Source organism: Rattus rattus, chromosome 12 (genome assembly GCF_011064425.1).
Source record: "Rattus rattus isolate New Zealand chromosome 12, Rrattus_CSIRO_v1, whole genome shotgun sequence".
Taxonomy (NCBI): domain Eukaryota; kingdom Metazoa; phylum Chordata; class Mammalia; order Rodentia; family Muridae; genus Rattus; species Rattus rattus.
Genome location: NC_046165.1, coordinates 69842541 through 69982219, shown reverse-complemented (window position 1 = coordinate 69982219; position 139679 = coordinate 69842541). Strand labels below are relative to the sequence as shown.

Genomic DNA, 139679 nt, shown 5'->3' with positions numbered 1-139679 from the left:
CTCTGGTTTGCTTCCTATTGCTATGATGAACTCCTTGGCCAGCAGCAACTAGGGGAAGAAATGGTTTATTTCATCTCAGGACTCTAAGGTCACAGTGCACCACTGAGGGAAGTTAGGGCAGGAACTCAAGCAGGAACCTGAAGGCAGGGACCAGAACAGAGACTATGAAGGAATGATGCGGACTGGCTGGATTCGTGGCTTGTTAATCTTGTTTTCTTGTATAACCCAGGCCCACCTGATATGTCCCCACTCCCACGTCTCTCATTATTCAGACTTGAGTGCAGGCCTATCTTACGAAGGCATTTTCTTAATGGAGGGTCCCTCTTTCCAGATAACCCTATGTGTCGTTGATAAAAAAAAAAAACTAACTGGCCAACATATATCCCTAAACATATATGCAACACTGAATGGACTCAGCACATTGCATTTATATAGACCTATCTATCTACCTGTCTGTCTGTCTGTCTATCTGTCTATCTATCTATCTATCTATCTATCTATCTATCTATCTACCTACCTACAGGTGCATGCATGTGCAAGTGCGTGTGCAAGTGTGTGTGTAAAACAAGAAGAGATCATGATGTTGAAATAGAGAGGGGAGGACACAGGAGCAGTTGGAAGAGGGAGACTATGGGGTGAAATTATGTAAATATGTGCTCATGAAATTTTCAAAAAATGATAAAAAATGTTAATAATTAAAATCGCCATTAAATTTGTATTCCCCCCCCAAAAAAAGGCTTTTTTTCTTTGCTCAGTATATACTTGTAAATGCTCTGAGTGCTTACCATCGTGTGGAGATGTTGAAAACAACCAAAGACAAAACAGATTTAATGATCTTGTGTTCTTGCTTGCTGGTTGAATCTGAAAGAACTTTATAAAGATTTATTGCATTGCTAGCTCTAATATTCTGTAACATATGAAGTGATTGGTATTTTTTTTTATTTTTCCCTTCTTCATTTTTTTTTATCTTTATCTAATATGCCTTAGTGTGAGGGTGTCAGATCCCCTAGAACTGGAGTTACAGACAGTTCTATGCTGTCATGTAGGTGTTGGGAACTGAACTCAGGACCTCTGGAAGAGCAGTCAGTGCTCTTAACCACTGAGTCATCTCTCCAACCCCTGTAATAGGACTTAATGCCTTCTTCTGGTGTGTCTGAAGACAGTAACAGTGTACTCATATACATAAAATAACATGCAGTTTTATTTATTTTCTCAGATATTGTAATCATTTGTCCATAACACATGTGACAAACTTCAAGTTCCAAAGAAAGCAAAATCTTGTTTGTGTCAGGAAGAGTAGTGTTAAAACAGAGGTTTCAGAAGCAAATCCTAATAGATACACAAAAAGTGCTGACAAGATGGCACTTGCTTGCCTACCAGCCTGACCAACTGAGTTCTATTTCCAGGACTCACATAGTGGAAGGAGATCCAACTCCCATTTGTTACCCTGACCTCTACACATGTGTGGCACACGTACAATAAATACATCTTTAAAAAGACAGAAAAATACCAAAACTCTTGACCAAGCAGGCTATTACAGTGCTCTGAGCCTCCCAACGAACCTTAAACAGCAAATAAATATCATAGGCAAATCCTCTGCCCCATTTTATGTAGTTCCCAAATATGTAGAAACTAAAATGTTTCACCCAGAATTCAAGATGCAAAAAGTATTACTCTTTTTTTTTTTTTTTTGCTTTAAAATATAATTACTTTTATGTATGCCTTTGTCTGTTTATAAGGAAGTCAGAAGGAACTAAAATCCCCCTGGGGCTGGAGTTAAATGCAGTTGTGAGCTGCCTTGTCTGGGTGCGGGGAATGGAACGCTGGCCATCTTGACCACTGAGCCATCGCTCCGGCCCCCTTTTCATTTTGTTTATTGAGACAAGATCTCACAATGTAGACCAGACTGGCTTCAAGCTCCTGGAGATCTGCATGTCTCTTGACTAAAGAGATCTGGGATTAAAGGCAAAGCTACACTTTAGATTTCCCATCTCAAGTCTGCTCTTCTATTGCGCAAGGAAAATCCGAGCCAGCACCACCTTTCTAGGCTGTATTGTGTAATGCAGACGGACGATGGGAGTTGTTACTCCCACCTAATCCACAAACCGTGAGAGGCGAGGGAGTGGGCGAGTTGGAAGATACTGAGCAAAGATGAAGGGGATAAAGGAAATATGCACAGCCTGGATTTTAACCCAGTTCTGCAGTGGACGAATGGAGCAGTGAGGAAGGCACGCAGGTTGAGCCGGTTCCTCGCCTATCGATTTTTCCCACGAGACGAGTGCAGGGCGCACTGCGGCCTTTGCGCAGCATCCTAGGCGTACACGGGGAGGGTGGGCCAGTGATGCGGCCGACGGCTTCCGAACCGTGGCTTCTGGCTCCTCTATCGTAACCATCCAAATCACTGATGAAAAGGGCTCCATTGTCGTACAAGGACGGTCACGGGACTAGGAAAGGGGTACTTGGAAGTTCAAGGGGCAATGGCGGGCCAGTAACCCGACTGCATCAGAGAATAGCCGGAAGCTGCCACCCAGCGGTCTGTTTTGGTACTACATGGAAAACCCTGTGGGAAGACTGACTCTGCGGCATCTGGGAGCCAATGAGCTCTCAGGCTGCATAACTAATTTCTTTTTTCTATTGGTTTCTCTAGCTGTCAATCCGTCATTTACGCAGTAGTTATTGGGAGTAGCATCAATCATTTTCTGTAAACCACGAATCACATGCTTCTGTCGCCGCCCATCTTTACGCTTTAAGCACGCCTCTGCGTCTGACACATTTAGGCAGTTTCTTTATTCCATTGGCTAGATGAGGTCCCGCCTTTCTGGTTAGCGGAAATGAAAGATCTCTTATTTCCATTGGCTGAAATTTGTAAATCGTGATTGTCTATCAAAACTATGAACTCACGTTAACTCCCAGGAAGTTCGGGCCCGGAAAGGGTGGGTTTTGCGAAGATGGAGGCTCCGGTGAGTTCTGTCTCGTTGCTTCTTCCCGGAAAGGAAGAGATATCTGGATGTTTCCTTCCGCCTCCTTGGAACGAGGCAAACCATTAGCAGCATGGAAGAGTAGTGATGAAAGTTGTTAAAGGGATGCGCCTGCCCTGACAATCAATAGCACATGTCAAATGAGAGATGCTGCATGTTGGCTGGTTCCGGACAGGAGGCCAAACTCCCAAAATTACTCTTCAGAATGAGCTTTGTTGGGAGAGCCTCGTGACCCGGCCTTAAGGTGGGAGAATGTTCCGAGAATATTAGCAGAAATAGCGTCACGTACAGTGTGGCGGGGGCTCGGAGCAAAGACAGCCGCGGGGTTTGGCGCTCAAGTCTCCGGTCTTTTCCAGTAAATTGGGGGGTGTGGTGAGAGGAGACTGGCTTTGAGCCGAGGCTGCCTATACCTGTGCAGGAAAAACGACCTAAAGGCTCCAGTGTTTTAAAGGAAAGGAGGGAGTTTCATAGGCGGTACGTTCTGCCATCTTCGTCACCTAAAGTAAGAAATTGACCCCTTTACCTGTCCCCTATCTCTAGGAGGTGCTGGAATCAGAGGTGTCAAGTTCGATAACACTTTTGAAAAACCTCCAGGAGCAGGTGAGTATTGTCTCCTTTTATCTATCTATCTATCTATCTATCTATCTATCTATCTATCTATCTATCTATCTACCTATCCATTCATTCACTTAACATCCTGATCGCAGCCCCTCCCCAGAAAACTTTTTTTTTAAGTTATACCCAAACTCCTTTATCTAAAAAAATAACAGAAAACAGATTGGCAATAGTGACATATCGATATAAGTGCCACTTAATATGCATTTAGATAGTTTGATGTTTTTTAAGTCCTATTGGTACAGATAAAATTACACTCCTCAGCCTGTTTTTGTAATGGCCCACACCTTTAAACTCAGCACTTGGGAGGCAGAGGTTGGTGGCTCTCCAGTGAGTTCAAGGTCAGCCCAATCTGTATAATTCGTTCCAGAACAGTCCTCATCACCACTGCCCCGCTCCTCATCCCCTTCTCTTGGTTTCTTAATGACCCCCTCCCCCAGCTTTAGAAAGCAGTATGAAGCTTTTCTCTGCCTCTTGGAGAGTGGTGTCAGCAACAGCATTTCAGTTGATTTTTAGGTGGCATTACCTAGTGTTTCTTCTTCCTTGTTCCCAAACATTGCTTGTGGTCGGGTGAGCTGTTCAGATTGAATGTGGCTAATTTCAGGTGATGGCTGTGACAGCACAAGTACAAGCACTGACAGCAAAAGTTCGAGCTGGAGCATATTCTACAGAGAAGGTAAGGGTTCTCGAGCAGGGTGGAGGGCCAGCTCAGTGGTTAAGATAGCTTGCCACCCTTCCAGGGAACCTGGGTTTGGTTCCCAGCACTCAGGTCTACATGATGGGATCCCATACATGTATGGTGTGCATATGTACAAACACGTAAATAAGAGTAAATCTTGAAGGGGGGGTGGATCTTGAAAAGGGAATATCTCCTCATATGATGTGCTTGGTGGTTTGGGTTTGTTTTTATTCTAGTAGGTTTGCTGTGTGGTAAATGTCCTGAGAGTTAGAGCTTCACCTAAATGTGAGTAAGGTGTGGGTTCTGTACAGGATTCAGGCAAGGACGCAGACCAGAGGGCTAGATAGGAGTAGTGGCAGCCATTTTACAGAAGTCAGGAGTGATATGCCAGCCAAGCCGAGAGTCAAAAAACAGTATCTCAGAGAAAGTAGCCGGATTTTGAGAATAAATATGAGATACTCACTATGGCAGTGTTGTGGGGGAGTAGATGATTCTGTGGACGGATAGACATGCATTTTGTTTGTGTTTGTGATGTGGGTAAGACGTAAGAATGGAGCCGTCACTCCGACGTAGGACAGCTGAAGAGTTGCTCCTTTGTTTCTTTTGGTCTTAATTGATGTTAATTTGGGCCGAGGTGGCTTTATAGACAGACGTCCCCAGCTTTGTTTTCTGTCACTTCAGTTACCTGAAAATACTAACTGTAAAGTTCTAGCCTACCTCTTTAAGGTTTAAATAATGTATTTTAGTGTGTAATTGAGTTATTCAATATTGCTAGCTGCCGTTAATCTCTTACACTAGGGTTGTAAATTAAGGTTTATCATTTGTATAAGTGCTTAGGAAGAATGGCGTATCAGTTCTCTGCCATTGCAAACATTCGTTGGCACTTTTGGAGTGCATCACTTGTGGATAAAAATGCCACTAATCTGTGATGAGAAGCCATTGACTGAAAGACGCATCCTAATTTGAGATCCTAAACTGTGAAGATGGCGAATCTGAAAATGAGATGCAGTAGCTTCCTCCCTTCCTTGAACCTTTTTCCCCTTTTCATTCTGTTTTGTTTGTTTAGACAGGAGCATGCTATGAAACACAGGCTGGTCTTGAACTTATGACCTTACTCTTCCACCTTTCAAGGGCTAGGATTTTAGATTCTCTGATGTGCAGTGAAATAGGCTACCTTTCAAATGAAAATTTAAAGAAAAAAAAATCCAAATGTTTTATAATATTTTGGGGATTATTTGTGTCATTAGAGGACAGCCCTTGACGTTTATAAAGTGCTTTCTTGTTATCTCACTTGTTTCAAAACATTCTTAGGGCAGAGCGGGAAATCTGTTACTTTTTACATATGAGAAGTTTACAGTCTCAAGTTCAAGTGACATAACCATTATCTGACTACCAAATGGGTAAATCAAAATTTAAACTCAACTTGTCAGTTTTAAATTCCATTGCCCATCCTGGGACGTACAGTAGGGCTGACATAAAGAGCTAAGCATGTTTAAGAGACACCCAGGACTCAGGCCATGGAGTTGCACTGAGTATGACTAGCATTTGAATTCTTGCTGTGTAATTTTTGGCCAAAGTTTTTAACCCGTCATACATACATTTTCCCAGAGCTATGGACTGTCAGTATCATTTTGCGCAGACACAAGACTTTCTCTTATTTCATAACTGCAAATTATTACTACATTTTGTTTGAAAGTCAGTATATTTGCTTAATTTCTTTCTTACCTGTGTACGTATCAGCTGGGGTTAGGGATTGAACCCTTCCATGTTTTCCGATGAGCACTCTGCTTTTGGAGTGACCCGCTTGTTCAAAAGGAACTTTTTCATTATACAAGCACTGTTTCCCGGGTATCCTCCTCTCTCTAGACAGTTAATTGAGTGTTGTCTTCGGGCTTTTCCTGCGTATAAAAGTGTGCAGCTGGCAAGACAGCCGAGGGAGTGAGGAAGCGTGTGCAAGCCTGAGACTTGTTTCAGCCCTGAAACCCACCTGATGGTAGAAAAAGAAAACCCGCTCCACCGTGCCCTCTGACCTCTATGTGTTCGGGGTTGGACGAGTGTGCTCACAAATGCATTCACGTCCTCCATGACGATAGATTTTTCAGGTGTGTGTATCACACAGCCCCACTGGAACTGTATTATAACCAGTTTCTACAACTTCTATTGACCTTTAGTTCCCTATCAGTGTATATAAATCACTTGTCTTATCTGTATTGTGATAGGACAAAAATCAGTGATTATTTTGGATAAATTAAAGATGGGCTCTCTATGGAGGATTCTTTGGTTATAACTTGGGGGGGCCTGTCCGTGAGACAAGCCCAAGGGTGCTGCTGATATGCACGGTGTCCCACATTCACAGAGTCACGTGGTCTCAGATGTCAGAAGCTCTGAGACTGCAGCACTCTTAGTCGTTGGGCGACTTTGGCTGCTTCTGGAGAACCCGCCCGTATCCATGGCAGTGCATCTCAAGACCTCCTATGGGTGCTGACTGTGCTGTGTGTGTCCCTCTGTGGTCTGCAGTCTTCTACACAGCACCAGGGTTTATCTTCCTTTCCACATTGTATGCCCTTGCGCTGCTTTTCGGCACGGCCCTCACGCATATGTCGGGGACGGAAAATAGGCCTTTCCTGGAACAAAAGCTCGCTGATAACTGACAGTTGAGCTGGGGTGGCTGCTAAGTGACCGACAGCATTCGCATTGTGGGCACACCAGGTAACGGGATGATTCGGGTAACATGGACTGGCTGGGGAAGCCATGATCCTGGTATTTGCCTTAGCTGTTCCTCCTGATTCTTTGGCTGAAACTAAGTCTGCCTCTCTCTGTTTACCTCAGGGTCTGAGCCTCTTGGAAGTGAAAGACCAGCTGTTGCTCATGTACCTCATGGATCTGAGCCACCTCATCCTGGACAAAGCCTCCGGGGGCTCTCTGCAGGGACACCCTGCAGTTCTGAGGCTGGTGGAGATTCGCACGGTATGACTTTCTAAGGCTCGCGCTCCAGGGCTCTTGTGGGAACGAGTGGTCTTCTTTCTAAGTAGGGAGGCGTTTTCATCCACATTGGCTCATTTGTGAATGTTTCAGTTGTCTTATCCGAAACAAGGCATGGATGCCGCTGTGTGCCTGATTTGGGAAAGAAAGTGTAATCCTCTTACATTCTCACATTGTAGGTTTTAGAAAAACTCCGTCCTTTGGACCAGAAGCTGAAATATCAAATTGACAAACTGGTCAAGACCGCAGTGACAGGCAGCCTCAGTAAGTGGGAGAGCTGTCAGGGAGCGGTGGGGTCACCGCAGAGTTCAAGTCTTGTAAACTTGGATTTCCTGTTTCAGGTGAGAACGACCCGCTTCGTTTTAAGCCTCACCCCAGCAATATGATGAGCAAGGTAAGGCGCGAATCGGCTGAGCCCAGCCTGTGGTGACCCTGCTCGGCGGGACCCTCTCCAGCTCCTGGCTGGGAAAGCCTCCACGTGAGGCCTTCTTCCCTCACCCATGGTTCCATCTCCTCAGGGTGGGCCAGGGAGGCTCCATCCTGCCTCTATATTTGTAAAATAATCAATTCCCAATTTCTAGGAAAAATATATTCCCTCCCTCCCCCAAAAACCCTCATTGCTAGGGATTAATCTGCATTGCAAACACAATGACAGTCACTTGTCCTAAACCTGCCTGAGTTTGCAGGAATCATTTTGGGTTTTTTGTAGTTGAGCTCTGAGGATGAGGAGGAAAATGAAGCAGAGGAGGACCAGTCTGAGGCCTCGGGGAAGAAATCTGTAAAAGGCACATCTAAGAAATACGTCCCACCACGCTTGGTTCCAGTACATTATGGTAGGAGTTGTGGCCGTCCCTCCTTGGTGGGAGTTTTGTTTCTGTTTTCTTTTGCCTGTTCCAGAATAACCCGTGTGGGTTTTTATCACGCAGATGAGACAGAAGCTGAGCGGGAACAAAAGCGTCTGGAGAAAGCCAAGAGACGGGCGCTGAGCAGCTCCGTCATCCGTGAGCTGAAGGAGCAGTACTCAGATGCCCCGGAGGAGATCCGTGATGCGCGACACCCTCATGTCACCCGCCAGAGTCAGGAGGATCAGCACAGGTCTGAGTTCTTGCATTTAGAAATTCTCTCAAATCTGTAGAGAGCTGCCCTCGTGCTTCGTATGAACGTGGTTCAGTCTGGCACAGGAAAAACAGCGAGATGGGGAGAGAGCACTGACAAGCTTGGGATGGAGTTTAACACTGGTGAGGTTGCAGTACCAATAAGAAGTAGAGGAAAACCTTTTTTACTTTGTATAATTATCTTCATTTATTGTTTTTGTTTTCTTCTGCCTACTTAGGCTCAAGTAAACGCTATGCAGAGAAGAGTATATTGAGTTCTTCATGGTGGGGCTTTAATAGGCTGCCTTTTGCCACCAACGCCACAGGTCTTACTTTGGGTAGGAAGCAGTAGAGACAGTTTTTTTTTTTTTTTAAAGATTTTATTTATTCATTTTATATATGACAAGTACACTGTCACTGTCTTCAGACACACCAGAAGAGGGCATTGGATCTTGTTACAGATGGTTGTGAACCACCATGTGGTTGCTGGGATTTGAACTCATGACCTCTGGAAGAGCAGTCAGTGCTCTTAACCACTGAGCCATCTCTCCAGCCCAGAGACAGGTTTTGACTGTTGCTGCAGAGTCTCTCTGTGGCAGATCAGTAGACAATGAGCTGGAGACAAGCATTGCTAGGTGCAGCTTTTATGGCTGATGGTTGTTCAGAAGAGCCCATCGGGGAGTCCTGTGCCACAGAGCCGGCTTGTGAGAATTCTCTCATAACACGGTCATTGTGTTTGCAATGTAGATCAATCCCTAGCAATGAGGGATCTTAGTGAGGAAGTCGGGGATTGAGCATGTCACATACATATCCTTAGCTAAGAACTGCATTGATCCGTGTGTCCTGAGGACTCTGCATGAGGAGGAAGAAGTACTGGGCCCAGGTTCTGGCTGTTGTCTCCCTCATGCTTGTCTGAACCTTCTGCAAACTCTCTTCCTGGCAGGATCAACTATGAAGAGAGCATGATGGTTCGCTTAAGCGTCAGCAAGCGAGAGAAAGGACTGCGAAGGCGGGCGAGTGCCATGAGCTCACAGCTTCATTCCCTCACACACTTCAGCGACATCAGCGCTTTGACAGGGGGCACCGCTCATCTTGATGAGGTAAGGGTGGGTACAGTGGTAGCAGGAGCCGTCATGCTGTTAGCCACACGTGGGCTTCATACAGCGAGCTCGGGAGAGGGTGCTGGTTCTTACGACGTAGTACTTTCTGTTCACTTCTGTTTGTCCCTAGGACCAGAATCCTGTTAAAAAGCGGAAGAAGATGCCTAAGAAAGGTCGGAAGAAGAAAGGTCAGTGAACCAGTAGGCGTTCAGGAACTTCCTCGATACTCAGTGATCTCTTTGGGTTGCCTTTTTTTTTTTCCTTTCCTCTTTATTTCCCAAGCTTGAAATCAGTGTCTCTCGCAAGGGAGTCTCTGCATTATTCTTGAGTGGCCCACAACTCATGTTTCAAGTGTCTGTAAATAGAAGTATGAAAACATCACCTGAAGGGATTGCTCTCTAACTGTGTTCATGCTCCTGTGAGTCCAGCAGGGTAGAGATGCTGCCCCAGGGCACGCCTCAGGGCAAGCCTTGAGCCCTTCTCTGTTCCGGCCCTTCTTTGCCTCACTCTCGGTTTCCTTCCCTTTCAGGTTTTCGGAGGCGCTGGTGACGAGCTTATGCACGCACTTTTGGTCATCACTGTGTGTAGACGTTTGCCTTGGAATGTGGAAAGAGCTTTCCTAAATAAAATTGATTTTGTTTATGATAAAAGACATTTTTGCCATACATTGTATGATTGCAATTGCTGGGCGTGGGGGCTGCATTCAGTAAAAGGAGAGTTAGTAGAAAGGGGAAGACGATGTTTTGGGAGATGTAGGACAGGTTTTTTTTTTTTTTTTTTTTTTGGTAATATATTTTTCCTAGACATTGGGAATTGATTATTTTACAAATACAGAGGCAGGATGGAGTAAACGGCCTCCCTAGCCCTAGTCCCACCGCTCCACTGGAGTTTAGAATTCTAAAGTCACATGGTTTTAGCTTTTGTTGATCTGTCCAGCATGGCCACCAGGTGGCATTACTGGCTCAGGAAACCTGCGGTCGCTTGCTATAAAGTCAGTTGGTTCTGTCCCTCGTTTTTGGATCCTGCTCGTGAGAGCTGATCTGGGGTCAGTCCTGGGAAGAATTTGTGAAGAGCAGCTGAGTGTCAGACAGAGTCTGTGGAGGCTTGGGGCATGGCTTCTCTGCCACTCCTTCCACGAGACCTCAGTTTACCTGTGTCAGTGAGTCCAGCCCTTTTAAAAGCCTTTTAAAAGAATGCCAGCAAGTAGGGCACAGAATCGCTAGTGTGACAGCTAGGGGAGTGGGCAGCCTACAGGAACCGCAGACCCAAGCTGGGGTCCACAGCTGAGCTCTCGTATGCAGAGTAACCTCTGTTGGTGAGAGCCTCCGTAAACCGTGGGTAACACAAACAAACGGATAAAGTGAGAAGCTGGGTCTGAGGTTTAACTCATGGCGGTTTTTAAAAAGACCCATGCCGGGTTGGGGGTTTAGCTCAGTGGTAGAGTGCTTTCCTAGAAAGCGCAAGGCCCTGGGTTCAGTCCCCACCTCCAAAAAAAAAAAAAAAAAAAAAAAAAAAGACCCATGCCTGTGTCCCCTCCCCACAAAATTTGAAAGGAGTAATAAAAAGAAGTTAGGCATGGCTCTACACACTTTAGCCTCCCAGCACTGTGGCAGGCAGGGATGAGGATGGATGAGGCTGTGGTGGGCAGCTCAGCTCCAGGCGCGGTGTACAGCAGAATACACACATTGTTTGGCCTCCGAATGCACACCTGTATGTGTGTATGTCACCCTAAGCAAACACATTTAAAAACAGAGTATCTGAATCTCTTAAGATTCCTTCTGTATCAAGGAGTCTTTGGCGGCATCTGTGGCTTATCCCAGAATGCGCTTGTGTCTGGGGTAAATCTGAGGGGTCCTGTGTGCCCCAAGACCTCGTAGTAATAACTACTCAAGTGAGTCCTAGCAAAGAACTAAGGACAGATTCAGAGCACGTGCACGTGCCTTTCCAGCTGAACAACCTACATGTTAGCTAAGGCGGGCTTTGAAAGCTAGATGAGGTGCATGTGCCGACTCTAGTCTCTCAGGAAGGAGGTGGAGGCCTGTCTGCACTGTGTAGTGAGTTCAAAGCCAGCCTGGGAAACAACTAGAGTCTGGCCGTAGCTCTGCAGTAGAGCGCTTGCTTGGCATATACATCTGGGTTAGAACCATCACAGTCATGCTACATTAAGACTTGCATTGGGGTTCGGTTCCCAGCTCTGAAAAAAAAGAACCAAAAAAAAAAAGACTTGCATTGGTGGGTTGGGGATTTAGCTCAGTGGTAGAGCGCTTGCCTAGGAAGCGCAAGGCCCTGGGTTCGGTCCCCAGCTCCGAAAAAAAAAAAAAAGAACCAAAAAAAGACTTGCATTTATTTCTAGTTTTGCTCCTTTGAAACAGGAACTCAAGATAGTGTAGGTTGGTCTTGAATTTGTTAGGTATTGAGGATGACCTTGATCTCTTGATCTCCTGCCTCCACCTCCTAAAGGCCAGGGTTACAGGCAATTACCATTATGCTTGGCTGCTGTTCGTAATTAAGATGTGAGGTTACATACTGCCCCATCTTTGCTAGAGGCCTTGCCTTCAGAGACTACAATCCGTACTCTGGGTCTTCCTGGTGTGTCAGCAGCCAGAGCAAACGTCTATCTTCCTGAGCCTTATAGTTAATCTGAGCCTTCAGTTCCAGCACGTGTTTTTATCTGGCCTTTTGGCAGTACTAGAAAAAGACTTCCAACAGCTATTAGCATTTTTCTGAGGCTATTTCTACCAGCGTCATTAATAGATCATATTATCTGACAGGATTCTATGCAGACGGTTGATGTGAAACAAGTGTAAACGGGGTTACTTTCATCAAGGTAGGGATGAGGCACCTCAGAGTTCCTTACTGTTAAACTCTTTTCCCTAACTCTCCGAGGAGCCCCCAGGCACCTTTAGTCCTCCATAGAACAGGTTGAGAGCCGCGGTTAGCACAGCAGAACAACAGAATTAAAGATCAGGATTGCAAGGTTTAGGCCTGTTCTGTTTACTTTTGTTCTGTGTTTCTGTTCAGGCTCAATTCTTTTCTTTTTTCCTTTTTTAAAATCTGACAAGCTTTAGCTTCTCCCTCAGTTTTTTCGTTCTAGGGAGTAGCGAAGAGACTTTGACAAAATCCTGTTCTTTCCTCGAGTCTTTGTGTTGTTAGGGTTTGGGGGAGTGAAAGGACCGGTGACCTGGTTGCAGCTGACCGGGTTTCAGCACCGTGGAGAGCTCAAGCTCCCACATTACTCCGCCTCCGGGTATGAAAGGCACAAAAGGAACGACCCCTTAGAATGGTGCAGGGTAGACTTGTCCCCCTTCAGCGTACAGATTCTCTGTCATCTCCACTTCCGACTGGTACAGACGGAGTGAGAGATGACACAGTCTGGAATGTCCCTGGGGTCCGTTTGCTCCGTACATGCCAGATTCATGCCAAGGATTCGGCCACTGTGATGAGGTATTAGTGATCTACTAACTACCCTTTGCTCAGTGCTAACCTCACGTACACCGATGCACAAGATCTTTACTAACGCTTGCGAAAAATTCTGTCCCCTACTTTTCTCACAGGTCCTTGAGGAGCCTTGTTTCGTTCCCTGGCCATCTTACTGCCTGTGCATGCAGAAAGGCATCGCGCTGGCTCTCTGCCCAGTCTTGCTTTTGTGTTTCTTTGATCTCATTGTTCAGAGGGTCTCAGAGAAGCCCCAAGAGCCATGCCTTTGCATGTTTAAGCTATTGATGCCCTGTAAGAAGTGTATTAAAGGTCCATCGTGAACAAATTTGGGTCAATAGGTGGCAGTAGTCACTGAGTCCTGAGGCCCCGACACCCCCTAAACACAAGCAAATTTAATAGCCATTATATTTAAGGACGTGATAAAGGAAGTCACATTAAAATGAAAATGGAGAGAAGATCGGTCTCTTTCAGTGGGATCCAGGAAATGCTGAAATGTGCTAGGTGACTTCTGTGGGTATTGTATGCTGACAGATTGAGTATGGTCAGTGAAGGGCACCGGTAGGAAAGGCCTGGGCTTTGGGATTACATTTGGGTTTCTTCCTGCTGGGATAAGGCCTTGTTAAATGAAGACCAGAGCAGAAAGAATAGAGCAGTATAGGGAATGAGATAGATAGATAGATGTGAGAGAGGGAGGGAGTGAGAGAGAGAGAGAGAGAGAGAGAGAGAGAGAGAGAGAGAAGGGCGAGAAGGGGGAGAGCTGTGTGAAGGGACGGTGGAAGGGTGGGCTGTTGAGGACTGCAGTTGGAGGGGGAGGGGTGGGCTGCTGCAGTATGGAATCTGTCTAATGGGGGAGGGGAGGGGAAGATATTGGTCTCTGCTGCAGCTGCATTGGCTCCCCTCCCCCATCCTTCCCAAGGAGCCAGAGCAGTGCTGGCAAATCTGTCTTCATGTATTTATTATTATTAAAAATGTGACGGATCCTTCCTCGCTAGAAGCACAACAAATACTGCTGATCCCATTTTCCTCCCCCTCCCTCTGCCAGGCTTTTACATCCCCTCTCTTTCCTCCCTGTCCTCTGCCTTGGTCTTTCTGACTGTGGTGTGTGTGTGTGTGTGTGTGTGTGTGTGTGTGTGTGTGCTGTGGGGAGGGGACTCTTCCTTCCCTCTTCTCAGCTTGGTGGCTCCCTGGGGCTTTCTAATGGTGGTTGAGTTTCAAGGCAATGCTGTAAGGGGAGGGGGCAGCTGAGTGAGGGGCCTCCATTGCCCCAGGGAGGGAGCTGTGTTCTTCACTGTCCATTGAGGAAAGGGAATTACTTGAAAATACATATAAAATACTTTGGCCAGCCAGTAAAAGGAGAATCAGATACCTTCTCCTCATACCTGACATCTTGCCCCTTCAGACCTTTCTTTTTTCTACCACCTAGATTCTGAGAAAGAAATCTCAGAATGTGTGTGTGGAGGGGGGGTCAGTTTTCCCCTCTCCCTCGGTCGCCTCACTATGCCTCTCTCTTCCCAGAAGAGGCATACACAATTTGCCCTGGTCTGTGTGTTATGCAAAGGTTTGGAGGGCAGAGGCCATAGCTTCTCTCTCCCTACCTGCCCCCAGACTCCTACGTCCAGGTAAGGGGCCTCTTTGTTGCTATCTGTAACTCTTCACCATCCCTATAGGTGGCGCTGCTGTTGCTCCTCAGGCGAAGCCCTCCCCAAGCATCCTCCCCTCCACCAGTCGCCCCCTCCCAGCCTTCTACCGCCTGATTGTTATTCTACCAACGTCTCCTTTACTGTTCTCTTCCTTAAATTAATTTTGTGGCCCCCCTGCAGTGCCATCTTCCTCCCCTCCCCCCACTCCAACGCTCTGTCCTTTCTTTCCTTTTGACTGCGGCGTCTCACTATCCTAATCTACAATCTACACTTCACCTCACCTCTCTTCTTTTCCTTATCTCTTCTACCCATGGCATCCTACAGATGGCTCTCCTATTGTGAGGGGGCTGTAGATGAGAGCGGTTTAAAAGCGAACAGGGCGAGGAAAGCTAAGGGGTCAGCGTTGAAGACTGGGTTTGGAAAAATCATTACTCTGCATGAGGAGTGGATGCAGATGAGGGAAGACCCGTACCCTTCTGTACATATTCAGTTCCTGGATTTGGGTAATAAAAGTTCAGCTGGCAAAAGTCCTAAGTATACAGAATTAGGTTCTAAACGCTGGGGAAATGGACATAGGGAGAACTCTCGACACAGGCCAGGGAGATGGCTCAGCTGGAAAGCGCTCTCACCATGCGATCCTGATCGCCTGAGGTTGGTCCCTGGAACCCACTTACAGGTAGAAGGACAGGCCTGACTATACAGAGCTGTCCTCTGACCTTCACATGTGTGCTGTGTGTGGCCTGTGCACATCTCCCCACACACATCGTACACATATTAATAATAAATAATGCCAGGCAGTGATGACATGGGCTTTTAGTCCCAACACTTGAGAGGCGGAGGCTAATGGCTCTCTGAGTTCAAGGCCAGCCTGGTCTACAGAATGAGTTCTAGGATAGCCAAGGCTACACATAGAAACCTTGTCTCAATCAATTGATCAATCAATCAATCAATAAATAAATAACACTTTTTAAAGAATTCAGATATTAAGGGCCCCGTGCATTCAGAAAGTTTGAATTTAGATGTTTAGGATGGGTGTGATTTTATTATTTTTTGTTATCCATTGTATAAGACTGGAGAAATATTAGGCTTTAAAACCTTTGCGGCCTCAGGAACTTCCTGAGAAATGGGAACCAGCCCCTGGCTGTTTGATCTCGGTCCAGTACAATTCTGGCTGAACATACATGCTATTTTCTATCCCATGTCTCCTTTGTCTCGGCGGAATTTCTGGACCTCCCCCTTCAGCCCATGACTCTCTTTGTTCTGCCTTTCCAGGGTACACCCTAAACTCATCAGACCGTTAATTCAGATCTATCTCCTCTTTTTTTCTGGAGAACCCTCATTCTGTGGCCGGAACCCTAGACCCCTCAGCTCGTGCAGAGCTAGTGTTCATTATAAAGCTATCCAGTTTCCAAGATGGCCAATTTTCTTCTTATCAGCTCACCATTGTGAATCACCAGCATCCCTTGCTCTCCCTGGGCAGTAATGTCTTTGTGTAAGCCCTGGGGATTGTCTACAAGATGTGGCCTTTTTCTCTGATGGTGACAGGAGATCTTTCTTAGTTGGAAGGCAGTTCTGGAGTGACTGGCTTTCTTCCTCAGATGTGTGAGTCAAAGCCAGCCGCTGAACTAAGAAGAAAGGCAGTTAGCCAAAGCATTGGAGAGAGAACCAGGAGAAGCTGCTTTGGGGAAGCAGAGGCTGGAGCACCATGTGCTTTGTTTTCTTATTTGAGCCTTGGAGGTTCTGGGCTCGTCTTCCTTCCTGCCAAGCCTGCCTTCCTCGAGCATAGAGGCCTTCCTCAGCTGCCCGTGGTTCTGTTCTATTTTGCACACTCCAGTTAGCATTGTGGTCTCACGTAACAGAGGTCCCTGGTAAGATCTGTCTTCTCTGTTTTTTTTTTTTTTTGTTGTTTTTTTTTTTTTTTTTTTTTTTTTTGAGATAAGGCTTCACTTTATCACCCTTGCAGGCCTACCTTGCTAAGTAGACCAAGCTTGCCTCTGCCTCCTGGGTGCTGGGATTCAAGGCATACACTACCCCACCAAGCAAGGGCTTTCTCTTAAAGCAAGGATCAGTAACATTTTTTGTTACAGTGAATGACAGAGACTTTGTAACTTTAGAACATTCTGGAATCGCTTCTCGGCCTTTTGGCTAAGATCAAGTGTAGAACATTCTGGAATAGTCATTTCAGTTTCAATTACTTCTCTGGGTGCTTCAGGTGTGGTAGGTAAAACTGAATGAAATTTGTTTTCCTCCATTATACATAGGCTATTCAGCTGAGTCGGTATTTGTACCTAGACCTCTGACATCTGCACTCCCCTTTACTCCTTAAAAACAAATATGGCCATTTCATCCCCTGGGTCACTGAAAGAGCCTTGAAGCTAGAAGCATGGTCAGGGTGTGTGTGTGTGTGTGTGTGTGTGTGTGTGTGTGTGTGTGTGTGTCCATAGAAAGCACCACTGTGACCATGTCAGTAAACGGTTTTAAGCGTTTTATTACCGGTTAGAATCTGGCGTAGAGTATAGGCTTAGAAAACATTCCTGTGTTTCTACATTGACTGAGCCTGTGTCAGCTTTCTGGGGACCGCTCCGTCTAACCCAGCAGCCTCGGGTTAGCCCCATGGATGGGCCATGGAGAACTGCTCTGCATTCCTTCCTCCATTGCTTCCAATTTGGATTCACTCACTGCTGGCTCTCGTAGGAAACCCTGGGTGGTAAAGAGATCAACTCAGAATTCCTTCTAGGAAGACCCTGTCCCTTAGTTACAGCGACCTTTCTCTGCTGCTGCCTTTAGCTGTATGACAGTTAACAGGAGAAAAGCCTTCTTGGTCTCCTCCAGTCGAGCTTTAAGGGTAATCTGTCACAGATGCTAGGTAGGTCTTCTCCCTATCTACTCCCAAGGTTTTAAGATCCATTTCCTAGATCTCAGAAACACTTTTGCTTTCGGATTCATCAGACTTTCAAATCAATTCCCTAAAGGATTTATTTTTCTTCAGAGGCTCACCTGACACCCCTAGCTATGGTTTCAACTCAGAGTCTCATTCCTCACCCCTCTCCAGACGAAGCTCCTGGAATTGGATTCCGAGACTTTAGCCTTGTCACTTGGAAGTGTTCCTCCATTGCGTTTGGCAAATTCCTGGCTTGATAGAAATGTCCAGTATCTGACAAGAGCCTGTGGGTTGAGTGCCCCAGTCTTTCGAAGCTTGATTGACTTTCTATAAGATCTGCCTTCTCCTTGTCCCTGCAGTGCTGTCCTCCCCTCTGCTGGGCCTAAGCTGAGGACGACCAGCACATGTAAGTCCCCTGCGCAGGCCACAGACATCCCATTCTGCTCTACTTCTCGGCAAGGAAAGCATGCTCAGTCACCTCTTCCTTCTCCGTTATTTTTTCTTTGCCTTTCCCGGTCTGCCTTCCTTGTATCCTTCGTTCTTCTTTGAAATCTCTTTCTTTTTCATCTGCGTACACTGCCCATCGTGCCCACTCCCTCTCACTCCCACCCATCTTCCCGCAGGGGCCCTCTGCATTCCCGGAGCATGCTGGGGAAATGGCATGGTCGAGAAAGAACGACAGTGGAATAGCTCCCTGATTGCCAAGGTGAGTGACCCCTTTTCCTCCAGTGGCTGTGTTTCCTATCTTAATCCACATTGGTCCTTGGGAGCTAATGATCCCCCAAGATGCTGTTCATCTTTTGGGACGAATAGGCCTTGCTGTTGACTAGTGCTCAGGAAGAGACCAGCTTGATTTAGATGTCCCTCCCTTAGTTCTTCCTGCTGTGTGGGGCTACCTGCGCCCCTCTCGTTCTCTGGCTTTCTCCTTCTGTCCGGTCTCTTTTAGCCCAAAGCTGCAGCAGGACCAAATGAGTGGAGGAGACCCTGGTAGCCACGCCCCCCACCTTTGCTCCTCCCTGCTGGCTATAAATGTGGGGGGTGTGGGGTGGAGGGCGGACACCACGGTCACGCCCCCCACCTTTGCTCCTCCCTGCTGGCTATAAATGTAGGGGTTGTGGGGTGGAGGGCGACACCTCGGTGTCAGCTAACCGAGAGCCACGTGCAGTGCCTTAGGATCCGTCTCTCCCACCCTCTTCCTCTTCCACTCTTCCTCTCCCATCTTTAATTAGCTGCTGAATTAATTAAATCCCGTGTGCTGATTAACATTCCTATGGGAAAGAATACAATGGGGATACTAAAGCAAGACTTACTGTCCATTCAGGCAAAGCGATTCAAGGATGAGAAGATAAAGGGCAGACCGGGAAACCAATTTAAAAGTGGAATGAAACCTGGGATGTATGAAAAGTCAGGAGAATGCACGGCCGAGTTAGAAAGGAAAATAATAAGCATTGTTAACACCAGAGAACTGAGGGTCTCTGGAGCCCCCCAAGAGTAGGAGGCGGGAGTTGCGACTGAGCCCTAACACTCACGGACAGCCTGGGGCAACCATACAGAGGATGTTAGCTTGCTGCTCTGGGTATCTTCTAAAGAAGTGAGTTTAGTTTTCAGAGGATTGCTTTAGGTCGGATATAAAGGTGTTCTTCCTCTTTGCAAGGCAGTGAGATAGTACACTGGAAGTAATTGAGAGCCAGGCCTATTGGTCCCAAAAGATGAACAGTATTTTCGGGGGAGGGGGGCGTCGGGGCGGGCGTTGGCTCCCAGGGACCAATGAGAACAAGATGGGAAACACAACCACGGGTCTCCTAGAAGCGAAGGGATCACTTCAGCAATCCGGGATCTAGTCTGCTTGATTCTTTCTTCATTTCCTCTTCCTGGTGCTTCCTTTTATCCTCTTTCTGTCAGAGCTGGATAGTTGGCTCCTTGAAAACAGAAACCTGGTCACTTAGGAAGATACAAATTGGCTAGGTGTGGTGGCACCTGTCTTTTATCTCAGATGGGTCTCTGTAAGTTCAAGGCCAGCTTGGTCTACAAAGAGAGTTCCAGGCCAGCCACAGCTACACAGTAAGACCTCCAAAAGCAAAAAACAGCAGGCAAATGAAACACACACGACACGATTCTAAAGATTATATATTAGCCGCTGTTTAGTAAATTTATTGATTACTATGCCACCATTCGTGAGGCCATTTATTGCTCTAGAATCAGTGATATTTCTAAGTTGTGGTAAATATCCCTAAAGAGAGTTGTTTGTATGTTTGTCTTGTGCTAGGGATCAAACCCATGACCTTACACACTCTATAAGCCAACGCTACCCCTGAGCTGAACTCTCACAGCCAACCTTGCTCCCCCCACCGCTCCCCTCCACTTTTCAAGAATAGGTTTCTCTGTGTAGCCTTGGCTATCCTGGAACTAGCTCTAGCTCTGTAGACCAGGCTAGCCTCAAACTCACAGAGATCTGACTGCCTCTGCCTCCCAAATGCTGGGATTAAAGTAGTATACCACCACTGCCCAGCTCTCTCCCTCCCCCCCTCCCCTCCCCCTCCCCTCCCCTTCCCCTCCCCTCCTTCCCCTCCCCTCCCCTCTCCCTTCCTCTCCCACTTTCTCCCTCTCTTAAATTACAGAAAAGCATGATGACTTAAGAGGTGAAGTTATGTGTTGAGGAGATTAGGCATCTAAGTAGGAAAAGACTCCTAAAGGGGGACAGGAGAGCTGGTAGAGAAAGGAAACTGCCAGGGTCTGGGCTCCTCTGACTTATTTCTGAACAGGCTCTCTCTGTCTGGTCCAGGCTGCTCTGCTTTCCCCCTCCCCCATCTGCCGGGACTCCGGGAGTGCACACCACCCTCCTTTCCCTCTCTCTCCCTGCCATTTTACATTCTGGATTGGTAATTAGGACATGGGTACAGATGGGCCTTTTACTCACTCAGCACACTGCCCTTTCCTGTGCTATTGAAAAACAGTGAGAATAAAAATATACATTGTGAATCATGCGCGGTGGTGCATGCTTTTAGTTTTAGCACTTGGGAGGCAGAGGTAGTCGGACCTCGGTGAGTTCAAGGCCAGCCTGGTCTACAGAGCGAGTTCCAGGACAGCCAGGGCTGTTACACAGAGAAACCCAGTCTCAACAAAGCAAAACAAAACAAAATGAAACCCAACAAAGACATAGCTCATAGGCCGAGATAAGAGGATTGCCAGAGGTCTGAGACCAGCTGGGTCTCAGTGTGAGTCTTTGTCTCAAAATAAAACAAAAATAAACAAGTAAAAATAAACTATTTGGATGAACATGTAATACTCTATTAGTGATAAGTAATGATCTATAAAAGCCACCTATTTATTAGACTTTAGAATGTTTGTTTGGTTTTTGTTGTTGGTTGTTTTGAGATGGGGTCTCACTGTGTAGGTTAGGCTGGACTTGAACTCAAAATCCTGCCTTAGTCTCCTAGGTAGCTGGGTTATAGTTTGTGTGGCTTGTTTCTAGTTTTGTAGGATTTTTTTTTTCACACTGTGATAACCTTGTGCGTCTTTATGTATAAATGTTTGCAGTTTCCTGAAATGGAGTTTCTGCTGTGTGGATTGACTGCAGTAGACTGGCCCGGGGGCACTTCCTAGTCTTTAATTTTGGATAGGTGGAAATCTCAGACACTACAAAGGGAAACTTTTTCCATGTTTACCCCTCACTGTTCTCTGTAGAAAATTCCATACATGCATATACATACGTGTTTTTATACAAAAAGAGGGGTCAATCCCATGTTCCTAAAATTATAATGCTCTCTAAAGTGGAGTTGGGGGAATATCACTATGAGGAATCCACCAGCCCATCACTCCGACATCAGTTCAAGCCAGTTGGAAGTCTGTAATGGCCAGCCTGCGACTACACTGGGGGTTCAGGATCCAGTGCAGTCTGAGCCTTTCTCAGGGTGAGCTTTTGAGCACAAAACCACATCCTGGGTTGATACACCTTAGTTAACAAGAACAGCTGGCCAAAAGCAGGACTAGGAACCGAAAGACAAGGTTAGCACATTAGAGACTTTCCCAGAACTCTGGACCTTGATGGATTAGTCTTTGTTCTTACTTGGCAGCTATTAAGGTCTAAATGCTGATCTCTTGGGTCAGAGTGGTGCCTAAGTGCCTATAACATGGTGTCATTTGTGCTAAGGTCTGGGCGTCTGTCATGAGATCTCTCCCCAGATTTGAGAAACATTTGTTTAGATGAGCTCTTAGGATCCTTTCTAGTTCTAACATTTAATGACCAAAACTTACAGAATTGGCAACGTAGGAAAAAATGAATAGCCAGGCAGAGTGGCACACACCTTTAATCCCAGCACTTGGGAGGCAGAGGCAGGTGGATCTCTGAGTTTGAGGCCAGCCTGGTCTACAGAGCAAGTTCCAGGACAGCCAGGGCTACACAGAGAAATCCAGTCTTCAAAAACAAAAACAAAAATGAACAAAACAGAACGAGTAAGAAGATTGAGATTAAGTTACCATCAAAATAACATCATGGCCTCACAGATTTGAGGTTTTGGAATTGTCTGTGTGTGTGCACATGTACCAACGTGTGCTCAAATCCATAATCCCAGTGCCGAGAGGCAGAAGAGGAAGACGGCTGTGAGTCTGAAGCCAGCTTAGGCGACATGGGAAACAGTATATACTGAGCTATATGGGAGGCCTTGTCTCAGAAGTTTAAAAGAAAAGACATCCAGAAGACTGGAGCCGAAAGGGAGTGTGGAAGGCATTTACACAGGCACGGGCATCAGGTTTGCAGAGCCGAGAAGAGCAACCTGGAAACTCAACCCCATATGCGTCTACATAGCCACATGGAGCAAACTGCAGGCTGTCCTTGAAAGAACTTAGTCCTTCGCCTGCAGCGGAGGATGGCGAGCCCGTCCTAGGATGTTAATGAGGGATAGAAACGTGTGCAAAGCGTTCCTCAGAGTGAACAGAGCATGTGGGATACAGTGTGCACAGTCATCATAGCAAGAAGCCTCGTTTTCACGAGCAGAAAAATAAAGCAGACAAGCCTGAGGCCACAGAGTTTGTGGTACAAGCCGGGGCAGTTTATGATTTTTTTGTAATTTTTGGTCCAGTTTCCTTTATGCCACTTCACAATTCAATTGGCTTTAATTTTTTTTATAATTATTTTTATTTACACCTGTACGTTCTGTGTGGGTATGTGCATGCAGGTTAGGTGCTAACAGAGGCTGGAGGTTCACAGAGGCTCACAGAGGACCTAGAATTCCTGGTGGTTGTGAACCAGCTGATAAGGGTGGTGGGAACCAAACTCTGGCTCTTTGGAAGAGCAGTGGGAGCTCCTAACTATTGAGTCATATCTCCAGCCCCAGTTGGCTCTGCCCCCTTCTTATTTCTTATTTTACTTTTCATTATTTGTTTAAAACAAAAACCCAGTCCCGTGGCAGTGGCCCATGCCTTTAATCCCAGCGCTAGGTAAGCAGATGCAGCTGGATGGCCAGCCAAAGCTACACAGAGCAACTACCCTGTCTCAAAACAACAACAACGAAAACAGCAATTCCAGTACTTGGGAGACTGGGGCATGTTGATGAAAAAATATAACCCTTACCTCAAAGGGGTTGAGAGATAGTTTTTCTTCTGAAGCTAAATATATGTGATCATAGTCTGGGAGCACAGATTTGAGGTCACCCCAATTCCCATGTTCTGCTATGGAAGCTAGTAACAGAACAAAGTCATGAATCAAGTCACTTTTCTCAGACATTGGCGGAGACCTGAGAAAGGAAACCTCTGATAAAAAGCCTTAGATGTTATCTGACGACAGTCTTGATTTAGGGTCGGTGGAAGGCGCTGGTCTGTGAAGTTAAGACGTTCCAAAGAGAAGCCAGGCTCTGTCTGTACATTCCAAGTGATTTACCCAGTGGCACAAAGCTGTCAGTCAGAGACAGAGGAAGGCAGCGAGTGGCTATCAAGAGGGTGAAAGGTGGCCCAAGACCTTTTCCCTCTGGGCTTGTGTCATTCTCAGCTCTCCACGGTCTCTGAAGCTCTACTCTGTCAATCAGCCTTGTGTCCGAAGGTGCAGCTCATTCCTGGGAGTGTACTACTGGCAGGAGAATGTACCTATACAAGTTTCAGGCAGTCTGGTCTACACAGTGAAGCCCTGTCTCAAAAAAGGAAAAGCTGGGGGTTGGTGAGACTGCTCAGTGGCTGAGGGCATGTACCACTCTTCCGGAGGATCCGAGTTCAATTCCCGCCACCCACATGATGCCTCACAACTGAGTAACTCCAGTCCTAGGGAGTCCTGGATCTTATGCCCTTTTCTGCCCTCTCTTGGGTACCAGGCATGCATGTGGCACCCTTGCATGCCTGCAAAACACTCAAACAGTAAAGTAAAAACAATAAATCCTTTTAAAAAAAGAAACGTTTTTGTTTGCTTGCTTGCTTGTTTTCAGAGTGAAAATAAAAGAAAAAACAAGCCAAGAGCACCATCATCCTTACACACACACCTCTTCACCATCCTCCTCACACACACCCACCTCTTCACCATCCTCACACACACACCTTTTCACCATCCTCCTCACACACACCTCTTCACTATCATCCACACACACACACCTCTTCACTATCATCCACACACACACACACCTCTTCACCATCCTCCTCACACACACACACCTCTTCACCATCCTCCTCACACACACACCTCTTCACTATCATCCACACACACACACCCTCTTCACCATCCTCCTCCCCACACACACCTCTTCACTATCATCCCACACACACACACCCTCTTCACCATCATCCACACACACACCTTCCCTTCCACACACACACCATCATCCTTCCACACACACACCCTCTTCACCATCCTCCCACACACACACCCTCTTCACCATCCTCCTCCACACACACACCCTCTTCCCATCCACCATCTTCTCCTCCACACACACACACCTCTTCACCATCCTCCTCACACACACACCTCTCCTCACCATCCTCCTCACACACACACACCTCCTCACCATCCTCCTCACACACACACCTCTTCACCATCCTCCTCACACACACACCTCTCCACCATCCTCCTTGCTGTCTTAGGGTTTTCCTGCTGTGAACAGACACCATGACCAAGTCAAGTCTTATGAAAGACAACATTTAATTGGGGCTGGCTAATGGTTCAGAAGTTCAGTCCATCATCATCAAGGTGGGAACATGGCAGCGTCTAGGCAGGCATGGTTCAGGCACAGTTGGGAGCTCTACATCTTCATCTGAAGGTTCCTAGTAGAAGACTGAATTCTAGGCAGCTAGGGTGAGAGCCTTAAAGTAGCGACACACCTACTCCAGCAGGGCCACACCTCCTATCAGTGCCACTCCCTGGGCCAAACGTATACAAACCACCACACTTGTACACACCCATCATCCTTGCCCACACACCTTTCACCATCATCCTCGCACACACACCTGTCCACCATAGTCCTTGCACACACATACACCTTTCACCATCATCCTTGCACACTTTTTCCTTTCCTTAGGGAAGTAATTAGAATAGGAGCTCTACTGTTGCACAGACAGGAGGAAACCTTCAGGAGAGGAGACTTAACTGACCGGCTTACCCATCTGGTTCCAGCTCTGACTGAGCAGTAAGAAATGTATTTTAAACTCCTTCCCTTGGGGCTGGAGAGATGGCTCAGTGCTTAAAAGCACTGATTGCTCTTCCAGAGGTCCTGAGTTCAATTCCCAGCAACCACATGGTGGCTCACAACCATTTGTCATGGGATCTGATGCTCTCTTCTGGTGTGTCTGAAGACAGCTACAGTGTACTTATATATAATAAATAAATTATTAAAAAAAATCTTACAACAAAACTCCTTTCTTGACCCTAAAAGCCTACAGCCAAGGCTTTGGCAAAACTTGTAGCAGTTAGAGGACAAAGGATATGCATTTTAGTAATTACAGTGAGAATAGTCACAGAATCTGTCATTTCCCCAAACCAAGGACCTCCTGACGACCTCCTCTCTTTCTTAAAATTATTTTCTCATGTGACACGCCCTTTATTTCTTTGTGCTTCTCTTTCTTCCTAGTTTCTTTTTTGGTCGAAGTTCCTTAGATAATTTATTTCTGTCTTTTTAAATAAAACACCGAGTACCACAGCTACTGCATTGTACACAAGTGCTCAACTGATAAAAAAAAAAAATCCTCAGAGCTCTTTACTTTTTATTTTGAGACATTACTCGTAAAGTTACCTAGGATGGGGCTTGGAGAGATGGCTCAGCGGTTAAGAGCACCGGCTGTTCTTCCAGAGGACCTGGGTTCAATTCCCAGTACCAAATACGGCAGTTTGCAGAGGACCGTAGAGTCCTGGAGAGTCCTAGGATGGAGACACCCTTGCCTAGCCTCTACAGACACTGCATGCATGTGGCGCACAGATACACATCCAAACAAAACACACGGATAAATCAAAGATAAACACACATAAATCTTCTCTAAAAGATCCCCAAGAAGATCTAAATGCCCTTTGTAGTTCAGCCTTGCCTTGAACATGCAATCTCCTGTCTCAACCTCCATGGTAGCTGAGCCGCCAGACCAGGCTGGTTTGGGTTTGGTTTGGTTTTGTTTTTTGTTTTTGTTTTTTTTTTTTTTTTTTTTTTTTTTTTTTGGAGCTGGGGATCGAACCCAGGGCCTTGAGCTTGCTAGGCAAGCGCTCTACCACTGAGCTAAATCCCCAGCCCTGGTTTGGTTTTTGAAACAGGTCTTACTGTGCAGCCATGGCTGTCCTGGGACTTTGCCTCTGCCTTCCATAGTACTGAGAATTAAAAGCATGTACCATCATGCCCAGTGTGCCTTACTGGTTTTGTTTCTCAGGCTAGCCTAAAACTCAATGTGTAGTCCAGGTTGCCCTCAGACTTGTGATCCTCTTGTGAGCCCCGAGCCCATCCTTTGTTCTCAGCATCATCTCACTGAGTGACATCATTTACGTCCATGGTTTTTTAAGACTTATTTTTATTCATGCATAAAGAGAGGGGCGGGGAAGGTGCCAGCAGAGGTCAGAAGAGAATGCTGGATCCCCAGGGCCTAAAGGTTGTGGTTGTGAGCCAACCGTTGTGGTGCTGGGAATTGAACTCCGGTCCTTTGGAAGAACAGTATGTACTCTTACCCACTAAGCCATCTCTCCTGCCCCACTTCTTCAGTTTTAAATGCATCGATTTCCTAACAGCTCCTAAGACCCAGAATTCTTTAAAAGCCTCCAACCTATCCATCTGCTTAGCAGTTGCTTCTACCTGGGTAATTCAAATACACTTTATCTTCTTTATTTTTAATATTTATTTCATGTATATGAGTACACTGTTGCTGTCTTCAGACACACCAGAAGAGGGCATCAGGTCCCATTACAGATGGTTGTGAGCCATCATGTGCGTGCTGGGAATCGAACTCAGGACCTCTAGAAGAGCAGTCAGTGCTCTTAACCTCTGAGCCATCTCCCCACCATTATTCTTTTAAAGTCAATGCCACCATTTTGGTGTCAGATCTGCTGCTTGTAGTCACTCTCCTGCTTAGGCAGTTCCGTTGCCTTCCTGACGTCTCCAAGCAGAGAGCATCATTCTGATTTTACCTCTAAGCCTTCACAGCTGAGGAGAGCTCTTACCACTGTTTTTTTAAAATCATCTGGAACATCAATAGCTGGACCCTGTGGATAGTTTTGCCTCTGCTTCTGTCCTGTCTGAATCTGTCCTTCCATTAGTCTCCTGCTGAAAATGTTTGGGCTGTGCTCAGCGATCTCAGAGTAACATTTAAATTTCTTAACCGTCAGCAGCAGGGCTCTGGAGACTACCTTGTTTCCTTTGACAATAGCAATCAGAATAGCGACCACCTTTTACGTAGTATTTCCTCTACATCACATGCTGTATTAACCCAGCTAGGCAGTGACTCTGTGAAGTAGTACATGTGGGGAAACTGAGGCGAGGAGAGGTTCATAGTGAGACAAGCAGCTGGCGTTTACACCAAGCTGCTTGGGCCCCAGAATCCACAATGTAATTTTTTTTTTGAGACAAATACGATTGTGCAGGTCAGGCCATTGTAAACTCTCACTCTTGCCGTAGCCTCTGAAGTGCTGGCGTTACAGGTGTGTGTCACTCAAGGCAAAACTCTTATTTAAGACTTCTTCATTTTTCTTAAATTTACATTATTTTTGTTCTATGTGTGTGTTTTGTTTGCATGTATGCGTACCTACCATGTGTGTGCCTGGTGCCCTTAGAGGCCAGAGGTGGGTGTCAGGTCCCATGGAACTGGAGTTAGAGACAGTTAGAGACCTTTAGATGCTGAGAACTGAAGCAGCAAGTGTTGCTAACCACTGAGCCATCTCTCCAGAGCCCAGCTCTTTTTTTTTGGTTCTTTTTTTTCCGGAGCTGGGGACCGAACCCAGGGCCTTGCGCTTCCTAGGCAAGCGCTCTACCACTGAGCTAAATCCCCAACCCCCGCCCAGCTCTTCTTAGCCACATGCACAATGATCTCTTCTGGCCGACCTTTCTCCCACATGCCTTTTCCTTACTCCTTCTGCTGCAAGCAGCAGTTTGCTTCCAGCTCTTTGCGTGGACAGTTGGTTTTTGGTGGGCCTAGCCTAATTCCTTGAGCCATACAGGTGCTTATTAATTGTGTGTTGAATGACTATGAGTGATACATATGTAAGACTAACTAGATGAGAGGTATTCGAGGTTAGAGAGTCTAGTGTAGGGCACTTAGATGCCACTTTACCTAGGGGCTTAGAGTGCTTCCAGTTCATCTAACTGAGTGGGTGTATAAACCATGCTAACTTCTGCTCTTGGTCCAGTGCTGGGAACTTGAGTCTTGGGACCGTAGCTGAGTTTAGTTACGTTGTGGGTTCTTCTTTAATCCACCTGTTTCCCACCCTTTCAACCCACGAACACTAGTAAGAGAGAAAAAAGGAGAGAGAGCAAAGGAAAGAGATCCCTGCATAAATCAGGGGGTGACATTATCTGTGGGAAGTTGTAAGAAACAATAGCAAGGACTCCTGCATGTTCTTCCCATGGCTTCACCCAATGGTAGCTTCATGCTAAGGACTTGGTCTCACAAGAAAACAGATGACATTATATATACAGTCCAGTAATTTCATGCGCCTTTACACATGTGTATACATTTGTGTTGTGTGCATGTGCTTGTCTCTCTGTCTGCCTGTGCTTTAGGCTCCTCAAAACTCCCGTAAAATTCCTTTGGTTTGACACACAAGAGGTAAGAAAAACAGCAGGTTCCCAAGCCAGTAAGGATTATTCAGTTAGAGTATTTCCTGATTAGGGGTGTTGAGTAAGGGGCAAGTTTGATCTTCACTGTCAGGATATCTAATTTCTTCTTGTTGTTTCTTCTTTGTGCACGACTGCTTAACAAACCACAAGCAATGGTAACCACCAACAGCAAACACACCCTGCCTCTCAGGGCCCTCACATTTATTCACCCTCCTAAAAGTCCCCAGTATTCCAAACATCACACAATTGCAGAAACTATCTGCAGCTGGGAAAGCCACGCCCCTCTTAAAGCCAGAGGCAAATCACAGTCCGCTGCTGTGGATGATCTCAAACAGCCCCATATCCCACACCTAGGATTAAAATGGAAACATAGTCTTATAATATTTCTGTGGTTTTTTTTTTAAAGAAACCAATATTTCAGAAATTTTCACTATAGTATACAGTCCTGGAACTGGGGAGATTTAGAGCTAGCCTTGGGTTTGCTACTTGGGGCAACAAAGGTTCTGTCTCCAGATCCAGAGCCAGTAGCATTGTAGTTAAAAGCGTGAGCAGACATCATGCCACAGACATGTTCATCCCAGCACTCAGTAGGCTGAGGCAGGGGGATCTTGACTTTGGGCCAGCCTGGGAGACAGAAAGAAGCAAAACTGGGCTCCAGAACTCAGACAACCTGGTCAGTGTCTCATCTGTTTTTCTCAGTGGGGAACCTCTCTGCCTCAATTTCTCCATATGTAATATGGGTAGAATAGCCCCCCATTTCACAGAAATGTTGACTAGATAATGTGTTCCTGATGTAGACAAAATGCAAAATAAAAGGTGTTCACTATTACGATCTCTAACATTGAAGGAAGTGAAGCTGGTCTCTGGAGACTTCAAGTGACAAGCAGTTATGGGCTTACCCTCTGTGTGGATGAGGCACCTTGGGCCCCATTTCAACCTCTGGTCCAGGGACCTAGCCTAGCTGGTTTTATACCTCTGTGTCCCAGTCATCTCTCTCTGTGGAAAGAGCAGGAACAATGCTTTCTTGTAGTAAGATCTATAGGAAGAGAGAAGCCAGAGACATAGAGGCAGACCAGTAGCTCTGCTGTAGGCTTACAGAGCCCATATGCTGCCTGGAGGCCTTGGGACATCTTGATAACCCTCTTCCCCTTGGCTTGTTTTCCTTTTTCCAGGCTTCTGACTTAGAAAGTTCTGGAGTCTCTCTATTGGCCGCGATCTGAATGATGGATGTGTGTTCTTTTGTTCCTTTCAGGACATCTTATTCCTGGAGAGGAGCAGTTGCCTAGTACAACAGCAAACTCCATGGTTGTGATCTTGGATCCCTTCAACATTGTCCATTAACACGTCTGAGGGAAAGTCTGCTGTTCCTGGCACTCGGAGGGCTTCCAGAGGAGGCCAGGCCCAGAGAACTCCCTCATTTATGTAGGTTTATTTATGTCGGTTTTCTTCATATAAAATGAATGAAGGAGGTAATTTCCACTATTTCAGGCATACACTTTTTTTTTTTTCCCGGAGCTGGGGACCAAACCCAGGGCCTTTGCGCTTGCTAGGCAAGCGCTCTACCACTGAGCTAAATCCCCAACCCCTTTGTTGTTGTTTTGAGACAGGATTTCCTCTGTGTAGTCCTGGTTATCCTGGAACTCACTCTCTGGATCAGGCTGGCCTCGAACTCAGAGATCATCTGCCTTTGCCTCCTAAGGGCTAGAATGAAGGGTGTGCTCATTTTTAACTGCCTGTTTTCTAAGACAAGATAGTTATAAGCTCAGCACTAAATTTCTGAAAGATGCTGTCAGAATATTACAAGGCACAGAAATTTGGTCCAACAAATCCAACATGGCAGGCTATGAACAGAAGGTCCAAGAGTCTACAAGTTGATTAGTCCAGGATGCTGGATGTCCCAGTTGGTCTTCAGTAGACGCTGGAATCTCAAAGAAATAGGGACTAATGCTGGTGAAGGAATGGACTTCTAATAAGGCAGGAGCAAGCAGGCAAAGAGCAAATGCTTTCTTCTTTCAAGTCCTTATATATTGGATTCCAGCAGAACTCATGACCCAGATTAAAGGTGTGTCTCCCCGCCTCCCACCTCAAAGCTGTGGACTAGAAGTGGATTTGAAGTGCAACCAGCAAACCCAGGAACCTTTTTACCGTGCAAGGAAGAAAAAAAAAAAAGCAAAATAAATAAATAAATAAATAAACTCACAGGTGTGCCCTCCATTTCTGTATTGCTGTTCATTCCAAATGCAGTCAAGTTGATGACCAAGAATAGTCGTCACAGCCAACAAAGAGCAGGAAGGCAGGTGGCTGGCTGTGCGGTTAGATGGGAAATGCCATAGCTAGTACAAAGGCCCTAACGTGGGGTGCGTATCTGGGTGGAGGGCAAAAGTAGTTCATGTTGGGAGCCTCTAGAAGTAATGGGCACTGAGTACTTTCCAATCCTCTGCTTGGCCCCTGGGCTTCACTCCCGGTGGCCATCCCTAGCCAGCCTCTCTTTCCTTGCCGATGCTGGTAGGGGGCTCAGAGAACCCTTGTTAGGTGGAGTGTTGGTTCCTGAAGATACTACCCAGCTTCTCAATTTTGAATCTTGCAGCTGACTGCCACTGTTGTAGGGAGCTGGCCGGGCTTGCCAGGGCTGATAATTCAATAGTCATCATTTGAACCATAGCTCAATAATGCCTCTGCTATGGGCCACGGCTCAGTGCTGAGAGGTGTCTGAGTTACCATAGCCTCTGGAAGGGAAAGTGAGCCAGGTTGAAATCCATGATTCTGGCAAGCTTCTAATTTACAGGAGAAGGAATACTTTAGCACATAGCTTTCTTTAAAACTACGTCCTGAGGTTTGGGTTGTGGTTAGCGGTAGAGCCCTTGATTACCGTACTCCCCATCGTGGTTGAGTGTTCTTTAAGGATTTTAATGAAACAGCTCCCCTAGATGATCTCAGCTTGTGCTCGGGTCTTTATCGGGGTGACCAAGGGCTGTATATGAACCTTGGAGGGTGAGGAGGCATTTTCAGGGTGAACGACGTCATTGGCTGGAACTTAACGTACTGTGAATGCCTGTCCGTATGGAGAGGCAGTCCAGGAATCCCAGGTAGTTGCTGGGAGGGAGATTCATTCCCAAGCTCAGAGGAGCCATCCAGACATAGTAGACTGTGACCTTAAGTAGCTAGGTGCAACACCCCATTTTTTCTTGTGTGTGTGTGTGTGTGTACACGTGTGTATGTGTGCATGCATCTGTGTGCACACGTGTAGACCAGACAAGGTAGCTTAGTGCTCTGTTATTTTCTACCTTATTCTGTCAACACAGGGTTGCTCACTGAACTAGCAACTAGCAAACCAGGAATTCTCCTGTCTCTGACCACCTACAACACAGCTGAGGCAGGTGTGGCCATGCCTAGCCTTTTATATGTGTGCTGGAGATTTGAACTCTGATCCTCACACTTGTGCAACAACTATACTTACCTACGGAACATCTCCCCAGCCCTCCGGTTTGTTGGTGGTGGGAGGAGTGGGATAAATAAGGGTTTTTAATATTTTAAATTATGACTGCTACTTTTTTAAAGAAAAAAAAAGAAAAAGAAAGGAAGTGGGCTGGACAGATGGCTTAGCTGTTAAGAGCGCTGTCCTTGCAGAAGATCTAAAACTCTAAGTACAATTCCCAGCACCTATGTGGAACTGTAACTCCAGTTCCAGGGGATCTGACACCCTCACACAGGCACACGTGAAGGCAAAACACTGACGCACGCAAAATAAAAATAAATTAATTTTTTTCTTTCTTTTTTTTCAGAGCTGAGGACCGAACCCAGGGCCTTGCGTTTGCTAGGCAAGCGCTCTACCACTGAGCTAAATCCCCAACCCCAAATAAATTATTTTTAAAAAAGAAAAAAAAAGGAAGCAATATATATCTTAGGTGTATAGGTGTGGGCTCCTCAAAGAAGTGTTGCAGAAGGAAGGATACACTGTGAATCTGGGGTGGGATCCTCAAGAGAGAGTGGCTTGTGTTTCTTAATGTTATTCTTGCTAGCATGCTTGACGCTTTTCATTTGAGCCCTAGCATCATAGAGATATAGAATGAGAGAATGAAAACCTCTCTCTCTCTCTCTCTCTCTCTCTCTCTCTCTCTCTCTCTCTCTCTGTCTGTGTGTGTGTGTGTGTGTGTGTGTGTGTGTGTAGAACAAACAACTGTATCCTGTGAGAATTTCTTTCTAATCTCTTTCCTCACTTCCTCTGACTGAGAAAGGGACTTTACTTTGTCCCCCTTTATCCATGAGTGGGCCAAGAAAAGGTGAGCCATGTGGAAGTAGGTCATCATAGGGTGATGTTCAAGAGCTAATAGAGGCCTGGCTTAACGTCTCTTCCTGCCAGTGCTTCATGTGTCCCAGCTGTCATACGACATCTTCTGGCTGGAGTGATGGCTCTGTGGGTTAGAGCGCTTACTGCTTTGCAGAGGACCCAGGTTTGATGCCCATCGTGGGGACTTGTAATTGTCTGTAACTCCAGTCCCAGAGGATCCAATGCCATCTTCTGGAATATGTCTGGAGGTGCTTGAAATCTCAGATACTCCGTGGGCTTGAGGCTCAGATAGAGGTAAAATCTTTGGGTCCATAGCATAGCAGTGCTGTGAGGCGATCCAAAGAGACAGCTACGAGAGCTAGAACAAAGTTCTGGGCCAGGACATCCAGAACAGTTGGGGGAACTGTATGAAGCGAAAGCTGCTGTTACTCTTTACCACCTGCATGGGGGGCGGGGTAGTCTCCTGAAGCGCCCAGATGCCATAGCGCCTGAAAGCAAGTGGAAGGAAAGGGTAGGCCAGGAAAGAGAGGGGCTGCCAAACCTCTCAGGAGCTGTGTGCAATTGACAAATTTTCTCCTGGCCTTGTCTCCTGGGGCTGCGGTCACTGACTTGAGACCTACCCAGATTTCCGGCTGACTCTCAGTTAGACCTGATGGTTGGTAAGGAGGCCTCTGTCCTCTGAGAGCATTGGTCTGTCTGTGCTGGCTAATTCTTAGGTTGACTTGACATAGGCTAGAGTCATCAGAGAAGAAGGAACCTCAATTGAGAAAATGTCTCTACAAGATCTGGCTGAAGGGAGACCCCTAGGGCATCACCCCCCCCACCCCCCCCCCCCACCCCCCCCCACCCCCATCCCCCACCCCCCCACCCCCGGAGCTGAAGACTGAACCCAGGGCCTTGTGCTTGCTAGGCAAACACTCTACCACGGAGCTAAATCCCCAACCTCTGGGCATTTTCTTAATTAGTAATTGATGGGGGAGGGCCAGGTCCACTGTGGGTGGAACCACGCCTGGGGCTTCTGGTGGTCCTGGATTCTATAAGAAAGCAGGCTGAGCAAGCCATGGGGAGCAAGCCAGTAAAGAGCACCCCTCCATGGCCTCTGCATCAGCTCCTGCTTGACTTCCTGCCCTTGTGACTTTTGATGATGAACTGTGATGTAGAAGTGTAAGCCAAAGAAACCCTTTTCTCCCCAGGTTTCTTTGCCTAAGGTGTTTTGTTGCAGCAGAAGTAACCCTAAGTCACTGTGATTCTAACGAGCGGCAGGCTTCTGGGAGCTGGCTTGATACCTTCTGCTTTACATCTGAGCAATGGAGTCCTATGCTGTTCCTTTATAGAGTCTTAGAGTCCTCTCCACCAGGCTGGGATGGTGGCGCATGCTTTAATCCCCATACTAGGGAGGCAGAGGCTGGTAGATCTCTCACAGTTTGAGACCAGCTGGTCTACATAGCTAATTCCAGGACAATCAGTGCTACATAGACAGACCTTGCCTCAAAAACAAAAACAAAAACAAAAAAGAATCCTCTTCACCACGAGACCATGGATCTGTCTGCCAGCTTCTCCTGACCACTTGTTGGTACTTTCCACAAAACAGAGTTCTTTGTAGGAGGAAAGGAAAATTAAGGTTGCTGGTATCGCCCATGGCAGAGCATTTATATAACATACATGAGGCCATGGGTTCAATCCTTAGAGCTAGTTAAGAAAAAACAAAAGAAGACGAAACGATGAAATTAGACTGAAATGTAAACAGCAGGTTCAGGGGTTCGTATCTTTAGTCTTAGCATTCAGGAGAATTGCTGTGAGTTCATGGACAGCCTCGGCTACATACTGAGTTTGAGGTCAGCCTGGGCTACATAACAAGACCCAGTCTCAAGAAGACACAGGAAGAGGGTCAGCGAGTTGGCTCAGCCTGTAGAGGTGCCTGTGGCCAAACCTAACGACCTGAGTTCCATTCCAACGATCCGTGGTGGAAGGAGAGAACCGATTCCCTCAAGCTGTTCTCTGGTCTCTAAACAGGACACGCACGTGACCCTGCCAGTAGCCAGTAGGTTAAACACACATACACACACACACACACACACACACACACACACACACACACACACACACACACGGGTCGTATAATCTAATGAATTTGAGAATAGGTGGGTAAAACACTGTTAACAGTGGGTTGTTTTTGTTTGTTTGTTTAATATTTATTGATTTTTGGGGCTGGAGAGATGGCTCAGTGGTTAAGAGCACAGACTGCTCATCCACAGGTCCTGAGTTCAACTCGCAGCAACCACATGGTGGCTCACAATCATCTGTAATGGGATCTGATGCCCTCCTTTGGTGTGTCTGAAGACAGCGACAATGTACTACTACTATTAGTAATGAGATAAAAGATTTATTGAGTTTTACGTTTATGAGTTCTTTTTTGTCTGCATGTGTGTATGTGCACCGTGTGTGGGCCTGTGGTAGCCAGAAAAGAATGACATGGGCCTTGTGGAGCCCAGAATTTTCTGCTGATCTGGTCTGATGGTCAGTGTTGGGCACACTGTTTTGGATCTTCTTTCTCTCTCTCTCTCTCTCTCTCTCTCTCTCTCTCTCTCTCTCTCTCTCTCTCCCTTGCTTGCTTGCTTTCTTCCTTCCTTCCCTTCTTTTCTCCCTTTTTCTTTGTACTCTTTTTTGTTTTCTTCGAGACAGGATCTCTTAGGCTGCCCTGGAACTCCCTCTGTAGACCAGGCTGGCCTCAAGCTCAGATCCTCCTGCCTCTGCCTCCTGACTGCCGGGTGGCATCCGCCGCCACTGCCCAGTCCTTTCTTCCCTTTTTTAGAGGGGACCTCTATTTATGTGTTTTATTACGTTTATTTATGTGTACGTGCATGTGCACATGCACATGAAAGGACACGTATGCTGTGGTGTATACGTGAAGGCCAGAGGACACTTGCTGGAGTCAGTTCTGTCCTTCCACCCTGTGGCTCTCAGGGACTGAACTATGGCTGTCCTGTTTGGCAGCAAGCACCTTTATCCGTGAGCCATGTCACCATCAGAGTCCCCCATCCTAGGCTCTGTGCTGGCCTGTGGTTGGGACAGAGGTTAGTGTGTTGACAAGGAGTGTCACCTCACTTGGGTGGGAAGGAGTGTCATTCACTTACATCTTGGTGCCTAACACCCCATCTCCATGCCGACCCCTCTACCTGCAGCCCTGCCCTTTCCTCACCACCCTGCCTTCTTTCTCCTTCATCCCTCCTTTGGGTTCCTCCTATCTCCTCTGAGTTCTAAGCAGACGGGCTCCCTCTCTGCCTCCAGATCTCCACTTGCCTTCTCGTTCCCTCTGCCCCCAGCCTGGCAGCCTGCCCTGTAGGAATGTTAATTAGCATTCACGATTTAATTAATTCAGTAGCTAATTAATGATTGGGGACTGGAGGTGGGGAGCTAGGATGCTGGGGGGGTTGCGAGCTGAAGGTGGCAGAGAGAAGTAGCCGAGGCTGCAGAAGGCATCGCAGATGGCAGTGTGGTGGCTGGCACGGTGCCCACTGCCATGGATGCAAGCACACTTGCACGCACGCACACGTACACACACAAAACCGGAAAGGGTGATCGAGGAATAAAATCAAAAGCAAGGAGAGAAGAACGCTGGGGCCCCGGGATCCAGGGCTGGGGGGCTGAGGTGGGGACCAGGGCTGGGGGGCTGAGGGGCTGGGGGTGGGGAGGACTCTAGATCTATTTGAATCTACTCCGGAAGTGGAAGAGTACGGGAAAAAAAAAAAGAAACAACCACAGACGCAGAAAGAAGAGAGCTCTCCCGGTACCCCACCCCACCCCCGCCCCAACCCAGCCACCCCTCCTCCCTGGCATGGGATTCATGGGCACCAGCTGAGGACAGGGTCCCCTCCCTCTGCCTGCCACATAAATATTGGCACCGAGGACCCAGACTCTGAAGAACAGGGCATTCCAAAGAAAATAGTTTTCATTTTAAGTTGCCTTTTAATGTATATGTGCATGTGTGTATGTGTATGTATGTGTGTGTATATACATAGACATGTATATACACATACACACATATACATACAATGTATATAATATATATTTAAATTGCCCCTGTTTTGGCATGAGGGTGAAGGCGAGTGAGAGAAGGTGACCGAACCAGAAGGAGAGAGCACAGATGGCTTGGTGATGGTATGGTATGGTGAGTTGTGGGGAGGAAGACGGGGGTGGTACAGAGGTTGGGATGGGTGGGATGAGGACTCTGTCTCCCTCTTTTCATTTCACTATGGTTGAAGGAGGAAGAGAGAGAAAGAGAAAGAGAAAGAGAGAGAAAGAGAGAAAGGGGGTGGGGAGAGAAGCGAGACAGATGGCAGAGTGGAGAGGCGGCAGCCAGTGCCGGCACTGCCCAGCTTGGGCGGACCCAGCTTCCCCCGCCTGCCAGCTCTCCAAATGCCACCCTTCCCCCAGCTTCCCCTCTCCCCATCCCCCCAGCTTGGCACTGATCTCAGGGAGAGAGAGGGAGGGAGGCTGGGCAAAGAGCATCTGTTCCTTCCATTCTCCTAGCTCCATCGGCTGCCAACCTAAGGCCATCGCCTGCCTCCATCACCCCTTCGCCTGCCTGCCTGCCACCCAATCCCAAATGGGTGCTGGATCAGGTGCCGAATCTGGCTGCCTCCTCGGGTACCAGTCACTGCATCGCTGTGTGTCTGCCACCGCCGCCTGGCACTCATGGGGCCGTGTGTGTATGTGTGTGTGCGCGCGCATGTACATGTACGCAGACGCATGTGTTGTATGTGAGCCTCCTGGGCATGGGTGGGGGTTGGCATTGTGGTTGCCACTGTAGCATCCAACTAGAAGGACAGAAGGATGGAGTGGAAGGAAGAGGGGAGAGGCGCGGGGCCTTGGAGGGGAGAAGAGGTTGCTTCGTGCTGTCTGATTGCAGGCGTTGGCACTGCAGCTGCCACCCTTGTGCCCATGGAGATGGGAGGGGACAAATGCAGGGGGCAGTGACAGGAGTCCTTGTGCTCTGGGAGGAAGATGCGGCACGCGAGAGCTGTTGGCATCACAACTGTAGGCTCGTGCCAGGTCTGGGGTTATGGGAACTGAGGGGACGAGGAGGTGGAGAGGAACGTGGGACGTGCTGCTGATACCGCTGCCCCTCTACCATGATCTCTGAGAAGTGTGTGGCCGGTGGAGGAGTTGTCCCTGCTCCAGTCTGAGAGTGGAGAGAGTAGATGGGGAAGTGCCAGGAGAGAGTGGAAGGGACAGGGGGAGGGACTGTACCACTACTACCCAGGGAGGACTCATCTGGGCTGGCCGTGGGGCCTTTTGTGAGAGAACACTGACGAAGACAACAGGGGAACTGGCGCTGCCCATGGAGCCTGGCATGGCTGTGGCGTGGTGTGGAATGGGGAGGGTGACAGTGTCCCTCTCGATGTGGTTAAGGAGGCTGTCGTGCCAGGAGTTGGGTGGCCAGATGAAGGATGTTTCATTTGGGAGGATGGACGTTTTTCTGCCAGGTCCTCCTTCCCAGCCCCTCTTAGGCATGGAGAGAAGACTGACAGATGGAGTACCGCATGAGGACACAATGGAGGGAGGAGGCCATTGCTAAGACCCCCAAGGACGAAGAGTGGCAAGCCCTGACAGTCGTCCTGGCCTCCAGTCATGTCCCGTTGAAGATGGCCATACCCTCTAAACTGGTCTGTATGTTACCAGTGTTACAGGTGCTGTGGAGCGGGAAGGGGCTGCATGTGAAACTGAGCTGCGAAATGGGGAAGGACACCCTTTTGTAGACCCTGTTCGTACTGTCCACTCTTACAAGTGTGGCTGATTTTTCTCCCTGGGGCCTCCTTCTCCTCCCCTCCCCCGTTTTTGCCTCCCCCCCCCTTTTCATCATCGCCATCTGGGTCCTCCTGCTTGGCACCCAACCAAGTAGATGCCGCCACACTTGGCAGTGTTGCACTGGCATGTGACCAGTGACTCAGATTCTGGCACTGCGGCAAACCCAAAGCCTCCAAACTTGCTCACGATTCCGCTTGGCGGCCATGAGGGAAGAGGGGTCATGGGCATAGAAATGCCAGGCGCTGGGTGGAGCTCCATGGTGGGAAGTGGCGTGTGAGGCTGCCCTTCCCAGATGGATGGAGGCCAGTATTCACTAGAACATCTCTCCTCCGCTCTTCTCCAAACAACTCCTCCCTTCCCTAATTCCGAGAAGGGGCTTAGATGGCGCTACACTGGTTTTGAGCAGCTATGCAAAGGGATCTAGAGCAAGGAGAGAGAAGGACACCATTTACAGCCACAGCTGGAACAGGGGGTGTGTACTTCTCTGGGCAGTTAGGACAGAAAAAGACTGGAGTGTGAAAAGGCCTGGAGAGATACTTGGCAGCTATGCTGCCCCTCAGCCAGTACCAGAGAGAGTGAGGGAGAGACCTTCAAGCTTTGCTGGTAGGGCATCCCATCTGGGTCTTACATATGGATCTCCTGCTCTCGTGGGGTCGTGGGGTCGAGATGAATTGGTTCCTTGTCCTTTTGTTCAAACCGATCCTGGAAGGATAAGAGGCACTCTAGAAGTGGAGAGAGAGGTGCGGCGGGTGGCGGGAAGACAAAGGCACTTGGAACTTCTACAAAGACGCCAAGAGTTTATGTTTAGAGGTTTCTCAATGCACCCCAGATAGGACTGGATTAATTCCTGTCTTGGAAATCTACTCTTGGAAGGGAGGACCAAGGCCCAACAATGACGGTGAGAGAGGAGCTGACCCTGTGAAGGACAATCTTCATTATCTGTGGTGACACACCCCAGCCCCTGAAAAATTTAACCTTAAGCCGCCCCTCTGCAAGACTCTTCGCATTTCCCTCATTTCCCGTAGGCAAAGGTCGCTAGCCACCAATCTGTAAGAGCTGAAGGAAAGCTTGGCTTCGGGTAAAGTCAAAGGGGATGGCTCTCAGAGATGTGTCCTGTTCATGGAAAGTAAGCAGGGGTTTGTTGTCCACGCTGGGCAGAACTGCCCTGGGCTGGGGGAGTTCTGATGCCAACATCTCTGGAAGCGGATGGCAGCTTCAGGAGAAGCAAAGTTTCCTCAGGAGAAAAGAAGGCAGGACGTCTTCAGTCACACGGTAAGTGGATAGTGTTTAAGAATTGTTTTCCTCTGTTAGAGAAAAGTCACTATAGACACACAATACCATCAGATTCTGGTAGATTGGAAGTTTGAAAGTGTGAATGAAGATGCTACATCTGAGGTGGAAAAAACCAAAACCCAAAACGTTTGGTTTGGGTATAGCTTAGTGGCAGAACACTTAGTGGCCTAGCATGGGTGGAGTCTTGGGTTCAATCCCCAGCACTAAAGGGACAAAAAAGTTTTAAGTGATGCTAGTTGCTGTGTGGGAGTATGTGCTGTATCAGAGTCCTGGGAACTGGGGAGCTGGGACAGGTCACAGACAGATGTTGGGGGCTGAGCTGACAGTTGTCAGTCACTAGCATAGATCAATTCAGTGGGAGTTTCTGATTCATTTGGTGTACAGTGTGGTTCAGAAAGGTATATTTAATTAATTACCATCTGTGGTACTAGGAATAGATTCCAGGACTTCTGCATGACAGGCAAACATTCTGAGTTATGTCCCTTTTTTGCTTTTATTTTGAGACGGGGTCTTGCTAAGTTCGAGGCTGGCCTTGAACTAACTCTGTGGCCCAGGCTATCTTGAATACGTGAACCTCCTGTCTCTAGAAATTGGAATTATGGCTTCATACCACTACACGTTTCTTAGCATACATTTTAAACTCAGGTGATCATGATACAGGTGGGCGAACTTTGGGACAGACAGTTCTACAGGATGCCATTCATCTTGTAGGCCAGTCAGTCTCACCGGAATTTCCCTTATCTTTGAATCTCTGTGGTTTCTTGACCTCCTTCATGTCACAATGGTGATAGATCTGTCGTGGGTACATGCATGCATGTGTTAGTGAGGGCAGCTGGTAAAAGGCAGGGAGATGGGAGGTCCAGGTTGGCACGTGTAACTTACTAGAACAGCGATCGCATTGGACAGTGGTTATCACAGAGGACCTTCCTTGATAAGTCCTTCAAAGCTCCGCTTCCTTCTCCCCCCAGTTGCAATTGTTGGCTGCCATGTGTTTTTGAAACCTTCCTGTGGAGAACCATGAGACTAAAAGTGTCATGATTCGCTCGATGTCATGGGTTTTCGTGGTGATAGAGAGATCCCACCCATCTGTCTTTTTGGAGACCTGGGTTATGAAGCAGAAGCAAGCACTGGGTGGGGCCCATGGCAGGATTGGCAAACACCCCAGAATCTGTAGATGGATTTGCTGCTGAGGCTTGAATCGTTTGGTGGGAATGTCCAGCATTCTTCAAGGTCAGTGGAGAAGATGTTGTACAGGGTTTGCTATTGTGAGAAAAGGACCATAGAGTTATAGACGCGGGGCAACATGTGTGAGTCTCTGCTGACCACTCATTTCTGTATGTTAGCCATGGGCTTGGCAAGACTGTATATGTGGTTGGATAAGGCTGTATTGCTGCCCCCATTCTTCCCACTCTTGGACAGGTTCATCTTCTTTCTGTTCTACTTATAATCACCCAGCCTGCATGTCTACTAACTTCTCTCTGTCGCTGGGGAATTGCAGGTAACCCATCTCACACTGGTAGGGAATAATGTTATCTGCCCCATTTCCACTTGTGTTATGGTTGGAGGATTAGCTGGGTCCTTCTCCATCAAGGACGGTCACAGGGTGGTCACACAATTGAGTCTTAATTGTGTCTCTTGATGCTATGCTTTTGGGAAGTGTAGTGTCTTGAGGCCTGTAACCTCAACTGCTCAGGAGGCTGAGGCAGGAGGATCTCGAGCTTAAGAGCTGCTTGAGTTACAGAGCCAGTTCAGAGTCTGTCTCAAAGAATGAGCTGAGCTGACCAGAGGCAGGAAAAGCCTTTAATCCTAGCACTCAGTGAGGCAGAGGCAGGCGGGCTACAGTTTGAGGCCAGCCTGGTCTAAGAGCTACTTCTAGGATAGACAAGGCTACACAGAGAAACCCTGGCTTGAAAAACAAAACAAAACAAGCCAACCAACCAAACAAACAAAAAATCTTGTCTGTACTTCCAGCAATCAGGACATGGAGGCCAAAGACCTAGAGTTCAAGGTCATCCTGAGTTAGATGGACAGTTCAAGTCTAGACAGTCTACATGATTAAATATCTACCTATATCTATCGATCTATATCTATATATCAGGGGTGGTAGTGTGTGGCACTGGGGCTGTGGCTTTGTGACAGAGCTCTTGCTTAATGTTTATGAGACCCTGGATTTGCTCCCTAGTTCCATAAGAGCTGTATACTCTCCAAAGAGGACCATACTCTCGGTGTTGTTCTTCTATCCTTCAAACGTGAGGGACCGTGGTCCAGCTTTCCCCAAATGTCCAATATCAGTGTTTCCTCTTTTCATATGAAATCCACACTTTGCTCCTGTTGGTTCTGCTCCTGGGTCCGCTGTCCTTAATTGGTAGTAACTGCTGCTGTAGTTCCCTGGCTTCTCTTCCTAATTCAGTCTCCTAGAACTGGTAAACTTATTTATAGCTCTAAGTTTCTGATTGGTGTCTGAGATGTGTGCCCCACCTTCCCAATACCAGGCCTTCCTGTAGAGTCCCAGCATGCTCTGCTCAGTTTCAGGGTGATATAGTTCCCTTGACTTCTCTTGTTTAGACGACAATCATTTATGGCCTTTCTCCTGCAAGTTAATAACGTTCAACACTAACTGACCGTGGTCACATTTTCTCGGGACTTGGTATAGTTCAGCTTTTTCTGTCTCCATTCACATGAGGAAAATCAGCAGGCATGAGGTCTTTGCAGGCAAGTGCCCTTCCCTTCTGCTAACCTACAACCTCGGTTCCTAGAAGATATTGCTTCTCAAGGGTGTAAGGCTGTTATGTCAGGCCACATTCTTGTACGTGTGTGTGTGTGTGTGTGTGTGTGTGTGTGTGTGTGTGTGTTGTATGTACTTCATCTACTTGCAGATAGACCTTTGGGTAGGGTCTGCTTCTTTTGAGGATGAACTTGTTTTTCTGGTGGGGTGTTATACACAGAACTCTGCTTCTGTTCATATGCAAATTATTATTAATTATTATCATTATTGAAGACAGTCTCACTATACAGACCTGGCTGGCCTGGAAGTTGTAGGCCAGGCTGGCCTTGAGCTCATAGAGATCTGTCTGCCTCTGCTTCCTACTTCCTGAGTGCTGGGACTAAAGGTATCCTTCACCACATCCAGCCTTATGTGATTATTTTTAAAAATAGGGACCAATGAGTAGATGAGAAAATGTCTTGAAATAGGAGGGTGATGAAAACTTTATCTATCTTGACATTAAGGAACAGAGGCATGGAGCATCCAGGGCTATTATGCCTAGAATCATTGGCTTTCTCCATTCTACGTGTTTAAGTTCAGCCAAGGGGTAGAGTTTTGGGGTAAGAACCAGTTTGTTCAATGATCCTGCAGCATCTGTCTTACCTAGCTATGAAGGCTTCAGATTTTTCTCCCTTTCTTCCTGGTTGAGGACTGGGTACCTCTCAGTCCTCTCACGAGGTTTAAAGGGAATACCGTTCACACCTCCTGCCTCCCGGCAATGTGGAGTAAGAAGGGACCTGTGTTTGGGAGCTTCCTCAGGATCGTGTGTTAGAAACTCGAAGCCATGATGGATCTGTCTTATGAGACCTTAGTTCGAGCTTGTTTAAAAGACAGACAGCCCTCGTAGGTGTCACTGTGCTTGCTCGCCATCTGTTTTTCCTGCTGACTCGCTGGTCACCTCTAGCATCCTTCAGACACCAGGTCCCCTAGTGCACACTGCTGTCTGAGGGATTGGTACTGCTGTGTGGCCTGAGAGACTTTGGACCTGTCAGCAGCTCCAGTTTCTGTCTCTTTGAAACTAAATGCAATTTAGTCAGGCTAAAATACATAACACAACACCTCTAATTATCCCAAGGCAGATGTTTACCAAGATTTTCTTTTAAAGTTCCTTTTCTTTTTCTTTCTTTTTTTATCTTTTATACATGTCACATTCCCAGAAAGCACTGAAAAAAATCCAAAAAAACAAAACAAAAAACCCAACCCTTTTCCTTATACACATGCTGCTAAGAAAATACTTTTATACATAGAATTTCACCGAGTGAGACAAAAGGATGTAGGTATGTGTGGCTGTGAGAGAGGCGCTGAGAGACAGGGACCAGACCACCTCGGGCTAGCTTTTCTTCCATTTGTCATCATCTGTAACTGGCATTTTTTTTGGTATCAACAGGACTGGTTTCATCCTACCCTCAATTGGCTGGAGTTAGGAGTTTCTTAATTTTCAGTGAATGTCACAGGAGTTTAAGATTCAGAGTATGTGGGAACTGAGGAGTAAAGCTGACCCTCCCCTGTCTCCCTTTCTGCACATAACCATTGCTCTAGTGTCGACATGTGGCTGGGGTACTCTGCAAAAGCTGGGCTCGAGGGCAGGCTGATGCGTAATTAACTTAGGAAGCCTGGAGCGACTCCTTGGGTTTAAGGGGAGACATGAAATGTGTGGAAGGTGTAGGAAATTTGGGGGGCTTTTCTTTGCTAAAATAAAGCATCCATTAAACCTATCCTGTGCCACTCGGGCTAGATTTGGGGATTGCCAAAATTACCCACTAGAACTGAGATGGGGGCCTCCCCCCAGGACACTGTTCTCCTGTTTTGTCCCCTGGAGAGTATGCTGTGCTCCAGGTATTTCTCCCTACCGTCTCACTAGATCCTTATGCCCTGCCTTGGGCAACACTTCCGGGAGACGCTGATTAATGGAGGGGCTGGGTTGAGCTGGAGGGGATAAGGGCAAGGGTAGAAGTCTAGGAGGAAAAGTAGGTGGGGAACAGGGGGACCCCACAAAGGCAAAGGAGATTCCAGACAATCAGAAATGTGACAGGATCCCCCGCCCGGGGGGTGGTGGTGGTGGGTATCAAGGAGAAGAAAATGGGGCAGGCATAAGGGATATTTCAGAAACCAGAAGTGTGGGGAGAAGTGTGCCCTTCTTCCCAAGGCTCTCAGGACACTAGGCTTTTTGACAGCTAAGAATGAGAGGATTATCACCTGTCCTGTTACTTGTTTACCTTAGGGGACAGGGGTTACCTCTACCTTACTAGTACTGAGACCTGGTACAGCAAGGGGAAGGCTGTGTTGCCTCTGGTCCTGCAGCTCACCGGCACCCAATAAGGGCTTAGGGGCATCAGAACTCAGATTGCAAGAAACTCTCAAATGGGGAAGAAGGGCCACAAGCAGTAAAACAAAACAAAAACAAAACAAAAAGAACACTTGTTTTATGAGAGTTTTCTTTTTTTTCTCTCTCTCTACGTATATTCAAAGTTTATGTTTTTCTTTACTTCATCCTTCTGGTCTCTCCATCTCATGTGTCTGTGCACTCTCTCTCTTGCTCTTGTTTATTTGGTGTGGATTTTTTTTTTTTTTTTAAAGAACTTTGGATTTGCCATTGGTGGGCAATGCTGATCCCCGGAAGCTGGACCGCCCTTGGCAGGGCTAGGGCAAGGGGGCAGGCCCACGGCTGCTGAGAGGACCTCTGTGTTTAAAGCCTTTGAGAAAAAGTTACTGCAGTTTCCAGGGTAGGGGTGAGGGGTGGTGGAGGGCTTCCTGGCAGCGGCTTCCCCGGGAGTCCAGGCTGCAAGGGTCCTACCAGGTGAGGAGAGGGAGAGGAAGGAGGGGCGCGGGGAGGGTGACCAGGGGTGCTTCTCCCCCTGACAGCCTCCAGTTTGGTTAGTTTTATGGGCTCCTTGCCCATCCCAGGCTCCAACCTTAGGAACCAACTGGGTTTTTGGAGTTTGTGAGCGGTCTGTGCTCTGGACAAGGGACAGGAAGAAGGGGGGTGGCAAAGTTGATTTTCACCCCCCTTTTTTTGCCTTTTTCTTTTCTTTCTTTTGGCGTTTTTCTCAGTCACTATAATAGTATGGAAAAGGTATGTGTTTACAAGGGAAGAGGACTGGGAATTCAATGGGGGAAAAAACAGACAGAGTTGGGGTGCATCTGCAAGGGGCTGAGAATGAGGGTCAGAGTGTTTGTGGGACGGGGAGGCAGGACTCTGCTGGAGGTGGGGTGTGTGAAGCCCACTGAGGGTGGGAATTGACAGACTCCCATGAGGTGGGCAGAGCTGAAGGTTGGGGTGAGGGAACCCTGAGGCCCTCTCTTGTCCCCATCTTGGTTTATCTGTTTATAAAGCTAGAAGTGTAGAGGTAGTAGTAGTTTTGGGGTTGGGGTCCGTGTGAGGTAATCTTGCTTCCTCTTTGGCAAAAGCCACAGCAGCCGGGACAGCAGTGGCGCTGTTGGTAACGGTGATGGGAGGGCCTCCTGGGGGCGGGGCTGCCTTGCGCCTGTGGGCTGAGGAGCGCAGATGGGAGGCTAGGGCTTCACGCCCACTCAGCAGCACCTCACAGGCCAGGCAGTGGTAGGTGCAGATAGGCACCCGCAATGGGGCGGGCATGGAGCCCCCAGAAGCCCGCCCAAAGAAGCAGAAGGATCTCTGGTGGGCAGTAGCTGGAGCCTCGCCGTCAAATGCCATCTTGCACTGGCGGCACAAGTAGCGGTGAGTCACATCCACGGTGGAGATGCCAGCGCTGCCTGTCAGCAGCTCGTCAGCCTCACTACTCTCCCCTTCCCCCGGAGCCGGCAGCTCAGGAGGCTTTGGAGGGGCTGTAGCTGTAGGCTCGGGGGCTTGGGGTGGTTGCTGGAGGAGGGCATTGGGTAGCAGCCCAATGAGGGTCTGAGGTATCACCGGGTTCATGGGAAATAGCCCCTTCTTCATGCCATAAAGCTGTTGGAAGTATGCCCCCTGTAACTGAGGGCCAAAGACGGCTGGTGGTGCTGCCCCGCCTGCAGGGGGCAATGGGAAGGGCAGGAATTGGCCCCCCAACAGAGCTGGGACAGTGGCCTTCAATGCTTTCAGGTTCTTGAGGGCGTCAGTGGAAGAGTTGGTAAGGGTTGCAACTGGCTTTCGCTCACCAGAGACTTTGTCTCCTGAGGGCTCAGTAGCTGGGCCAGGGGAAGGGTCAGTAGAACTGTTGGTTTGGTTAGACACAGGTCTCTGAGGTAAGGGGCGGCCTGGACCAGTAGTCTGGACCACTGTGGTAGCAGGCAGGACGGAAGTGGCAAGGCCAAGAAGGCCTGAGGAGGCTGCAGGGCCTAGGAAAACGAAAGCAGTAATGAAGGGTTAATGGTCTCCCGCCTCGCAGACCTTTCTGCTCCAGACTACACCTACCACACACTCACCGTGCCCCCGCCCAGTGGCCATACTCTCAAATCTCCTTTTTCCTAGAGCCTGCTGCAAGGATAATGGCTTGGGGAGAGCAGTGAAGGAAAAGAAGGGCTTACAATTAGAGGAGATGCTCTCTCAAGTCCAGCTCCTCCCAGCCACCCCCAACTCACCTGAATTGAAAGAAGCTATGCTTCCAAGTGGTGGCTGGGCTAGAGTTGGGCCAGGCAAGAGGACTGGAGCCAGGCGAGGCAAGGTCGGGGAAGCCCCCAAGGGCACGGAGGCAGGTGTGGTGGCGGGTGGCCCTTTGGGGGCCAGTGGGGTCTCGGGTGCAGGAGCTAAGTCATAGCATTTGCTTTCGCTCTTCAGCTGGGCTCGGACGGCCTCCTTAAGCTTGGCAAGGTGCTGCCGAGAGAAGAGGTGGCCTCGGCAGGAGACATAGAAGTCATACTTGACATCGCAGTAGGGGCAGTCGGTTCGCTGGGCTGCAGAGGGGCCCTCACTGCCACCCCCACTCCCTGCTGGTGCTGTCCCCTGCAGTTTGGCTTTTTTTTCCTTGGCACGGGCATTCTGGAACCAGACCTGGATGACTCTCTTGGGTAGTCCGATTTCCTCCCCGAGCACCTCACACTCCTGCATAGTAGGGGTGCGGTAGGCTTCATAGCAAGCTTTCATGATCTTTAGCTGCAGGCTGCTCATCTGGGTCCTATACCGCCGCTGTCCCATGCCATCGGGAACTCCAGGCCCACTGCCTGGTCCTCCACCGTTCCCCCCAGCCCCAGGGGACTCTGGTTCAGCCAGGCTGGAGGCAGATGAATCACTTAGGTCTCCTGCTGATGGACTGCAAGCCTCGCTTTCTGGAGACGCTTTGGATGGTTCTTCTGGGCCCTCATCCTCACTGAGTGCGGACGGTGGGAGGGGTGGAGGGGGCTCTGGTGTTGGTGCAGTGACCTCTTTCCCAGGCGCTAGGAATGGCAGAGGCCCGGGAGCGGCAGCAGGGGTGACTGTGGGGTAGGGAAAGGCAGGTGCTTCTCTCTTTGGGGCTTCCTTTCCAGTCTCATCTTCGGTCTTGCTCAGTAGGAGATTGAATTTGGGGAAGGGTGCTGGGGAGGGCGTGGCAGTGGGCTTGGCTGCTGGACCAGCCACTCCCCCAGGGGTGCTTCGAAACTGACCTTTCCTCTCCCGGGCTCTGGTATTCTGGAACCAGACCTGTACGACTCGTTTTTTGAGCCCCACTTCCTCAGAGATGCAGTCGAGCATCTTCCGTGTGGGGTTGGAGTCCTGCATGTACCAGCGGTACAGGATCTCCAGCTGCTCCGGCAGGATGGTAGTGCGTAGGCGTTTGTCTTTGGGGGGTTCACCCTCTCCTCCGCCCCCTGCTTCACTGCCCGTGGGAGACAGACTGCCGTCATCGTGCTTCCGCTTGAGGGGTGTCCCTGTCACTGATGAGGGGCCCGATACCACAGGGTTTCGCTCCCCAAACACCAGCAAAGGCAGATCTAGGAGCTGTGACGGGGCACTGGGCTGCACCGACGGTAGGAAATGCAGTCGGTGGTGAGTGGTCAGGAGGTCCTGGCTCGGGAAGGAAATGGAACACTGGTCACAGGTGTGGGCTGGGGGTGAGGGAGGCGCCTTCGCTTCAGTCTCTTTGCTTTCTGGCCTTGTTGGCTCTGCTTGGCCTACGTCTTCCGCATCTGCACGTTCTGGTGATCGGTCACCATGTCTTGCTGCAGGTTCCGGGTTCCGTTCCTCCACCTCCTCTTCCTCCACCTCTTCCTCCTCTTCCCCTCTCTCTGCCTCCTCCTCCTCCTCGGGAGGCTGGTCATCATAGCACTTCTTGAGGTGCCGCACTAACTCAAAAACACAGGCGAAGGTGGCGTGGCAGCGCCTGCAGCCAGAGGCTCCTCCGGTGGCTCCTCCAGCTGTCATGGGCCCACCCTCGCAAGCATTTTTTCGGGCTTTCTGGCGGGCATTCTGGAACCACACCACGACCACACGGCTAGCCAGGCCCAGGAGACTTGCGAGCCGCTCCACCTCTCCGTCCTTGGGGTAGGCACTAGTCTCAAAGAAAGACTGCAGGGCCTGGGTCTGGAACTCTGTAAACTTGGTTCTAGAGAACCGGCGGCCTACAGGGACTGCGGGAGGAACACTCCCTCTAGAGCCTTCCTCTTCCTCTGAGGGCCAGGGTCCTCCTGCCAGGCCTCGATCCTCAGAAGTGTGGATCCCCCCTACTTCAGGCTCTGGAACCACGAAAGGTGGGCCTAGCTGGGGAGGTGACTCCAGGGACCCATCTGGAGGTTTGGGGGGCTCTACTGGGGGTGGGTACAGGCTATCATAGCTCTTTCGAAACTGAGCAGCATAACGGCTCAGAGCCTCGAAGGGCAGAAAGCGCCGGTGAACGTGTTCCTCATGAGTCTTAAGGATAAGCATATTGGAGAAGAGTTTCCCACAGGCCCCGCAGGCCAGCTTGTCTCCGCCCCCCAGAGACTCTGGGGGAGGAGGAGTCGGGGGAGGGGGCACTGCCTGCTTCCCTTCATTGTACTGAATTACTAACTCAAAGCCAAAATTTTCTAAAAGGGCTTTGGCTGCTGTGCGAGCAGCTTCATTGGGTGATGTGTGGGGTGGTGAGGAGGGTCCCGCTTCAGTCCCCTCCTCAGCTATGAGGGGCCGTTCCCATTCCTGCTCAGCCAGCTCAGCCTTGGGGGGTGCAGGGAGAGGAGGTGGGTTGGCGGCTGGCAGGGACAGCATGGGCGTAGGGCTAGCCAGTGCCAGCTTGGGCCCCACCTTGAGGTCATGGAGGTAGAAGGGAAGAAGCAGCTGTTGTTGCTGGAGCTTGAGTAGTGATTCTGGAACCAGAGGGAAGGGGGGCAGGACTGGTGGGGTGAAGAGAGGGGCAGGGAATCGGTGCAGGTCCAAGGGAGGGGGTGGTGGGGACAGGAAAGGCAGTCCAGACATGAAGCCACTGGGGTCAGGGCCTTTCTTCTCAGTGCCCACCTCGCCCTCCGTCTCGCCTTCCTTGAGCTCTTCTTGGCTTCGCTCTGGTCCTTCCGTCCTGGCATCAGTCTTGGCCCCCCTTGAGCGAGTCTGGTGCAGAACGGATCGCATGTGAATCTCCAAAGTGGAGCTCTGGTTGTAGGACACTCGGCAGACTGTGCACTTAAAGGGCTTGTCTGACGCAGTGGTGGTGGGTGGCGGGATGCCGGCCTCTCCTCGGGCAGGGCACGATGGGTCAATGGCGGCCTTCTTCATCTTATGAAGGTGGGAGACGGAGTTATAATGAACCAGGAGGATGTTCTTCTGGGTGAAGGACTCCTTACACACAGTACACTTATAGGGCCGAGCAGGGTCAAGAAACTTGTCCAGGGCAAAGTTGGTGGTCTTCCGATAGGTTAGAGGGTGGCGAGAGTCAGCTGGGCTTGGCTCTGCAGAGCGGGGCTCCCCCATGACTCCCTCTTCCTCTTCAGACATGGTGGGTAGAGGAGTCAATTCTTCAACCTGGGCATCTGGCCGAGGGACTGGAGATGAGGCTGGAGAAGGGGGCTGCTGAGGGCTTTCTGAGGGCTCCATGGGGCCCTCGACTGGTGCCAGGGGAGGCTCAGGAGGAGGAGGAGGATCTGGACTGGCTTCTGGGGCCGGGTTAGAGTTGTCTATAGGAGACAGAGGAACAGAGAACTGTGTTCAAGCTGAGCTCCAACCATTCCACATCCAGAGCCATTGACTTAGCATCAGCTAACTTCAGACCCCTTTATCCCCTTTCTGCCACTTTGGGAGGTAAGCTGTGCCCTTCCTTACCTGCTACCTGGTCTCTGTTGGGAGTGGGCTCTGGTCCAGGAGCTGGGCGTTCTAGGCCATCCTCCACAGGGTTTAATGTGGGTCCAGGCAGCATTTTGGTTGCAAAGGTCATCTCTACAGTTGTGGCCTATAATGTAGAAAACATCCTAGTGTCTGCATTCTACCTGCTGCCTCCTGTTGCTAGCTAGCCCTGACCCGTTTACTGTGCACCCACATCTGTGCCAAGCTCGCTTCGTCCGGACCCAGCCTCCAGGCTAGACAAACCTCCCAGTGAACTGATGCTTTTCTTTGGATGAGGGACTGGGTAACTAGCTGCCCGCTGCCCCGAGCTTCCTTCCTCAGGCTGAGTATCTTACCTGAAGGCTACCTGGTTCTGCTATTAAGGACTCTTCAGGGTTAATGGAAGTGAGGGGTCTGTATAGTTGTCTCATCCAGGAGTAAAGGGATTAGGCAAGCTCGGTGCTGAGAGCCACCCCACCAATTTTAAAGTCAACTCCAACTCTCTAGAATGTTATTTCCTTCACACACCTACCCCCACACACTGGCCTGGATATTGCTTTCTCTCCCTCTCCTTCTGCGTTGCTCTCACAGGACTTTAAGGCCATTTTTCTCCTCAGCCCACACTCACCACAAGCAGCAGCTTCTCGACACATTCGGGCACCACGTTGTGGAGGTGGCTGAGGTGGAAATGCAGGGCAGGCCGGCCCACCAGCTGCTCCTGGCAGAGCGGGCACCTGTACTTGGGCTGCACAGCATGCTGGGAGAGTGTATGAACTCTCACCTGGTCACACTCTGGGCTCAGGAAGCTGCAGTAAGGACAGCAGAATACCTGGGGAATACATATGGGTGGAGGAGGAGTCAGGAGAGAGGTGGGGGACCTACTATCTCTGTTAGTAGGATTCAACGCAACACTGTCCCCATGTCCACATTTAGGAGACAGAAGTCAGACAGGAAGGCACCTTAACCCACTCAGCCCCCAACCAGCCCTCAAGGCTGGCAATCCTCTTGGCCTAGGACAAAGGCCTAGCCTAGGTTGTTACTTTGACTTCCTTCTTTGTCGGTGCCTGCCCTGTCCCTTCACTCTGGTTTTTGCCTCTCTTTTGGTGTCTTTCCTTGTGTCTGATACTCTAGTCAATTTTCCAGCTTTCCTGCTGGCCTTACACCAGCCTTGCCCAAGTCTAGCTTTCTTACCCACTGCCTGCCTTTTCTGTGAAATACCTCTTTCCTTCTGTGCATTTTCTGGGCTGAGGTTCCTTATCCTGCCTGTGTTGCTTCTTCAGATCCCTCAGCATCTCCTACAGAAGGTCCTACTTGTCTGCCCCTGAGGCTCACTCATCCCTTTCAGGCTCAGATGCTCACCATTCTCTTCCCCTCACCATTTCTTGTCCTGGAATTTGTTCTGTAGACCAGGCTGGCCTTGAACTTAAGAGATCTGCTGCGTCTGCCTCCTGAGTGCTGGGATTAAGGTAAGCGCCATCCTGCTTATTATTTACTTCTTTATTATTATTTACTTCTTAATATAAGCAGATGCCACTCAAGTGACCCTGGTAAACTCTGGTCTGTCCCTCAGCACAGTCTGGCCTAGAACTGCTACCACATGAACTGACTAGTGGGCATTTTCCCTGCTGCCTCAGACCAAGCTTCTCTCTCAAGCCTGCTTCGTCTCCTGTGGCCCTGCGCTTTCCCAGGCCTGCGTATTGGAGCAGGGGATCCAAGCGTTCATATTACCTCAGAACACACACCTGTAACAGACAGGCTGTGGGGAACAGGAGTTGGGAGGAAGAGAAACTCAGGACAGAGGCATCTCTGCATGCTGCACTGAAGTCTGGGAAGCCCGGGATGCTAGGGATCTCCTCAGGAGCAACGCTTTAGAGGCCATAAGGCTAAGCTGTTCCTGGGTGTCCTCGAGTTCAAGTCCTGGGGCTCACTTGTCAGTCAGTTACTTGCTTGGTGCCTCTACTCTAAAGAAGGGGGTGCCAGGACAGTGCCCTCCAGACTTATGGCTCCTTTGAGGAAGGAGCAGCCTCCTAGCGGCCCAGGAAACTGCTCTTTGACTTTGCTCTGCTTTTCTCATTCGTCCACTCTTCCCTCCCTCCTCTCCTGGCACCGACCACCAGTCTTTCCTACTCTTAATATGATTTCTCCCTTGACTTTTCCTCAAGTCCCTGCCGTCCCTTCCTGTCACTCCTGTGTTCAGGCAGCTCTCTCCCATCCCTGCTGAGCACATAGAGCTGGCCTTGTCCAGCATTTCTCGTGTGATATTCTGAACCAAATCAGCCACAAGCATGACAAAGGCCTCTAGAGCAGGGGTTCTCAACCTTCCCCATGCTGTGACCCTTTACTGCAGCTGCTCATGTCGTGGTGACTCCCCAGCCCCCAACCATAACATTATTTTCATTGCTACTTCCTAACTGTAACTGTGCTACTGTGACATGTTGTGACGTAAATACCTGTGTTTTCTGGTGGTCTTAGGCGACCCCTGTGAAAGGGTTGTTCAGCCCCTAGAGGGGTCGTGACCCACAGGTTGAGAACTACCGCTTTAGAGTAAGAGATTTCAGTAAAGCCAGTCCCCCACCTTCATCATCCCAGTCACCCCAGTTCTGACCGTGATCTGGTTGGCACTGTCTCTGGGAGGGCCAGTTCTGTCCTCTGTCACTTCGGAAGCTGAGGATGAGAGGAGAGGAGGTTGAGAACTCCTTAGTCCCCCTTTCCTGCACAGCCACCTCTGCTAGCAGAGAGCTCTCAGTGTAGGAAGCGGAGAAACTCAGCAGCCAGGTGAGGCCTGGCAGGGGTCACTGCTGGGTTAGTCAGGGTTGGGTTTTTAAAGCGGGCGGGGATGCCGGGGCGGATGTCACTTGTTCTCCCTTCCCCCCACCCCTTGGTCAGTTCTGCTTCTTCTGGGCAGGAGGCCTTTTGGGGTGCCTGGGTTTCTGAAAGGCCCCATCCACATGCCAGTATGCACAGTGAGTGGGGGAGCAGCTCACCCCGTTGTTCCGTCCTGTTCTGGGCATCTTTCTCAGAGGTGGGTGGCTGAGCTAAGGGGGTGTCAGGAGCCTTCCCTGTGTGGGATGGAGAGAGAGGAGAGTCAGCGTGGCATGGCGAAACACGGGAGAAGGAAGGACGGAAGAGGGCAGAGGAAACAGGACAAGCAGCCAGTGGTGGAGGAATGGATGTGTGAATCCGGAGACGGGAAAGGACGGAAAGCCACCAGCAGACGCACACCGGGTAAAAGTGCAAAGTGGGAGAAGCCTAGCACCCCATCCCTAGGAACATGCCCCACGACAGGACTGGTCTGAGCTTGGCCTCCTGGCCTGACTGACCCTGGGAAAGGGAGGCCCCACACGTGTAGTGGGAGAGGCACTGTCGAACGAAGCGGCAGCTGTGGTGAACGGGCGATGGGCAAGGAGATTACCACTCAAGTAAGAATTGACAGATGTGTAGGAATTTATTTTCGGTGGCAGCCTAATTAAAGTGTTAAAAGTTCCTTAACTCCATTCAGCCTTGCGCCAGGATCGTTAGCTATTGATCTGGGCCCCTCCAGCACTTAACTCCAGCCAGCGTATTGGCAATTCAATTAGCACCAGTCAATGCTTGCTGTTCCTGGTTCCTGCTGCCCTGCCCTTGCCCTCGCCCTCGCCCACCGCTGGCCTCTCCAAAGCCCAGATGCCCGTGCCCACCTCTGACAGCCCCTTCCAGGCTCTTCTCCTGCACCCTCAGGATCAATGGCGCATGCCCGGCTGTTCCCGGCCTCTGCTGGTACAGCCTCTGCTGCCTAAGGGGGTCTCTAAGCCCAGCCTTGAGGCTGAAGACCTCCTAGGAGACAGGAAGAGGCTGGGAAACTCGTTGGGGCCTCTTCTCATCCCTGTTGCCTTTGGATCGCGCCCACAGCTCCCATAGCCTTCTGACAAGTCTGGCCTAGCATGGGTTCTGTTTTCTGCCTGTTACCTTGTACAGCCAATAGAGCTGGGACACTAGTTCACTCATTTCCTCCTGTCCTTTACTCAGCAAAATCTCTGCTATTCTCGCCCGCCTGCCTTCTCCCTGCCTCCTCCTTGGGAAACCTCCCTGTCCCTGAAGCCCCCATCCTGCCTCCTCACTCTTCCGCGCCTTCCTACTTGCTGTCTCTGGCTCGGTTCGGGCGCCCGTTTCTACCTCCTAGGTTACTTTGCGGTTATCCCCTTGCATCTGCTGCCTCCCGTCCAGCCCTTTACTCTCCCGTTCCCTCTTCCTCACCAGGAGTCTGAAGCCGCCCACGGCTGAAGCTCAGAATACTCTGGAGAGCTGAGAGTCCTTCTTCGGCTGCTGGGCCGCTCTGTAGCAGCTGCAGACGCCTCTGGGCCTGGGCATCGCGGTGGGCGGGCATGCGTAGATGTTGCAGCACAGCTAGGCGGGAGGGCGTGTCCCAGGCACACAGCAGGCAGTGGTAAAGCCCCGGCTCTGGCCCTGCCTCTGCTCCCTCCATTTCCAGCAGAAACTAGAACCATGGAAGAGGCCAGCTCAGGTGCAGAAGGTACACGGTCAGCTCTCTGGGGACTGTCCCTCCTCACCTGAACTCTTTCATTCCTAGGTGACCTCCCTCAACCCTTCTATGGCCTCCCATATACCATGGCTTATTCTCTCAATTTCCTTTTTCTCCCATCAATCCTGGGATCCCCAGTGTGTGACTGGAATCTGCTCCTGTCTGGATACCATGATGGGCTGGACTGCGATGGACTCATCCCTATAGCATTCATGCCAGAACAGCTGAATAAACTGTTTCTCCTCCTCGGAGCCCACTGTCCTTTGGTCTTTCTCCAGGTCTGCCCAAGGCTGTTACCCTGGTACACACGCTGCCCCTCACCACGCGTTCCTCTCATTTTCTATGCTGTACCTTCCACCCTACCCTGCTCCTCCTCCCTCTCCCGCCCGCCCCCTCTTGCCTGAACTTCACCTTAAAGATCTGGCTGTTTTCTTCGTGGGCTGAACCCCGGGCGTGCAGCTGCATCTTCTCCTTGCTGTTGGACTCAAAGTCACAGATGTTGCAGCGCAGGTGAAGCGGGGAGACAGAGCCGCCGTATGAAGTCCCATCCCCCAGGGACAGTGGGGAGGGGCTGCCCATGGCTCCGCCCCCCTCCCGGAGGTGAGCTGCTAGCTGGTATTTCTGAGTATGTTTGTCAGTCTTGAGGTGGAGCTGGAAGTTGGCCTTGAGCTGGGTGCCATAGCAGCAGAGCTTGCACCGGTGGGTGTCACCAGCTACCTCCTTCCATTCAGCTTCCGGGAGGGTCCGGCCAATGCTGCAATGGTACAGCAGCAGCTCCAGGCTGTCTGTGCTGAAGGCCTGGCACACCAGGCAGCGGAACACCTTCAGGGGTGGGCTGTCATCTGGGGATGGTAAAGTGGACAGGCCATCGGACGAGGAGCCCAGGAGCTGACTTGGTGGCAGATGGGTCTCAGGGGAGAGGCTGCCGGGGGCTGGGGGGGCAGATTAGGAAGAAATGAGTGAAGTACTTAATTAGAATAAGCTATGTTGACCTAAGTGGGGTGCTGGCCTTTGGATGAAGGCAGGGACTACAATTTGACTTGGGTAGGGAACAGCTGGAGACTGCTGAGGACTTACCGGTGGGGAACTTTCGGGCAGGCGCTCCAAGGTGGTGGAAACCATTGAGAAGTAGCTGAGCTTCAAGGGGCTTGTCTGGCCTCAGCCCGGGCCCAGGCATGGATGTCTGAGGCTGTCCTAGGGCCTGGGGCCCAAAGTACTGGAAGAGTTCAGGAGGGTTGGTGGGGGTAGCCCCTGGTGGGGGAGGAGGACCTGGTCCCACCAGTCCCGGGGGCAGGCCGAGTGGCAGCCCCTGGTGCAACATCAGGACGTTCTGCATGTGCTTCTCAGAGGTCATGTGGATGCGCAGGTTTCGGGAGATGTTGGTTTCGTAACTGCACACTTTGCATTGCCAGGATGATTTGGTCTTGGGCTCTTTCTCCCCTACGGAGGGGGGTGGGAGGGATGCCTCTGGGGGACTCGCCTGCCCACCAGGCCCTGCCTGGAAGCCCTGCAGGTTGGCCAGGTGCTTGTCGGACTGCATGTGGATGCTAAGGTTGCCTTTGGTGGTAGTTGAGTAGTTGCAGACATCGCAGCGGTAGGGCTTGTAGCCACAGTTGTAGCTCTCTCCACGAGCGAGGCGGGGGTGGGCGCCCCCGGCGCTACAGTAGCTGCAGTGGCTGTTGCTCTCGGGGTGTTTCTCCCGCATGTGCACATCCAGGGTCTGCTGGTACTTGTAGTGCCAGTTGCACTTGGGACACTTGAGAGTCTTGCAGGAATTGCGCGAGTGTAGCAGGGACATGTGGCTGGACAGGCTGAGGCCCTGGAAGGCTGCAGGGGCTGGAGTGTAGTCATCAGTCAGGCGACAGGACTGAGGTGGGTCACTGGTGTCTTCAGGAGAGCCTGCTGGAGCTGGGAGCACGGCCACCTCCTTAGAGGTGGGTGAGCTTTGGTTGAGCGGGAGGCAGAGCCCTCCGTCCTCTTCCTGCCCCTCAGGGAACCAGTCTGGCCCTGCCTCGCCTCTTGATACTGGCGATTCTTTGGCTTGGGTTGGGCTGGGGTCCCAGGTGGCTAGGGCTGTGGGTGGGGATGGTGGGCTGAGGGCCAGAACCTCTTCAGCGGGGAGAACAAGGGCCTGGACGTCTGCCTCTGGGGGGCCGTCCTCAGCCTGGGCTCCATTTGTCTTCACAGTCACTGTGCTGGTGTCAGGTACCTCAGGAGAAGGGCGAGTAACAAGTTTTGGTTCCAGAAAGCTTAGGAAGGCCATGCCGCCATCATGACCCTCCTGAAGTACAGCTGGGCTGCCCAGCAGGCCTTGGTGGTGGGCAGGGGTCAGCTTCACTCCATGAGAAAGTGTGTGACCTATAAAGGCCTGGAGCCTGCCGAAGCCCAGGCGGCACAGAAGGCAGATCCAGAACATTGCCCTGTGGTCTCCCCGTCGGCTCCCCATGGGGCCATCTTTGGGATCTTCGGTTGGGTTTGGAACCAGCTGGTAGCTCCAGAAGGATCCATCCCTTCCCTCACAGGCAGCCAGAGATGGCGCTGAGGTATCATGGGACAAAATTTGGTCAGAAGAGCTAAAGCCTTGGACTGGGTCAAAGCCATGTTGGATGTGAAGGGTGGTAAGGTGTGAGGAGGGGAAGTGGGCAAGGAGGGGCAGGCTGGGCTCTTCCTTGACGCTTGCCTCATCCCAGGGGAAGCCCTTTGGTAACGAGAGTTCACTGCCACCTGACAGGGGCAGGTTGGCCAGAAGGTAGGCCTGACCTCCAGCTGAAAAGAGTAAGTGGTTGCTTAGGTCCAAAGGAAGGATTCCTTCCTCCTCCTTCGCCACCCCAAGGTCCTTTGGTGGGATGGGACCACAGCCAGGCTCGTCTCGGGGCTCTCCAATCTCCTTTGGTGGAGCAAGGTCTCTGCCTGACTCTAGATGCTCTCCCCCTGGTTCTGAGGGCCTTATGCTTTCAGCGGTGGAGGGGGCATCAGGGGGATCTTTGGTGACAGGATCAGAGGTGCTGGAGGAGGAGGTCTCTGGAGATGGTGACGGAACATGGTGCCCAGGGGAAGGAATGGTACCGGAGGAAGAGGCTGAGCTAAGGGTAGCCATGGTAGACGGAGGACTGCTGAGGGTTCATTTCAGCGTGACAGCCAGTACCCTGCAGGGAAGCATGGGAGAGCAGGGCCATCAGATCTCAGAGTCCCCAGCAAGGCTGAATGTCTGGGCTCTTTAGCCCTACTATGCTCTCTGAGCACCAGCTTCAGGTGCCCTCGTGTCGACTTGAAGCTTTACTTAGTGTGTCTAAAATCAGAATTCACTACTGCTTCCTGAACTAGCTCTCCCCCATCTCGAGATCTCAAGTCTGGGGCCACCCACCCTACTGCTCCTATCTGTGCTCCGCAGCGTTACAGCAAGCTGCGGGACGCATCAGACCGTACACCTCACGGAAGCACCCTAGCCCAAGCTGCCCGCATCCTTTTGAGCTAATGTGCCAGATGGAATTCTCGTTTCTGTCTCTGCCTTCTCCATCTAACAGGCAGAACGACCACTTCATTTTTAACTAGGAAAAATGCCAAATCCTTGGAAGGAGACCCTCTATCTGCCGCCCCGTTGGCGGCAGCAGTCAGCGCATGCGCAGTCTCGTCTGCATGCGTGCGCTCACCAACTGCTTTACTTTTCACAGTGCTTCAATTTTGGGTTAGAGTTTTTCTTTTTTAAGACAGGCTCTCAGGTAACCCAGCCTAACCTTGAACTTCTGACTCCTTTACTTCCACATCTGTTGGGATTACAGGTGTGCAGCGCCACACACAACCCAGTTCATGAAGTTCTAGGGACTGGACCTAAGGCTTTGAGCCACCTAGCTCTGTCCTTACCTCTCCCTCATGGTTGTCGTAAAGCGATTACGTGTGTGTGTGTGTGTGTGTGTGTGTGTTTATGTGTATATATTTATGTATGTGTGTGTGTGTGTGTGTGTGCATGCCGTGGCACACATGTGAAGACCAGAAAACAACCCGTGGGGGTGGGGGGGCCAGTCCTCTCCTTTTACTATGTGGGTCTGGGGATGAAGCTTAGGTTGTCAGGCTCGGCAGCAAGGCCTTTAGTACTGCACCATCTTGTCAGCCCGCATAATTGTCTTTAAAGCATGGAAACCATATTACATTCTACTTAAAAACCCATCAGTGGTTTCTCATCACACACAATAAAATGGAGACTCCTGTTCCTGGTCTGCAAAGGCCTACCTGCCACAAAGTCTACCTTTTGTCTTCAAGCTGTCTTGTTTTAACCCATCGGCCAGCTATCCAGCCTTCCCGTCTCTGTCATTCTCCCCACCATACCCGTTCCCTCTTTTTCTTGATCTTTCCTGTCTCTCAAACAAGCTGATTCCGTTCCTTGGTCCTTGTCCTTGGTCGGCCAGGGACTCCTTGACATTCACGCCATCCTCCAGACAGACTGCCCGCCCAGACTTTTCGCCGTCTAGTGAAAGACTTTTCCTGACTCTTTGTCCCTTCTAGAGGGTTAGTTCCGTGAGTGCCTGTCTGCTTTCCATCTCTCTACGATTACACAGACAGTCCAGTTCACATAGCCCAGGCTAGCCTTCAGTCCAACTAGTTGAGAATAACCTTGAATCCTCTCGCCTCTACTGTCCAAGCGCTGGCATGGCAGGGGCGTGCCACATCCTAATACCTGCGCCTCGTGTCGTGCTAATAAGCATCTTCCAAATGAATGAATCCTGGGAAAGATCCCCAGGTCCAGCCCCAAGTCAGTCCTTCTGCTTTTCTCGGCACGAATCCTCCTCCAGCGTCCAGATCCAGACTGTTTGGGACATGCCAAGGTCGAGGAACTCTCCTTGGCTAGTTGGGAGGCAGTAGCCCCTTTGCAGCCCTCTCTACTCTTCAAATCGAAGGTACAAAGATTAGTAGTTAAGTCCTAGCCATAATGGTACTAGCGGCTGTTAAAGTATTCATAGCATGGCCTTGTCACCAGCTAAAGACATATCAGAGCCTCACCACATCACCCAGCATTCTCAAGGGTTAAATGAGCGACCGATAGTAACTGGGCTCCAAAATGGGGGAACAGCTTAGCACACAGAACGATTAGCGCCTAGCGTGCACAGAGTCCTGGGCTCAGTTCCCAACTCTGCATCAACTGGGGGTGGGGGCTAGGTTCACGCTTATAATTCCAGTCCTCTGGTAGCAGAGGCAGGAGGATCGGAAGTCCTGCCTACATAGCAAGTTCAAGGCTAGCCTAGGATATGTGAGACCCTGGAGAGATAGAGGGGGTGGGAGGTGGGGGGGGGGGTTGGGGCGGGGATGGGGAGGAGGTTGTGTGGGAGGAACTGTCAAGCCTTCCTCAAAACTATCAGTTCCCCAAGTATCCATCTACCCCCCTCTCACTCTCGGAATCAACAGATCTCTAATGATCAACTGTCTAATGTTCGGGCCGCCCTGCTTCAGAGAAAGGGCGAGGGGAGGGCCTCTCTCCTTGCGCCACCTTTAACCCTCATCTCCAGATTCCCAGATTTGATATGGGTCCTTGGTCCATGTGCCTCATTGCCTTCCTGACTATTCCCACTTCCTGCCCCTGGGAACCCACCTAGGCCTGAGTCAGAACCTTCAAGGAATTCTTGAGGGGCGGGATTAGTATGCTAATGAGATGCAAAGAAGTACCTGGTAAAAGGGTTGAGGAGAGAAATCAAAGTGCAGAAACAGGAGGAAGCTGGGGGTGGAGTGCAGGCTCCCAGTTACACAGTTAGTAGAAGCCCTGACATTGCTGGAGAAAGGCATTCCTTCGGAGGATCCTTGGTGGGACAGAGGATGCTAAGTTTGTCGGTTTGTGAGGGTTCAGTCATTTCCACAGGCTGGGCTCCACTTGATCGGAAGAGCTGAGGGTTGACATGGTGGGCCCTTTAACTCACCTGCCTTGGAGAGTGAGAAGAGCCCCGCTTACAAGTATTCAGCTCCCTCTTGGCTCTCCACTCACAGCGCTACATCACGGCGCAGAGGCTGCCTGACAGGACCCGACCCTGGAGTAACCCCCAGATCCCCCGTCTCTCTGAAGCTTAATTTTCCCAACTAGAAAAGGACCACTGATTGCTAAGTAGAAACCAAAGGGGCTCAGCTTTTGGCCAGCTTGTGGGCAAGACCCGCAACACTGCCCGGTGGGTCAGCTGGTGGCTGTTTAAAATTGCAAATCTCTTCCCTACCTCCCAGCCTACCCCTCCTCTTCAGGAAAAAATTTCAATTGCAAATTTATCTCTGCCTCCTTCATCCCCCTACCGAAGTCCAAGGTCCCTTTCTCCAGTGTTTCTCCCACCACTCACTACTGAGGGGACTTTCGTGGTCAGGGTGCTCCCCACACTTCCACTCCCCCACTTCTGTCTCCTCTCTGAATCTCCAGGTCCCTTTTTGTTTTGTTTTGCCCTTCTAGCTTTGGACTGTTGACTGTTGAAGCCTCTAAAAGTCAGGCCCTTCTACCTGCTACCCCTAGTCAAGATTCTCAGTCACCCAGTCCCACGGCCATTTCTTCCTGTGGTTCCCAGCATTTCTTAAGAGCGGCTCTCGGGTGGCAACTGCCACAGACCCTGCCACATTACAGCTCAGAAGGAAGGAAGGGAAGGCGGCTGGTGTCCTGGAGGTGGGGGACAGTAAAGGAAAGGGCTGAGCCTTCGCCTAGCAGAGGGGCTGCCGAGCAGGCAGTGGCAGCCGTGTGATTAGAGCGGAGATTGATGTGAAGGGGCGCCACAGACGGCAGAGAGAGTCAATAAAACGAGAGGATCGCATTAGAGGCGACAGGGAGTGCTTTAAATTACAAGGCTGCTGCCACCACGGGGGATGGAAGGAGCCTAGGGAGGGTGGAGAGTTCTGAGGGTGTAGTCGCCCTGAAAGATGGATCGACAGCTCTAAGGCGGCCCTCAGTCTTGGGAGCTCCCTGTGGCTCTTCTATTCCCCTGTCTCTTTCCAGCTCCTCCACAGGGTGAGGTGGAGAGGGAGAGATAAGGCAAGGCTGTGGAGAAACATGCTTTTCACTCCAGGAACTGTCTCCTTTCCCCTTCCGCCTGGTTCTCCTATCTGTCTGTTACTCAGAAAGGGAAGCATGGGAGAGCTTTCAAAGCACAGCAGGAATTGCTGTCCTGCAAGTACAAAGTGGTCATAATTACTGACCTGAAGAGGAAGGCATATATACGTATACACACATATGTATACACACATGCACACACACACGTATGTATGTGTAATATATATCAGGAGACAGAAACAGAAAGGCTTGGATTGAGGTTTGGCGTACAAGCAGAATATCTTTAAGGCAGGCTTTGAGGCCCCGCAGGATGGGAAACTGGCAGACGACTAGAGAAGTACTAGAGCCGGGGGTGGGAGGGTCGGGGGAGACAGAGCATGGAAATGGAGTTAGAGGCTCCACAGAATTTGAGGCCACCGTGGCCCAGGGGGTTTCCCTCCAAGCCCCACCTGGGTTGGATTAGGAGGAAAAGAAACACCACTGCTCCCTGCTGGTCACAGAGAGAACATCACCAAGTTCCAGTTCTCTGAAAAGCTTAAACAAAACCTGCTCCTCTCCATTTCCTTAGCCCAGTGGAGGAGGAAAAGTTTTGTGGCAACAGTGCTGGTACCAAGACACTCCCAGCCCTGGGCTTTACATCTTCAAGAGTGAGAGCACGGGCCTTATAAGTCCCACGGAGTGAGAGCACGAGCTAAGATCCACGCAGACCAAGGCCGTGCTAGCTCCAGCACTCACAGGCTGTCAACCTCAGCAAGTTTCCTCACGTCATGAAACCTGGGAGTCATGGTATGAGGGCCAGCAAGGCAACATACAGAGTGCAAGGCCTGGGTATCAGCGAGGGCTGTGCTGTACCCTCGGTCTTGGCCATCTTCTCTTGGGGCAGAACAGTGTTCGATAGGAGGCTGGTATCCCTCCTGCTCCGACTCTCAATGGGGGCAGAATAGGTGGGCAGGATTCACACCCAGTCCTCCCACAGTTCACTCGTTTGCTTGGCCTCCCTCTTGCTCCCTGTCTTCCTCTCTGAGATAGCATCTTGCTCTGAAGCCCAGGCTGGCAGTGCCTGCCTCAGCTTCCCAAGTGGGATGATAGGCATGGGTGGCCCCTAGGAGGTTCACAGAGCTCAAGTCTTAAGTGGCCTTTGTTTGTTTTTATGGTGCTGAGATTAAACTTTGGGCCTTGCATATGCTAGGTGAGGGCTTTACCTCAGAGATCCACATCTAGCTCTTGGCTGCTGGGTGTGGAGATACTCATAATCTCAGAGCAAAAGAGGATGCTTCCCTAAGTCACACTCAGGCTAGGTGAAGCAGCTAAAACTGAGGCCCAAACTATTATGGCCTCTCCCTGCACTTACTTTTTAATGGATTCCTTTATTTTTGTGGTTGTAGGGACTGAACCTAAGGCCTCAAGAGACAGTTGCTCTCCCACTGAGCTAAATGGGCAGACCTTTCATTTTAAAGATTTATTTTTATTATGTAGGTGGTGTGTGTGTGTGTGTGTGTGTATGTGTGTGTGTGTGTGTGTGTGTGTGCAGGTACTGATGAAGGTCAAATGTATCTGATCCCCTTTGGATCTGGAGTTACAGGCAGTTGCGAACCATCAGACATGGGTGCTGGGAACTGGGTCCTCTACAAGAGAGCTGTAAGTGATGTCAATGGCTGAGCCATCTCTCCCTGCCCCCTTTTTTCACCCAGACATGGTCTCATCGCGTAGCCGTGGTAAGTCTAAAACTCTCTCTGAAGACCAGGTTGTCCTTAACTCACGGTGATCCTCCTGCCTCTGCAGCCCCAGTACTGGAATTAAAAGGTATGTGCTACCATATCCAAACACTCCTTTGATTTTATTATATTTTTTTAAAGAGAATATGGATCTTCTAAAAATATTTTTTATGTACTCTGTGCCTCTGCGCAGCACACGGGCACCCAACATGGGTCAACAGGCTTGGTTCCGGGTGCCTTCATGCACTGGACCATACTACTTGCTACCCCTCTTCTGTGTAGAGGCGGGATCTGACTAAGATGCTTAGGATGGCCTTGAACTCTGGCGCCTAAGCCAGCCAAAGTTTGTGCTCCTCCTACTTTAGCCTCCCAAGTATCGAAGATGACAGGCCTGTGCCATTAGGCCTAGATTCCCTTACATTTAAAATAGTAATTTGTCTCTCTCTCTCTCTTTAAATCTTACCTTGAGTTTAAAAGGAAAATTGCAATGCGGTGCCTCAGAGGCCGTTTTGATTCTACCTTTCCTGCTGACCTCTCCATCTTCATGAATATTTAGAAAGTGCTTACTTTGTGTAAGATTAATTTTGTTCCACAAGAGAGGGAAAAGTGAGCACAGAGGACAGTGAAATAAGCAAGCAGAAGAAATGCCACAGACAAAGAGACAGTTAAGGCGGAGACAGAAGAGGCCTAGGAGTGAGGTGGAGCCGGGCGGGCGCTGTCTCGTGATTTGCATATGTAAATACTGCAGTCATCCAGACCGGGTGGTGGGCTGTCCCTAGAGAGAGCAAGGCTACCAGGAGGCTATCTTATACCTTGCAAGACATTTAAGGTGGACTTGCAGGGAACCAGTAGGTTGTGAGGAGTAAAAGGCAAGAGACAGGTGAAAAAGAAGTTGTGGGCTGAAGCCACGAACATTACCATGGGCATGGGTCCCTAGGCATGCTCACTGCTAAGAGCATCCTGGGCACTTGATGACTAAGACATTAGATGTCCTAGGGTAAGACTGCTCTGGTGCACATGGCATTTAACCATCTTTAAAGACTATTTATCACGTATATGTGTATGTCTGTGTGAGCTGCTCAAGGGAGCCAGAAGAGGGGGCATCAGACTGCCCCCAGGTGCTGCAGATCTAGGCAGTTGTAAGCTGCCCAATGCAGGAACTGGGAACCGAACTCTGGAAGAATAGCAACACTGCTACCTACTGAGCCATCTCTTGAATCCCTGGGAGACTCAGAGGGGCGTGTTTCACATGCCTCAGACTTGGATGGCTACAGGAAGCCAGCTCAGAACCTTTCTTTTGTGGGAACACTTGGAAGTGAAGGGGCAGAGGCTGGTGCCCTTAAATCTGGAGTCACCAACTTATTTGATCCAGGCCTAGGCTCTCTCTAGAAGAGAGAGTTTGGAAGAATACCACAGTAAGGTCTGCTAAGTGTTTCTGGTTCTCCAATTTGATGTGAGTTTCTCTGATGTAATGATGTCATTTTAATACTATTGTAGCTGCCTCACCTATAATCACAGCTACGGGGAGACTGAAGCTTGAGAATGTCTGGGTTACAGACTTTGGGACCCTGTCTCATAATAACAAGGGCCAAGCTTGGTGGCATAGCGTGTAATCCCAGCACTTGGGAGTTGGGAGACAAAAGGACCAGGAGATCAAAGCCAATCTTGGCTATGCAGAGTTGCATAGAGACCTGGCTTAAAACACACACACACACACACACACACACACACACACACACACACACACAAATTAAAACAAATGTAAAAAAGACAGCTATAGGAGGCTACAGCTCAGTAGTAAGACGTCTGCTTAGCACCGTGAAGCCCTGGTTCAATCCCAAATAAATAAACAGATGAGTAAACAATTCCCATTACAGCAACTGCTACAGTTTGAATATCTCTAGTCTAAAAATCCAAAGTACGGACTGGGTGTGCACTGTGGTGGAATGTTTGCCTCACATTCATGAGGCCTTGGGTTAAGGATTTAGCACTGAAAGACATAAGCAAATTAAACCCTCCTGGGCTTGGTGGCCCATGCTTACAAGCCCAACATTCAGGAGGAACAGGATTGCCAGAGGACAGCCAGAGTTAGATAGTGAGTTTAAGTTAGCCTGGGCTACAGAGTGATAGGACTTGTCTCAAACAAAGAAATACAAAAACCAAAAAGAAAGTCCAAAATGGGGCTGGAGAGATGGCTCAGTGGTTAAGAGTACTGACTGCTTTTCCAGAGGTCCTGAGTTCAATTCCCAGCACCCACATGGTGGCTCACAACCATCTGTAATGAGATCTGATGCCCTCTTCTGGCGTGTGTGAAGACAGCTACAGTGTACTCATATATAATAAATAAATCTTTTTTTAAAGATTTATTTGTTTATTTATTATAAGTACACTGTAGCTGTCCTCAGACACACCAGAAGAGGGCATCAGATCTCATTACAGATGGTTGTGGGCCACCATGTGGTTGCTGAGATTTGAACTCAGGACCTCTGGAAGAACAATCAGTGCTCTTAACTGCTGAGCCATCTCTCCAGCCCTAAATAAATCTTTTTTAAAAAGGTCCAAAATGTTTTAAAATTCATCTTGAGCAGCAATCTGATCCTAGTATGCTATACCCTGTTACTATGTGTACGTGTCATAGATATAATACAGGTACACTCAAATACTGTAGGAAACTTCCCTTTTTCTTCGGGGGCTGTGGAGATGGCAAAATGGTTAAGAACCATTGCTGTCCTTCCAGAGGGTCCCAGCACCCACACGGTTGCTACGGTCCCCGGTAGCTAGCTCCAAGGAGGGAATCCAACACAAGCATCCCACAAGTGTACACAGAGGCAGATGGGTCTCTATGAGTTCAAGGATAGGCTGGTTTAGGCAAGGTTACCTAAGTGAGACCTGGCTTGAAAAACTAAACAAACTTCCAAAACTTAAAACAAAACTCCCCTGGCTAATGTTAGGTAACTAGATAGGCATCGGCGGGTGAGCAGGCTTGGAGGCTTTTGAAGATGGACTCCATCTCCCATTACCTCATGAAAGGGTGGAGGTATCGCTTTGTTAAAGGCCACACAGACGGAAGCTAACTCTTCCTGTTTAAGGGAATGGGATCTGAGTTCTCCCTCTGGCCCTGGGTGCAGATGAAACCTTCTAGTCTGCCTTAAATATTAGGGCACCACATACAACTGCCCTCTCCCCTTACAGTTAACCCAACCTAGCCCTGCGGGGGCCCTCACTAGGCCAGAACACCACCCACTAGGAAAGCTGGGAGAAATGTCATTTCCTGTAGTGCAGTTGCTGGAAGAGGTTCACGGCTAATCCGGACTGTGTTCCTGAGTTCTGGCTCAAAAGTCTATCTTTTTCTTTTCACCTTCCCATCTTTTCTTAGACACAGGGCAGGATCTAAGCAGGCTCTAGTTCTCCGGGCTCTCCCGCTGGTTTCTCTGAAGTCCTCTAACATCTGCCACTTCTTGCAGACCCATGGCTGATCTACCTAACTCAAAATGCAGAGTTTTCTCTCTTTCCCGTCTTTCTCTTAAAGCTACCTGGGTTTTCAATTTGCCTGTCCTGTCATTTTCTCATATTTTAATGAAACAGCCTTCAAGCTTCTTATTAAGGCCATTAATTAATTTATTATTATTTTTGCCAAAGACAGAATCTCACTTTGTTGCTTTGGTTGACCTGGAACCCCAAATGTAGACTGGGCTGGCCTTGAACTCATGGAGATCCAATCTGCCTCTGCCTCCTGAGGGCTGGGATTAAAAGGTGTGTGCCAACACACCGGGTTTTGTTTTCAAATTCTTCTATCAACAACACCAAGAACCCACCAAGTCGATAGGGAATTGACTCCCCAGTAACATGTTTAAAGGATAAATATGAAACATGGTTTTCGTGTTTAGACTCTTGGTCTCTGAGATCTCTCCTGTGTGCTTCGTCTGCCTCTCTCTCTCTCTTGCACTGGGGACAGGAGATACTCAGCCTGTAGCTGTAACAATCACAAGAGTTGACATCTTTAACACAGGGCCTGGTATATACTGGTCCCAACAGCCAACATCTTTAAATGTCTGCAGTGTGGCCGGACCTATGTGGAGCCTCTGGCAAATGTTACAACACTGACCCTCCACTGCTCTGACAGCAACACAGACAGCTCTTCATCCCATGGTACACACCATGGGACAACAAGAGAGGAGTTCAGTGAATTTTTTGTTCTTAGAATCAATGGCTAGCAAGATGGCTCAGTGAGTAGCGACACTTGCTGCGAATGGAGCCTGCTGTTTGAGCTTGATCCTGGGGCCCCACGTGCTGAAGAGAGAGAACAGACGATTTCTGTGTGTGACTGTATGTATGTGCACATGTACTCCCTTGTGTGCTCATATACACAGATGTAATAAATACCCACATACATATAAATTATGTATATAATAATATATTAATCCTAGCACTCGGGAGGCAGAGGCAGGTGTATCACTGTGAGTTTGAAGCCAGCCAGAGTTACATAGTGAGGCCCTGTTTCAAAGACAATGATGATGATGATGATGATGATGGTGGTGGTGGTAGTGGTGGTGGTGATGATGATGATGATAAGCAGTAGTAGTAATGTAAGATGAGCTTGGAACTTGGGTGTCCCCACAGGGTGCTGCTCTTGGCTAGCACACAGTCTGAAGAGGCCTTTTAAGGGTTCTGCTGCCCATGTGTGTGTGCTGCTACACTCCTCTTTGAGCCTGAAGGTGGGTAGAGTTATTTGAATGGTAATGTGTGTGTCTATGTCTCTTAGTGTTCAGAGCTGGAGAGATGGCTCAGCGGGTAAAGATACTTGTGCTACAAGCTGGACAGAGTTTGATCCTAAAGAGAGATGGAAGGGGGCAACTAACTCTGCAAAGTCGACCTCTGACCTCCAAACACACATAATAAAAGATAACTTTTTAAAAAAGCTAACAGTCTACACGTGTATCTATATTAGCGTACGGACTCTGTCAAAGCAGTCTGTTGTTACTTATACAATGAAACGAAAGAGGAAACAGACTTGGGGCTGGGAAGCCTAGGAGTACCAATACCTCGGGGCCAAAAGAAAGCCAGAGCCTCAGCTTCTGTAGTCACACAGGCCCGGTGTCAGATTCTGCTCAGGTCTTCTCATGTGTTGCAAAGAACAGGAAGTAGTAGGTCATGGAGTTTTGTCTCTTCCCCCTTTCTAGCCTAACACTCTGGATATGACCAAGCAATAAAATAAAGACCACTTTCTGTTCGCACGCCTTATTTCCTGAAGTGGGGATATTTGAGTGCACTGCTCTTTGGGGGCTAGTGAATTTGCTCACGTCAGGCGGGCATGCTCCAGAGTCCTGAGGTTACACCTAGGTTGGCCCTAGCTTCCCATTCTGCAGTCATGTGGCACACTGCAGTGTGCCTGCAAGTGCTTGGTGGCGGCTGGCGGCTGGCTCAGAGTGTTTGGGGTGGTGGTAATTACTAGGATGGCCCATCCCTAATGAGTGTGATCTCGTTACACTCTTGCTGCTTCTAATGGAGCTAACCTCATTTCACAGCCATTAGCGATGGAGATGAGGCCCCGCCCACCGGCCCCACCAGCTGTAGCTCTCGCCGCCGCTTTGGCCACGTTCTTCCCCACTGCTCGCCATTACAGCTCACCTCTAGGGCGCCCTCTTTTTTTCCATGCCTTCCTCTGGGCTCCTCTCTCTGGTCCCCGCTGTTCTTCTTTATGCTCACCTTTCCCCTTGCCTCCCTCTCTGGGCTGCCTTACATTCATCACCCTCTACATGGTGTCCGCCCTCTGCATTTCCTTCTCCCTGTCTTCTTCGGCGCCCTTCCCCTGCCCTTCACCTCTGCTGTCCTTCCCCTCCCCCACACTGCCCTGTCTGGCCAGAGGACGGATCTCCCGGGGAAACCAGCAAAGGCAAACAAAATGCAGTGACTTCATTATATTGGTTAATTTGCCACTTCAGTTCCTCCCATAAGGGTCATAACCAGCAAGGCTTGAACTCAGGACTGACCTGGCGCTGAGTTAAGGCCTTGCTGTTTTCACGAAGGGCCACCCCCTCTCCCTCATCTTGGGCTGTCTTCCCCGGACTAGAGGGGTCTCTGAGGTCTTTTTCTCTGTCCATACAACCTTCCCTCCCTTTTCATGCAAATTGTGAAATCGATCTCTCTCATCTCAAAGCTACCTCCTCCGTCTCTATCAGACTCTTCTGGCCCAGTCTGTCCAGATCTTTTTAAAGGAAGGGGCTTAGGCTGGCCTCGAACTCCCTAAGTGGCTGAAGATGACCTTGAACTGTGAGTCCTGCTTCCACTCTGCAAGTGCTGAGATGGCAGGCCCACAGGTGCCGCCCAGTACCTGTTTCTCACTCTTGTCTGCCCTTTTCTCTCCACTCTCCAGGGCCTTATGTCCCTAAAGCACCAGGATGCGTCTCTGGGGTTTCAGAAACAATGGAATTTGAAGAAGCCAGGGATGGAAGAAGGGCTCCCATGGCCTGCGCAGGCCAGTTTTCTAAACATAGGATGGAGGTAGCAATAGAGGGAAGAGGCCTGCGGGTAGAGGGAAGATATGGAAGTGAGGTACAGAGGGCCTTTGGCCTGGATAGCCAGCAAAGCAAGGAAGGAAAATTTTGAGTATGGAAATGAATTTACTCTATTTTTTTTCCCTACAAGGAAACAGTCCAATCGTCTGCCTTCCTTCATTAAGAAGTCAAATGACTGGCAACTGACTCTTGACCTTTTGCTTAAACCGAATCCCAAAGGGAGAGGGTAAGGGTAGTTAGCCAAGTGTGGAGGCTGCATAGGGGAAATGTCTACACTTACAGTAGACATTTATGGCCCACACCCATCGTGCCCCATCAGCTTGGCACCTCAGCGTGCTACAAACCCTATATGCGTATACCCTGTCCTACACGGGTTTCACTACCCTGGGCAATTATGGTCTCCTAATTGTATAGCACATGTAAGTCTGGTGGATGGCTCTACTGCAGAGCCAAGGCCTGGACCTTGCCCAGACACAGGAGGAATCTCCAGTTCTCTCGGACTTTTGGAATGGGGAGGGGAGGTCGAGTGCTGAGCTGCCTTGGTAGGAAACAGAAAAGAAACCAGACATAATGCTACCTGTCTGCGATCCCAGATTTGGGAGGGAGAGGCAAGAAAGGATCAGGAGTTCAAGACCAGCCTTTGAAATGTAGTGAGTTTGAGGCCTGGGCTACATGAGACCCTCCCCTCTCCCTACCCCCGGAAAAAAAAAATGAAGAAAAACTAAAAAGAATCTCTCTTCTCAGCATTCAGGGGGCAGAGGTAGAAGAGAGTCACTGTCAGTAAAGGCTAGCCTGGTCTTTGTTAGCAAGTTCCAGGCTAGCTTCTATATAGTAGTCTTGTCTCAAAAAAAAAAAAAAAAAAAAAAAAAAAAAAAAAGCCTACCCTATACCACTATTCCCTAACCACCATTAAAACTTTACACAGGAGTAGGACTGCCATCTGGACAGTGTCTCCAAATCTTTTACCCCTGCCTCCCCCAGCCAGGGGTGGGTGGGACAGAAATAGGCAGGGCAATTAGTTCACTAAGCTTTCCCAGGGAGCAAAGGGGCCCCGGGAAAGCGGGTGGTGGGATGCCTGAAGCTTAGTGTGAGAAGCCTGAGAAGAAAGATGGAAAAATCAATGAAATGAGTTTCTAACAGTGAGGTAAAGGACCGCTGTGTCGACAGCTTGTCACCTGCCGCAAAATATGAGCTGCCCAAGTCAGTAGCGGGTGCTGACAGTACACATAGCTACTGATGTTCTCTCCCCTCACCCCCTTCTGCTGCGAGGACTTAATTAGAAGCCAGGCCTACCCGAGCTCCTTGTGTCTCTCTCCCTTGTCTTCTCTGCTAGCTTTCTTAACTCTGATTAGAGTCTTTTGGCTTTCTATTGCAAGATCAGGCCATGCCATAAGCCCTGGTTGGCACACCTTTCTCCTCTGAGGTTTATTTCTGCAGATTTGCTTGGAGACTCATAGTGAGCGCCGTTATTTCATGATCCCCCCCCCGCCCCCGACAGTGGGCAGTCAGATGTGAAGGTCATTTCTTACAGGGTTGTTTACACCACGGTGTGGGCAGCAGCTAACTCCTTGTCCTGTGACACGCTCAGCCAAGGCTCACGCCACTGTGATCACTTTGAGACAGGTGTTGTCTCATGTTCATTTATGGACTTTTGTGGCCATTGTGGATGCGTGTGTGCACACATCTGCACACCTGTGTATGAGTATGGCTGATTCCGCTTTAGCTTCATGATAGGGAATAAGGTTTGCCTGCTCTCTGGAAACCCTGGACCTTTTCTGGAATCTGCCTCCTCACCCTCCTCTGTATCCTAGGCTCCTAGGATGGTTCACACACATGACCCTGTTATTCCAGGTCCACCTTACGACCTTCAGCCCCCAGCACTGTCTCTCTCCCCTGCCCCCGAGTCTGGTGGCCTCTCTGCCCTGTTTCTGATTTCCTAACGTGACTGTATGCAGACAGGTCTGGGAGACAGGATAACTCTCAGACTCAGCATCTGCTCAACAGGTTCTGTATAATGCCCGTTCTGTGTGACAGACACTGAGGTGTTATAAAACAATTAGAAACTAGAGGCAGATATGGTGACTCAGACCGCAAGAGATTGAAGCAGGAGGATTTCCTCAAGTTCCAGGCCAGCCTGGGCTACAGAGAGAGATTCTGTCTCAACCCCCAGCTCACTCTCCCTGCAAAAGAAACTGAATGGAGGCATCCCCGGCTCAGAAGATAACTGACCAGACCTACGTCTCCCACATACGCCTTGGTCTCTTAAAATAAAGAGACCCTTTCCCCGCCTTCATTTCAGCCAAGTATTACTGTGCCCTCCGGCATTTCAAAACTTTCCTCCATGTTCTGTTCAGGCATCCGCTTACGCTCGGCCACTCCTAACACCAAAACCAACCTCTTGTGCTGCTTCCAACAGCTCTTCTCCTGACTCACAAAACCCTTCTCCTTTTCTGTTCCGTGCTGACATTCTTTTTTTCATGCCTTTCTGCCCCACCATCCTAACTTCAGTGCCTACTCTCTCTTGAGGTCAGTTCCTCTTGCTTTTGTCAGGATTTAACAAGCCTAAGGCACTCACAGAGGAGTTTGTGACAACTGTCCGGTGCTAAGAATAGCTCCAGAGAAGCAGAGTCGCTACCAGAGACGGGAGTCCTACGGATCTGACTCCATCAGACCCCTGTCCCACACGGGATGCAGAGGGCAGGCTGTTCCTGGATGGGTCTCAATATGGTAACGCCAGCTGCCTCTGACATCATGGAGGAGGGACCCTGTCCGGTTGCCAAGGCAACCAAGCAATTTATGACATCAGAGGCTGGAAGTGTTTGGTTCTCTCAGGGGGCTGGGAAGATTCAAGTTCCTGTCAGTTGCAGTAAATGCGAATTATACTTTTTCATCTCTTTCCTCTGTTCTCCTGGCTTGGCAGTAAAATAGGAAGAGGCTGATGGAATGAACACTGGTGAGAGTCTCGTCCCCTCTCTCCATCTCTGCAATTTCTCTCCTCATAAGCATCTCTCTTTGAGGGCCCAGTGGTTGTCTGCCAGGCCATTTTGTCCAAATTGCTCACCCCCCGCAGTGCTTGCTCTCTGCCTCGGTCATGCTGTGCCCCCTCAGACTAGAGGCGTCTGTCTCCTTTGATGCCCCACTCCTTCCTCTTCTCCCTTTCCAGGGCGCTCTGCGGCTCTGATCTGCTCCCGCACATCCTGTCTTCCTTCGCCGTCCATACCTTCTTTGTACCATACCCTCTCCCCACCACATCTTACTCCTCAGTTCGTCCCTTCCCCCACTGTATTAATTTCATATTGCTTTTGTTGACCCCCCCTCCTCAGGAACACTCTCTCATCTTTCTCTCTCCTCCTGTACAGCTATTAACTCATATTTATTTAATTATTTCATTTGCTCAATTTTTCATTAATCGCTTCTTGGTTCCTCCCCTTCCCTACTCTTGGTTCTGCGTGGATTTTCATCGTTTCCTTTGCCCATACATTTAACTCGGGTGTTTACTGAACCTGGTTTCTCCTGCCATCACTTGCCTCATCTTTTTTATCCTCCTGAGCTCCTGCGGTCTGGAAAAACAATGATGGGTTTAAGCCCACGATAAACTCTCCAATCCATCATCCACCCTTGCCATTCTTTAGACTGAATGAACGCAGCCCTTGCACAAGATAGGGTTTTCTGAGAATAATAAAACCTGTCTCATAAAGAATGTTGCTGAACCCAAAGAGAAGAATACCAGGATCCCACGAGGAAAATGAGCTAAAAAGTGAAGAAAAAGCCACGGGGTGACCAGGTGGGGTGGAGCTCAGAGTCCCAGAGAACATTCCCCTTACAGAATCAAAGTTGACAGTTAGCTATGGCACTGATGGGTGACAGAGTTGCATGCTCCAGGAAGACCGTTACATTGATTTCTTGGCCTGTTTATATGCCTTCAGAAAACATAACCTCTACCTCTCACCCAGCCCTTTGCTTGTGACATCTTCTCCTAAGGTTAAAATGCTGAGTGACAGGAGAAGGGATAAACAAACAAACAGAACACCCAACAACTTTGGTTGACCAAGGAGAAAAAGGAACAAAGATGGTGACGATACAAGGGAGCCCATCAGAAAAAAGGCTATGGAAGCATGGTGAAATAAACTGCTGAGATAATAAATGTATATACAATGGTAGAGTGGGGGAAGGGAGGCAAATTAAGTCAGCAGGGATGAGGTTTGTGGGGAAAGCTCCTGGAAAAGCAGAGGACACACTGAAGCCCCTAAGGCACATGGCAAACGAGGTATCAACAATGTCAGAAGTTCCAAGGCTTCCCAGCTAAGCTGAACACCAGGCTGTTGTGCCCATGTTGAAAGGGTACTGAGGTCTTCAGGGGTAGACACATCAGCTCCATCTCCCTGACCGCAGACTACCACAATCATGGCTGATAAGCAAACTCCAAAGTAGCTGAAAAGGCCACAGTTGTACAGACAGACCCTGAAGGAGAGCAGTGGATGGCCAAACCGTCAGGCAGTCTAGGCGTGACACACAGGGGCCGGGTGCGCGGATAGGATCACTCGGATGAGAAGTGTCACTGTCACAGAACTGGATATAGATGGGGTGGGGAGCCAAGTGAAAAATGGCACAACCATAGATCAGTGGGGGCGCAGGCACAGTGAGAAGCGTGGTCCAGAGCTCAAAAAATGATGGGGGCATACGAGAGCGGATGGAGAGTCGGGGTGGCAGGAGAAGCAGGGCAGGCATGCTTCGCCGCCAGTGGGGCTCCCCTCACCTACTTCAGGCAAAAATGAACATTAAAGGTATCCACTCCCCCTCCCACACGGCACCCCGGCGCGCTAGCCCATCCATCAGCCCTTCCGCCCGGGTTTCTCCCCCATCTCGCAGCCAGCTGAGATCCTATGCGGGCTGCAGGCCCCTCCAGGCTGATAGCTCAGAGCCCTCGCACTCACCCGGCCTCCCTTTCCCTCCAGGAACCCCGCTCCCGGTAGAGCTCGGCGCGGTACGTCTAGGCTCTCGCTGCCCTCTGTCCGGCTGGCCCTATCTCTCCCTTCTCCGTCTCTCCACCTCTGCCTCTCTTCCCCATCCCCACTCGCGCGCCCTTTCTCCCCAATACTCCTGTCCCCTTCTCCTCGGCAGTCTGTCCGTCCGAGTCCCCTCCCCCAGCCTCTTCCCGTCCCTCTCCGTCCCCTCCAGTAGCAGTCTCCCCGCGCCTCCTCTCTCCTGGATCTCGAGATTCGGAAGAGCATGGAAGGGAAGGAGAGGGAGAGGCAAAAAAGAGGGGGGAAAAAAAAAAAAAAAAAAAAAAAAAAGAAAAAAAAAAAAAAACAACCCAGCAGCATCGGAAATCGATGCACTTACACCTCAGCTGGAAGCAGGGACGGGAGTCGAACCGCGGCCGCCAAGCAGCGCGAGGCGGGGAGGGGAGGGGGCGGCTCTTGGAAGGGACTTCTCCGATGTGTTGATTCCTTTTTTGCCCCTCCTCCTCCCTCCCTTCAGCGCTCGCTCCGGGGCGTCGGGGACGGAGATGGAAAAATAAATAAATTCACGGCGGTGAGGGAAGTGAAAGAAAATAATCAATGCTATTTGGCTGCGGCTGAAGTGTTTTCCCGGCTTCGTGAGTGGGTTTCCATTGATTCACCCTGGGCACTGGCTTGCTCCCTGTCTCCTCCTCCTCCTCCTCGCCCTCCTCCTTCAAGCCCTCACTCCTCCGCCTCATTCACTGGCTGGAGCCGAGGCGTCCCACACAATGGAATAATCAATACCCAGGCGCCCGGGGCAGCCCCACTGAGCAGGTGCAGCGACCCGCCCGCCGCAGTGCATGCTGGGAACTGTAGTCTGTAGGTCTCCGCCCTCTATAGACAGCTAGCGGAGTCTGCCCGGTGTCCCAGGACACAGAGACCTGGGTGGGGGCCAGGATCTTAGGGCGGGGCAGACCGATCATGTCCTCAGGCTTATTCCTTGACTCGGCAGTAGGTCTACCCTAAGCCTGCCAAAAGGACAGGTCCTTTAAAACTCTTGTTCCTTCGTCTTTATCCTGTTTACAGAAGTGTGTTTTATTTTTATTTTTTTGGTTTTCGAGACAGGGTTTCAGTGGGTAGTTTTGGCTGTCCTAGAACATGTTCTGTAGACTAGACTTCTGCCTCTACTTCCCAAGTAGAGCTTTTGGGAGGTCCATCATTATTTCACTCCCTTCTTCTAGCCTTATCCTTCCCATCCCCTTTTGATTACTAGAACATTCTGTTTCATAGCAATTACTCTGAAGTCTCTCAGTGCTGCTGTGTTCTTAACTCAGTTACATCCCTCCAAGTTGGGTAGGGAGCTGGGAGGTTTGGTTCCTTCTCTTCATCAGCTTGTCAGCTCATCAATGTTTTATATTCTAAGATTTTAAGATTCTAAAGCAGAACTGGGTGTACTGGTGCATACCTTTAATCCGGTACTTGGGAGGCAAAGGCAGGTGGATCTCTGAATTTGAGGTACCTGGTCTACAGAGAGAGTTCTAGGGCAACCAGGGCTACACAGAGAAACCCAGTCTCAGAAAGAAAAAAAAAAAAGACTCTAAAGTGGAGTATACAGGACTTCATTTTATACTGGAAGAAAACACGGTTTCCCAGCTCAAGATTGTATGACCAATAAATGCTAGTAAGATCATGCAAATCTCAGTGGTCTGACGCAAGAGCCCAAGCTTGCTGCTGTGACATATTTTTCTCACCGGATAACAATAACAAGAACTACCGAAATTGAGGTTGGTTACAAAACCATTATTTTGAGTTTCTCAATGTAACAGTAAACTTTGTAACTGACTCTTTAGTCCTCATATAACTGAGGCAGGTGGAATAGCATGCCCAAGAGCCAGCCAGGGTCTACTAAAGAGAACAGATGAAGATCGGGCTAATGAGAAGAGCTGGGGTCAGGGACTTGTTTCCTCCCCACTCAGCTCTTTGGCATTACTTTTCAGTTTTGTTGACCCAGGAAGCACTGGTATTTTCTGTGTTCTGTAAGATCCAGCCCATAGACCAGAAGCAGGCATTTGTTGAATGCCATCCCACGTTCAAAATGCCATGTCTGTAAATGCCAAGTTCCCGTAATGCTCCCTGCCTGTCTCACTCTTGGCCCAGGAGCGGCTGGAAATCAGTCTGTACAGGCTCTCCTCAAGCTGTGATCTCTTGCCCCAGCTTGCCCGATGGTAGGAAGCCAGGTGCACACCACTCTGCCTGACTACTGTTTGTACTCCTGACAGAGCCGCCTCCAGGGCTGTTGGACTGAGTCTAGCACTCACTCGTGGCTTTTCAACCTGCCACTCAATTACACTTCAAGTCATTGTCAGCTTAGATACTGGCTAGGTGCTGTACCTAGTTTCTGGTTCTTTACTTAGGCAGTTATTCTCATCTAGGCCTCCAGTAATCCCATCATATTCATTCATTCATTCATTCATTCATTCATTCTTACACTCATTAAAAAGAATATGTACCAGTGTTTTGTCTGTAGTACAGAAGGGTGCCAGAAGAGGGAGTAAGAACCCCTGTAACTGGAGAATGCTGGGAAGGCAATCCCAGAGCTCTGTGAGAACAGCAAGTGTACTTAAGTGCTGAGAATCCATCACTCCAGCGCTCCCATCACATCTCTTAATTCACATTCAAAACCACTTCCTCCACGGATACAAAATTTCCTTCTCATCTTTATTCTAAACCTTTGAACCAGTTTGTATTAGATCCCCTCTAAAGTCCCAGTAAAGAGGTAAGGGCACGTTGGCTCACACATGTAACCCAGCAATCACTCGAAGGGGAATCGGCAGTTCCAGGCTAAATTGGGTTACATGAAATCCTTAGGTCAAAACATCAACAGACCCAAAACAACAACATGCAACAACAACAAAAAAAACTATAAAAATATTCCAAGTGGCTAAACTGAATTACAGACCATCACCACCGGGGAGCCATAGTTTGTGTTTCATCAGGACCACCCACGGTCTACACTGGGAGGGGTCAGGAACTACCCTTCCCGTTCGCCACACCCCCCAAAGCCTTCCAGTAGAGCTTTAGGTAGATTCCGGCTGGCTGACACTAATTGCATGTTTCTCATCACCATAGTGACGGGTGGCCACGAAAGGTGAGTTGGCCCTTTGGAACTACATCTCCCATCATGCATCAGGCCCAGAGTACCAGGCTCACGCTAAGGCTCGAGATCTTGGCCGATGCCGGGGCTCCAGAAAAGATCCAGGATGAACAGCGGGCAAGAGGATGGTCTTGCTCCTCTTGCCCACCGGGTTGGGTCGTACGTAACCTAATAGACCTCTCAGGCCTAGCTTGCCATCGGCACCGCCACACCGGTCTAATATGGCCGCTGGTGCTGGGACCGGACTCGCGCGTAAAGAGCCAGGACTAAGGTCCGGAGCGGGAGACCGCTCCCGGCATTCCTCGCGGGTGTAGCGTGGGCACCCTTCCCCCACTTCCGGGTCCCGGGAGAAGGAGACCCTGGGGTCTTGAAGAGTGTCCGGAGGTTCCGCTGTTTGGTGCTTAGGCGAAGAATGGCAGGCCCTCCTGGGCAGTGAATTCTGGCCTTGGGTAGCAAGGTGTAAAGAGAAGATAGGTCATCAGCATCACGGCCTGTTTTCTAGGGAGCCTTTCGGGTTATCAGTAGTAGGATTTAACCGGAGACTTGTCACCATTGTTGCAGCCCGGTGAGACCTTGAAGTAGAGCCTTGTGTCACTGGGGCAGGGCTCTGAGACAGTGTATATGCATCTTAAATTCATCCAGGACTAGTGGGTCTTTGATGACTAGTCCTCGCCTTGAGCACGCAGTGAATTCTTCACAAAAGTGTGTTGCAGGTTAACATGGCCCAGGGCTTGATTGAGGTGGAGCGAAAGTTTACTCCAGGGCCTGACACAGAGGAAAGGCTGCAGAAGTTGGGGGCCACCCTGGAGCACCGGGTCACCTTCCGAGACACGTACTATGATACCTCTGAGTTAAGCCTTATGCTGTCTGACCACTGGCTGCGACAACGAGAAGGTAGTGGATGGGAGTTCAAATGTCCTGGAGTAACAGGTGTCTCAGGACCTCACAATGAGTATGTGGAAGTCACATCGGAATCTGCAATTGTGACCCAGCTCTTTGAACTGCTGGGGTCTGGGGAGCAGGAGACTGCAGGTGTGGCTGCTGTCCTGGACCGACTGAAGCTGCAGGAAGTAGCTAGTTTTATAACTACACGAAGTTCCTGGAAGCTGGCCTTATCTGGAGCCCATGAAGAGGAGTCACTGCTCACAGTGGACTTGGATTCAACGGATTTCGGTTATGCTGTGGGTGAGGTAGAGGCCATGGTGCATGAGAAGGCTGAAGTCCCGGCTGCCCTAGAGAAGATCATCAGCGTCAGTAGCATGCTTGGTGAGGGAGATAGGTCTCTGTATGCTCAGCAGAACGCTGGGTGAGGGAGACTGGCCCTTTGGGCTGTTTTTGTTTCTCACTTAACCTCACTGGAGAGTGAAAATCATTGTTGTAAGGGAAGGTTTTTTTGTAGCGATTTTCTTGAAAAATCCAATTTGCGTACGCTTCTATAAAAATCATTCCCTATTCTTTAGTAGCTAATTTGGATTTCATTCTTCCCGGTTCCCAATCTTCATCCTAGTTGTCACTTAATTCTCCTAGTTCTATTTATCAGGTTTCTGCTTTGATCCTTCACAAACTTCCGTTTTCTCTTTCAACTTCCTACATGGTTATTTTACTACTCCTTTGGCTCTTTCTGTAGTCTTCTGTGTAGCCCAGGATAGGCCTTAAGCTTGTGATCCGCCCCAGGGCTGGTGTTACAGGTGTAAGTAGCCACACCCCCTCGACCGTGCTTTCCGATTGGTGTAAAGACAAGAGCACCACATTGGTATGGGAGCGCGGGGCAGTGGTGTACTCTGGCAGGTGGTTCTGTCTCCATGCCTAGCTCTGAAATAACTCATCTGCCCACTTAGGAGATTGTGCGCCCCACAGGGCCTGACAGCCCTGGAGGGCTGAGCCTCCTTGGAAACCACCCGTGGTTTCCTGCTGTGGGTCAGCAGGCTGCTGTCCATTAGCGACACTGGCATCAGGCAGTTAGAGACGAGGTTCTGTGAGCTCCCCTCGCGGTTCCACAGTTCCAGTTCCGGAGCTCCGTTTCTCACAGCGCTTGGTTATCATCCGTACTCCGCTGCGTGTGCTCCATTACCAAGCTAATGAGCTTCAACCTGCCTAGATGGGCTTGAATCTTGATTGGGAGAAATCGGTAATAAATGAAGTGAGTTTGGCTCCCCTGCCTCCGTGGCACAGGATGCTGCTTCACCATCTCTAATTGCTGGAGGAGAGGCACAACCCAAGTGGGTCTTTGCAGGGAGGGTCTCACCTTTGCAGTCCAGTGAGTGAGTGGGTGGGTTGGAGAAGATGCTTGATGACGTCTGGATTCTTAGTGCTTTGCAAATTTTGCCCTGGCCGGGTGGGCAGGGACCAGAACAGAAGCGTATACAAGGGCTCAATCCTCTTTCCTCCTTGTCCCCTTGCCCGCAGGAGTGCCAGCACAGGAGAAGGCACCTGCTAAGCTCCTGGTCTACCTACAGCGCTTCAGGCCTCTGGACTATCAGCGCCTGCTAGAAGCAGACAGTTCCGGTGAGGCCACAGGGGACTCAGTACCATGACAACAGTGCATGGAAGCAGGGTTCACTTCCTCAAAAGGACGGTAACTCTGAAGCTGCCATCCACACCGGGACCACTGCGCCCCTTCCCTTTCAGCAGAGCTACTTTTCTCTCCAGCTCTGCCAGGTCTTTCACCCACACTGAGCTATCCTTCCTGGAGCCCTCCCTCACTGCTTCCCTCATCCGTCAGATGCAATCTGTGGGCCGCCCCTCTCCCCTGGCCGCTAAGCAGCCTCCATTGATTTCCGCTCGTGTTTATAGGATTTCCACTTAGCCGTGATCAGTAGTTAAGCACAGGGAAATCCCTTGCCACCCCCCCTCCCCTGGTCGATGCCATTGATTCTGCCAGAGGCTCTGAAGCCGCCTTACAGCTGAGTTAGGGATGAGGGGAAACAGTGGGGATTCCCCTGCCTTGGGGTGCAGGGAAGAGTAAGAAGGTGGAGAAATGGTTGGGAACTCCTTAAGGGATCTAGACATTCTGGGCCTGTCACTGTGCCTGGAGGGTAGAGTGCCCTGTGTGGCAGTTCAGACATACATTTGCTCTCCAACCCAGAGAGGGGTAGAAAGCAAACGGTCATTGTTGAGACAGGTTCCTAGGGTTCCAGGAAGTCATTCTGCCTGTGGAGAAGGCTCCGCCCTCGGCTCCTAGACACTGTTTCTCTCAGCTAGGCCTTTCTGCCCTCCTCAGGCTTCATAGACATATTTTGTTGGGCAGGAGGCAGGCTGTCCATATTGCGGTGACAAATAAAGGGTCCGAGTGCCACCTGCTGGTGGCCCTCAGGGCTGTGTCCCAAGCTGAGGGCGCAGAAAGATTTCAGGTGAGCTGAGGCAGTGATGAGACAGGTAAGCTTAGCAGCCCGCAACTCCACTTGCTTCAAGCCATACATGCCTCTCCGCTAACTGCCACTTGGTGCCCTAGGATCCTCAGCTGCATGCACCGCGGACACACACTTTTAACAGTGCACCCAGGACCCCAGCCATATTGAGTAGCCCTCATGTCCCACTTCGAACAACAGAACAAATCTCTCCTTCCCCGGTGGCCATCAAAAACTCCCCTTTTGGGGTTGGGGATTTAGCTCAGTGGTAGAGCGCTTGCCTAGCAAGCGCAAGGCCCTGGGTTCAGTCCCCAGCTCCGAAAAAAAAACAAAACTCCCCTTTTGTGGACAGTCTTATTCAAACATTTTAGAACATACCCCAAAGTAGGGGGCTGGTTAGGCCTAGACTGGTTTCGGTGCAAGCACAGTAAGGTAAACTGTGTCCTTTGGGTGAACTTTTAAGGAGAACCCTATTGACCATCCTGTGTCTATGAAGAATGAGTTAGCATGTGATTAAAAAAAATCAGCTGCATCATGGGAAGGGTCATGCACAGTCAGGAAAGGCTTATAGAATCCAAGCCTGTCAGTGAAAATAGAAAAGTATGCTACTTTGCAACTAACACCTCCTTTCCCTGAGACTTTATCAAAGGGACACTGGGCAATGACCCTGGGCCCTTGAGTACTGTGGTCATCGCCCATTTGCAGCACATTTCTAATCTGTATGGTCACTTTGCTTTTAAATAAAGTTTCCTTGCTACTTCGCAATTTACGTGTGCCTTTATTTCTATTCCTTGAACGAGACATCAAGAGCCTGGAGACACCCAGGCCAGACACTGACCACGGTAAGTTACTGCCACGTTTCCACAGGCAAGTTGTCCACCTCGAAGATCTCCTGCACTGGCTGGCCAGAGTGGTTGTAGGTGAGGCGAAGCTTTAGTCGCAAAGGGGCCTAAAAGCAGGGAAGCAGAGACCAGGGTCAGGGCTCAGACCGCTCCTGCCCCTCTTAGCCACAGGATCTAACAACCCACCTTGTTAGGATTGAGGATTCTGAAGACCTGGGTGATGGGAGGACCACCCTGAGCTGGAATTGTGTTCCCACTGGGGGCCTGTAACTGCAGCTGGAAACTCTGAACATGGGAGATTTGGGCAGAGCATAGTAAGGCCTTTGGTTAGGCTCAGGCAGTCCTCCACATCCTGGGGTCCCCACACATTTTTGGATGACACCCCAATAACTCCATCCCTCCTTTCTCATTACACTCTGCCTCCCACCCTCCTCCACTCCTTTCTGGCCTTTTCTCCTGCAGTGCCTGGGCCACCTCTGAGTGCTATTTTTTCTCTCTCTTTTATCGAAACAATGTAGCTCAAATTGGCTTCCAAGTCACTATGTTACCCTCAGGTTGGCCTGTGAGTCTCCCTGTCTCAGCTTTCTAAGTTCTAGAATGATAGGCCCGAGCTATCACACCTGGCCGAACCCCACTGTTTTCAAACCTTGGGCACAGCCGCCTGGCAAACGAAGTGGGTAACAGCCTCCTCTGAGGAGTTGGTGGTGGTGGCAGTGACTAAGAGCAAAGCAGGGGTTTCCGAGGGCCGCATGAAGGAAAGATCCAGCTGTAGGCCCTTACGCTCAAACACTCTGACACTGGGGATTGGAGCTGGAGAAGGGGGAGAGGCAGCTCAGCGCACGGGCTTAACATAGAACACGCATCCACTCACCCAGGAAAAACGGAGTGAGCCAGTCTTGACCCTGCAACTGCCCCAGATCTAATGACAAACTAGACAAGCTAAGGTTGAACTGACCATCTATTTGGGGGAAGAGAAACATGGAAGTGTAAGGTAATCATGGCTGTGGTGAACCAAGTTAAGCAGGACAGGGTAGGACAGATGGCATTTAGCTGAAGAGTGAGTGGAATCTGCTAGCCCTTTTGGGGTTGGGTAAAGAACGTGAAATGTTAAAGGTTTGAGGTGGAAGAATTTGGGGAGCTGAAGGAGCCAATAGAGGGGGTAGTGGGAAGTGATATGGACAGACTGGAGTGGAAACAGACCTGCAGACTGGGGTGAGAAATACAACAGGGATCATGAAAGAGGACCACGATGGGATTGCCATGGAATGAAACTGTTGCCTACTGAGATGGGTGTCCCCATCCTTGGCTCAGAAGGAGAAATGACCCATTTCCACTCCACTTCTATAATGTGTCTCCCTTTGCCAAGGCCTACCTGGGGTTGGAGGTGCACAGGGAAGGTCGAGGAGATTAATTAAGGCTTCCCCTGGGGAAGGGTCCAGAGGAGGAAGGCGTTGAGCATGCCCAGAAGTGTCATCCAGGAGATCCAGCAGATCTAAGAGTTTGGTGGCCTGGGGCAAAGGGCGGGAGGGTCACGGTAGGGTGTGTACACCCACATAGTCTTCTTTCCTCAGAGCCTCCCACCTCCTCACCTGGGGTTGTGTGGGGACAGGGGCTGTTGCTTCCAAGGGCTGGGCCCCAGTTTGCTTTTCCTTCCCTTCCTCATTAACTTGAGGGTCGCTGCGCTCCACAAGAGGCATCTTTTCGAGGACGGCAGCCCTGAGGGATGGAGTGCGGGGGTTCCCGTGTGAAGCCCATGCTTTCACAGAAGCATTTGGGAAGAAGACTAAGGACGTAGAGGGCTGTGGCATGCGGGGTCACAAGCCCCATTCTGACTAAGACAGGGCACCATTGCTGGTCTTCTGACAACCAGTGAGGATGGGACACCGGCTTGGCATCAACTGTGGATGGGAGGCGAGCCCCACAAAGAGAAAGGCTGGGACGAGAGCACTGGGAGAGGATAGTGTGAAGTTCTACCTGCAGGTTTCTGGACACACCTCATGTGGTCGTACTTCTGGAAGAGTACGTTATACTCCACAGCCCGCTGTTGAAGCTCTATGTCCATACAGCTCCCGTAGATGGACACCACCTGGCGGATACGACTGGGCCACGGCGTGGCATGTGAGAGGCCATGGCGGTTGGCCTGCCCTTCCACTCCAGGACGAGAGGGAGGGGAGAGGCCTCACAGAGCAAGGAGACACTTGATATATGTGAGTCAAAAGCAGATTCCTAAGGACTAGGTTGGGAGAGGGATGTGTGCCTGGGGACTTCGAAGACTAGTAGGCATGGCAAAAGGACATCTGTCATGGGACAGGACCCCCTTCTTACTTGTTGTCTCCCTGGAGCCGGGTGCTGAGTTTCATGAGAGCCGTGATAGCATAGCCTCGAGTGGCTGGCAGGGACATGTGGGACTGGAGCACCTTCTCCAGGAGTGCCAGCACGTCCTCTTCTTCCACCTTCAGGTGTGGGCAACACGTCATGTCTGTCCTGATGAATCCTCCCCAGGGTCTCGCTCACACCTCAGGTCTCACCTGAAAAGGCTCTGTCTCCTCACAGTTACCTTCCAGCAGGAGGTCTCCATACTCGCCAATACACCAGGCCGCCACCTGAACCAGTGGTTGCTGGATGGGAGATGAGACACTGAGGGACTGGTTGGGTGCGGGGTGGGATCCTCTTCTCTAGACCCAACAACACCCCTTTACTACAGTGCAAAGAAGGTGGGGTTGGCAGGGTAGGGAGGAGACTTTTAAGTTTAACAGGCTCCATCCTAGCATTTTTGGCTACTACTGCCCTCTGGTGGGCAAGCATCAAAACTACATAGCGTGATCACAGGACGGAGGCCTGAGAAGAAAACAGAGATGGTTTCTACCTACTCTACTCAAGTTGACAGAGGGAGTTATAGATATCTTAGGCTGTCACCGTTAATCCACTTGGCACTGAAAGTAATAATAGAAGTGACTATTCTACGTGCCAACTTTTGGTCTTGAAGACAGCCTGGGAGGTAGGCATTTCTAGAACGTTGAGGACATGGAGCTTAGAGGGATTAAAATTATTTATCTGGAGATGTAGCCAGTAGTCACCAGGGGCAGGACAGAAGCTTAAATAAAAGGTAGGCTTGGTCCTTGGTTCAATTTTCTATGCTTGTGGGGGAAAGCATTCAATTTCTAGAATTGAGAAGGCTGGTCAGCCGGACCTGGGGAGACAGGAATGATACCTGGGAGATATCCTCTGCTAAGGCACTGTAGAGGCGGCGCACGGAGTAGGTATGCAGCTCCTCAGCCTCCCCAATCAGCTGGGTCAAGTTAGCCACTGCATCATCCCTCACATGGGTGCCTGCCTGGAGAGGGGTAGATGCAGCCAAGTCAGGGCTCTGCTGACTGCTGCCCAATTCCCTGACTACCCGCCTCTTACCGTGGTCAGCACGTGCAGAATGGTGTCTATGTGCCACCGCTTGCTGGGAGCAAACCTAGGGGACGTGGCTCATCAGCGCTGACACTGTCCCTCCCCAGGCCACACCCTCTGACTCCCAGTCACATGTCACTTACCTCTCTGCAGCCAACAGAATGCCTGAGGCACAGTCAGCCCGAAGATCAGGGGGGCAGGACTCCAGAAAGGCCTGCAGCTCCTGCATCATAGCTCGCACATTGGAGCTATTCACCAGGGCCAGGCTCAGCTCCAGGGCCCGCCTGGCGAGAGAAAGGCATCCGTGCAGATGGCCGAGCTCACCCTGTTCTGGCTTCCCTGTTCCCAGATGCTCTTGAGCTGGTTTGAGTTTCGGCCACTGGGTGCTGTGTCCTCTGCCCTGTCCCCTTCTCCCTTCTCCCTCTGTTTACCTGCTAAGGGAGGCGTCCTTTTCCTGTAGACACTCCACCACGGTGGACCGGTGACGTTGCACAGCACTGTGGTCAGACTGTACCAGCTGCAGCAACGATGTCAGAGCCACATACCTGGTCAGGGTAAGAGAGGCCACATCACACGGGCGCACCTGCCTTGATAACCCGTGTTGCCTCCAGGATACCTAAGGGTTAGGTGGATCCGAAGGGAGGAATGCAGAGGGCCAGGTGGATAGTGGTACAATCTAGCCCCATACTGGCTGTTACCTGATATTCTTGTCATTGTTGAGCAAGAAACGACCGAGAATGTTAACAGCTAGAACCTGTGGGAGGAAGAAGGTGGAGACAGTCAGGGAAGAAGCCACTTGCTCAGTGGGATCTCCTCCATGATGGGGGTTAGGGAAAAGCCAGGGACCAGGACTAGCTGAGTAGGTGGGGCCACAGCAGAAGAGCACATGACTGTGTAGTGGTACCCGGAGGCCGGCTGCAGAGTGGATGGCCATGATGGTCAGTACTGTCTCCAACAGGACTGCGTTGCCTGCATTTCGGCTGGTGTCTGTGTTGGTGGCCACCTGTGCAGATGGGGGAGAGGTGCATCTGTACAGGGTTCCGGTGATTGCATGGACTTCGTCGGTTGGGCGGGGACAGAAAGGCCTCTGCGTGGTGAATGGTCCTCTGAGGAGTATGCAGGCCCGATGGACCCTAAGAAACCACAAGGCCTAAGGCATGCCTCCCACCTGGGCCAGCAAGTCGTTCATGGTCTCGCTGCTTTCTTCATGGTTCCGTCCGAGGATCCGAAGTAGGCGGAGTATCTGGACCTGAGATTGGATCAGAGTGGTTCACAGGGTAGGGTCGTGGGCCCGAGGCAAAAAGACCTAACAGTGTAGACAACAAATACTGCAAGGGGCCCAGCTCTTTCTCACCTCTACAGCTTCCTTGGATGAGCTGGGAGGAGATCAGAGTTACATAGAGTTGGGGGAGTTTAAAACCGAAGGGTTTTTTCTCTCTCTCTGTAGCCCTGGCTGTCCTGGAACTCACTCTGTGAACCGGGCCCACTACACACTCATGGGCCTCATTTAATCCACCTGCCTCTGCCACCATACTGGGCTTTGGAATAGGCCTTTTACCAAAAACTGGACTTTCTGGTAGCCACCTTTCATTTCTCCAGTCTTGGGACAACTAGGGCAATCCTGAGTTCACTACCTTCTTATTCAAGACATGGACTGTGACCAAACGGGAAGTGACCACTGGCCAAGGTCTTCCTGAGAAACCTTCTCTGTTCTGGGAATACCGTAAGTAAAGCTCAGCCTACCTGCAAGAAGGGGTCGCTGACTCCAGAGATACTGTGCTCTGTGGAGTATCCTGTCGTCACCAGAGTCCGGAGGATCTGTACCAGCTGGGGCACTACCTGGAAGACGGGCACATCCAGCCTTGTCTGAGCTCTGCCCGTCTGTCTCCTCTCAACCATCAGTCCCAATTGAGCGCCCACCATCCACCTCTGCCTGCCCCACGGCCTGCCCCTTCACTAGCCCACCTTGCGAAAGTGTCTGAGGGCTGCAGGGTTTCTTTCACAGAGCTCCGTGATCAGCGTGATGGTGCCCAGCAGGGTGCCTGGGGTCAGGGCGGGGCAGTGAATGGTGGGCCAGGCCATGGGACAGTCTACTAGCGTGTGTTTGTGTGTGTGCACCGCCCTTATCCGATGAGCTGCTCTTGCTGATTTGCTTTTCACTTCATCTATTCATAGCCAGACCAGAAGTGGACAGTGGAGATCCCTGGGCCCTTACCATGATGGCGCTCACGAAGCAGTTTGGTACAGGGTGGGAGGAAGATGTTGGAGAGCTCGGGGTCCTTCCGGATCATGTGCACTGCAGCCAAGATAGCCTGCAGAGGTCGAGGGCCTCAGAAAGGGCCACCACGTTAGGTTAGAGGCCACGCCTCTTCCACGGCAGACTGGGAGCAAGTTCTGGAGAGGCAAACGCCCACATCTCACCTTCTTACGCACATAGGGACTGGGTTGCTGAAGCAGCTTTTCCACCTCAGTGGCTAGGTCCCGGCACATCTCAGCAGAGCCCATGGTACTCAGAGTACACAGGGCCAGGCCTTGAACTGGCTGAATCCCTTGGCTCAGGTCACTGTAAGGTTGGAAGGATGGTCAGTCAAGTCTGAGCAAACCAGTTCGTCGGCGCAGTACCGATAGCAGGCAGCCCCTCTGGGATTTTGCGGTTCCCTCTCCCAGCGCCCTGATTTCAAGGGCCCCGGGACCCTCTCACTTCTTGATGCTGTTGGTAATGAGCAGATGGGCATCGTGTCTCTCATCCAATAGGAGCATGGCCCCAAGGTAGCCCACCCTCTTGTCTGTGAATCTGGGGGAGGCGATCAGTTTCAGGCACTCCATCTATAGGGAAGGAGGCAGACCAGGAGGAGCAGGGTGAAACCACAGGCACTAACTTCCCGGCTACAACCTCCTTTAGGCCAGATTAACTTGTGAGGAATCATATTTCATCACTCTCTCTGTAACCAGAGGCTTAAGTGTTGATTCAGATGACAGCAGGGTGGTTTCAGGGACCTGTGTAGGAGTAGAAGCTGGAAGAGGATGGGGGGGGGGCGGTGCTGAACGGGGCTGGCCAAGAAATCACTAGTAGGGTGATGGATAAAAGGCTCAGAAGCCAAAGGATTTAACTGGGCAGGGTGAGGCATGCCTGAAAACCCCCACACTGAAACGGAGGCAGGGTTTACTCGAGTTCTAGGTCAGTCGGGACTATAGAGAACCTGTTTCGGAAACAAAAAATCTGGAGAAAAAAAACACAGCGGGGGGGGGGTGGGTACAAATACAAAGGGGCGCAATGGCTATCTTCCTCAAAATTTGGGGCCATCCCAGGCCAGTACCTGTCCAAAGTGGGCGGGGTAGCCCAACATATGGACGTAGAGAAGTTTGGCTAGCTGGCGATGCCTCTGCAGGGGATCCCCATCGCGGAAGGAGGCCCGAATTTGGGCGCACTCCTTCTGGATCACCTCCCGTTCCTGGGCCTGCGTCTTGGCCCCACGAATCTCTTCGATTAGGTCCTGAAGTTTCAACGAAGGCACCATCCTGGGGACAGAGCCCGGGAGTTGGAAAGGCTTAATTTAACACGTTCTAGCCGGTTCGACAGAATTGCCCTGAGCCAAGATCTCTAAGGGATTGCGTTCCACCGCCGCCCTAAAACCGTGTCCACTTTTACCTCCCACCTGGACCTGAGAGCCACTCTCCCGCCTCGCAAGGACATCCCCACTACGCATGCGTCCTTGCTCCACCCTGTGCCTGTTTCTACTGAGCCTGCGCTTCAGATCAGTCTATTTCTCACTCTCCTTCCCCGGCCAGATTCTCTTCTCCAGTTTTTCTCCTGGTTTTCTGCGCTATTGCCTTTGCGAGATTTCTCGCCCGCATTCCCACAGAAGGCTCCCCAGTCCCAAGCTCACCTGGCTTCGGTGTCAGCTTTGCTCTTCTACCCCCTACCCAGGACTTCCTGGTATGGGACAGAGCTGGGGTTGGTGCGCTGCTCGGGCCCTTCCCTCTTCCCCGCCTCTACCACGGGACCCGCCCCTCTAGGGCCTCCTTGCTGAGCCTTCTTGAGATTTCTGACCTCTGGCCTCTTTGGTACTTTGATAAAGGAACCTAGAATTGTTACAGGACTATGGCTCCCCCAGGGGCCTCATTTTTCATCCGCCCCATCAGGTGACACTTGGGTCAGAAGCCATCGCACCCCAAAGGAGATGACAGTCCCCCCCTTTTTGGAACTTTTTTATTAATATACTTTTTTTTGTTAAATTTCTTTGTATTTTTTTTTCCTGCAAGACTTGATGTTGTCGGCACTGTTGTATAACGTCAATCCCAAATTCCATGAAATAGAAATCAGAAGTAAAGATCGAGAAGGAAGGAAGGAAGGAAGGCGGGAGGAAGGCAGGCCAGGGAGTAAACAGAGGTTGACTAGAAAAATAAGAAGAGTGTGTGGTGGGCATTCCCAGGCAAGGCCGTTCCTTGAGGAGGGGATTGGCAGGCCGCTTGCCTCTGCCTCATGCAGGGAAGGAGAGTCCCCCGGGCTTCTACAGTTCCCTCTTGTAGAGCTTTCTGTCCCCAGAGGAAAAGCTAGTGACGATGGATCAAGCGTATCTCAGACAGGCTCTTCACCCACCTCTCATCTGGGGTTGACACCCACCTCTGCCCCGCCTGAAAGTGTGGGAGACAGCGAGCGAGTTCCTCAGATCCCCTTTATTTTCCCACCTCACAGGAGTCTATGCGAGGGCTTGGGAACTAGACTTGTGGCAGCGTTGGCTGCCCTTCAGTCCTCGACTTCCGTGTGCTCCCCACAGCCGCCAGAGCTGGAGTGGGGTCCCTGCTTGCTGCAGTGCCTCTGACCCTCGGCAGAAATGTCTTCTTCAGGCCCCTTAGGAATTTAATCAAAGGCCACAAGTGAGTCCAGACCAACCAAATAAATTTTCAGGGGGCGGAGAAGGGTAGAGAGGTGAGTGGCAGAGTCTGAGAGGGGCGGGCTTGGTGTACCAGATGGTTTTCGTTGCTTTGCACATTGCTCTTGGCTTGGCGTGCCATCCTTGGGGGTTGGGAGAGGGACTGGCTGAGGAGGACAGGAGAGGGAGCACGGGGAGTTTCCTGTTGTTCGCTCCCCTTTTCTCCCTCAGGGAAGGATTGAATTAGGCAAGAACTTAGGTAGGTTCTGGGAGGTAAGAGTGGAGGGTACTCTCCCTGAAGCTTTCCATGGGGGCCAGTGAGCCCCAAGTGGCTCAGCCAGTGCCTAGTCTGGCCACTCAGTCACTTCGTAAGCGTTCTCTTTCTCCCTTCCACTCAGATTCCAGGAGATTCCTTAGGACACCAAACCCCTACCCTTGGTGAAGTTTTGATTCAAATAAAAGGTTGGGAGGACATGGGGGGCAATGGTCTGACTTAGATTTGTGTATCTCAGAGGAGAGAGCAACTCTGAGAGAGAACAGCCCTTCATATGTAAACAATCTAGAGAGAGAGGGGTTGGGGTGGGAAAGAAAACCAGGAAGACCAGAGGCAGGTCCAGAATAAATGAGACCATCTCAAAGAATAGAGGGAAGGAAGGAGCAAGAGACAAAAAGAAAGGGGCCTGGGAGAAAGGAAAGGGGAAAACACAGGTAGGTGGAGGAGGAGAGAAGAGAAGGCAGGTCAAAGGTCAGAGTGGGTGCAGAGGCAGGCAACCGAGCCGGAGGAAGCCAGGATGTTGCCTCAGGTGAGGAGCTGGGAGAACAGGAACGCCAGGCTGAGATCCAGCAAGGCCACAGCTCCTACCACCAGGGGGTTGGCAGCTCCCTAAAGAGACAGAGGGCGAAGTGAAGTCAGTCCCGGAAGGCAAGTGTAGATCCCACCTCCCTGCCCTGGCTTTATTGGCAAAGCCGAAGGGTCCCAGACACCCCCCCACACAAACACAGGTAAGAGTAGAGGAGCGCACCCTCATTTCAGACTGTGAAGAGCCTGGCTTCTCTGCAGGGCCCTGCCCTCACACTCTGAAGATAGAAGGCACTGCCTTCACCCACCCACCACCACCACCACCGCTCTCCCCATCCCTCAGCGTATCATGTGGGCAAGGCAGAAGGTGCCTGGCCTTAGCAGCAGACATTGGCAGCAGCAGCCAGTACTGCAGTAAGGCAGAGGGAGGAAGGGGTGAGGGAGGATGTGGTTGCTAGGAGATGGGAGAAGGCCTGGAATCCAATCAGAGCAGAGGGTTCTGGAGAAACTCTCCACCTCTCTCGATTTTCTGTCTGCACAGCCTCCCCCTAACCCCCAGGAGAGGGAGGGAGAGTGAGGGTTGGGAGGAACAATTTTTTCCTATTTCTGGGCACCAAAGAGAGAGAAAGTCTGGAGGTGGGGGTGGGGGTGGAGCAGGAAACTGGGGCTGGAAATGATATGGAAGGAGAACAGGAAAAAGTGCTCTGATTCTACCATTAATTATTAGTTTGTAGCTGGGGACAGGTTACTTAAGTGCTCGAGGCCTATTTCCTAGCTGTCTTCTGGGAGGGCTGGACTCCAAGGGTCATTTGAGCTGTAAAGTTATCTTTTCTATAAAGTGGGGTGTGGTCCAAGGCAGAGAGGAAGCTGGGTGGAAATTCAAGCCCCTCAGGGGATTGTACTGAAGCCTGGAGGTTTGGGAGGCAGGGCTTTGAAAAGAAGAAGGCACAGGGGGTGGGGCTCACCGGCTGGGCAGGCCTCTCGGTGGCAGCAGGCTCCTCAAACTCTTCTGTCAGGCACCCAGCATCAGGACCCCTTGAAGACAGGCCCCTCAAAACTGGAGTGGTGACAGGCTCAGATTCTGAGCCTCCTGGGGCCCTCAGCTGGGGAAAGGACTCTTCATCTTCCCCTTCCTCCTCTCGAAGACTTCCTGAACTGTCACTGCAGCCTCCGAGAAGTGGGGAACCATCTCTCGGTCCTGGACCCTGCATCCCAGCCTCATCCTCGGCCTCATAGCCAGCCAGTTCCTCTGCCTGCTCACCAGGACCCCCCCACTCCTCAGGCCAAGCTTTAGGACTGGAGAAGGGGCCCCAGGTCCCTCCGGGAGGCAGTGGGCTCCGGCAGGGAGGGGCTCGCCAAGGTTGGTGGGAGGAGGCAGGGCTGCTGGGCAGTTCCGGAGATCCCTCTGAGGGGGTCAGTCCATTCTCGTATACCCCGGGGCTGTCCTCATCCAAAGGCTCTGTGTCAGAACCTCCAGAATCCTGTCTGGGTCTGCGGCCTGGGCAGGAACAGCTAGGAATCAGTGGGAGCCAGGAGCCAGGAGCCAGAGAGGCTGCAGCTCTATGCTTAGCACTGTCCAGGGTTCTGGTTACCCCCAGGCTCATAGCTTGTCTTCACCAGACCTCAAACCTTCCATTACCCTGCCTCACACCCGCTTGGTTCCACCTCCAAGACACCCTCCACCCCCTTGTTTTTTTCCACCCACTCCGTGTCCCCAACCCCACCCCATGAGCCTCTCCAGCTCCCCAGGGAACCCTCCCTTCCCACAGGATGCCCACACCTCACCTGGGGCCTCTAACATGGGTTGTAGATCCTGGGCTATCAGCTTGGCCATCCGCGCCGCCTCCACGGCCTTCTCCGCGACGCTGCTGGCTGCCACTGCTTTGAGGAGGGCGTCTGCTGCCCTGTTGGGTCCCGGGAACAGGGACTTGGCCGACCTTCCCCCACGTCAATTTATTCATGCTCTGATGCGCTAGCCCCTTACCCAGTCCCCACTACATCACATCTGTCTGGCTTGAGCTACCTCTGCAGTCCTCATCCCTCTGCACAAAGCCAGCCATTGTCATCCTTCAGCGGGCCAGGACTGGCATCTTCACTTAGTCCAGGGCTGTACTCTGTCACCACACTCCCCCTTTCCTCTCACACTGTTCTACCCTTATGTCCCGGTAGTAACACTTCTTCCAGCCGCAGGGCCAGCTCCCCTCCCACCTCTGCATTCCATGGCTGCCCTGCTCCTGTTTACTGGGCCTTTGCTTTCTTGGCAACTCCCCGGCAGCCCTGTTGCAGCTTTAGCACCTCTGATTCCTACCAACCCCTCCTGCCTCTCTGAGGGACGTAAGGCACCGTCCAGTACCTTACCCTGCTCTAACAGCAGTCCCCACCACCATCTTCTTCAACCACCCCTTCCTCTGTGTCGCCCACTCCTCACTGCAAGCCCTCTTTACTTAATTCCACTTAGACCAGTCTAGATTCCCTGGCAGGAAAAGTTTTCATCTCGATTTTGTGTGGTTTCTTCTGGTATCACATCCTTCTCTTCTGTTCCTCTCGCTGCCTCCCCAACTCCAACGCATCTCTGAGATCTAGAAGTCTCTCTTTCTCCAACTCACGTAGACCAGATCGGCTTCGAACTCCCCGTGTAGCCAAGGCTCCTTTTTTGCCTCTATGTCCCAAGTGTTGGGACTAAAGGCATGAGCCCATGTCTAGCATAGAGCTGGAATAAGAGAGGCTCCCCCCGCCACTTTTGAACCCCTTCCCTACCACTGTAAGCGCTGACACCTAGTGCGAACATTCAGTGTGTACATCTCATGTTACACACCTGTGTAAAGTCTCGGCCTGCCTTCCCGCCTGTTTTCCTAGCCTGCTCCTCATGCCCAGACCACTTTAAAGGATGCTCAGTCCTCGCTCCATCACTGTTTCTCAGTTCTCTCTTTCAGATGCTCCCTCCCATTTCACCCTCTGCTGTTGGGTGCCTTAGTATCATTCGATTGCTTTTACAGTCCAGACTGAAGTCAGGCCCACAGGAGCAGAAACGACCAGATCTGAGCTTCACTCTTGGGTGGTACTGAGTTCTGTTGATGGCCACAAAAACCTGTGGCTTTAGACATGGAGGGTGTGGATTCTTAAGTCTAATAAGCAGTAGACTTAGTCTGTGCTTGGGCATCAGGCCACACTCAAGCTACCTGGCGGATGCACCTGCTGCTGAGGCTCTGTGGTTTCCATGGCAGCCAGCAGCCAATCAGGGTTGCCAGGCCTGTTGCTGGGGAGACCAGCCAGCCTCTTCCCACTGCCTGATCTTCTAGCTAGTGAGATCAGTTTTTTCCTGCACATGCCTCCACCCTATCTAGCCCAAAACGTTCCACGATGCTCTGACCTCCCTCTGCCCTGGCTTACGGCCTAGATTTTAGGATCCATAACAGCCAGACACAACTACAGATGCACATTCTCCGGCCCAGTTATCCACTCGGGATTTGACATAGTCATACATAATCATATTCACACATGTGCACGGATACAACGACTTGCCCATTATGCAAGTTCTTTGATTCATATCTGGGCCTATCCTGATGTGCCCTCAACCCTCATTACCTCATTAAAGAAAACAATACACAAAAATTAAAATGTGTGTGAGCTCCATAGAGCAAGGGTCTTTGACTCTCATTCCAAATGCATTCTGGGTATTTTTAGACCCGTGCTGTCTCATTCATAGAACTATTAAGCACTGAAAACACGGCCTCTCTCAACCAGAAATGATAAACTGTAGGTGAAAACTACGCACATCATTTTAAAGAATCCATAAGGAATGTAAATTACATTGTTGGTTGAAAGGATAACAATTTGGAAATATGGCTTAAATAAAAATATTATTAAAATTCATTTTACTTCTTTAAAAAGAAATCCCCCCTCCCATATGAGGTTTCTTTGTGTAGCTCTGGCTCTCCTGAAACTATCTCTGAAGATCAGGCTGACCTCGAACTCAAGAGATCTGCTTGCCTCTGCCTCCTGAATGCTGCGATTAAAGGCGTGGGCCACCACACCAGGCTTACGTTATATTCTTTCTGGACTTCACTGCTTCAGCTAACAAGGCTCTGATGCATCGACCTGTAATCTTATTTTGCTGAAAGACAAAGCTTCTTTAGAGGCAAGACTCCTCCCTTCAGATCTGAGGCAAAGCAGGCAAAGTGGGCAGAGAATGGATTTCAGCCGTAAAAACTAGACCTCCTCAAAAACTAGAAATAGATTTCAGTCAAGGCTGAAATAAAGGCAAGCTGGAAACTGGTGAGGAAAAGTCTACAGCACCCATCCTCCCAGCCTGAGGCCTGAAGGCTGGATGAGCAGAGCAAGAAGACCAGGGAAACCATGAGGTTTTGGGGTCTGTACAAAGCAGCGTTCACTGTATCAGCCACACACCATGGATTCTATAGGCACACGTATCCACACCATAGACTACGGCATAGTCTTACTACTCCCCGCCCCCACACACTGAGCCACCCACAGTTACACCCACATCCACCTGTAGCCTCAGTTCTAAACACCCCAAATCCTAGAGCTACAACTGCCTAGACATAGGCCTGTGCATGTTTCCCCAACAGGCTGTAGAGCTTGGGTCTTGATTCTCTCTTAAGTGTAGTACCCAGAGGAACCTCTCCTCTCAACCCAAGTTAGATCTGTGCACCAGATGCCCACCTGGCAGCAGCAATTTCCTGGCGCTGGCGGGCAGCACTCACAGCTCGACGGGCACCTTCGACAGCCCTGTCCACTTTCTCCTTGACTTTGCCCCGTCTAAGGGCCAGAGGCAGGAGGCTGCGGACACGTCCCCCGTGTACCAGCCGGTTGCGCTTGTACTTGCCCTCCTCACGGGAGCCATCGGGCCGGGTGGTGCGCCCGTATCCGTGCCGTCGGTTGCCCAGCCACTCGCCTTCATAGCGCAGGCCGTTGGATCTCTGGCTCACTCCGTAGCCACTGCGCCGGTCCGCACGCCACTCACCGGCGTACACCTCAGTGGCAGAGCCCTCGATGAGGGCAGGTGGCGCTGGGAGAGGGGGCCCGCTGGCCTCGGAGCCCGGGGGTCCTGTACTGCCCACTTCGCTGCTCACCTCGCTTCGTAGTGATCCCCTCTTGCTGCCCAGGGAGCTGCGGCGCCCACCAGCCCGGAGCCCGCTGAGCAGCAGTGAACGGCGGAAGAATCCACCTGCTGCTGGGGTGCGCTTACGGGAAGACGCCCCATCGGCGTCCCCTGGCCCCGCCAGTACGAAGCCGCCTCTGGAGCCGGAGGCAGGGCTGCCTCCTTCATCTCCTGGTAGGGGTAGGGGTGGAGGCGGCGTCGGGGGGTCGCTGTGGCCGGAGTCCAGGGAGGTGCGGCGGGGTGAGCGCAGAAGCGCCGCCTGGTGGTAGGGTACACTCTGGCGTACCCCGTAGCCATGGCGTTTTCCGGCTTGCCACTGGCCTTGGTAAGTGCCTGTCGATGTACAGGAGTGAAAAGAGTCAGAACATTACAGCGGCTCCCAAACCCACTAATTCGTAGCCCCAAAGCCCTTGGAAGCTCAAGTGACAGGAGGAAGCTGTGAGTGTGGAGATCTGGGAAGGAACAGGCCAAGCTTCGTTGGGAGGGGTGGAAGAGCAGACGAAGACAGGTAGGGTAGCATAAGATACGGTGGATTTTGGCATTGTCAGCGGACTGGGGAAAGGCAGAGAAATGGGCAGGCTGGAGTATATGAAGGACAGGTGGCTCAGAGACTGTGATGCACAAGCTGACAGGTGGTAGTGTGTAAAAAAGGCACGTGGCAGGCAAACAGGACTGCAGGCTACAAGCTGATTTGAAGATTATAGGTTAAGAGGCGAGGGGTCAGGCAAGTGGAAAGGGCAGGTGGGAGGGGCAGGCAGGTTGGAACGAAGGAGAAGCAGGTAGAAAAACTGTCAAATGAGTTTGTTTTGAGTATGACGATGGTGGGAGAGGCAGGAAGATGGAGGCTGGGGTCCTGGACTGGGGGATGGTGTGAGGGACGGACGGGAATACTGGAAACAGAAGGCTGGCGCACCGCACGCATATGGCTGGGGAAGGAGCATGGAGGATGGGAATAGCAGGGCGTGGAAGGCGGAAGGCTGGGGAAGCACACGCGCCCCAGGCCGGCGGGAGGCGCACGCGGACGGGCAGACAGTAGTGGGCCGGGCCCCGCACCTCCATCGGAGTAGGTCTCGGTGCCGTAGCCGTCCTGGAAGCCGTCCTTCCAGAGCCCGGCGTAGCGCAGGCCGGACACGCTCTCCCACACGCCGCTGCGCCCCTTCAGCCCGCCCAGCCACTCGCCGCGGTAGGTCCAGCGGCTCTTGCGCTCCACGCCCAGCCCTTCGCGCTTGCCCTGCTGCCAGTGGCCCTGGTAACTGTGTCCGCCGGGCCCCGTGAAGACACCCAGCGACTCGAAGCCGTGAGCCCAGCAGCCGCTGTACTCTCCCTGGGCGCCGGGCCCGGTGCACACGCCGTAGCCATGTGCCCGCCCCGCCTCCCAGCCCCCCACGTAGCAGCCCCCGTCGTCAAAGTCGAACTTGCCCCCGGGGGACATGCATGTAGTTGGCGCGGCCTCAGCCCCCCGGCAGCTCAGCGCATCCTGGGGCTGGAAAGCCGGCTGGGGGCCTGGGGGCCGGGCGAGGCCTTGGGGCGGGGGCAGTTAGACCGGGGCTGGGCGGAGGGGCCCCAGCGCGGGCAGGCAGGGCCGGACCCTCATCCTGAGTGGCTGCGGAGAAAAAGGGGTGCAAGTGGAGAGCGAGGCAAGTGGAAAGCGAGGTCCCCTTCTTTGCCTGCCGCTCCCCTGCCGGTAGCTTTAGGGCATCAGCACCGCCCTCCAGCCCTCCTCCCATCCCCCCTAGGCAGCATCTTTCAGCAGCTCCCAAGCGGTGAGGGCAAGGGGGCTTTCCCATCCCTCCCAACTTGTAGAGGGCGCCTCCCGGGACTTGGGGTCCCAGCCCTGATCCCGAGTCCTACTTCTCCAACCTAGAACCCCGGAGTGTGGGGTGTGGATGGCAGTTATAGGTGGGGGACCTGGGAGGGGCCAGGGCAGGGTCTTCCGACACCTGCTTTCCTGGCGATTTGGACCCCTCTGCCTTGATTCTTTGGCTTCGCTAGCAAATCCCGGTGCGGGGGAGGCAGGGGGTAAAAATGTAGCTGAAAACCCGGCCCCAGGTGCGCCGATGGTAGAATGGGGATGTTGGGGGTGGGGTGGGGGATGAGGGTAGGGATGGGCAGACTGGCGAAAGGGAGGGGACAGGTTACTCACCATGTGAGCTGGGGCTCAGGCTGCCTCCCGGGCGCAGTTTCCATGTCAGGGTCCCTCCACTCGCACCTCACCGGGACAAACCAAACCCCCTTCCCTTCCGGAGAGACTGCTACAACCCAGAGAAGGAAGTGGGGGAGCTATGGAAGAGTCCCCTCTCCTCGGCTGAAGGTGCAGGCTAGTGTGGGGGGTGAGGTAGTGGCAGGGTGGAGGGGAATAAGTGTAGGGGGAAAAAAATCTGCCTTGAACGGAGGCAGCAAAGAGGAGCTGGGAGCTGGATGGGGAAGAGGAGGGGGCTATCAAGAGGGGGTGTTTTATTTTTTTCTTCTTATGGTTGGGAGAGGGAAAAAAAAATCAAAATTCCAATTCCATCCGAGCACAAATCAATGTTTGCTCCAAACCCAGCAGCAAGGGGGAGGTTGGGCCAGGCAGATTTAAAGGGGCAGAGAGGAGCGGAGAGGAGAGGGTGGGGAGAGAGTCAGTGGCAGTGGGGGTGGTGAGAGCATGCTCAGGCAGAAAAAAAATGGGGCTCACCCCTTGAGGTGAGGGAAAGGCAGGCAGAGGGGAGAATGGGAGGCTCAGAGACCCCCACGGTGGAAAGAAACCCTGGCTTGCAGGCAGGGAGTGGAGTGAGGCGGAGGGAGGGGAGGGGAGAGGAGCTAGGGGGAGGAGTCTTAAGATGGGGAGGCAGGGGGAGGCCTGAGCCAGGCGGGGGAGGAGAGATGCTGGGGAGACCGGGAGTGCAAGAGGAATACAAAGAATGAGGTGCAGGGGTGAGAGTTAAGGCAGGGGGAGATACACCCGGCATGGGAGGTGATGAGGGAGACCCATTCCAAGGCTCATGAGAGATGGCTAGGGAGAGAAGCCAAGGGAGGACGAAAGGAGGGGAATAGAAACAGATAGGGAGCTGAAGAGAGCGAAATAAGGGTTGCGATGAGAGGGAGAAAGCTCTGCAGAGAAAGGGCAGGCATGAGAATAGACATCCAGGCAGGAAGAGCCCACATTGAGACGGGAGGTCCGGAAGTGGTGTTTATGGGGACCCTGGGGAGAGGGATGAACCTGCGGGCTGCTTGGCTGGAAGCCAGGAAGCATTCGAGCTTGGATACCTCTGCCCATTCAGCTCAAACTCCTCTAGCAGGCAGCGCCCACCTCTCATAGTTTTAGAGGTAGCTTGAAATGGGGTCCTGTCTGGAGGCCCCGCTAAACATAGTGCACTGTATTCTGCCCGTCACCAAGTGTTTCTCTATCATGGGCCCTCTGAAGGGAATGTTGGTATATTCAATAAGGGGGCTCAAGTTTGAGGAAGCCACCAAGATCTTAGGGCTGTGGAGTCTTCTCTTTTGCAACATAGAAGCAAATTACACACAAGTTTGCATGAGCAGGCTTTTCTGTGGCCCCCTTAAGCCCACCACCGTCTTTCCCTGTCCACTCACCAGAGTGACAGCTCAAGTGAGCCACACAGGTATGGGCATACTGCACTCCCTCCCTTGTCAGCTTCTTCAGGCCCGCCCCTAAGCATTTAAAGGAAGGAGGCAACAGTACGCTCAATTGTCCCCCCCTCCCCTCCATGGGACCCAGTCCCTGCTGCCCACAGCTCAGACCCATACCTGATTTAAAGAGAACCAAAGCCAGGAAGGGGCAGTCGTTCACCAAGGGCACACAGCAGAGTTGGCAGCTCTGGAAGTGGAACACTGGACTTTGGTGTTGGGAATTGAATTCTGGGTCTTGGATGAAGCCTGTGCTCCATCCCTGGACTCTCGCTGCTGCCTGGTATCTTTTGAGCCCTTCAATCCCTCCCAGATGTCTGTGCTTCGGGGCATCCACTAATGTCAGGGTTACATTGGGTACTTTGATAAAATAAAGAGTATGAAGATTGAAATAAACAGGGATTTACACACACACACACACATATACACCCACTTACACACACAGACAGACACACACACACTACTATATACACACACTATATACACACTATGGTGTGTGTGTGTGTGAGAGAGAGAGAGAGAGAGAGAAGAGAGAGATCAGAGGACAACTTCAGAAGTCATTGTCTCCTGTCTTGGTTCTCCAGGCTCCTCCTCCATCCCCCTGAGTGCTGGGATTACAGACAGTGCCACCAAAACACCACACGGATCAGGAAACCACATGTTTAAAGCACTTTTGAGAACAAAACAGAGTACCATCGGGTACTGGGGATGTGTGGCTTAGTGGTAGAGCGTGTGTCCAGGATGTGCAAAGCTCCTGTACCAAAACCAGCCACCACCACAGAAAATCCCAGAGTCCACTTGGGGTTCACTTTACTCATGATAGTTGGTTCATTCATTCATTCATTCATTTATTCATCCATTTTTCATTAAACATCTACATCTTTACCGACAGTCCCACCTGTGCACCCCCCCCCCCATTTCTCTGAGGGAGCTAGCCTTTGGCCTGTCCCTAATGGTTGCTACAGTCATCTCTTTCACAATAGGGCCGCTTGCTAGTTTATTTATTTATTTATTTTTAGAGCGAACTGGTTTGTTTTGTCACAATTTACAAATGTTAAAGTGTTGTGGGGAGAGGAGCTGGTGTTAGCTGGAGCCAGGTTCTGTGCTTGGCACTCCGTCCCCGCATTAGCTCATTCAGTCCCCACACCAACTGTAACTGAGCAATCTGGGCCGGGAGCCAGAAGTGGCCTTCCTAAACAGACAACACCGGGCGCATTACCTGATGTTTCCGAGCTGTAGCTGGCCTGCCTCTACAATGGGTTATTACAGCTTAGCGAGGGCTGAAGTGCAGTATGAACAGGTCCACACGATAACGTACGGAGATCACGCCCTTCAGTACGGTGCTCTCCCAGGGCCGTTGAGATGCCCAGCAAATGGTGGCTTGAAAACTAACTTGGTATCATTTCAGTTTCCTAATCCGGATCTAGGAGTTATTTAACATGCTAATATGTAACAACCCTTAGAGCGCCACATATGTCAGACTCCCAAGTTAGTATGTGTGCTTCTCATCGCTGAGATAAAGTACCCAACCCAAGGAGCTTCTGGAAGAAGGGTCTCCTTGGCCTCACAGTCTGAGGGTCGGACCCATCACAGTGGGGAAGGCGCCCCAGCAGGAGCACCAGGAGACTGATAGCCAGAGGAAACAGAAGGGCTCAGGTTGCTTCCCCTTTACAGTCACTCTAAGATGCAAGCCTGTGGCAGTGGTGCCACCCACATTCACAGTGGGTCTTTCCTCTTGAGTTACACCAGCTCTCTGGAAAAAGCCTCCTAGACACACCCAGAGGGGTGTTTCCATGGAGATTCTAAATCCTGTCAAGTTGACAAAAATTATCCATGCCTTAACAAATGCCTTTGGAGAAAGTTAAGACAGCTGTTGTAGACTTATGAAAGTCAAGCACAAGATCGAGAAGAAAATAAGATTTCCTGCAGTCTCCTGTGTAATAAACGCCTTAATGTACTTTCTTTTGCAATTCTATTTAGTTTTATCTCGTGAGTATGAGTGCTGAATCGAGTCTCCGCACCAGGTGCATGCAGCACCCAAGAAGGCCGGAAGAGGGCACTGAGTGCCTAGGAACTGGAGTTATGGCTGGGTGCTGAGAACTGAACCCTGATCTTGTGGAAGAGCAGCCAGTGCCCTGAACTGCTGAGCTGTCTCTCCAGCCCCCTTAAATGCTATAAAAACTATAACATTTTTATTTAACCATTTGTTAACTTATACTTGTACTTAACCATGTACCATATTTGTTTTCTTGGCTTTATATAATAAACATTTTTTCCTATCATTAACATATTATTGAATCTCGCATGGCTACAATCTTTTATTGTCTGTGTGCACTCTTGCTGAGCTAGCCTAGCACAACGTTTTTTATCCTATTTGCTTGTTTCTTTTTGTGTGGGCTATCCTGGAAATGACTATGTAGACCAGGCTGGCCTCAAACTCATAGGGATCTGCCTGCTTCTGCCTTCTGAGTGCTGAGATCAAAGTTCTTTGCCACCATATCTGGCTCCATATTAATTTTTAATAGCAGAAATGTACAAACATGAGCTGGGTGGGGTGACACACATCTTCAATCCCATTGTTCTGAGGCAGAGGTAGGTGGATCTCTGTGAGTTCAAGGACAGCATGGTCTACATGGTAAGTTCCAGGACAGCCAGGACTACACAGAGGAAAAAACTCACATCAACAAAATCTCCAAAACCCACCACCACCAAAACAAACACAAAAACCGAAAGCTAATGTTTGTAGAGAAATCTTTCCCTTTCTGACATTTAAAAAAAAAAATTCTGGGCTGGAGATGGCTCAGCGGTAAAGAGCACTGACTGCTCTTCCAGAGGTCCTAGCTTCAATTCCCAGCAACCACATGGTGGCTCACAACCATCTGTAATGAGATCTGCTGCCCTCTTCTGGTGTGTTTTAAGATAGCAACGGTGTACATGAAATAAATAAATCTTTTAAAAATTTTTCCATTAAAATAAAAAAATTGAATGCATTTATTATTGTGTGTGTGTGTGTGAGGGGCACGTGTCACGGGCTCATGTGACGGTTAGAGGACACCTGTGTGGAGTTGATGTTATCTTTCCACAGCAGATTTGGGGCTCATGTGTAAATCATTAGGCTTTTGCAAGGCGAATACTTTTACCTGCTGAATCTTCTCACAGGCCCTGTCACAAAAATTTCAAACACAAGCCAGGGACAAAAACGAATGAGAGAAGTTCCACGTACCCCCCTCACCCAACTGGATCAACAACTACTTAACAAGGAATTACTCTTGCCTTAATTTTGTTTTCTCTTCTCTGATCTCCGGTTTTAGAATTCGTTACACTAGTCTACTGTTTTGTTGTTTCGAGGCAAGTTTTCTACCTTCGTTGACTAGTGTTCCTCCTGCCTCTGCTTCTGGAACACTGAGGTGCATGCACATAAACCATCAGGCCCCACTTTGACATAGAATGTTTTTTCCCTCCTACCTGGAGACCCAACCCCAAAGCATGGGCAAGCCCAGCAAGTGTGCTACTGTTGAGATTCAGCTCCAGCTTGCAGACAAGTTCTTAACTGTGTAATTACTGGATTCTGGGTTAGAAAGGCCATTTTAAGATTTTGGCTTTGGGTTGGGGATTTAGCTCAGTGGTAGAGCGCTTGCCTAGCAAGCGAAAAGCCCTGGGTTCGGTCCCCAGCTCCGAAAAAGAAAAAAAAAAAAAAAGATTTTGGCTTTATTTCATCAGGGACCCTTCTAGAAAGGTTGTGCGAACTCGTGCTCTCAGCACTTGTGCAAGAGAATGCTGGTCTGTTCTTATGGCACCCTGACTTTTATTGGCCATTCTTCGCAACACCTATGTGTCCATGCGTATTCAATTACATGCTTGGAAACGCCCCTCACTCCCCCACTCCCCACCCCCCTTTTTCTTGATTGCCAGGCTTCTACTGAGAAGGCATCTGATGGCTACAGCAGAACAGACTTTCTTGAAGAGGTCACAGGAAACACATCATTCTTAGGAATCCCAGCTGGGGTTAGGGCTATTTTTTTCCAGCCGTTCTAGAACCAGGTAGCTATGGTTCCTAGCTCAAGGGAGGAGCTTGGAAGTCTCCTGCCTCATCTAAAGGGCAGCCACCAGGGGTCAGGATGGGGCTAGAGATCCCGGTGCTAGGAGAGGGGAAGGATGGCTGGCAGCCAGACACTGCATTTCCTCTGTTTGGCCACTGCTGGCTGGTGGCACAGCTAACCTCTACTTGCCAGATCCTGATTCCAGAAAGTTCTGCAAAGGTATCCTTCCCCGTTTAGTTGCACCAGTGTTTATCAGCTTGATGAAAGGGAGATGGACGGCCTGGACTCCGAGAAGCCCACGTGCATGCTCTGTTGGGCTGTGTGTCCTTCTTCTAACCCTTATGCTTAAAATCCGTCTTAAATATCTTTAATAAAACCTGGCTCCGTTTAATCGGCTGTCAGAAGCCACCCCGCGGAAAGAACTGAATTTACTTTGTCTCTGTACATGTTTCTGTGGGACTGGGCTCACCTGTACAGCAGAAATTTTAACTTGACAGCCTTGAGCTGGGGGAGCAAGGATGGCTCCTATGAACTGTGAACCTTTTCGGCGTCTGCGAATGGTACGTGCATAGTGCGTGTCCTCTCTGGGGACAAAACAATAGCTTTTATGAGATTCAGCCCTCAGGCAGCCCAGGATTTTCTCATCTCTTTCCTCCTTCCTAAGCCTCTTCATTTTGATTGTAAAGAGAATTGGGGGTTGGAACATGGTGTTCTTGGGGGCCAGACTTTTCTAACCATCCAGAGGAGCGAAGAAAGAGCCTGGATTTTCCCCGGGATGCAATGCAGACAGGAAGGGGATTCAATGGGGGCATGGATGGATTTGGATACTTCCCATACGGCTACCAGGGCAAGTTAAGTGGCTGGCGTGGGTAGCAGAGGATTAGGGGGGAAGGCTGATCCCAGGCTAATAGTCTCGGAGTCTGTGCCTTTGAGTCCTGAGTGCTGGGCAAAATGCCAGAGGTAACAACCATCGAGATGACTTACTGCCAGGAGAGTGCTTTAAATCTTGCTTCACTCTAACTCCATGTAAGCCCTTCACCCTGGGCAAGTGTGGCCGGGAGGTGGCCTTTGTTGGCATAATACAAGTTTGCTCTGTAGAAGAAAGAGGATCTGGGGACCTAGAGAGCCTGAAGGGTAAGTCTAGGGTTCAACATATGAGAGATGAAGAGAACATTTCCAAACTCTCCAAATCGCAATAGGAGGGTTTAATTTTCTTTCATAGTAGTGGTCTGTGTTTGTACATGGAGGTGAGAGGAAGATTCAGTGAGTTTTGATCATTACTCAAGTCTGCTTAGCAGCTGGAAGGAGAGGAGGAGGCAGCCAGAAGAGGACCACGGTTGTACTGGATTAGTATGATGGCTGAGTCAGGAAAGGTGTTTACCGTGTAAGCCTGCCATGTCAGCTTGGGTTCCCAGAGCCAATATAAAGGTTGAAGGATCAAATTGCTGTGATCTCCACACATCCGCCACCACATACACACCCCGCCCCTACCATGTGCACATAATAACAAGAAAATACAAGTTAAGAAGCCTAGAGACTTCAGTTACGCAGGTATAAATACAGGAATCAGCCTCAGACTTCAGATTCTGGCTTTTGGCACTTCCTATGGTCTTGCAGTTCACCTATCTGCTTTCCCAATGTGTGTGTGTGTGTGTGGGGGGGGATTTCACCTTTGGCAGCAGCGACTGCTGCTCCTCGCAGAATTTCCTCGTTAAATAGAAAACAAGCAGGTGCTAAGACTGATTATCATCTTGTTGACTTGCAGATGAAAATAGAAAACCCAGGGAGGGGTGACATCTTCGAAGAAAAACGAGAACTGAAGTCGTATGCCAAGAATAAGTGCAATACACGGTGGTAACGTGCTGTGGTCTCAGCACTTAGGAGGTGGAGGCAGGAGCATGAAGAGGCCGAGGCCAGCCTCTACTACACAAGAGTTTAAGCCTAGGGAGCTACAAGAGACCCTGTATCAAACTGACCAACCAACCGACCAACCAACCCTCAACCAGGAGAATTTATTTCTAGGTAAACCTTCCCTTCTGTCCCAGGGGACAATAGAGACCTATTGTCCCTTTGCCCTGTGTGATTCCTTTTTCCAGAGACAGCAATCGCAGACTCTGTTCCCACTGTTTACACACCAAGTCCTGTGCAAGGCTGCCCTTGGCCTGGATTTGTCTTTGGACAAAAGTAAGAATATTCACGTAACGAGGTCATCTCTGTCCTCCCACTTTTAAGAGGAAATCTTTGCAGAGGCGCATAAGCCTTCCACCCAGTTTCCCATCATGCATTGCTCGCCATAGGTGTTAGTGCTGGATGCAAGTGGCAAACGAGAAGTCTGAGGTCAGTTTTACTCTTCAGTGAGGACTGGGAAGCCAGAATCCTCTGCTGTTCCACTTCAGGGGCGATCCAAGAAGGCTTCATATTTGGCAACTCTTGCTTCTCACAGCCGGCAGCTCCATAGGGGAGCAGGGATTTCCAGTAGGGCATAGACGCCTACGGCCAGGAGAAGGTATACCTGGTGTCTTCACATCAGCACTGTGGCTGCTAAAGATTCATGATCTCTGACAAGTTCCTACCAGGTTGCTGCTTCCAGAACAGTGACCGAGGCTGAGTCATGTCCACAGAGGAGTTTCTTTGTCACTAAAGCCTGTGGTTAAACCACCGCACACGACCTTATTGTGGGTTTGCCTATGGAGATTCCCCAGCACTTTGCCTTTGGTGGCAGCCAGCTTAGTCCGGTTGTAATCGCACCCTTAGCTTTCTTGCTGCCGACATGGACGTGGGTTATTCGTAACCACCCAGTCTGGGTTCTTTGTTGCAGCAGCTGGATAGGCAAGGCACTCTCTCTCCCAGTCAGAGATGTCTTCCTAATGACACCATTGTATTTTCTCCTCAGCTCTTGGATTCTGGGAGCTACCCTGGTCCCAAGCAGCAGCTATGAAGAAACCACAGTGGTACTTCGTGAGTGTGGCTTCAAGATCACGGGACTGCTGGCCTTGCTAGGATCTAATACAATTTAATAGGGTGTGTGCCACGTGCCACTCCAATGCATCTCTAGGTCCCACCTTCATGTTCTACCCCAGTGGTTCCCAACCTTCCTAATGCTGCAACCCTTAAGAGAGTTCCTCATGCTGTTGTGCCCCCTCAGCCATAAAATTATTTTTGTTGCCACTTCATAACTGTCATTTTGCTACTGTTATAAAGCATAATATAAAGATTTAGCCTTGGGCTCCCCCTGTAAAATGGTTGTTTGACCCTAAAGGGGTCGAGACCCACAGGCTGAGAACCACTGGTCTAGCCCACATAATGACTGAGATGCTCGGTCCTTCCATTCATTGGCCAGACTTCTGTTTTACTGACCTTCTATACACTCTGGTGTTTTGCAGGCTCTCTTTCTGCCTGGGCAATATCCTGCCTGTGCCGGGCAGAAGCTACTCTGCTTATGTTCAGAACGACCTTGGGTATTTATCCCTTTGGGGTATGTATCTAAAATCTCCATCCTAAGCTTGGGGATGAGCCTCTCTTCAACCACCATGGGATCGATCCCCTGGCTGGCAAACTTCAGACAAATCTCAGGACGAGGAGGTTGTGTGGCCCTGTTTCCTAGTGGGCAGCAAACATGGTAAGCGTGTGAAGGCTGTGTTCCTGGCTCCACACGCAGCAGTGCTGGGCTGAGTGAGGCCCTCGCTGCGAAAGGGTACTGTTTCATCTTTAATAAATTCAGCATTAGATTGAGCACATTCGAAGGCCAAGTGACTCATTTCTATTTCTGGCTCTCAGACATTGATGGCAGTGGTGACCTCAGCCTGTGGACAGGCAGGATTGTTTGAGAGTTGAGGACAGTGAAACGAGCCTTATCTCCCTGGGAGACTCCTGGGTGATTTTATTATTTACCATTATTGGCACTTTTACAATGAAAACCTTTCCTTTATTTCTGTCTTATGTGTCTGGGTGTTTTGCCTGCATGGATGTCTGTGTACCATCTGTCTGTGGAGCCCAGAAGAAGGTATTGGATTCCCTGGCACTGGAGTCACAGGACAGTTGTGAGCTGCCACGTGGGTGCTGGGAACCAAATCTTGGTCCTCTGGCAAAGCAGCCAGTGCTCTTAGCTGTCGAGCCAGCTCTCCAGCCTTATTAGCCATTTTGAGCTAGGATTTCGTGAAGCCCAAGTTGGCCTCCTATTCAAGCTATAGCTAAGGGTGACTTAGAACTTCTGAGCTTCCTGCCCTTACCTCCCAAGTGCTGGGAGCACATTACCATCATATATGGTGCCAGGGGTTGAACCTATGGCTTTATGTGTTGTAGCTAAGTATTCTGTCAATGGAGCCACACGCCCAGTCCCTACCCCACCCCTCCAGACTACTTAGAAGAACTTCTGGCAGAGTTCATCTTGACGATGACAAACGCACCTTCTGGTCCTTGTCCTCAGTGCATTTGGGCTCCTGGGCTTTTGTCACTGTGAGCTTACACTTGAGCATTCAGGTTTTGTTACATCTTCCTCAGTTTCTGGCTGGCTTTCCGAGCAGAACTAGCACTCTCCTGGGTGGGTGCCTGGTCCAGCTGCTGCTGGGGAGTTGCCTGGATACAATGTTGCCTGTGGCTCTGTGCTTCTATCCCATCCTTCCCCAAGGAAAGGTGCAACCCAAGCAAATGCTACCATGATGGATAAAATCTTAAAGGCTGTTACGTGAGCTCTCAGGCTGTGGCCTCCTTCCCAGACCCCTTTGGACTGACAGAGTCTAGGTGCTAGCCGCCTACACAGGCAGGGAGAAGGGAGCTAAGGAATCATTTCTTAAACAGGGCTCCAACATGAGGAATGTGAAGGGAGAGAAATATTGGTGGGAGCCGAATAAAGAGGCACAGATATATCCAGGTAGGGACATGCCTCTGACAGTAGAATACTGAGGCCCTGGAAACCTGTTTGGGCCAGATTCAACCTCTCTTGGGACAGCACTCATGTTAGTGGAAGCTGGCCAAAGAGCCTCAGTTACACCCAGGCAGAGATATTCCTTTGACAGTAGAGCTCTTAGGCCCTGGAAGCCATCTGGGCCAGATTCAACCTCCCTTGGGATAGCACTCATGCTAACTAAATACTAATATTATGTGGTAATAAGGAGGTGGGTACCAATGCAGGAGATCTGGACCACCTGAAGCACAGGAAGCAAGAAAGACCTCATAGGTTGTTAGCCAGGAATCACCTTCATGTTCTAGTTGTCCTTCTCTATAAACACAGCTTTGGCATTAGGCCTGAGTTTAACTACAGGTTCCTCACAAGCCACTAGGTCCCCTCACAAATTATAGGGCATTCTTCCCAGTACCTGGGAGAAGGTGTGTGTGTGTGTGTGTGTGTGTGTGTGTGTGTGTGTGTGTGTGTGTGTGTATGTGTGTGTGTGTGTGTATACAGAACAAAATTTCCACTGTGTGAGGAAACTAAAAACCTGTAATCCTGGAATTCTGCACTGTAGGTATCTGACACAAACTGGGATACTGACTTGGTGCCGTGCTTGGCATGTATCAGGCTCCTGACCATGTTTCGATGCATCCTATGTGTTGGGCAGCCCAGGCAGTGTGCAGGCTACCTGGGGAAGTCATGGCAGGAGGAAGTTGAGGTCCATTTCATCCACCATCAGGAAGCAGAGGGAGAGGAACGCTGGCGCTCAGCTAGCTTTCTCTTTCTCATGTGGTCCAGGATTCAGTGCATGAACCACCAGTGGATTCTCCTACCTTGATGAACCTAATCAAGGCAATTCCTCATAGGCATGTCCAGAGGCTAACCTTGTCTATCTAAATAACCCCTCGCAGGTGTGTGTGTGTGTGTGTGTGTGTGTGTGTGTGTGTGTGTGTGTGTGTGTGTGAGACTTGTCTCCCTAGGTGAGTCCAGAGTCAAGCTGACAATGAACTCCAACCCCTGTGGGACAGCCACACAGCTCACCGAAGGGTCTGAGAAGGGCAGTGACAGAGGTCTTTAGGAATGTCGCAAACCATCTCTTAGAGTAGAGGTGACGAGCATCTCTTTGGACCCAGCAGGGCAGAAGAGTAGAGTTTACATGGAAAACCCACCCCAGCATTCCAGTGTCCCTGAGCTTTTGAATCTCCTCATTAGTGTTAAGCCAAAAGAAACCAGACACCTCCAGCTCACTGATAGTGGGTCAACTTTGGAAAAAATAGTTTATTTTATTTATTTGTTTTTGAAAAAAATTTAAAAATTTTTTCCTGGCCTGTATGTTTGTGCCTCACATGCATGCAGTGTCTGTGGAGACCAGGTGAAGGCAATGGATCCCCTGAAACTGGAGTTACAGGTGGCCATGAGCCCCATGTGGATACTAGGAGTCAAACTCAGGTCCTCTGCAAGAGCAGCCGGTACTCTTAACTGCTGAGCCATCTCTCCAGCCCCTTAAATGTGTATATGTGTGTTGGTGCCCAAGGAAGCCAGAGGCAATGGGTGCCCTGGATCTGGAGCTACATCGAATTTATGTTCTCTGGAAGCGTAATGGACTCTCTTAACTGCTGAGGTCATCTTTTGACTCACATCTCAGCCAACCAATCAAATCATCAGTTAGCAACTCTGCTATTATTTTTTTATTCTTTGAGAATTTCAAGCATGTAAACAATGAAATATGATCACGTCCACTCTATTTATCCCCTCATAACCACCAACACATCGCCCTTCAAACTTAACGCCCCCTTCTTCCCTCCTCTTCCTTCACTTTGCTTCCACATCAGCTTCTTCTATAGCCCAGCAAGTCTGTTAGAGCTGCACACGTGTGCATGGGTGTGGGGCCATCCCCTGAGCATAGGAAACCTGCCAGTGGGGACATCCTCAAAGCTCAAAGAATACCCATCCTCCTCCTCCTCTGCCCCGCCCCCAGCAGTTATCCAATCATCCCTCAGTAAGGGATGGAACCTAGAATTTTGGCTGGTTTGATCTCGTGCAAGTAACCAGGGGTGCTGTGTGCTCATCAGGGCAAGAAGCGTGGTGAGTCCAGAAGACAGCGTCTGACCGCATTCCTTCCCAGCCTCTAGACCTTACAATTTCTGTCTCCTCCATATTCTGTTTCTTCCCAGTTAATGCTCCCTGGGTCTTGGGGAGGGAGGGGGTGATTGAGAAAGATGTCCCAGTGAGGACAAAGCACTTACAGACTCTTTTTTTTTTTCTTCTTTTTTTCGGAGCTGGGGACCGAACCCAGGGCCTTGCGCTTGCTAGGCAAGCGCTCTACCACTGAGCTAAATCCCCAACCCCGCACTTACAGACTCTTAATCAGACTCCGCATTGCTGTGCACTGGGGGCTGGGGGGATGCTTCTCTGACCAAGGCTGACACCAGTCCAGATATATGGGTAGAAGCATACATATTCAACAGACAATTTAACAATATGACCACTTAGCAGAGTAACAATAGCAAGTTCTACCCCAGAGCCTGCGACTTCTTCAGTCATGGGTTTTTGACCAGGATTACAGTATTAGGCACGAAATCCCCACCTATGAGGATTCCATAGACAGCGCAGAGCTAATTCCCGTGGGCAAGGATGGAGAGGACAGTATTGCGGGGAGTGGAGCTGTACCTGCCTCTAAGGGAAGGAAGATGACTTCTTAGGCAAAATCAACCCTCAGCCTCATCAGGGCCATCTCATACACCTGCATCTCAACGCACAAGGTCAGAACTCTTTTTCTTTTTTTTTTTTTTTTTTTTTTTTTTTTTTTGGAGCTGGGGACAGACCCAGGGCCTTGCGCTTCCAGGCAAGTGCACTACCACTGAGCTAAATCCCCAACCCCTCAGAACTCTTTTCTAATGATCTTTCTAATTTCCTGTCCCTTTGAGGCAGGGATTTAAGCTTGTGGTGTTTATCAGCCAATCACATAAGGAGAACTAGTGTTTGGTTTTGGCAACTTGATCCCTGAGAGATGATTCTCTCTCAGGATACACTTAGAAGTCTTTACATAGTTTGTGCATATCTGGAGCTGGGGAATCTCATCTTTGAGACCTTTGTTTTCCCTTGCTACTTTAGGATGCTAGAATTAACTAGCAAGTATCATTATCTACTCACCTTTCTAGAGATGTTGAAAAGTTTTCTATAGAGAGTCACTAGCTTCCTTGACTCTAACATGAAATGAATCAGGAGTATCAAATGTACTCATCTTGTAAAGTTTGCATCTTTAAAATATAGATTTATTTTATGTATATATGTGAATGTATGTCTGGTGCCTGAGTTGACCAGAAGAGGGCAATAGATCCCCTGGAGCTAGAGTTACAGGAAGTTATGACCTGCTATGTTGATGCTAGGAATCGAACCCAGGTCCTTTGTAAGAGCGGCAATCACTCTTAACCACAGAGCCAGCTCTCCACTGCATCTTGCATGGTGATTTCAACAGGTCACAGTACCCACTAGAGGAGTCTTTAGCTTAGTCAAGTTGGTACCACAATCTAAATTGGCAGGGATATCTAGAAGGAATGAACCAATAGAATGAATATATATTGTAAAAGATGATTTTTTAAAATTTTGGCTTACAGACATGTCCAACCTGTGGCCTATAGACAACATGGGCTCCAGGATAGCTATATAGTTACGAATGCAGACCAAGACAATATCGTAAACTTACTTAAACATTGTGAGATTCTTTTCCTCACACTTCTCCTTTCCCTCCCCCTTCCTCTTCCTCTTCCTCTCCATCTCCTTTTCCTCCTCCTCCTTCTTCCTCCTCCTTCTTCCTCCTCCTTTTGTTTTTTCGAGTCAGTGTTCCACCATGTAACCCTGGATGTCCTGAAACTCAGTTTGTACATCAAGCTGGCCTCAAACTCAGAGATCCCCTTGCCTCTGCCTCCCAAGTGCTGGTATTAAAGGCGTGCACCATCATTGCCCTGCTCTTTTTTGTGTGATTTAAAAAAAAAACTTAATTTTGCAGTTTTTGAATGTGAACTTTGTATATGACAGTTTCATACAATAATGCAATAGGTTAGACACGTGTAGAGTTGAAAGGGTAACCCCAAAATGTTCATCTTCATGCTGAGGAGGCTGAGAAACTCAGTCTATGAGGTCGTAGGCCTTAGAAGTTTCAATACAACACCCGAGAGGTTTAATATGAAAGCCTGAGAGACTCCTGAAGAACCACCAGAAGGCTGGAGGAGTGGATGTCAGTGATAGTGAAATTGGCATCCTGACAGCTAACACCTTCCTCAGCAGAGGCAGGCTGCACTGCCCTTGCCTTGGACCTCTTTATCTCTGAGGAGCTAGAAGATGCTGCCTACTCTGATGGATGGTCTGTCCTCAGTTAAAGCTTCTTGGAAATGTCCTCACAGACCCTCTCGGACACATTTCTTCCAGAGCCATGCGTGTTCACAGTCAACCATCACCACCACCATTCTCCCCATGACACAGGCTAGCAACCAGCCCTGGGTTAGCACTTGATTGGTTGTCTCTTCAATATCAAAGCAGCTACCACTCATCTACACTGTAGCTCCAGCCTGCTCATGGGTGCTAGCACATACTTGTTTCATTCCACTTCATCCCACGTGAGGCTGCCAGATTCGTCCTCTAAACCACTGCTCCGTGCTCCTCTGGCTTCCTGTTGCTCACGGATTAGCCAGGTATTTAATGATACCCATATAGTCCCAGTGACTACAATTTGCCTTTCCAACCATTCCCCATTTTTTTTTTCCTGTTCTCTTTCAGTTTCCACCCACTTTCTTGTTCTTGCAGGTTTGTGTATACTGTTTGTGCTCCCTCTGTCAGGAGCGCCTCTGTTACTTGCAGGGTAAGGTTTGGGTTGGTTCTTCCTGTTTCCTTATTGATTTCTCCTGGGAGCATCTGTCCAATTAATCACTGTGCCAGCTAGTTATACGCCAACTTGACATGAGCTAGCGTCAAGGAAGGAGGGAGACTCAGTTGAGATGATGCCTTCATAAGTTTAGGCTGTAGGCAAGCCTAGAGGGCACTTTCTTAATTAGTGATTGATGGGGGAGGGCCCAGCCCATTGTGGGAGGTCCTGGGCTCTGTCAGAAAGCAGGCTGAGCAAGCCCTGAGGAGCAGCCAAGTAAGCAGCACCCCTCCATGGCCTCTGCATCAACCCCTGCCTCTGGGTTCCTGCTCTATTTGAGTTCAGGTTCTATCTTCCTTCAGTGATGGATTACACTGTGGAAGTGTAAGCCAAATGAAGCCTTTCCTCCCCAGACTGGCTTTGCTCCTGGAGTTTCATCACAGCCATACATTGCCTAGGACAATTACTTGTACATGAAATTTTGTCTAAGCTTCTGATAACCCAACCCAAGACACTGATGTAACAGAGACTTGAATAGAAGAGTGGAAGGCCTCCTATGATGTCTTCATTATTCTAAAGGCAGAAGGTCATATCCTAGTCCTCCATCCTCAACATGCGCTTTCCTCTTCAGGTCAGGGAGGAAGCACACATTCCAGCCAGCCCAAAGAAGATAAAGAAAGGAAAGGCCAGTCTGGCATGGTACGCATGTCTTTAAAAACTTGTTTCATTTATTTACATTCCAAATGTTGTTCCCCTCCCAGTCTCCCCTCCCAGTCCTCCCTCTCAGAGTTCTTCACCCCATCCCCCCCTTTGCCTCTGAGAGGGTGCTCTCCCCTCCACTACACCCAAGGCATCCCTCTTCCCAGGGGCATCAGATCTCTACAGGAGTAGGTGCATCCTCTCCCACTGAGGCCAGACAAAGCAGTCCTCTGCTATGTATGTGCTAGGGGCCTCGGACCAACCCTTGTATGCTCTTTGTTTGGTGACTTAGTCTCTAGAAGCTCCCAGGGGTCCAGTTTAGTTGACACTGTTGGTTTTCCTATGGGACTGTCATCCCCTTCAGCTCCTTCAATCCTTCCTCTCGCTCTTCCATAGGGGTTCCCGACCTCAATCCAATGGTTGGCTGTGAGTATCTGCATCTGTCTTAGTCAGCTGCTGGTAGGGCCCCTTAGAGAACAGCTGTGCTAGGCTCCTGTCTGCAACCACAATATAGCATCCGTAATAGTGTCAGGATTTGGTGCCTGCCCATGGAATGGATATGAAGTTGGGGCGGTCACTGAATGGCCTTCCCCTTGGTCTCTGTTCCATGCCCTTTATCCCAGCATTGAAGAAGAGAAGCAGGTGTATCTCTGTGAGTTCGAGGTCAGCCTGGTGTACAGATTCAGCTCTAGGAGTTCTAGGAGAGTCAGGGTTATATAGTGAAAGCCTGGCTCAACACAAAACAAAATAGACTAGGAAAAGATAAAATAAAAACAAAAGGCATGCTTTTCCCATTTACAAACACTCCAGGAAGTTACACACCCTGCTTCTCCATATTTTACCCAGGAATTGGCTGTATGGCCATTCCTAGTTGCAAAGGACGCTGGGAAATGTAGGTTTAATTTTGGTTGGTGAGTTACAAAGCTAAACACACAGAGAAGAAGAAGGAGCCGATATTAGGCTATATCCTCCTCCCTCTTAGCTCTGCCCAGATCTTTAAAACTCAGCATAAATGGCACTTTCTGCTTAGACCCTTCCTGGACCTCACAGCTAAAAGTTACCAGGTCCTGGGAGAGGACCTCTAGCTCCATGATGCCCATGGCTATCCAGGGCAATGAAGGTCTTCTGTCTTGCCTTCATCATCTTTGTTGTGACAGTTTTGGCATTATAGCTTCTTTAAAAAGCACAGCAATATTATATGAGTGTGTTTCCATTTTACTGCTTCAGACTGTCCACAGCAGCTGACTATGATATGCCTCGTGCTCTAGCAGGGGTGTGATTCTGCCTGTGGCAGATAGTTTCTGCGATTGTGGGACATTTGTAGTTCTGGGGACTTTTCAGAGGGCCTGGAAAGATGGGGTGGGTTGTTGGTTCGTGGTTGGTTGGTGTTGGTCAGGGCTTGCTAAATAGTCATGTGCAAAGAAGAAACAACCAGAAGAAATCAGATATCCTGATGGCAAAGGTCAAACTTGCCCCAAGGAACTGGACACCTCTATCAGCAGAAAATAGTCTAAGGATAACGCTGCCCCCTTTCCTTTCTATCATTTTTATCTCCTGTCTTCCATTAGGGGGTTGACAAGGTGGAGAAGGGGGAAAAGAAAGAAGAGCCCATGAAGTAGCAAACACCAGCTACACATCTTCATATGTGTTTCCCCTAGAATTGTGAGCTTTTTCAGAGTAGAGGGTGAGCCCCAAGGAATTTCTGATTCGAAACTTGAACTCTGCCAACCCCCATTATCTGGGAATGTCGGGTCAGAATCTGATCAACCTGGCTCAAAGGTAGGCTTTCTCTTTAAGTCAGTTATATGACATTTTACAAACACTTATCAGTGTTCCCTGTCATCCAGGCATTGTTACCAATGCTAGAAAACATGACAGAGGACAATATGAGGACCACTCTCATAATGACCGTAAAACATGCTGACTGAGAGCATGGACAATAAGCTATGGATGTGGCTTAGTGTCAGATTAAGTTACTCTTTAAAAATTGTTAACGTATGAGCGCTTTTGCCTGCATGGATGTCTGTGCGTCCCATGTGTGCGCTGTGTGCACGGAGGCTAGAGAGGGCGTCAAACCCTTTCAAACTGGAGTTACAGTTAATTGTGTGAATTATCACATGAATGCTTGGAACCAAACCTCGGTCCTCCTTCAGTGCAACAAGTGAGCTATCTTTCCAGTCTGCTCCTCTGGCCCTGAATGAGGCATTTCAGGACTGTGGTGACAACCACATGGATTTACAGGTGCAAAGTACTTAGTCATGGTCTCAAAATAGGAGCTAAATCAGCGCTAGTTATTACTATTAACCTATAGCGTTTTCATTCTTGTGGGAGAGGGACTAGCAGGTGGGTGAAGGGGAAAAAGGACAATGATGAGTGCTATGAAGAAGAGGAGAGAGCAAGGCATGAGAGAGTACTGCTGGAGTGCTGCCATAGACCCTGTGGTTCAGGAAACAGTACACACAGAGGCAGGGAAGGCAGGCCTGAGCAGAGCAAGGACATGGGAGGTGAGGGGTGGCACATGGAGAGCTCGGGAGATGGTTTGGGAGGCTCTAGGGCCAGATAGTGCAAGGCTTTGTATATAAAGTTTGTATATAATGTTTACTTTGTATATTCTTTGTATATAACATTTGTATATAATGTTTACTTTGTATATACTCTGTATATAACGTTCTAGAGTAGTGACAAGCCACAGGAGGGTAAAGATGTATGTTTAAACCGACATTGGTTGTACAGGAAGGAGACTGACTTAGAAGTGAAGGTGGACCTGGGAGGGGGGGTGGGGGTGGGGGAGTGGGGAGTTGGGGGGATGGGGAGGTAGAGTGGGAAGGTGGGGGGTAGAGTGGAAGCATTAGAATGCCATTGCAATAGTGGATGAACAGTGGCATTGAAGATGAGGAGACAGATTTCCCAGCAGTCCCTGTTCATTTTATTTTCTGAGACAAAGTCACAGGCTGGTTGTGAACTCACTCTGAGCTTCTTGTCCTCCTGCCTCCACCCTCAAGGAGTGTTGGAGTAAAGGGATCTATCAGCTTAATGTGATGCTGCGGACTGAACCCCTAGGCTTCGTGCACGCTAAGCAAGGGCTCGGTCAGCTGAGCCACATCCCAGTCCTAAGAGGCAGAAAATCCAGTGTGTGTTTTGGAGGTAAAAGTCAGTGGGCCTGTGCATGTCTTAGGGCGTAGAAGGTAAAGAGAAGAGAAAACTCACAGGCAGCTCTCAAGCTCTGATTCCCCGAGAGAGGGACAGGGAGCAAGGGTTAGGGGTGAGTGTGAATTGGGAATCCCACTGCTTCTGCTCATTGGAGCAGATCACACAGACGCTCCTATATGTGGTTTCCTCATCTAACATATGAAAATAATGTGATCATGAACAGAACATTGTGGGGAAGAAATCAGACGCCCAGGCTCCGTCAGCTTTGCCGCTCACTAACTGTGTGGTCCACAGGGCAGCTATTTTACTTCTTTCTCTCTGCCTCACTTTTCTTTCTTTCTTTTTTTTTTTCTGAGGGTGGGGGCGTGGGTGGAGAAGGGGAGGTTTTTAAGACAGGGTTTCTCTGTGTAGCCCTGGCTGTCCTGGAACTCACTCTGTAGACCAGGCTGACCTTGAACTCAGAGAGATCCTCCTGCTTCTGCCTCCCGAGTGTTGGGATTAAAAGCGTGAGCCACCTCCCACCAGCCGCTGTTCTTATTTGTAAAACAAGAATGACCACTGTTCCTCTCTTTAAGAATGCTTTGCATTTCCTTATTGCTATTGGTGTGTGTGTGTGTGTGTGTGTGTGCGTGCGCGTGTGTGTCTTGTCTCTTCACAAGTATATGAAGACCGCAAGAACCGATGCTTAAGGTGCTTAAAATAATCTCTAGCACACAGAGAGCTACAGTATTGTTTCAGACGTGCAGAAATCATTAAGGTAGAATTGCAGTGAGCCTTATGCAAGGAAAGTGGTTACCTGCCTCAGTCAGTGACTATTGTGAACCAATAAGGAAATGGGGAGAGAAGAGAAAGGAAGAGAAGGAAGGGGGGGGAGAAAGAGACGGGAAGGGAGGAAAGAAGAAAGGAAGGGAGACTTGTCCTCTCTGGAACACTGGGTAGATTTGCTTCCCTTTACCTCGTCTTTCGCAGAGAATGGAAGAAGACGGAAACACGACTCAACTCATCCCTAATTTACTTTGTAAGACTAGTTTTTCTCTGGTTTTAAAATCCAACAGAGTCAGAAAAAAAAAATTCAGAAAAAAATGAGACTACAGTCCAAGATTTCGCATGATCACAAACAGACACTCCTTCAGTGTTGGCAATTGGGATTCAGCAACATTAAGAACCACCAGGAGGCACGATTCCCCGAGGACACAACGCTTATTCAACAGTCAAACGTCCGTCCATGTAGGTTACCATTCTCTGAGGCTTTTTTTTTGAAATTTTTATTTTAATTAAGAAATTAAAACCTTACTATAAAACATTGCAAATAAAAAAAAAAAAAGAAAAGAAAAGAAAAGAAAACCACACGCTGACATTTGCCAGACCCTAAAAACTATACAACTCAATGAACTTCTATTCAGTTAGAAGGCAGGCGGTGGTGAATGGCTGAATGGGAGTCTGCTCAAGGAGTAATTTTCCCAGGGGCTGGAACTGGCATTGTTGATGTCAGACAAGGGCTCTCCGGCGCCCAGCCATCGGTCCTGCTGTGCTTTCTTTTAAATGTCCTAGAGTCTCATGTTCTTAGTTTGCACCGTTTCGTGTTGGTATCTGTGCGTTGCGTGATGTTTGGGGAGGTTGACTCTGTCAACTTTCCTAGGGCTGGGCCCATAGGAGGGTGCAGGAGGAAGTAGGGGGTGGGAGGGGCCTAGGGATTGGAGGAGAGTTCTGTGGACTGTGGACTGAATTGTGAAACGAACACCTACTGATTCTTAGAAAAATAATTTATGACTATGCAAACGGTTTTGAGTCACTAGGTAGGATCAACAGAGAACCTTGTTCTGGGAAGGCAGGGGAGTGGCCAGGCTCCTAAGGTCTTTGGTTGTGGCCTGGGAAGCCATGTTATCGATCTTCACTTTAATTAACCTGTCATTTTCTAGATCCTGGGCTGTGCTCACCTGGTGTGGCCTGGGGAGGGCGGAGAGGGGCTGGCAGATCCTTAGTTAAGTCTAGGAAACCTAGAGGGAGACCTTGGGAGTGTTTCCCCAGGGGTGTGGGAAGTGGTGGCTGCCTGGGAACCTGTTCTCAGTGATTTTCCCAGGGATAGAAATTGGCGTTATTGATGTGAGACTCTCAGAGGCCTAGTTATCTCAGTCCTGCACTGCTGAAAGTCGTCCAAGCATATGTGGGGGGCTGAAGGTGTACAGGTGAGGGGAGTGGGCTCAGGGAGTCCCAGGTAGGCAGGAGGAATAAGTTTGTGTTCTCTTCTTTGATCTTTCGTGGGGGACAGAATGCGTCATCCCATCCCAGCATCACCCCTGTGGCCTAGAGGGTATGAGGACCAGGATGGGTCACACAAGAGCATCTAGAACTAGGTCTCTCTGGGATATGGCATATGACAAGAATTGTTGGGGTGGAAGTGCCACCTCCATCTGACAGGAGAGCAAGCACGTGTCCTGAGAATCCCAGCATCCTCACTGTGTGCCAACAGTGCTAAGTCTAGTGCTGTGGGCCTTGCCACAGTAGGTCTGGCTCAGCCTTTCTGCCCAGGCTTGGACAGCTAACCCAGGTGCTTCCTGATGTATGCCCCAGCCAAAGCCAGCCATTCCTCTGCCCTCAGACCCACAAATCAGCTGTATGGTCACTACTTATTGTGTGTGACGTAGAAAGATTTCCCTTAAAAGATTGTTTTCGAGGCTGGGCTATGGTTGAGAGGCAGAGTGCCCACTTAGCATAGCTGAGGCCCCGGGTTTGATCTCTAGCACTGAGAAAGTTTTTTCCCTTATAGTTTAGTCAAAGATACATAAATAAAAGCATTTCCTGCATATGCATGTGTGTGGAACTCATGTGTTGATAGTTGGCAGTTGGTAGAGTCTCAGTGGCTCTCCGCCTTATATACTGAGATAAGGGCTCTCTCATTTGAACTCAGAGCTTGCCAATTTGGTTAGCTCAGCTAGCTAGCTTGCTCCAGGGATCTCTCCTGAGCACAGGTGGGCCACTCTACCAGCCTGGCATTTACATAGGTGCTGGGGATCTGAAACTCTGTCTGCTCATGCTTAGGTGGCAAGCATGTTACCCACTGAGTCATCTATTCATCTATCTATCTATCTATCTATCTATCTATCTATCTATCTATCTATCTATCTATCTATCTATCCATCCATCCATCATATCTATCTATCTATCTATCTATCTATCTATCTATCTATCTATCTATCATCTATCTATTATCTATCTGTAATCTATCTGTAATCTATCAATCTATGATCTATCAATCTCTTTTATCATCTATCATCTATCAACCATCTGTCATTTATCTATCATTGATCAATCTATCATCTATCAATCATCTACTTATCATTTATCATCTATCTACCACCAATCAACCATCTATCTGTCATCTATCTATCATCTTTTAATCATCTATATATCTATCATCTATCTATCAATCAACCATCTATTTATCATCTATCATCTATCTATCATCTATCAATTATCTATCGGTTTATCTATCTGTGATCTATCATCTGTTATCTATCTATCAATTATCTGTCTATTATCTATCAATCATCTATTGTCTATCACCTGTCTATATCTATCTAAAATATTAAAAAGAAGCGATTTAGGGACTAAAGAGATGGCTCAGGGGATAAGAACACTTCTCTGCTCTTCTAGAGAACTCAACTTTGGTTCCTAGCAACCATGTAGGGGAGCTCACAACCTCCCAAAATTTCATTTCCAGGCGGTCACATGTTTCTCTTCTGTCCTATGTAGGTATCTTCAAAATGGTATATACACAGAGAAACACATAACATATACATAAATAAAATAAGTCTTAAAAACAAAAGAAACCGTCTATCCAAGTGTGCATTAGTAGAGACATAGTCATACACCAGGGCAGGGTTCTTAACCTTTTTGGTCTCAGGGTGTGTATATATTCATTTTTAAAATTTATTTTATTAATTTTAATTATGTGTAGGGATGTGTGTGTTTGAATGTGTAGATGTGCACATGAGTCCAGGTGCCTATGGAGGTCAGAGGCATCGAGTCCCCTGGAGTTAGAGTTCTAAACGGTTATGAGCCACACCACATGGGTGCTGGAAGCCAAACTTAGGCGTTCTGTGTTAAAAGCACAAACAGCAAGTGCTTTTAACCTCTCTCCGGCACCACGTATGTTCTTACAAATTATCAACCATTCCAGGGCACTCTTGTCCATTTCGGTTATATCTATCCACATTTCCTGTAACAGGACTTAAAAGCAGAGGAATCTAAAAGGTTGTTCAATAAAAACAATGCACTTATTGCATGCTTGCATAAGTAAGATTTTAAAAAAATAGTTACGTATTCTAAATAGAAAAGTTAGAGGAGAACTTTGTGGGATCCAGTCCAGCATTCAAGGTCAGTCCTCCGCCCAGGAGCTCAGCCTGCAGCCTTCTTCCCACTTCCCACCGCTGGTCAGATTCTCAGGTCTTCTGCAAAAGCAGCCAGTGCTCTTAGTCACCGAGCCACCACTCCAGCGCCACAGTACATTGTTCTAATGAGAGAACAAGACAGGAGAGTGCACGGTCTCACACAAAGAGAGGAGTGTTAACTTTTTCACTTATACATCTTAAAAAGCATTTATTCATTATACACAGCAGTGAGTTTCATTTTGATGTCTTCGTGCATGGATATAATGCTTTTTGACCATAGTCCTCTTCCATTCTTCTCTTGTCCCCTTTCAACTGATTTCCCTTCCTCTTTATCATTAGTCACCCTCTCACCGAGTGTCTTATTTTCTTTCTGTGATGATGACCTAGTGAGTTTTATCTGAGCTGCTTATGCCAGCACGTGTGAAAGGCTATTTACAGGGACACCTTACCAGCGGCCACACCACCGAAGAAAATGTGTCTCACCCCAGCAAACGTTAAACTGTCTTTAGATCCTCAGAGAGATCTCGAACCTTGTGAGCCCCTCTCCTTGGCTACTGCTAACAGCCTATAAATCCTGAGAGAGAGAGAGAGAGAGAGAGAGAGAGAGAGAGAGAGAGAGAGAGAGAGAGAGAGAGAGAGAGAGAGGTTCTTATGAATCCCTCCCTCCTCCATGACAAGGTGGTGATGGGCTCATAGCTGCTCCGAGCTGGATAGCATACCACCTCACCCTCCGGCTCTTACAGTCTCCCTAGCCTCTCTCCAATGCTATTCCCTCAGCTCTGGAGGAGTTGATATAAATGTCTCACTTATGGCTGAGAATTCAACGGTCACTTATTCTCAGCAGTTGGACCAGTTATGAGTCTGCAGTTACTACTGCCTACTGCAAAAAAGAAGCTTCCCTGTCAAAATTATTTACAAATGTCAATTTGATGGGCACACCGTATCCATTTAGCAAAACAATAGTCATAGCTTCCCCATCGGGGCCGATGACCTCCTCAACCATGGGCTTTTGGTGAGGTTTACAGTATCAGACCTGAACTTTCTCTTGTAAAGTGAACCTCAGTTTAAAGCAGAAAGTGGTTAGCTGTTAGCCCCATAACAGGTTTGCCACGATTGCACCAGGGGGCACATCTTGCCTGGTAGGTCAGCATTATTGGACATAAGGTTTATAGCTAAGTAAACAGTCCAGCCTTATAAGGGCAAGACATTGGGGAAAGAGTTCCCAATACATGTCTACTTTTATTTTCCCCGTGTCCTGTGTCCAGAGGATGTGATGCCCTTAGTAATGGAATCTTACCATTTAGGTCTGATGGGCGGCAAATGAATATTTTTGGATGGCATGCCAAAATGTGGCCATTGGTAGCTCTAAAAAGGTTAGTTGCAATGTGGAATCTGAAAAAATATTAATGAATATGTTTCAATCCCATCATTTTTCTAAATATTTTATTTATTTATTATATATGAGTACACTGTAGCTGCCTTCAGACACACCAGAAGAGGGCATCAGATCTCATTACAGATGGTTGTGAGCCACCATGTGGTTGCTGGGATTTGAACTCAGGACCTCTGGAAGAGCAGTCAGTGCTCTTAACCGCCGAGCCATCCCCCTCAATCCCATCATCTTAAAAAGCTTTTGGTCTGTCCTAATTTCTAATGAATTCATATTTCATATACACATGATTCTGTAGCATCACACATTGGTCATCTGGAAGTTTGTTTCACTAAGGTTTACAGGTCTGTATCTTGATATGTTTCATTGTGTGATGTCCAAATTAAAAAAATATTCATTTCATATCAATCTCATTAGCAAACCCAGTGTCATAAAGTTGTAAAATTTTTCACATCTCATATTTTTGCTGTTAAGTTCAGGTAATACCACTGACAGGCAAGGTTGCAACTATTTTACTTGAAGTGACATCCTCTGCGTTTCTGAGGGAGTGTCTGCCAAATACCCAAAATCTGAATAATCACAGCTTGACATTCTTTCCAATGAAACTAGTATTATGTGGACAAACATGGCGGTTCAGCCCACATTATGAGTAATTGCAAATAATTTCTCGAGATAACCATTGCTCTTCAGTATGTGGTAGACTCATGTGTAACTCCTGCTTCTTCACAGAGAATGTTAAAAAGATGTGCTCTAGAGAACCACAGGTACAGAAATCATCTGTAAGGCTTCCTCTTGACGGCAAGCACATGACAGGAAGAAAGGAATAACTGGGGGACAGTGTGTTGTCCCGGCCTTGTGTTCTAAGTACTGGCAGCTTTTGTGTCACCATTGGAAAGATCAAAACTATTGTTTAAGGATCCAGACCAGAAGTCACAAAGTCACTGGTCAAAATGAGAGAGAGAGAGAGAGAGAGAGAGAAACCCAAAACACGTGTCCACACAACTTCACTACCACTTGTGTTTGTTACCAAGCAGACCTGCATACTGACAAGGAGCTGTCGTGGTGCGGAGGGGGTAAGTCTCACAAAGCCCCATCCTTAGTGACAAGCTGTAGGCAAGGAGCGACTTTGGAGAGAGAATCAGTCCAGGGATGAGCATCCTGATAGGTTATCCAATTCCAAGAGGCCAGCCCTAAGCGCGCGTGCACACACACACACACACACACACACGGTAGACTTAAATACTTAACATTTAAATAAAAAGTACTCAGAAGAGAGGAGACGTCATGAGCACTCCGTGCTGATATTGAGAGGCTATGAGAAAACACGAAGTCCCTATGCATGAAGCAGAAGAGAGAGCGATGTAGGTCTCACGCTTGCAGCTGTGCCCTTAACTTGACAAGCAACTGCGTCTTTGTAAAGTGGTGTTACACTGCTCCAATTCTCATTCCCTGGCTGCATTCAGCGCCATCAGGGATGAGGGAGTCCAAGCTTTGTCATCCTTGAGTCGCCGTGGGTTTCTCCAGGTGAGGCGGGGAGATAAACTTATCGGGGAGGAAGCTCCAGTAGCTATTTCACTCTTAGCTTGGAGAACTGACAATTTCAAAGAGTGTATCCTATCTACGTTCGAGATAGCTGATTCAGTTTTCTCTAAAATCTCAATGACTGTCAATGAATGCTGCTGCTGCTTGCCCAGACCTGTTCAGTCTGCTCTGCTGTGGAGGGCCTGATAGCATCCACCTCTATTATCCACACGACTGAGGCCAGAGAGCTCATGGTTTTGCCTTTCATTTATTTAGTTTTGCAGTTTCTTTGGAGGATATCCATGCTCCTCGCCAGAGAACTCTCTGGGATGCCAGCTTCATTTTTCTCAGTTTGCTCAGACTTAGTGATTCAGCCGTGAACTAGGAGCAACAGATAAAACATCTTCCTTAAGCCACTTGCAGGACCTTATGTTCAAGGATTCATAATGATAATTAAATGGTTTTACAGGTTAGAGTAAAATATCACACTTAAAAGAATCTTAGAGGAAATTATAAAGTTTTTTTTTTTTTTGGACATTTTTTCCCTTTTTTTTATTGGATACATTTTTAATTACGTTTCAAATGTTATCCTGTTTCCCGGTTTCCCGTCCATAAGCCCCCTATCTCCTCTCCCTCCCCAATTATAAAGTTTCTAAGGGTTTCCTTTTCAGGGAATACAAGCTATGCATGCCTGGCTCTAAATGGAATGTCTGCATCACCCCACTCCCAAGGCTCACCCCAGAACAGAGGGTGGAAAGATCTTCTACGAGCCAGAGGGAGTGAACATCCGTGGTGAAACAGCGTTTGCTGGACATGGCATTGTGTTGGCACACACCAACTATAGCAGCCGAGACTCGTGCCCAAGACATGTTTGGTTAGGATGGAGCCAGCCCATCCCAGCATGGGGAGGGGAGGGGCTCAGCGGTCCCACCCTTACCTAAGGAGTTACTGGCAACTGACGGCTTCTGAGGAGGGAGAGTCAGTTTTCTTCAGGCAAGTGGCCCGTAAGGGGCTACCCATGTTCCAGCTCATACATACACACATGTATAGGTAGCCCTGAGTAGACTCAGTGAGTTAAAAAAAAAAGCGAGCGCATAAAGTTGGGGAGGAAAAGTGGCGAAGGGGAGGAAATGAGGGTAGATTTGATCGAAAACACATTATGGGCATCCATGAAATTCTCAGACAATGGGAAATAAATGATTTAAAAAATTGCACAAGAGAAAGTGTGCTTTATTCCCCAGTACTAGGGTTGAACCCAGGTTCCTGCACACTTAGGCAAGTGCTAAGCTGCCCCCACCCTCCTCCTTTCAGTTTTACTGGGGCACTTAGTCTCCCTTGTTTTCCTAGGCTGGCCTTGAACTCACTGTGTAGACCAGGCACAGGTTGAACTTAGAATCACTCTAACCCACCCTCCCAAGCAGCTAGGATTACGGGCACATGTGGTGCCTGACTTAAAGTGCTGAATAGTCTGTGAGATCCCAGTCCACCCGAGCCCAGTTTTTCTGTAAGTTTGTCTGTCTGTCTTTTCTTTATCCCCTCACTGCCCCAGTCAGGCCCATGGCCCCAGAGAGGCTGTGCGTGGACTCGGCAGCACAGCAACATGCTAGGCACAGGGCCTTGCTTATAATTCTAGCACTCAGGAGGTCCAGACAGGAAGATTATGAGTTCAAGGCCAGCTTGGGCTACATAGTAAAACCCTACCTCATTTTTTTTTCTTTACTTCTCTTCTGAATAGAGGACATAGTTTATAAGCTAGAATTTATTTTTCTCAGATCAATTAAGCTTCACCATGGTTTACTAGAAATCCAGCAGCAGCAGCGTAAAAGGTGATGGTTGCTGTGTGAAATACAGAACGGAGGCTGGCAAGATGGCTTAGTGGAAATATAGACCTACCAAGTGGCGGAGGAGGGAGGATCGATCTTGCTATGTAGCCTGAGTTTACCTCCAAAGGTGTTTGGGTCCATTTCTGAATTTTTTGCTTTTACGACTTTGGCTGTTCACGCATCGATGCAAACAGTGTTTTAATTATGGCTGCTTTATTCAAAACGCTTTATATTTTCAGTTTTTCTGTTATCTCTTCAATGGCTTTATTATTCTCAAGGCTCCTGTTTTAGTTGTGCATTGTTCCACAACACAAGAGCCTGCAACCCGCCAGCTAGAGAACACATTGGCTCTGACCTGGTGGTTCTGGCCCAGCGCTCTCATGAGCTTCAAGCTACCATCTGGGCTGCAGTTGTCTTCACTAGACTGGGGCTGCCGAGCTGGCTCGCTGGGTGGATGGCTGCAAAACTCAGTTCTTTGCTTCCTGGACCTTGTCGTGGGTAACTCTCATCATGCTAGCTAGGAGTGAGAAAGGGGGGCAGGAAGGGCCATTCTTTTGCCAGTTGGTCTGAAGTCCATGGAGAACACATAGGGTGAGTGGATGCTGGGCAGCTGCAGTCATGGGGCCTTCAAAGAAGCTGGTGTTCCGGGTCTGCCTTGTGTCCCTTTTCACTTGATTTACAGTCCAGGGGGTCTCATATCGTCTCGAAAGCTGTGATCCCCAAATTGCTGTCCTCATCACTAAGTGGTCCTGCTGAGCTCACCTTAAGGCACACTGTCTTCTCCATTGACCTCACCACGTGGCTTTTCCTGTTGCTCTCAGTCAGCCCAGGCCCCATGCTCACACCACTCTGCATGTCATTTATCGGAATCCTCCATTAGATGGCAAACCTAATTGTACTGGCTTTGAGTGACATTTTTTTTCTCTCTTTTTTTCGGAGCTAGGGACCGAACACAGGGCCTTGCGCTTGCTAGGCAAGCGCTCTACCACTGAGCTAAATCCCCAACCTCTGTACTGGCTTTGAAGCTTAGTGAGGGAAAGCTCACTCAGGCTCTGCCTTCCTCATTTTGGTGTTTTCTGTACTCAGCATAGTTCCTCGCTTGGCGTATGCTCTCCCTAGGACAGCCTGAGTGATTCACGGGCACCAGGAATTCCAGCTATTGATTTGGTTAGTTCCAGAGGTCTGACCTGGGGAAGGGTAGCCAATTCAGTGGCTTTGCAGCTGCGGTCTGTGGCCTTTTCTGGTGCTGGTAGAAAGGACTCTGTGGCTCTCCAGCCAGCTGAGCCTGTAGCTGTCTTCCAGCCCATCTTGGCTTCCCTGTCTGGGGCCTGGAGCCTGCCTAAGTTCTGGGTCTGTTTCTGGTGTGACAGCTTGTCAGTGGGGAGAGTCCTGGGGAGGGAGGCGTGGGAGCTCCATCTACTTGTTGACAGGTCTGCCCTTCCCCCAGCTTCTGCCCTTCCCCACGTTCCTGAATTATGGGAGTATAAATTCCACCCTTATTGGCGTTTAATCAGATATAATCAGCAGTCCCAGAAAATCAGCCCCACAACACCCTTGGCAACAGGCCAGCATTTTCACAGCCCAACATTGGAGTGATGTGGCCTGGGCCAAGGCCTCATGGCTACCCTGGGACAAACGACCCTTGGAACTGAGTCTTCACACCTTTTCACTTTGTGTCCCACCACTCTATCTCTGGACTTGTCTGCAGCTGTCTGTTTCTGTCGGTTGGTCACGTAAGCCCTCAGGATCACCAAAGTCACCCTAATTCCTTGGAACAGATGGGCAGAGAGGGGAATGCAGGAGCCCAAGAGAATCCTTAAACTCTCTACCGGTTTTCAGTGTTTTAAGTATTGTGTGCTTCTCCTTGAATATTTTTTCTTTTTCTTCCTGCCTGCCTTCCTCATTTCCACCCCACTGTCCCCTCTTTTCTTCTCTCTTGCCTTTTCAGGACTAAGTGTTGAGCCCAGGGCCTCACCTATGCTAGGCAAGTGTTCTACCACTAATCTATAACCCCAACCTCTTTTCGAATGTTTATTTTGTGACATGGTTCTCTATAAGTTGCTCAGGCTGGCTTTGAATTTACAATCCTCTTGCCTCAGCCTCCTGAGTAGCTAAGGCTATAGGCCCGCACTGTTAGGACAGGCTTTCTCCTTAATCTCTCTTGTCTTTTTCTTTGTCCTCTCTTTTTTCTTTGGGCCTAACATTGAAGGTCATTTGGCTCTAGTTTGGGGCTGGTTTGAAAACATGTCCATTTGGCTTCTGCACTCTCAAACCTATGCATCTGCATTAACCGACTTGGATGGCCTTAGAGACCACTGGAAGGTGTGTGGATCTGCTGTCTGCTCCTCCAGACTGCCTTGGAATACAATGTGACTCCGAGGGCCAGTGAGTGAGGGCCCTCTTGCTCTCTCTCTGGATGAAAGGCACACGGCGTGTAAGGAGAACCAAGCATAGACAAGGTTCACCTCATCTCTTCAGGCTGTTGGCTTGCAACAGGCCCGAGCTGCATTTCTATTCAATGTGCTAGCTTCTCTGTAACACCATTGGGCAAGCTCAGACCAGCAGGCAGGGAATTTGCTGAAACAGGGAGGCTTCTCAGACATGTCATAACCCAGACATTCCAGCAGGGGTTGCCCTAATACACAAAGTGGGAATCCTCTTTTTCTTGGGTCTAGTGGAGAAGACTTGATCCTCTGTTTCCTTACCCTCACCGTGTGGGGTTAATCTATGTTTGTGGCTTGGGGAGAAGAATCCTCCAGAGGGTTATTGGAAGTCAAGAAGGGTAGATCGACCAACGTCTGAAACCCCCTCAGCTCCTGGAAATAGAAGACTTTAAATGTATTTCATAGGAAGGAGGAAGGGAAAGTGAAGCAGGGGAACAGGGTAGGTCTAGTACCTATAAAGACCAGTTTTGGAAATAAAATATCAAAAGGAGCATAATTTGGAAGCCAAGGCCGAGTCTGCCGACATGGAGAGTTTGGCTGCCCTCATGAGGACCCGAATTTAATATAAAATTTCTCTCCATTGCTCAAGCAGCACCCAGCTACTTATAATTTATAGATATCAACCCTGAACTCAGGGGAATTGGGTTATGCAAGGGTTGCTAAGGAACAAGAGCAGACGGAGTAGGTAAGGCAGGGGTTGCTTAGTAACCAGGAGTCCCTGGGTGATGGAGTGGCCAGAGTAGGTTTGGAACTGACAAGAATCATTCACATTGGTCTCCTGCAAGCTCCTTCAGTCTCTTAGCCTGGCACTGCCGGAGTTAACCTCTCTTCTGGTTGCCCATCCCCAGGGGCCCTGGCTTAATCCGGTTCCCTACCACTCTCTCCCAGTCTCAGCAGGAAGCTGGTCCTAGGTTGGGAAGATGGAGCTCTCATATTGAGAGACACAGGAGCTACTGCAGATGTGGAGCTGGCACAGTGGATTTGGATGAAAGAAGACCTTGTAGACAGACTGCTCATAGTTTTCCAACTCATGGACACTGAGACTCCAACTCATTGTCCCTGAGACCCGGAGGCCAGATTCTTACCCTGCCTCTCTCTCTATCTGCACATATCTGTGGGGGCATACTTCTTCTCTCTCTCAAGAGACCTCCTATGGGAGGGTCTCTATGCTGCATTACCTGGCTTGTCTCCGTGTGATGGACATGCTTCAGAGAGCTTCCTAGACTGCGTTTTAAATCACAGGCCCTGTCTCTGCCCTCCAAGCACAGGGGAGCCCTTACTGTATCCCTGACACTACTGGATATCCTCACTACCTAATCCTTTTCACCACCTCCCTCATCTCTCTCCTGGTGTCTGTCCTGGCTTCCCTTGGGTTTCCCAAGTCCTGTTTATCTGCAGCTTCCAAAGCTGGACTTTCCCCTCAGTGCGAGCCTGAACCCGGTTGGTCACTCCTGTAACAGGCACGCTCTTCTCTCTCCAGTGGGAACACCTTGCTTGGCAGGGTGGCATAGTCACTCATGAGGCTCATTGCTGGCTAAGACCACTGGTGTCCAACCTCCCCCAGCAGCCTACACAGTCTTTGGACACTGTGAAAACCAGCAAGAACTGAGGAAGCTTCCAGATCCGTCCCAGAGGCATTTACATCATGCAACAAAGCTGTGGAGGTGTCTTCAGGAGTAGGGGTGTTTTAAATTAAAGACAGGGTCCGACGAGGAGGCACGCTTAGACCAGCTGGCATGGAATTTACTTGTAGACCAGACCAGCCTCAAAATCACGGAAATCTTCTGCCTCTCAAGCACTGGTTTTAAAGGCCTGTACCACCACGCTCAGGCAACAATAATGTCTTACCATTTAGTTCCTAAAGACAACCGAGAGTATTGGCAACGGTCTGTAGTGTTTTGGGAGCCTCTGGGGCCTCTCTGACTAACAACCCATAGGGAGATATCTCTGACACTGAGATGTAATCCTTAATTAAAAAAAGAAAAAAGAAAAAGGAAAAAAACCTATAAAAGGTAAACAAAATGAGGCTATAGACCCTTGGGGGTTTGTCTGAGTTAGGGTTTCATTGCTGTGAAGAGACCCCATGACCAAGCCACTCTTATAAAGGACAACATTTATTTGGTGATGACTTACAGCTTCAGAGGTTCAGTCCATTATCATTATGGCCAGAAGCATGGCAGCACGCAGGTAGACATGGTTCAGGAGAAGGAGATGAGCGTTCTACATCTTGATCTGAAGACAGCCAGAAGGAGATGCTCTTCCATACTGGGCAGATCTTGAACATAGAACCTCAAAGCACACCCCCACAGTGATGAACTTCCTCCAACAAGGCCACACCCACGCCAACAAGGCCACGCCCACACCAAGGCCACACCCATGCCAAGGCCACACCCACTCCAACAAGGCCACACCCACGCCAACAAGGCCACGCCTCCTAATAGTGCCACTTTTAATAGGCCAAGTATATTCAAACCACCACTGAGACCTCATTAGTACTTTTATTTAAACTGACACATAACACCAAACGGCAGTCTAAAGATTCATGTTTATACAAATAGAGAATGCCAGTCTCATCAGAGACTTTTTTCTTTTTCTTCTTCTTTTTTTCTTTTGCTTTTCTCTCTCTCTCTCTCTCTCTCTCTCTCTTTCTTTCTTTCTTTTTCCTGCTGTGGAGGGGAGTGAATACAGAGACCCACTGCAGTTCCATGATGACTGAGTGCTTTGCCCCAAGTGGGTACCACCCTGTCCAAGGCTCAGGGAATATTGTAGAAGAAAGAATACAAGGAATTTAAAAGCCAGGCAGATAGGGAGAAGACATACAAAATGGTGTCTTTAGGACGTGACACAGCCATTGCAAACAGGATCTCACAGCAGCTGTGGTGGCCTGCCCTGGATCTGCACACACTGGGGCTTGTCGACAGCCAGTCATGGGTCACCTAGGGTCTGCTAGGACTCTATCCCTGATGATTTATCAGTAACTGAAGGATTCTAGCAGAGGGAAAGCCATGGCCTCCAGGAGTATACCAAACAGTAGACCCAGCAGGCTACAGTGGACAATTCCAAGCCTGTGGCCACACAGAGGGTCTTGGTTAAAGCCTGCAGGTAACAAAGCAAACCAAGAGTCATGAATGTGGGACAGGGGAGTGTGGTGGGGAAGGAAAAAGGTGGGAGAAATATAAGGGGGATGAGATAAGGAGAAAGTCAAAGGACAAATCCAGTGCATCAATAAACATGAAAGGGGTTGGGGATTTAGCTCAGTGGGGATTTAGCCTAGCAAGCGCAAGGCCCTGGGTTCGGTCCCCAGCTCCGACAAAACAAAAACGCAATAAACATGAAAAAGATTGCAAACTACTGATGTGCATTATATATGAAAAGAAGCCATGCTTAGTGTGGCTGAATATGACTTTAATCCAAGTCAGTTGGAACTGTGAGTTCAAGACCAGCCTGGTCTACATCATGAGTTCCAGGCCAGCCAGGCCAGGGTTACAAAGTAAGACCTTGTTTAAAGAAAAAAAAAAAAACCAACAAACAAACAAAAACAAAAACCCAAAACAAAAAACACTCCCCCTCTCCATCCCCCCCAAAACCCTTTCATATATCTGTGAAAGTCCTTGAAACAGTGGCAAGTGGTTTTATCTTTTAACTGAGACAAAGTCATGCTGGTCTTGAACTTGATCTGCCTGCCTCAATCTCTCTTTGAGCCGATATGCTTGGCCACTGATTTGACTCTGGGAAGGGACATGGGAAGTTTAGGGTTTTTTTTCCTCCATCTTTATTAACTTGGGTATTTCTTATTTATATTTCAATTGTTATTCCCTTTCCCAGTTTCCGGGCCAACATCCCCCTAACCCCTCCCCCTCCCCTTCTATATGGGTGTCCCCCCCCATCCTTCCCCCATTACCACTCTCCCCGCTACAATCATGTTCACTGGGGGTTCAGTCTTGGCAGGACCAAGGGCTTCCCCTTCCACTGGTGCTCTTACTAGGCTATTCACTGCCACCTATGAGGTTGGAGCCCAGGGTCAGTTCATGTATAGTCTTTGGGTAGTGACTTACTTCCTGGAAGCTCTGGTTGGTTGGCATTGTTGTTCATATGGGGTCTCAAGCCCCAGAAGTTTAGTTTTTAAACTCGTCTTGACCTGCTTGAGTTTTGAGGTTTACCTTGAACTTTGAAAACCTGGTTCCTGCAGGTTTCATCCTCCTAACCCTAACACTCATTTACCCCAGGAGCACCCCCTGACCTTTGGAGTGGTCATGGCCACACGTTTCCCAAGTTCTAACATGTGTTTGCATTATTACATGACAGAATTGCTTTGTCTGTTTGGCAAACTTGTACGATTACATTTGCATTTTGAATTAGGCTTTCTTCACTGGATGTCTTTTCAAGAGGTATTTTTGTTGTGCAGTATATTTTCTGAGCACTTATTTTTTCACTGCTGTGTAATTCACTGTACAAATGTAACAAAACTGACTTATTTCTTTTACCACCAATAAGCACATACACTTGTCTTCACTTCCGGGCTCTGACAGAGTGTGGCTATGAAGGGACAGGGGTTTGTCACACAAGCATCGCTCCTTTTTGCTGGACGTGAAATCTCTCTGCAGCCAGAGATCTACTTTTACCTGTCTCCATACAACGCCAAACCATTTCCCAGAATGACTGTATATTTATCCTCTGTCTAGAACTGAATGAGGGTTTGTTGTTTTTATTTTCCACTAGACACAGTAATTACGATCATTAATTAGTAAGGTGTGGTGGCACATACCTCTAATCCTAGCCCTCAGAGGGAGCAGGGGGACTGAGTTGGAAGTGGGGGAATCCAGTGTTGCACAAAGAAACCCAGGAGCAAATCAAAAGAAAAAGGTGCGTCATGCTCCCCAATCCAGTCAGCAAGTAGCAGCACTCTGCCAAGATGGCGCCTGTGTGACTCATTCTCATCTCATTGGTGGAACCTTGATTTTACCATCTGAGTGATTGGTTAATCATCAAAAAGAGGTAGGTAAGTTCAGGAAGGAAGGGCCATTATTAGGCTGAGTACCTTTGGTAGAAAACCAAACCAAACCAAACCAAAAACTTAGTAACATTTTTCACTGCCATAAGTTTGAGGTGAGATGTACTTGTGCCAAATTCCTTGTTAGACTTGGTTACACAGCTTTCCCCCCTCCATCCCCCTGAGAGTCTTTGCCCCCACCCCCTCCCCCACGAGCCTCTGCTCCCTCTTGTACACCTTGCCAAGTGGGAAGCAAGAAAACACCAGTGCAATCATTTTTTGTTGCTGTTCAGCACCCTCACTTGCTTTGTGACGCTCCATGGGGGTGGGGGTGGGGGTGGGGTGGGGGTGGGATCAGCGTAGGCCTGGTGCTCAGTGAAGTAAGTGTCTTGATATTTACTGCCCAGTCTGGGAGGCAGAGGCGGGATGATTTCTGTGAGTTCTAGGGTAACCAGAGCTGCGTAGATCCTGTCACAAAAATAAATACGGTTGGCGAGATGCCCTAGCCAACTGGCTGCTCTTAAAGTGGAATGAGGTGGAAAAGACCAATCATTAGACTTTGAGACAGTGATTTATTTAGTGACTTACTTAAAGCACTGTTCGCACTGCCTATTGCCAAGATGACTTCACTCATTACCTGGAACAGAATGACCCCGGAGAAATGGCTGAAATCGTGGGTCGTTGCCTTTAGCAACCTGCTGATTGCCACGTAAGCGTCCTCAAAGTCCCACCGGTTTGCCTGGCTTCACCCTGTAGTTTGACATCTATAAAAGGAGAGAATGCAAATGGTCGGTGAGCTAGGCCTCCCAGGAGCTGTCCCGTCTTCGGCCCACCCATGACGTCTCTTTCCTTTTACCTTCGTGGGTGTCGAATACTTACTTCAGAAAGACCCCCGCGATACTCTGCTAGAGGACCCTGGGTTGAGTCCCAGCACCCACGCGGGAGCTCACAACCATCTGTATCTCTGTATCTTCTATGCGATCTGGTGCCCTTTTCTGGTCTCCATAGGCACCAAGCACACAAGTGGCGCACAAACGTACACGCGGGCAAAGCACCCACACATATAAAATAAGTAAGTACTGCCCAGTGTCTGGCAGCATCTAAGAGAGTGCTGGCGGGGACAATTTCCTAGGTCTGCTGAGTGTCGGGTCTTATTACTGGAGTAGGAGCTCTAACAAGCCTGGGGGCTCTAAAAAGCCAGGCTGGCCCACCCACCTTCAGTCAGCCAATTAGACGGACCAGATTAATAGTGAAGGGCAGAAAATAGCTTTATTCAGTGAGGCCACACTAGGGAGAAGAACAAAGAATTCTAGTTAGCAAGCTCCCACCAGTCCATCTTCATCGTCCTGAGGTTCAGGCAGCAGAACTGGGGGGAAATCCTGGTACAGCCCACCCATCCCCCTTGCCTCCGTCCAGCCTCTCCTGAAAGATTGTCTGACAAATCTTTCCTGGGAGACCTTTTTCTCTTCTAATTACCCTCAGGCCTTGCCCCTCCCTCCCCAGCTTGGGCCGCTGGGAGATTCCAATTTCGTGGAGTGTATTGTTTCAACAGTCTGATTGGTGAGGGAGAGAGCAGGTGTCTCTTGAGTACAGCCCTGGCGCTGTCCAGCAGGCCGAAAGAAGCCTCATACCTTTTCCTTTTCCGTTCTGTCACTGAGTTGTAGCCCCCCGGTTTTCTGCCCTCAGAGCCCACCTCCCACCCCTGACTTACTTTTGAGACAGTGCCTTACTAAATCACCCACACTAGATGTGATCTCATGGTCCTCCTGCTTTGGTCTCCCCAGTAACCGAGGCTACATGTCTGTACTACCTAATCCATTGGATCACAGACTGTTTATTGGTGTGTATCATTGTTCACAGAACTGGCTTTTGCAAAGTTCCTACCAGTATTACAGGTACTGTACTCTGACCACGTTCGCCCATCTGTTGCCTCTCGCCTTCCCTCCTCTCTCCACATATTGCTGCACCATTTACTCCCGAGCTCTCCTGTTCAATTTCATTTTATGTATGCACATGCGATTTTATGTACTTGGATAAAATCTAGGGTCTCCAAACGAAAGAAAGTGTAACAGAGCTGGGTGTGGGGGCTCCCGTGAATCCCAGCACTTGGGAAGCAGAGGCAGGGATGGGGAAATCTGATTTTGAGGCCAGCCTCAACTCAAAATCGAGTTCCAGGATCGTCAGCACTACACAGAGACCTGTCCTGAGAAAGTTAAAAAAGAAAAAGAGAAGAAAAAAGAAAACACGATGTTTGTTTTTCTGAGATTGGTTTAATTCACTTAAACAGTAACCTAAACACATCCTCTTTCCTGAAAATTGTATCATTTCAATCTTCGCAACTGATTCCGCTGTGCGCATGCGCTGCATTTTTTTTCTCCGCCCCTTGGCTGATGGTCTGTAACTTGGCTATAGTTTCACATAGTATAGTAGCAGACATGAGTGTGCTTATCATCTCTGCGATTTACTGACGCCGAGTCCTCAGATACGGTTGGTCTAGCTGCCATCTGTACAGTAGTGTTCTCTTCTTAGTTTAAGGAAACTCCACCTACTGATTTCCACGGTGGGAGGGCTAATTTACGTTCCCACCCACTGTGCACTGTGTAAGTGCCCCCATCCTCTCCAGTCCCCCCATACCCCCTCCCCGTTCTCAACAGTACTTGACATTTCCTTAGTAATAGCCATTCTGACTTGAGTGAAACGGACTCTCTGTATTGTCTTGGTTCGCCCCCCCCCCCCCGAGCTGGGGACCAAACCCAGGGCCTTGTGCTTGCTAGGCAAGCGCTCTACCACTGAGCTAAATCCCCAACCCCTTGGTTCGCATTTCTTTGGTGGCTAATATCATGGCCTAGATTCCATCTTGCTAGGATCTAGGATCAGCTAAGAAAGAGACACTTTGAGATAGGTCTGTGAGGATACTTCCGGAAAGAACTAACAGGGTAGTGGCATCTCCCTACCCTGACTCCAGTTGGATGTCAGAGGCCGGGGGAGGAAAAGAGGTTTGAGAGAGTCGTGGAGACAAGATGCGGGAGCTTTAGTAAGGGGGCTATCAATGTCACAGACAGTACAATGGGGATCCAGGTTAAGTTCAGTCAGACAAAGTTGGGGTATAGACCTTAAAGGCTTTCAGTGGAGGGAGGAGCCCCTACATCACGAGGCAGCAGGCTTAGTTAATATGTGACTGTTGGTGCCGTCAGGTTGCATCTGGGCAGCAGAGGTGGAGAGGATTCTGTCTGTCAGCTTTTTGCAGCAGTACCAGGGGTGAGGGCTGGGAGACAGACACAGACTGCAGGGGTTGTGGTTGGACCTGCCAGGCTGACCATGGAAGCTGCGTCCTAATAGGCCCAGCCCTTTCCATTAAAGGAAAAGAAACAGAGGGATGGCTTCAACAGAAACGAGACAGGAGGCCATCAGTGGTGGGCATTGACATCAGTCTGTTTCCGTTGAACTGGGGTACCACTGGGTCATTACCCCCATAGTCAGTGCTGGTCTCTGGGGTGGGGGCTGGTAACTGGGTTTATGTGTCAGAAGGATATTGTCCACAGACTAGAAGAGTGTTGGAACAGGGTTTGTTGAATTCTGGAGGAGAAGAACTGGTGATGTTCATCAAGAAGAATGGATGGAGACAGAGGGAAGTGGAAGAGCAGGCTTCATCAGAAGAGGTGCTCTTAAGACCCACGATTTAAATTTATTTGCTCTTTAAGGAACTTTTAAAGATTTTTTTTACCTTTATTTGTGTGCATTGGTTTTTTTTTGTTGTTGTTGCTTTTTGTTTTTTGTTTTTTTTTTTTTTTTTTTTGCCTGCATGTATGTCTGTGTGAGGGTGTCAAATCTTGAAGTTACAGTTGTGAGCTGCCATGTGGGTGCTGGGATTTGAACCTGGTTATCTCTGCAAGAGCAGTCAGTGCCCTTGACTACTGAGTCACCTCTCTAACCCCTTATGGGATATTATTGATGACTCAGTAATTATAAGCTAGGTTAGAGGAGGCTCTCGGAAAGCATCAGAGAATAAAGACGTTTTTCCGGTGGGGTTGCTAAAGATGCTCTGTGGTTAGTCCAGATAATTGTTGTTTCCTCTAGAAAGGTGGATTGGCCAGGGCTGGCAGTCAGGTGGGTTTGCTTTTCCATCCGGAGCCCCATTACTGCATATATAGGAAGGAATCTGTAGTCTTACCCAGGTTAAATATTTGCACAGCAAGCAGCTAGAGATGAGCAAAGTCTCGCTCGTGGCCAATTTGTGACTGGGCCACAAGTTCAATGCTGTTCTAAGTCTCCTAGGCCAAATAACCATTGGCTGGCAGAGCATTGGGAAGACTGCTTCTGCTGTGTTTTCCCGAATGCCAGATGTATGTAGCTTCTGCATCTAGTTGGAGGCACATGGCCAGCAAAGGTGGGTGATACTTAAAGAGGGAAATAGCTTAATTGGCTAGGTCATAAGCAATGGGGATATTGAAACAGTTATAGTTCAAAGGGGAAGAGAAGAACCCAAAGGAAAATGTTTCAGGCATTCTTGATGGGTGAAGGCATAGGGAGGCTCTGCTAAAGTGAGCCTTGTACCTAGAAGAATGATTTCACCCCGGAGAGTAAACGGGCTCTCAGGAATAATCTAGTATAAGACACAGCTGCCCTACAAGAACGGCCACCCAGAGCAGGGGTGTCTCAGAGCATCCAGGTGAAATGCCCCTTATCTGATTG

The 139679-nt window shown here is 49.5% G+C and overlaps 5 protein-coding genes across 8 annotated transcripts; 2 read left to right on the top strand and 3 right to left on the bottom strand.

Annotated features, from left to right (window-relative positions):
- The first annotated feature begins 2894 nt into the window (after window positions 1–2894).
- On the top strand, window positions 2895–10100 carry Ngdn (neuroguidin). Of its 3 annotated transcripts, none has more exons than XM_032917980.1 (11): window positions 2895–2960; window positions 3519–3578; window positions 4198–4269; window positions 7102–7239; window positions 7434–7518; window positions 7596–7648; window positions 7964–8087; window positions 8181–8349; window positions 9292–9448; window positions 9579–9636; window positions 9978–10100. In XM_032917980.1, the coding sequence occupies exons 1-11, from the start codon at window positions 2949–2951 to the stop codon at window positions 9995–9997; spliced, it is 948 nt and encodes a 315-aa protein (XP_032773871.1). In that variant the 5' UTR covers window positions 2895–2948; the 3' UTR covers window positions 9998–10100. The 3 variants fall into 3 exon arrangements, with proteins under 3 accessions (XP_032773871.1, XP_032773872.1, XP_032773873.1); XM_032917981.1 differs by lacking the exon at window positions 9978–10100 and adding an exon at window positions 9731–9908; XM_032917982.1 differs by lacking the exon at window positions 2895–2960 and adding an exon at window positions 2990–3222.
- Window positions 10101–43841: 33741 nt separating this feature from the next.
- Window positions 43842–76775, bottom strand: Zfhx2 (zinc finger homeobox 2). Its single transcript, XM_032917704.1, has 10 exons — window positions 76027–76775; window positions 56528–58596; window positions 55862–56382; window positions 55165–55405; window positions 53916–53990; window positions 53537–53595; window positions 51560–51760; window positions 50932–51058; window positions 47313–50786; window positions 43842–47069 (listed from the first exon to the last, which is right to left on the bottom strand). Exons 2-10 carry the CDS (start codon window positions 58545–58547, stop codon window positions 46102–46104), a joined length of 7686 nt encoding a protein of 2561 aa, XP_032773595.1. The 5' UTR covers window positions 58548–58596; window positions 76027–76775; the 3' UTR covers window positions 43842–46101.
- Window positions 76776–78777: 2002 nt separating this feature from the next.
- Thtpa (thiamine triphosphatase) lies at window positions 78778–82370 on the top strand. Its single transcript, XM_032917702.1, has 2 exons — window positions 78778–80046; window positions 81187–82370. Exons 1-2 carry the CDS (start codon window positions 79500–79502, stop codon window positions 81312–81314), a joined length of 675 nt encoding a protein of 224 aa, XP_032773593.1. The 5' UTR covers window positions 78778–79499; the 3' UTR covers window positions 81315–82370.
- Window positions 82371–82882: 512 nt separating this feature from the next.
- Ap1g2 (adaptor related protein complex 1 subunit gamma 2) lies at window positions 82883–90459 on the bottom strand. 2 transcript variants are annotated; one of them, XM_032917699.1, is made up of 22 exons: window positions 90256–90459; window positions 89686–89887; window positions 89070–89194; window positions 88790–88931; window positions 88584–88680; window positions 88334–88410; window positions 88112–88207; window positions 87537–87617; window positions 87273–87371; window positions 87067–87122; window positions 86800–86913; window positions 86512–86652; window positions 86378–86432; window positions 86181–86303; window positions 85498–85587; window positions 85295–85422; window positions 84964–85068; window positions 84559–84685; window positions 84342–84477; window positions 83616–83779; window positions 83156–83254; window positions 82883–83076 (listed from the first exon to the last, which is right to left on the bottom strand). In XM_032917699.1, the coding sequence occupies exons 2-22, from the start codon at window positions 89884–89886 to the stop codon at window positions 82975–82977; spliced, it is 2358 nt and encodes a 785-aa protein (XP_032773590.1). In that variant the 5' UTR covers window position 89887; window positions 90256–90459; the 3' UTR covers window positions 82883–82974. The 2 variants fall into 2 exon arrangements, with proteins under 2 accessions (XP_032773590.1, XP_032773591.1); XM_032917700.1 differs by lacking the exons at window positions 88334–88410; window positions 88790–88931; window positions 89070–89194; window positions 89686–89887; window positions 90256–90459 and having other exon boundaries at window positions 88584–88681.
- Window positions 90460–90564: 105 nt separating this feature from the next.
- Jph4 (junctophilin 4) lies at window positions 90565–99940 on the bottom strand. The gene is made up of 6 exons (XM_032917701.1): window positions 99307–99940; window positions 98217–98766; window positions 96725–97496; window positions 93827–93945; window positions 93007–93539; window positions 90565–92125 (listed from the first exon to the last, which is right to left on the bottom strand). Exons 2-6 carry the CDS (start codon window positions 98593–98595, stop codon window positions 92042–92044), a joined length of 1887 nt encoding a protein of 628 aa, XP_032773592.1. The 5' UTR covers window positions 98596–98766; window positions 99307–99940; the 3' UTR covers window positions 90565–92041.
- Between the last annotated feature and the right edge of the window lie 39739 nt (window positions 99941–139679).

Excerpts from the sequence above, each read along its gene's own strand:
- Ngdn (XM_032917980.1), top strand. Across the intron at positions 4,270-7,101 it reads GAGCATATTCTACAGAGAAG|GGTCTGAGCCTCTTGGAAGT; the intron begins GTAAGGGTTCTC and ends TGTTTACCTCAG. Across the intron at positions 8,088-8,180 it reads CTTGGTTCCAGTACATTATG|ATGAGACAGAAGCTGAGCGG; the intron begins GTAGGAGTTGTG and ends TTTATCACGCAG.
- Zfhx2 (XM_032917704.1), bottom strand. The coding sequence starts at position 58,547 with ATGGCTACCCTTAGCTCAGCCTCTTCCTCCGGTACCATTCCTTCCCCT. Across the intron at positions 51,761-53,536 it reads ACAGTGCCAACCAGATCACG|GTATTCTGCTGTCCTTACTG; the intron begins GTCAGAACTGGG and ends TGTATTCCCCAG. Across the intron at positions 47,070-47,312 it reads CATAGCTTCTTTCAATTCAG|GCCCTGCAGCCTCCTCAGGC; the intron begins GTGAGTTGGGGG and ends TCGTTTTCCTAG.
- Thtpa (XM_032917702.1), top strand. The coding sequence starts at position 79,500 with ATGGCCCAGGGCTTGATTGAGGTGGAGCGAAAGTTTACTCCAGGGCCT. Across the intron at positions 80,047-81,186 it reads CAGCGTCAGTAGCATGCTTG|GAGTGCCAGCACAGGAGAAG; the intron begins GTGAGGGAGATA and ends CCTTGCCCGCAG.
- Ap1g2 (XM_032917699.1), bottom strand. The coding sequence starts at position 89,886 with ATGGTGCCTTCGTTGAAACTTCAGGACCTAATCGAAGAGATTCGTGGG. Across the intron at positions 88,411-88,583 it reads GCTTCGTGAGCGCCATCATG|GCACCCTGCTGGGCACCATC; the intron begins GTAAGGGCCCAG and ends CCCTGACCCCAG. Across the intron at positions 87,372-87,536 it reads TGAACGACTTGCTGGCCCAG|GTGGCCACCAACACAGACAC; the intron begins GTGGGAGGCATG and ends CCATCTGCACAG.
- Jph4 (XM_032917701.1), bottom strand. The coding sequence starts at position 98,595 with ATGTCCCCCGGGGGCAAGTTCGACTTTGACGACGGGGGCTGCTACGTG. Across the intron at positions 93,540-93,826 it reads ACCCATGTTAGAGGCCCCAG|GCCGCAGACCCAGACAGGAT; the intron begins GTGAGGTGTGGG and ends GTTCCTGCCCAG. Across the intron at positions 92,126-93,006 it reads CCGAGAGGCCTGCCCAGCCG|GGAGCTGCCAACCCCCTGGT; the intron begins GTGAGCCCCACC and ends CTGTCTCTTTAG.